A 144,179-nucleotide genomic window follows, 5' to 3' on the forward strand; every position below is an offset into this window, starting at 1 on the left:
CCCTGAGGTGTCTGAAAACCTGACTGGTGAGGGGAAGTTGAAGTGGAAAGAACCTTTTAGGAAGAAAACTGTCATTGCAACACATCAGGTCACTTACCTGAGCTTGGATGATGTAAGAGGACAGGTATTCCCCTGGATGGAGGCGGTTAGTGCTTTTAGTAGACAAATGATTTCCAAAGAGACACAAACCTATGGCGGTGGCCCTTTCTGGAGTACAATATGTACTAAAAATCTGTGAAACTGTACATAAACATTGGTGAAGGCAGGAATATTTAATGCATAATTATAAAAAAGAAGAAAAAGAAATAAATGATAGTTGTTTTAAGATACATACGATAACCTAGCAACATCCACCAGGGCACCTCTACAGTGTTTCCCTCCCTGAGAAGGACACACCTCTTGAACTCGGAGAACTTTTTGTACGATCTCAGGTCTGGTCAGGTCACTTCAAATCTAATTTTACTCCAAGTAGATCATGTCCAGAGTGGAGGCTCAAAGAGACACAAACCTTCGCTGTCTGCTGAGGGAGCTGCGTACAGACATCGCCATGGCTGTAGATGACCCTTTCCCTCTTGTCTTTGGTTTGGCAGACAAAAACATCATCACTGAGCAGCTGCTGAAGGTACGAAAAGGAAGAGATTTTAGAAATCAAAGTGGACAATTTTAATTTTAAATAAAAGTTATTTAGAAACCCTTTAACTTGTTATTAGTTTCTTTTGGTCTAGTCATTGTCTTGTTCTCCAAAATAACTTTCAATTATTTGATTTAGATTTTTCTTATTGTAAGGCAGTTTTACTCATCAAATAACTCCAGACTTCTCTCTTCTGTTTAGTAAGAATTTTTCAGACCGCAAAACCCATGTATTCGATTTGTTTTCTAGGAGACATTGGAAAAGGAGGGTAGTGAGGGGATCCACAAGGCCATGTACTTCCTCCTGTCTTGGTTGTTAGAGCAGAGCAGAACCACAATCCAGGCTTTTTGGAAGAATTTATCCAAAGACTATAATGTTGACAGCTACCCAAAGCTACAGACGCTGCTTGCTAACTTGCACTCCAGTATGTGACATCTAAATTCAATCAAACTTCTTAACTGTATTGATATTAGGACATGTGTATCCAGGTCTACAGTTTTTTTTTTGTAGTTTCTTATATTTTTGTTGATTTCATATGGCAGGACAGGATGCTGCAAGTTCCAAAAGTGAAAACATATTTGGAAGTTTCAAAACTACTCACAGCAAGAAGAGGACTCATGGGGACAGAAGGACAAACTCACAGCAGTCAGAGTATCATGCCAAGACAAGTGATGGAGCAGGTTATGTCCCTCATTCTTCTGTTTCTCTCCTCCAACAGTGCTACAGCAGTTTACTTTTTGCCTCGATAGAAAACACACACAAAAAAAAACATCTCTAATTTTTTATTTTCAGAAAGAAAAATCATTCCATTCATCAAGCTAAATGAATATCTTCATTGAGCCATGCCACTTGTGTTTTAACTAGACAATATTTATGTATTCATTTTAAAAGAACAAACTGTGCATTATTAATTTTCTCTCCAGGGAATAAAATGAAGCTGTACAGACTAAAGAGCGACGCTCCAGCTCCACTGCTGCCATCAGGAAACTGTAATAGTATTTTCATCACAGCGAGTTACTATCACTAAAATGAACTACACGTTCATTTCGAATCAATGTCTGCCACAGGTGTACAAGTGTCTTCTTCAGTTCAGAAAGGAATGCCACCTTCATCCTCCTCCTCCTCCTCCAAGGCCTTTGCTAAAGATTTGACCGTGAGCCATGAGAAAAGAGAGAAGATACAAATCAAGCAGGAATACAGGTCCGATGGTGAGTCATGAAAATTCAGTTTTTTTGTGGAAAATACTGATGACACTTCTTGAAATCATCAGAAAATTAAATATAATTTTTTATTGTCATCAATTTAATAACATCCCTCATTCCTCTGATAAAGATTGACAAAATCAGATCTGACATGTGCCACAGTGAAGTCTCTTGTCGTGCAACAGGGTCCACCAGAAAGTGCATTAAAGTTGCTGAGGGGTTTTATTCTCAAGGCTCAGCAGAGACAAACTCTGATGCATCCAAGTCTACGAAGACCACAGTCCACCAGCAGGGGGAGACAGCCACAAGCCTGGTAGCAGCCTTCTGTCTGAAAAACTGGAAGAGACTGACTTTGAGACTTTGTTCCTGAATCCTTTCGCAACAGCATGAGCTCATAATATGTGTGTGTGTGTGTGTATAGATTCACTGTAATGATGACGAGTGTGCGGTATGTAAGGATGGAGGGGAGCTGATTTGTTGCGATGGTTGTCCTAGAGCCTTTCACCTGACCTGCCTTGACCCCCCGCTGACCTCTATACCGAAGTGAGTAATAAAAGGGCAAAAAGTGTGTAACTTTTTTAGTATTAGTGTTTTTTGCTTAAAGATAGATTTATCTGCAGCAGAAGGGTTTAAAAGTTGTAAACATTTTTCACTCTGCAGTGGCTCTTGGCGGTGTGAGTGGTGCAGTGGACACAGAGTGAAAAGAGAGAATCCACCAATACCTTTACAAGTATGTGTCAGAGATTTAGTTTTGTATTAAAATATTTGCAAACATGCATAATTTATTTTACTGTAAAATCCCTGCCTTGGTCATAGCTTCAGGTTAACGGCAAAGCTAAGGAAAGAAACCAATCTGCTTCTTCAATATTTCCACTAATTTGCATATATACAGGAGGGACAATGTGAGCTATCAAACTTACTGACAATAGCAAATAGCATATTCAAGTATAAAATGGTTAGTTTTGGATTGAGTGAAAATGTGATATATTTTTAAATGTTAACCATGTTCTGAAACATTTGTACCCAGGCTCTTTCCGCTCAGCCTCAACAAACAAACTCCAGTAACTCCATCATTGATGTCTCGTTTTACTCTGCAATGTCATCTTCCCTTACAAGTGTCACAAGCTCTGTAAATGTGTCCAGTGGCAGAAATAAGCAGGTGAAGCACTCATGTTCTGTTTTGTTTCTTTCCCCTAAAAGTGTTTGATTTCTGAGCCTGTTTCTGCCTCCAATTTAAAATTGCATCCCCATAATGAAAGAATTTCTCTGCAAGCACAGGCTCTACCTGAAACACTTCTAGATGACATGTAGCATAAATGAAAAGGAACAAATACTTTCAGGATGAAAATGAAGCTGTAGCTCTGAACTTTTATCAGCTCATACTAAAATATGTGATAAACCACAACTATAATGTAGTGAAGCAGAACAAAAAGGGAGATTTTAATATGTAATAATGTACAGTAAATTCATCTTTCTAACAACTATTCTGTCATTTTTCCTTTATTCATTCACTGTTTACCCAAAAATATGTTACTTGTTGCATTTGTAAATTCTCTACAGTGCTCAGATGGGGAGCATGTCAGTGTGAGGGGAGTGTGCAGTGTTTGTCATCTCACTGGAGATCTGTCTCGCTGCCTACAGTGTTTACAGTCTTTCCATGCAAACTGCCATTTCACCAAGTAAGGCAACCACCCATTTCTCTCTGATACTTTTTCATGTAATTTAAAAAGTGTTTTGTATCTCTCTGGAAGTTCCCTCCTGTTTATTTTGACACCGATTCACTGTATGCACTAATTGGTGTGCACAAATAATGATCACTATCAAGGAACTTTTGGCTAATGAAATATGATCTGAGCTCAACAACTGAGTAGTTGATTTATAACTTAAGCAGGAAATAATTTTGCAAAGTGATACCAGAGATGCGGACACCAAATATTTTTGTCTTGTGTTTCTGTGAACATAACCCAAAATAATAATGTCACACAGCCAGTGTAGTCAGTGTAATTTGCCTGCTGATGGGCTTTGAAGCTCCTCCCCTATGACCTTTGAACTGTGTATTGATTGACAGAAACACGATACGCTGATATGAGCAGCCTGACTGACTGTCTTTGTGTGTTTTTAAGAGGGATGTCCATCTGCTTGTCCTGCTCCAGGCTGTGGGGCAGCTCTGCAGAGAAAGAGGCTGAGCTGAGAGGTGTGCAGGTGGGTCTGCAAGCACCTACACAAAGAGATATAAAGTATTTTCTTTTCTGAATATACATAGTTTAATCTGTGAAATCTTCCCTGTTTATGTCTGTAATTTTAGTTTGCACCACCAGCTCAAAACACACTCATTCATGATCAGAATGTCTCTATCTCTGAGCCCATCATCCACAAAGATGAACTGGACCCCATACTTGGAGAAGTGAGTTTGGTTCGCAAACATTCTACAAATGTAGACATGATGCAAGTGAAATAAAGCATATCAAACACAAGATGGCTGCTGCTGTTTTCATCACAGACAGCAGATGAGTTGCCATACAGCCTCGAGGGCAAATCAATAAGCAATGGGGAGCACTTTGTCAGATAGTGGTCTCTGACGAAGGGTTTTGGATATCCTTTCTCTCTCTGATGTACAGAGGTTAATTTTGGTTTTACTTTAGATACACTACTGTACACTATCACCAAGTTTACTGCTATTTGCAAACCAGCAGCTGAATTAAAGATGAGCTGGTGGGGCCTTTATTTAAGATTTTAAGATGGACTGAAAATCCTCTTCCAAGCCTGCTGACAGTTTCTGCAAGACACTTCCTGCTATCAGTAGTAAAGGAGGGTGTCTGCAGCATTCCAAAAGACTGTAATAATCATTGTGCTAGACATGCAAAGTCACAGTATCCATAGTTTTGATGAAATGTCAGTAAAGGGAATAAGCTTATCTGACCATATTAAGAACATTGTACCCTTTTCCAAATGTGAGATTTAAATTGAAGAGAAATATTTGCTCTTTAAACAGCTTCATTGAGGCTGTGATTTCTACTTAAGTCTTTATGGATGGAAACTTTGTGGTTTATTAAATGAAGCATGGTATGACCAAGTATGTCAGACTATTAGCTTTGAGGTTCGATAACTTCGTAGAATGACTTTTTTTTTTACATTTGCTTAGCAATAATATAAATACTGATGAATCCATTTTTACTATGCAGTTAAACCGAGGCTCAGTGTTGTGTGTAATATTGACCCTACTGTATTGTTTCTGCTCTTTCTATGGCAGCAGAACTCCATTGATGGCATCTTGCAGTGGGCCTTCCACAACATGTCTCAGGATCTTCCAGATTCTCAGGGATGCTACCAGTGACACATAACCAGGCCTGCAAATAGCATAAACAAATACTAAATAGAAGTAGATGACTTAAATACAAAGTCACATAAGTGCTGTTTTGATGCTTATTATGTAAAATAAATAAATGTTTCTTTCTGTGTGGAATTTGCAAGTTTTCCAGGTGTGTACCAGGTACTCCAGCTTTGTGCAAACACTTTAATGCTAAGTTGATTGAGCATTAAATCTTCCCCAGGGATGAAAGTGATCTGTATTCACTTTGCAATGGACCAGCGACCTGTCCAGGGTGTACCCAATTTCTGCTAACTGCTCAAATAGGCTCCAGTTTCCATATGACCCTGAATTGGATTTTTTTTTTTTTTTTTTTAATTATAAAAGCATATTTTCAAGAACATCTAGCATTAACAAAACCACAGAAAAATCTTCGGAGTACCCTTAGATACAGTGCTAGATACAGTGTGAAAAACATTCCGTAAATCAGAGCCTATATTTCAATACAGAAATGCTGAAAATGTATTCAAAGCAGCTGATAAAAAATAGGCTGCGATCATCTGGAAGATTTAGAATAAAAATCTACTTGTCTTCTTGTCTGTTCTCTCTGATCTTACATTTAATCAAACATAAATTTTTTTTTCAAGTTTCAGTGTAGCTTCATAGCATTCCTGAATGGGACTGGGGTCATTGCTGACGTAGGAGAACTGGCAGCAGGCCACAGACATATCTTCTCAGGCCAGACTGGGTTTGCATAAACAGTTTACAAAAACTTAACTTAAATCTTTGTTAACATTTGTCATGATTCTGAAGATAGTCCGGAATACGCACAGATGTTGCATTTTTACATTTTTAGTCATGCCACGTGTCCACCTGCAGAGAAAGCAGGGAACAAAGCCGACTACTTCCATGTCAGCATTTAGTTATGTTGAAAATTCTGTAGCAGTACACCCATGTGCGTATACAGTATGTGCAGAGGTAGGGAATAAAGTGCAAACTTCCAAGTGAGCATGAAGCTATTTCCCAAGTCGATTTGGGAATGCAGAAGAATTCACATTCACATATTATACCAGATGGTTTCAATACCGTGAGGTATGTACCCTGAGAAATGCCTCTGTTTAACAGGAATTCCTTGAGGACTATATCACTTAGATGGGGAATGTTGTTTTTGTCATGAGATTCATGAGTTTTAGCATGACTGCCAGTAGGATGGAGCGCAGCCTGGCAGTGCAAAGATTTTTCTCTCTTCGGTATTTGGTTACCATGGCTCCCAGCTCCTACAAGCTCAAAACAAAGAATGGGAAAATTCCTCAGTGTGTGTTTCTGTGCTTGTGCAATTTTTTTTTTTTTTTTTTTTTTTTTTTTTTATCAATCAGCACTCTTAAACAATTCACATAAGGCATTAAAAGAAAAAGGGATGCATGCGGCGAGGAATGCAAATCTGATATAAATTTGCCTCAAAATCTGTAATAAGTAAAAATTCAGCAGTGTTGATGGCTTAGAAAATTTGTTTATTTAATTCATAATCCATATAAACTAGTAACTAAAAAATAATACACACTCCATTTGAATGAAAATATGCCTGCATTGATTTAAATTCTTGATTGAAATGTCTTTTTTTTCCCTCAGTCATAACTTATGCTGTACTGTTGTTTTCTTATTTGTAGTTAAATCCCACATGAGACCACACGGAAAAGTTGATAAAACTTCCCAAGAGCATCCTCTGCTTAGCGAAAAACAAAGAAGAAAGAAAGAAAAATCCTGAAATACTCACCACAAGGTGGCTCACATTGGACACAGATGCAATTAAACACTGCAGAAATTCACTAGACCATGTTCATGAAGTAACCATTGTTGAATGATAAGAGGAAGTATTTCCTTCAACAAACAACATTTGTGCTGTTTGGAAATTACCCAGATTTTTGTCAGAAGAAAGACAACATTTCATTTTTGATATGTCACAGTTCAGATTAGTTGTGTTGTGCCATTAAAATGGACTCCCCATCAAGCCATCCTGCCTACACTCCCATCTACACCACTTTATGGATTTAATGGTTTGTCGAAAAAAACACTCAGTAATAACATTTTGTTTCTATTTGGACACATATAAGTTGTGTTTTCCTCCTACTGTCTGTAGAAGTCTGTACAGGAAGCTGTTGTTACCTACTGTATATAATCAGTTCAGTTGGAGAACTTGTGAGGAACTTAGTTATTACATCCACAGTTCAAACTTAAAAATCTTCCACAAACAACCTATTTTAAAATAAACTGAGGTGAGATGGAAAGCTGACTGTTTGAGTTTACTTCTCTACAAATAGGTATGTTTTTAATGTAGAATTTGATCAAAATGGGAATGTTCCTATCAGAGGAGTATAGTCATCATTCATCTATTTGTTCTATAGTTCTTGCCCATAACTTATATGTTGTGACATTTGATCATGCAACACCATTTGAGTTCACGTGAATCCCTGCAGCTCAACAGATATCAAACCCACAGGTTTACTTTCACTGAAAAATAAGTTCTATAGCTATAAAACTTCCAGTGACAAGAGGTGTGAGACCAAAGTCCACATTCCTCTGGAGCTACTCAGATAGCAAGTTCAATGAGCTGCTTGCCATATCATGTTTTAGCTGTTCTAGTGCAATATTGAGGGGGGTTTCTAAAGCTGTGTTGGTCTTTTAAACCTGGGTCAGATGGGTAGGGGTGAATAACTATTCTTCTGTATCTTTATCTTGAATTTTTCCCTAAATGGTTTTTTGCACAGCTGCATTACACAGAAAATTGAACATTCTTTCCAAATTCAGATAACGAATAGCAGTGGAAAAATATAAAATGATTTAGCATGCGATAAAAGCATTTGGCAACATTTAGTGCAGACTTGAAGAATGCTATGCATCAGTCTGCACCATGTTATAGTCTAGATTCTTTCTCTGTTACATTACGCCTCCTCTCTGGTCTAAATATTATTTTCCCTGGCTCACCACATTCTTAGAAGATGTCTAATGAGACAGAAAGGTCAAGAACACGAATAGTATATCACATAATGCTTGAGTCATGGTCTTTTTTTTGTTCATAGTATGTATTTGGAGCCTGTTTTCACTGTTAAAAATGATGAGTTTCCAGTCTTGCCCAGCAAACTTCTCACTGATTCATTAAACTAATGTGAAAATACTTTTAAAGTTTATTTGACAAGACTTTATCTGGAAAATATTTCTCATATGAGAGTTTCTTGTTTGGAAAGTGAGCAGCCAGCTTTCTTTGTCAGTCAGTGTGAAGTCACAAGGTTAAATTCCTTTTTAAACACACATCCTGTTGGTCTCAGGCCCAGAATTCTTGGAAAAATATGATAGGTGAAATTCCCACGTTGAGGGCATCTTTTACTCCAATGTTTCTATTTTTTAATATTGTGGGCAACATTCCCGTGTGTGTTCCTGCCGGGAACTGCTAGTGTGGAGTGTTGAAACTTGCACAACTTCCAGGCAGGACCCCTCACTCTGCTCTTACCATTGTTGTGGACAGGATGAAGGCTGTGAGGAGCCCACAATTGTTTGGCATGACATTGCATAGCAGAAAGTGGTTCTTTTTGCCACTTAGCTATTTAATGTTCCAGATGATATTTTTTAACCAAAATTTTAAATGTACGAAATCTGCAAATGTACAGATTTTCAGTGACAGTATGTTTCATCCAGCTGCTCTGCTTTATGTACAGAATGCTGTATTCTCATCGTTTATCTTTTAACATCTGTTGACCCCACTACAGACATTTTGCTTACAAGTGAAAGGGATCACTGACCTTATTTTTGATTGATTGTTGGAGCTACTACCCTGCCTTTTGCTCAAAGACTGCTGGGATAGGCTTCAGCTTCCCTGCGACCCTGAATTGGATTAAGCGGTTTGGAAAATGAATGAATAAATAAATGTTGGAGCTACTGCTGGACTTTCTGATTAGTTATTTTCCCCTTGTGGGAAGTGTAGTTTGTTCCTTGTAGTTCCCTACTAGAGGCCTGGGAGCCTGAGGAGTCTATGACTGATTCATGCTGTTCCTAGAGTTTCTATCATTTGGATAAAAATCTATGATGTTCTTCAAATGTACTGAAACCACACTCCTAGTTATCGGGTCATAACCCTTTGTGCTGCTCTTCCCATTTGGCAAATCTTTCAACTGTTTTTGAAATGTTGTACTTGTAGAGCTTTTTGTGTTCTTTCTATGTATTCCTCTGTCATTTGTTGATTGCTACATTTAGTTAACCATTTAGTTATCCATCATTAGTTTATCTCGAGACAGGCTTATTCTTCTACATAACATGCACACCAAAAACAAGTTTCTTGCTTCAAGATGTAATTTCATGTGTTCATAACAAAAGGAAAAAGCTGCAGTTGGCATTCACTGGATTAAAATAAGCTCCCTCAAATAAAGGAATATTTTCATCATTTGTACATTTTCATTGGCACAATAATAAAAATAACTTAATTATAAAACTACTTCATAGTTCAATGTTATGTGGATTATAAATGGACAACAATATTAATGTATGCATTTGCATGGTTTTCAATGTTGGTTATGTTGCTGCTCTTCTTATGTGTATGGTGGCCACATTTTCCCAATATATTTTAGGATTTATTTATTTTCACTATATAATATATTGAGCAGTTCACATTAAATAGATTTATTGATATAAACAGGGAAGTCCAAACTAGTTTCTCGATACTTTCTCAGAATAAGGTGCTGTGACCTTTCTGAGTCAGTAGGACGGCCTGATACACCTCATGGACAGAATTTCTACAATCTGCATGCAGATTTTCCTTTAACGCATGCAGATACATCTGAGCAGTTCTGAGATAAGTATTACATTAATTAGACGTGTGCTCAATGAGGCATGAGGGAAGTTTTGCTGCGTCTTTACTGCCTTTGGGTTTTGGAGACCTTAGATCACTTTTTATTGATCTGGATCCACAATCAAAATCTGTTTATTGCAAAGAAATGAATGAAAAGTACTTCTTTTCATTCCCAAAGAGGGAAATCCATTAACTCATTAATGTGGTACCATTTGAATTTTGAAAAATTTCTATCTCTCTTGATAGGTTGTTGACAATCTTTTCATCTCTTTTGAGAAGCAGTTCTGCAAAACAAACTGGGATTGAGCAATGCTTTCTGACGGTTAGTTGTGCCCATCCATAACAGATACCTTTTTATATAAATAACTTGATAGAGGGCCACCAGGTCACAACTAAGCCAGTGAACCCCACCTTAATTTTTTTTTTTCTGAACAAATACACATTTCTTGAGGGGGATTGGGGATTCCAGATATTAGTGCCATAGACTCATCAAAAAGGTAACACGGATTTTCCAATTTCCCCATAAGACAAAACACAACCAGCAAAGTTCTGGAAATATCATTGGGCTTTAAAAAACAAGGTAAAAATACATTGAAAACAAAATTATTATTATTATTATTATTATTGCTTGTTTAAATTCCACAGCTTGACAAGGACCTAAGAACTCTGCTGCAGTACCTTTGAAATGAAAGCTGAAATGAATTTTACAAGCACCAAAAGTCTGTGGGATTGGAATGAATCTAAAGTTTTTTAGTAACCTTTGCTCGTCTGTTTGATTTAGTGAGATGGTTCAATGCCAACATTCCTGAGTTACATAAGCATGGTCTGAAGTCAGTGAGGTCCAAGATTTTATTTGTGTTCCTGATCTCAGTGAAGTAGATGAGAACATACTGTTAGCTGGGGGTTAACACTATGTCAACAATCACACAGACACACACACATACACACACATACACACACACACACACACACACACACACACACACACACACACACACACACACACACACACACACACACACACATCCACACATATAACCACAGTCTTTTTCTCAATTTGCCAAAATACTTTTCCCTCTTCTTCCCAAACAAGTTTCCACTTTAGGTAAAATGTCAGTGCCTCTTCTGACATGCTCAAGCTCTGGCCTGATAGTGGCCTCTAGTCCAAAACATTAAGCACTCTTTTTTTCAATAAATCAATGCGTTTTTTGGGGGTTTTTTTCTCTCCCTGCTGCTACAAGCCAGCATGCTGAATAACTCCAATACAGCAGGATTTAACTGACCAGACAGCAACACCTCTGCATTCAAAGTGGTTTATAACTGTTCATTTGAACCCATGAAGTCATGGTCTGAGGTTGCATCTCTGTGTTTCATGCTCTGCTAACTTTATGATGGTCAGTTCTGAAAGCAGATTTGACTTCTAACTATTCCTCTGTGCCCCCTGAGGAGGCCAGATAATGACACGTTGGCAGGGCAGATTGCAGGGTTGCCACCGGTCTGGAACTGTAAACACAGCAGAGAGGGCTTGTTAGGACATTCCAGAAAAGTCCTCAACTGGGAATTCTTGGAAGAGCTTTTCGGGTGTTTGCATTCTTGCTTTGGGACGGCAGCACTAACTGAGTCCCCTGTGATCATTTCCCCCACCGGAAAATTAGATGAGGGGAAAAGGACTGCAGATGGTGGGCATCATGGTGGGAATCTTTGGTACAGTGGGGGCAGAAAAGTTCATTCTGACTGTGTGCCGATCTAAAAAGTCCATTCTCCTCTCACCTCTGTTATTGTTCCTTCATCTTTCCAACCAAATTTTTAAGAAACCTAGTGCAGACCACAATTTCAACAATGTGTCTTATCTCTAGGCCTTGTTTCCTTGTCAGTATCTTGGAGAAACTGGTTCATCTCAGGTTCATGACAATGTTTCTCTCAGTAAACTAAATAAACAGTTCCAGTCTGGTTTCTGCCAACTTCGCAGCAAAGAAACTGCTCTTCTCAACATCACAAATAACCTTCTCATGGCTGCTGATTCTGGACTCCTTACCATCCTCATCTTTCCCGACCTCCTCTCCTTGGTAGTATATTTAATAGATACAGTGATCATTTTCATTGCTATGCAGATAACACCAAGCTCATGAGGTCTTGCTCGTTGGCACCAAATCCACCCTCTTTTCCCACTGACAATTCCTCTGTTTCAAAGTCCCCCAGGTTAAGAGTCAGGGTGTTCAGCAGCAAGCCCATGGCTTCTAATTAAATTCTGTGTTGTCTAACTCACTGCTCACATTCAAGTCCTTCAACAACCTCACCCCTCTGTATATCACCAAGCTCTTCCACATCACCATACCTATTCATACTTTCATTTCCTCCTTCTTCATCCAAGTCATTCTCCTACCTGCTGGCTCATCCACCGTGGGGTCGACACTCTTAAGCCGCTCAGCCCACCGTCTCTGGGATTATCTGCCGCTGAACATAAAGGAGTCCCATTCTCCTTATCTCCTTCAAATCTCATCTTAAAACACACCTTTTCAGACGACCATATTTTCTTTAGTTGTGGGATTTTAGTGAAGCCATAGAGTTAGAATTAATGGTGTCGCTATAATAAAAAAAAGATAAATTCACAAAAGCTTAGCTGAACAACTAGCTTTGTGCAATTAGCTCAGTAGCTGAAGGAATTAATGCTTTTAATCACATTACTTTCATACCTTGGGGGAGACTCAAAGAAATGCATCTAATATATTGATATTCAAAGGTTTATACTTGAAATATTTTTCAACACAGACTGTATGAACACAGTCAAGCCTTCCTCTTCAAGTCAGTGACTCTGTGGATGAAGTGATTTAAGTGCAGCTGCTTGAGGAAGTTGGATGCAGCTGGGAAATGTGTGCAGACAGAAGTGGTTTGATTACTCATAATCAGCTACTATGTGTCCAAAAAGGTATATGTTTCAAAATAACTCTTATCTAAATATTGGTCATTGTGTCCAGTGACTCACATGCAGAGAAAAAAGACCTGCTTGATGCAAAGTTAAAATGTTTTTCTTTGTCCTCCTCATCGTGAAGGATTTGGTAAATACTTATCAGCTACAGGTATTACAACTCTGAGGAGGTGTGATAAGTGAAACACGACCATTAATTTGCCCAAGCTTGATGAGACTTTTTTCAACCACAGAATGACATTCACAGATTGTTACACATAACCAGAAGCAACAGAAGATGCCATCAGCAGTTGTAAATATAGTCTGTTATACAAGCTGAAAACATTAACCATATTGTTTTTTGTCTATGAAAGGACAGTCAATAAACCTACTTTATAATGTGCACAAAGCATTAACTATTTAACTTAGTGAAGCATTTACAAGCCCAACTGTTTCAGGAACTGTTTAACAACAAAACAGAGCTAACAGGAGTTAGCTCTAATGCTGAACTCAAGCTCATGAAGTCTGCTAAGAATATCACTCCAAAAGAGCCCTTATGTTACTTACATGGTGGTGAATAAGTGTGATAGAAATTGCTTACTAACATGTTTCCCTTGTAGGTTATTGTGTTATACTTATTACATCTCATTATCTTGCCATCAATCCTAAAACTATCCACTCTATGGATACTTGAGCACAGTGAGTGAACATGACAGTAAAAAAAAACAAAAAAAAACAAACAAACAAACTTAAGTTTAGTTCAGTATTTGGACATGCATAACTATCAATTTTTTCCTTCAGTTATTGTTGAATTACATATCTAGGTGGCAGGAGAGACGATTAAAAACTAGAAAATAACAGCAACCACTGTGCAATCTTAACAAAAAAAAAATAAAGAAAGAAAGAAAATGAGCTATTACAGCTAAAAAGAAACTTAACAAAATATGTCTTATGCTTACATAGGAAAAAGAATCAAATAATCATTAATTGCACCTATATGAAGACAGACTGAGAAAAACATGAACAAGCACACCAACACCAAGCCAAACTGTAGCAATGAAACAAGAGAAACAAACTTCTTTTGATAACTATTTCTCACAGTTGTAAGTTGTGATTTATGATGTTTGATGAAACTTCAATAGAACTTGATTTTTTTTGGTCATTTTGTTGTGTCAAGATAGAATAAAAGTAAAAATTAAACTCATACACTCATGTTGTTGGGGAAATGGTTGTGTAAAGCCACTGTATTACATGATGCAGATAATGGAAGTAGATGTAATGACCATCAGTCCACTCGACAAACATATGAACGATTCTGCCTGTTTTCCAATAACATCTACTATCCAGTGCAGACACAGCAGATCTACTGACAATTTTGTCTATGTGGGTCAGTGAACAATGGGACTTTTCATTAAACTTATTCAAGGCCCCCCCTTCCCATCCTATTTTATATTATTGATGATTTAAATTAATCGCAGATTACATATTTTCACTCTGGCTTCTCTCTGGGCTCTAAAAATAAACCATCTGTATAAAATACAACAATGACCGTCTTTTAGTTAACACAATACAGACTTTGTGTGTCAGCAGACACATTCAAGCCTTGAGTTGAAACCATTAAGATATCTTACAGCTGAATCATCATCACTTACTGGTAGTGCCAACAAAGCTGGAAGTCATAGAAATTCTTTTTTAGCCGAGTTGAAATTGTTTGATTTACATAATAGGCATATAGCAAGCAGATCAACAAGCTGCAAAAGAGGGAGTTAATTTTTAAAAACATTTCTGAGGGTTTTGTCATTTAAGGATGATAACTGATTACCAGACTCTGACAAAAATTTTTAACAACTTAGCAGAAAGTTACAATCTAACTTGAGATTCATTGATTTTCAAGTCTACAGTCCAACATCACAGCCTCGATCTTTTTCAGCGTCTTACTTCAAGCGCTTGAAAGCTTGTTCTCAAAAAGACAAACCACTATTCTGGGTTTTTCAAATAAGCATTTAGGCACCACAAAAGGCTTATTTTTCACTGGTTTGTCTTTCTACAATTGGATAGATGTGAGTGTAATATTTCTATATTTTTCAAAAAATATATTTCCGGTCAAACAATCCTGTAAGATAGGATACTACTATGGGAAGTTTTCCTATTTATCCTTACATTAGTGTATTATACTTGTAGCATTTAGAGATAGATAGATAGATAGATAGATAGATAGATAGATAGATAGATAGATAGATAGATAGATAGATAGATAGATAGATAGATAGATAGATAGATAGATAGATAGATAGATAGATAGATAGATAGATAGATAGATAGATAGATAGATAGATAGATATGGAGCGCAATCTGACTATGACGTTATTCCTGCAGATTAAAAAGCTTAAAGCTCCCATGTGTCAAAATTTGAAATATAATCTGCTTTCTAAATAAAATTGTAATGAATGCCACAATGTTTACAGCAAAAATAAATGTTTTAGAAATTCCCATCATTCCACCACATCCCATCACTCTTCAAACAGCCACATCATCTACCTGTTCACCTCCCACTGATCCTCCATATATCCCCCCACTCACAGTCCCAGCCCACATTCCCATCATTGCTTCTGGACCATGGAAAGCCCCTGGTACATTTTCAGAGCTGCTGAGCTCGTATGCAGACACAGAGCCTCTCTCTCGCCCTCTTTCCATGGTGCCGCTGGCCAAAGCCAGCCATCAGATCACATGCTATGTGCAGCCTCAGCATCAGAGGAGCACAGCTATTTGCTGGGGGCACATATGCTGGGGCCTAAATGAATGACTGGCATTCTGGTGACCTCCCAGGATGGCAGCAGCCTGCTGGTGTGGAAGACTGTTTTAGGACATGGTGTCATGGTTTGTTGCTGCATGATTCATCTGCAGTAGGCTTGTTGTCTCCAGTGCAGAGGGTTACAAATTGTTTTCACACCTCAAAAAGCCAGTTTGAACTGGTATTTATGAAGGACCGGCCTCTTTTGTTTCTTTTCACATTTAGACACCAATAGCTTTGGGAGATAGCTTTTGGGACAATTTTATTACTCATTTTGCATCTATGCACCTGACTGACAAAGTTTCCTCTGCATAATAAAGTTACTTGTAACATTTTGTTTTTAAAAGAATACTGTGTAACTTTTGGCCACTAGGCTTACTAAACCTGCAACTTTTCACAGGTCACATGACACTGTCGCAAAATTAAAAGAAAAATTAAACAGTTTTCATCCGTGTTTTTGTGAAAGGTTTCAGGAGCCACGTTAGCTTTGGTCTGTAGCCAATTAGCTTCTACTAAACAGCAAAATAAAGACATGTACTGCAATGTTCTGCAGCTCATCGGGCACTTAATGCCATTATTTTGAATAAATGGTGGCTGAAAGATGTAAAAATTGTACACCACATTTTGATACATTTGCACAACAGACAAAGAGCTCATTTAGCAGTCTAATAATACTAAGGCAAATAGAGAGTGAATTTTGTATCCAATCTGTTTCGTATTAGCAGACTCCAATGAGCAAATTCATTGGAGTGTCTTTCCTCTGACTCGTGTCTTTCCTCTGAAGTTATCCCTTTCCCACTTTCTCTCTCTGGCTTCCCCAGGCACCATTTCCACCTTCTTATATTGTTCAGCCGTGACAAACTATCGCTTGAAGAGGAGTAAAAAAGAAGCCCTCCATGTCTAGAGAGACGTAAAGCAAAGCGTTCCAGGTCCCATGATCCCATGAGAGATGGATTTGCTCCTGCAAAGTTACAATGTGTGTTTTCTGAAGAGGGCAGCGTTCTCGGAGCTCTGACAGGCATCAGTCGCTGTATATTGATCCAACCCCATACCACATTGTGCTAATGTTTGGACCAAAAGTGACACGGTATCCCTTTAAATTACTCCAAGAGAAGAAAAGAAGCAGGAGAAATAAAGGGAGGGGAATAAAATGTAAAAGGGAACTTTATTACATTGTCACTCAGCTATTTGGCCCCAGATCTTTGTGAGTAATGAGTTTGATATCAGAGGCCAAGAATTCAGTGTTGTTACACACAAGGAAACCATCATGTTGCCATGGTATTGTAAACATGCATTTTGTTTTCTACATTGGAAGCATTTTCTTTTAAAACTGAGCAAGGCAAAGCTCCCATTAAATCCATGGGAGAAAAGAGGGTTAAATTGTATATATTTATATTGTGTCAAGGAGGTAGGACCCAAGTGCAGACTGAGAGGAATAATAAAAAATAATAATAAAAGGAATAAAACAGGAACAAAGAACAAGGAACAAAACATTAAATTGGCAACACACAAAGACCACCAGGAACGCATATACTGTTGGACTGATTGCAATATGACAGATGGGTATGGCGATCAGGAAACAAAAAATCTGGTTGCAAAAAGTCAAATGAGTAGAAAACACAAAGTGATAAGCTTTACAAATAAAACAGGAAACACAACACAGAGGGTACAAGTTCAACAAAGACCAGAAACTAAAGTACAGACTGTAGGATAAAAACAAGAACTAAGTCAAACACCCACTTATATATAGGGGGAAAAAAAGAAAAACAACAACAGCATACAAACAAAAGAAAAACAGACTAAACAAAGCAGGAGATTTATGTAGTGTGCAGCATGTGTCATTTTTGGCAACTTTTTATGTCACTCAGATTAATTTACTTGCACCACTCTTTTCTACAGCATGATAAACCATGTCATAAAGTGCTGTGCTGGACATTGTGGCAACATATTTCTTTCTGCATTATGTTTCCAATATAGAGTAAATAGCTGGTTATTTCAGACCTCTCCTGATTTTCTTTAACGCTACCGAAACTAATGTCTACGAACAAGAGTACAATACATAAGGGGACTTCTCAGATGTCATTACTGGGGAGAAAAATGTGGATTTTCCAGTTCTGCAAACAAACTTTGAAGATCTGGGGGCATGTGGTTTCTTTTCAAACATACCTAAACATCACAGGGTCAGTTCTAGCAAGTAAAATGCATTTAATGTTGTTAAAATTAAAATGCTGGTTTACATTCTGCTTTTCTGCTTAGTTAGACAGGGAGATGGATAATACCTCGCATCTGTGCACCAATCAGCTACAGTAATAGATTATAGAGCAGGGCTCCTCGGTTTGGTGCTGTTTGCCTGTTCAAACATACTGTACTTGACTTACATCAATGAGTGCAGGCATTAATAGGCTTTCATTTGAGTCAGGTGTGTTGGAGCAGGACACATTGAGAATCTGCAGGATTGTGGCATTTATAGGACTGAATTGAGGAGGCCTGATGTAGAGTATATGGAAAATGAGATTGGTCAACTCTAGTGGTTAAAAATCCTTTAAGGGCAAAACCACATGATCTTAACAATTGTGTAAAAAACACTTTCTTAAAACTCTACTGAAAATAAAACCCAAGTTGTTAAATGTTGCACATATATTGTTAGTGACAGAGGTTAATTCATTTTAATCACAGTGTTGTTCTTGAAAACAATTCAATGTTTTAATAAAGTAGATTTTGGGGCTCAGGGATATGTGATTTTCTCTCTCTCCAGGTCCACTATCTTGTAAAAATATGACTGCTTCTGACTTCAAAAGACCAAGATGATAACAGTCATGAAACGCAATGCAATGAACCAACATTCAATCTTTGGCTAGTTGAGCATCTACATGTTGCTTGAGGACAAGTCCAATTCAAGTATGTTTCAATCTTAATCCAATTGGATCCTGCCAACATGTCAGCATCAGACTCCACAGAAGGTCATGCCCTGAAAGATTAGCGTAAGGCCAAAGAAATTCTAAACAGATGGTATTAATGTCATGGCTCATAGTTTAGTGCCTATAGAATTAAACTAACAGCTGATCAACAAAATCAGATCAACTATATGTATATCCAGGGAAAGCTTCAGTACAGCTGACCCGGACTGTAATATGAATCAAACTGAGTCTCTCTTATCTTATCATATCTTATTCATTCAATCTAAATAAGAAACAAATGTTGTTATGGTAATTAATGGAAAGGTGTACAAGTGGCCCAAAAGACCTCAACTCTTCAGAAGGCTACAAGGTTATGAGTATATTCCCACATTTTTTAATGATTCATACATTTGTTTGGGTGTTCATTCAAGGTCCATTTTTCACTCAGAATCTAACTGATTACTTCCAGGGCACTTAACCTGTCTCAGATATGACTGCACATCTGTCTTGTAATCTGAATGGATTCTTTTAATATGACTCATGTCTGAAGTCTACTTGACATGAATGCCTGGAAATTCCCTTTGCTACACCACGACTTGTAGCAACATGCAGAGCTCCTTGAGTCACCAATGCCTCTTTTCTATTCTCTACTATTAATCTAACCAGGTGTCAAAACAAAAAGAAAGAAAAAAATGCTTGCTGCAATATAAATTCATGTGGAAACCAACCCCAGCATTGGAAATCATCATGAAAAGCAAATACATGGGAAGCTTGTCGTCAGCAGTTTCCTGAGAACAGGATAGTACTTGAGCGCAGCACACCTTACCTTTGTCTATTGTTTTTGTTTGAATGAGGAAGCCATGGAGGGATGTGAGAGCCAAGAAGAAGGATCCATCCCACTCCTTCCAACACACTATCAGTTACATTCCTCACCAATCCTGCCCTATCAGATGACCTTGGATGCTATTCTGGCTCAGTCTTTCCCACCAGTCAAACAGTGTAGCATACATCCTGTCCTGTAAGAACCTTTCAACTTTCTGTCCGAACATCCATATACTCATCAAAGACTCATGTGATGTCTCAGTCCAAAGACCCAAACAAAAGAAGAAAAGGCAGACAGAGGGTGAGATTTTGAGACAATCAGTGAGTCAGGCAATGTGTTGACTGGGCTTCAGATGAACGACGGTATGTTTTGCTCCACATTGTGAGATATGTAAACTTTGACAACTGAAAAAGCCAACAGGTCATAATTTCTTTTGATAAACAAACAGTAATAAATACAACAAAGAACATATTGGATTGGAGGTGTAAATTCTAGTAGTGTGACAGCAGTAGCTCTTTAGAAGATGGATTTTTCTAAATCTTTACGTGGTTATAGAATTTCTCATTCCATTGATTTTTGCTTAATAATTGACCAAACCTAAGCACATAAACGTAAAAAAAAAAAGAGAGAGCGATTGTGTCAATGTATGACGTCTCTGATAGCTTGACTATTGTTCAAGCCAACAAAAAACTAATCCAAAAATGAAGAAAAAGGTATGTGAAAAACTAAGAACACTGTTGCTGCCTCCATAGAAATTAAGATGATAAATACTAGTCAAGCACCATTGATCATATGCAATTTATTATTCCTTCCTCCTTTTGTTTGGCCACAGTGCACAGCCCTACATTTGGTCAATAAACAACCAAATAGATAAATAAATAAATAAATAGATTAATAAATAAATAAACTTTGAATACTACTTTTGTTTATTCTGAAGTCACAAGACTTCACCTGTAATCTTTTAATCTACCATGAAAATTTATCAGTATGCTAAAGTAGCCCTGAGTCACATAGGCCACCATGGCTGAAACTGGGTCATGCACAAGATCAGTGGTCCCACAGAAGCAAATCCACAACAGAGTAGCTGAAAAAGAATAAAGATGTTTGATGACCCAGTCAAAGTTCAGATGTGAGCTTAATTGAAATGTTCTATTAGAAGCTTCAGTAATGTGTATATGGACAACTGTCACAAAATTAAATGAATATAAGCAAGACTGTAAAGAAGAGTGGGCCAAAACATTTAACAACAACATAAGAGAGGGATGATGCCAAACAGAAAACACGTTGAGCATCCCAGCCTCAGTCCTACCAACTCTGTTGCAACAGAACTGGCATCCAACAGACTGTGAATCAATTTTGTTTATAGTAATTCCAATTTCAGATATGCATGGAAAGCATCCTAACCCATGGGCTGGTTTTGTTTTATAACAGCCAAGTCTGAGCTTAATGTGACATTGTTCAGTTTAGTTTGGTGTCAGGAATATTATTTTTCATTTGAGCAATGGAAGCTTGTTACACATGAAAGACTAAAATCTGCTCATGAAAGTGACACGAATATTGCCAAAGTCTTTTAATATGTCAGTTGTTTATGACATATAGTGGTATGAGGACCGCTTGTTAATTGTAAATTAATTCATTTGGCTCACAATCACACACCCTGAGTATAGCTATTACTCAGATTAATTTAAAATCAAATAAGCTACAGGAGTTATCTGAATAAAGAATAACTTTCCAAAAGCAGACATGTACTCCTTTAAGGGCTCCTCTCAGGCATTTGTCTTCTTGCTATTCTTGTCTTGGCAAAGAAATCTTTTTATACAAACTTTTAGATTCGGCTCAGTTGAGTAAATTTAGAGTCAGACTGTTTCCAGTTGTGTAATTGGTAGGTTGACTCGATTCACTGTTCCCTCATTTGTGCTTATGTTTCCACTGAAACCTCAAGAGAAATATGAGTTTACTTTATATAGCAACAACACAATTGTGTTTTAGTTTGTGGGCTTTTTTTTTCCTCTTTGAGGTATTTATGAGTGGCACTCTCCTTTTCACAAACAGGGAATAACTCATGAAATGTTAGTTTTGTTTGGCTCAAAATTTCAGTGCCTACAAAAAATACTAAGGTTTTTTTTGTTGGTTTTTTTCAAGCATCTTAGATGTTGATCTCCTGTAATGACTTTTGGAAAGCATCCATAATTCTCAAAGGATCAGCCTTGCATTCCTCTGCGAGTTCACAGGAAGTTTTCTACAATGGAGAACAAAATGACCAGAGGCGTTGTCCACTAGCAGAGAAACACACACATACACACACACACATGCTGACACATACACACAGAAGGAGCAGAGGAAGTAGTGAAGTGGTGTTAAATGACATGACCAGGCCTTCAAAAAAAGGTGGAGACTATGCAGTGCGAATCTGAGGGGGAAATGCAAACATGTTCCACTTTGCTGAGTGATCATCTCCATGTCAGTTCCGCCAGCAGAGACGCAATGTCTGCATTGTTTTTAAAAAGAGCTCTTTTAAGAATACAGAGAATCTGAGACATGATGGGAATGCACTTTTAATTAAGTAGGGTTACAGAGCCAGACACATGATCGTGGACACCATCAACAGCTCAATACCATCTCATCTGGCTTATAGATTTTTAGGTCTAATGAGATAATCAGCTTGAGGCCAGTGGTCACATTCAGCTATATGTTTTTGTGGATTGCTGCATCTCACTAGCAGCTATTTTTTCTAACAAGTCTATTGTAGTTTGTTGGTGACATTTTTGGGTAAGACCTTAGAACAAAAATATAAATTATGAAGAAACAAGATAGCATCTGTAACCCTCCCTCTGCCTGTCTCTCCCTCTACTTGAAAATATGATGAGTATGTTGTAACAGAAACCTCTGTCTATTTTAAGAGCATACAATAAAACTCAGATCCAAGCAGCATCCAGCACCATTTAGGTTCTAGTGGATATTGCATAGCTCAGGCGTTGGAAAGTAATAAAGCCTCTCATAAAAAAAAAAAAGAAAGGTTAATTTCTTTATGGAAACAACGATTGATGTTCCAAACATGTCAAACTGAGTTGTGGTCAGGCCTGTCTTTACTGCATTTAAATCCATCTCTCTTTTATTTTCATGTAATGTGATCTGAACGGTGAGAGGGCATCTGGAGGTTTGATATCTAGATGTATAAATCAACAAGCAAAGTGTCAGAGTAGTGAGGCATCCTGCAGGCTCTGCTCTGTACCATGTTGGGTACAAGGAGCTTTTATGTTTGTAAGGATACAAAGGCCTCAGATTCCAGAGGACAGCTGCCACGCACACATGCACACATTTAAGGCATGTAACAGCCTCAACACTTGTTGCAGCAGGGGTCATGCATTCTGAAGTGACCTGCGGTGAATGCCACAATGGTGGATTTCTCCACAACAAATTCAACTAATGTCTAGTCGATATTGTGACTCATTTAAAGTACTAGATTTCTATGTAAAAATGACAATTGATCTCTAGTTCTGACCAAAGTAAGTAAGTCAAAGCTAGAAATATTTTAACTTTTCCTTTTGCATCCTTAGCTCAAGGGGAAGTTAAGTAATAAACATTTTTATTTGAGCTGAAGGGAATTGAAATTCCTCTAAAACTGCAATGCTTACATTAGTTGAACAATTATGGCTATTTTAAAATCAATGTCAATGATCCAAATAAACCTAACACTTGTAAGGGTTTTGCTTCTGTGGAATAAACAAAATGGCTAAACATGCAGGTTGTGACTCCAAAAATGTCCCAAAATATCTTCAAATTTTCTCCTTTTGGTATTCAGTTTTGCTGTGATTTAAGCAGTGGACTGGATGATAGTGTCATGTCAAGTATGTGGGAGATCCATTTCAGTCACAGCTTAGCATCTTCTCCTCATCCTGGTTACAAGTCCAGTCACATTTTGATGTGGGATGGCATCTCATTCTTCAAGTAGGGGTGGTTGAAGGTCAGCCAGTTTGGTTGAGGTCTGAACTCAGACTGGCTAATCCATCCTCTTCTCTCTTGAGATACTCTCTGATGACCATGGCTCTAAGTGGGCCAGACTTTGCAGATATCACCACTGGCTCCAGAACCTCATTCTGATATGACTAGGTCATGTTCTGCTGTGTTGCTTGTTCCACAAAAGCATGATCCTCGCACCTGATTTTAAAGGTGACCAACCAGGTTTTCCAATAAATTGTCTAAGACAACTCCAAATTGTATTTTTATTGAGCAAACATAAATTTCTAAACGTTTTTTTTTTTTTTGCAAAGTTTGGATGATAATATTTTTCAAGAATCCCTTTAAATAATTAACTTTTCTTTTTTTTTTTTTTTAAATTATTCACCAAATGTAGATATTTATATTCTTAGGTAACATTTTAAAATGCTTGTATCTTAAAATATGGTGTAAAATACGATTAAGTGATTTCATTACACTGTTACTTAAATGTAACAGTGTATTTAAAGTTCATCTGAATGTTTCTCCTTCAGGCAGTAAAGAAGTTGTTGCTGATAAAGTCACCATGAGGAAAGATCTTGCTCTACAATGTTATTATAAACAAACTTTCCTCAATATTTTGTAAAACTAATTCCTCTTCGCCAGCTACTTTTTCATTCCTCATTGGTGTAATAAAGCGTCGTGCAGCGCCCCTCCTCCCCCCGCCCGTGTGGTTTTAACGCTTTTGATCCTCGAGGGACCTCGCGTTTTACATGCCAGGCATTCCGACCTCAGTCCCTCCACGGTTACTTATTATCGCCGCCCTCTCTCTCCACAATCATTTCACAGCAAGAGAAGAGCGCGCAGCCCGTATGAGGGGCGGGGGAGCAACATGAGACACGTTTGACTACACAAAGTCGATGGAAATAGTGGAAATATCCGAAATTTTACTTCGACACCGAGTCGTGAGGATGAAAGCGTGAGCTGGTAAGAGGAGCGTCTGTTTTCTGTCTCTGTTGGAAAACAAGACAACAAAAACGTGGATTAAGCAGCCGCTTCGTAACTTCGGGTTGAAAACCTGTTCGGGAGAAGAGTGTTTTTGAGGTAAATTAAGCTGTTTTTATTGTTTCAAACGCGACAATTGAGATGAAAAGTCACTTTACGGTGCGTTTTTGCTCCCCCGTGAGAGTGGAATTTCTGTCGCAGTCGTTTTTTCTTTCTTTCTTTCTTTCTTTTTTTTTTTTTTTTTGCCTGCTGTGGAAAATCTCACCACATCGCTGTGTTGTCGCTGTTGGTACAGCTTCCATATTGTATTTAACAGATAAAGTAGGGAGGTATGTTTACATGATGGTCAAGTTTTTATGTAGCAAGTATTACAGCGCATACTTTAAAGACAGCCTCCACTCTGTAAGTTAGGCTGCATTATCATTACGTCCCTGTTACTGCATTTAACATCTGTTACATGCCACAGGACATGTTTGCCAGATAATTCACTTACATTTTTTCCCTCTTTGCATTTCAGGTTCACAGCTGATCTATTTAAATACATTCACACTGATAAGAAGCAATTCTACTGATCCTCAGAGCGAATTACTGGTTCACACAGCAGTATGTCATCCACCGAAGAGCCGTCTGGCACGGTCCTGCACCGGCTCATCCAAGAGCAGCTCCGCTATGGAAACCCCACAGACACCCGCACCTTACTAGCCATCCAGCAGCAGGCCCTGCGTGGAGGCAGCGGAAGTAACAGTGGACCCAGTAGTGGCGGTGACATGAGCAGGAGCCCGAGATCCTCTCTGGAGAGTCTTACCCAGGAGGACCCACTGCTCCCTCAGCTTTCTGCGAGGCAGGAGCCTCAGGGTCAGGAGCACCAGGGAGACTTTCATCACTCAGAAAGTGGGTACCAGCTACATGGGGAGCAGCTGCCAACATATGAGCAGGCCAAGGCACACTCTCAGTACTTAGCAAGACACTGGGCCCCTATGGGCCCCATCAGGCAGCTCCATGAGGGCCAGCTTCTGCTGCATGAAGGGGCTTTCCACGAAGAAGCAGATCTGCTGGAACAGAAGTGCAGCCATGCAAGGTCACTCAGCGAGCATCGCATGCAGATATCTCTGGAGAGGAGAGATGCTTCATGTAAAGCAGAAGCCATGAAGATCAGCTCCCACAGCTATCCCGAGCTTCCTTACTACAGCCCACAGTACATCCAGAGCACAGAGCCAAGCACAAACAAACGCAGCCCACCCCCAGAATACACTGCTCCCATCCAGGGCCAGGGATTTATCCCTCACCAGATCCAAGAACAAGTCCAGACTCAGCAACACAGGTATGAAAAGAAGTTTGGCTGATCTCACCACATCTGTGATTGTGCTTGTATATAGTTAAAACTACTGCGATTGTTGCATCATATTCCATCATACTATCTTTGAATCCACCCAATACTTAACCATTGTGTTTCACATGCGTAAACACATACTTTAAAATGTGAGTCACACTGTTGGCTGCGTACTGAATCATATTTCGAAATACTTACAGACCAGCAAGTCCAGCCCTGTAGATGTTTGTAATATTTGGCATGCAGAAGCGGGATGGTCTCAGGTGCTTTTGCTGGTAGTCTGACAAATCTGTTCCTCATTCAGGCTTTTACATTCTCTCCAGTCACTGTTGGTTGATGATAATAGAGCAATATATCTAGATGCCTTGCTCAATTTAAAGCCTTTTCTCACACCTCCAGTTTACTGCTCCAGGCACTTTGTTGCAGTTGAAATGGCCATTAATTACAAAACAATATTTCTTTCTTAGGTATGTCCAGTCTGGCCAGCCAGCTGAAGTCCCATTCTACAACACATTCACCAGCCTGCCACCTGCTGGCTTGGAAGAACCCAACCAGGTGGAGTTGCTACTGATGGAAAATGAGAGGCTCAGGCAAGAGCTGGAAACTCACAGGGAGAAGACCGGCCGCATTCAGAAGGTAACAGGAACAATGTCATGTGGCTGACAACACTCACAGGTTTAGTTTAAAAAAAAAAAAAAAAAAAAAAAGAACACTAAAAAGTCATTTTTAAATCTAGTAGAAATTTGATTCTGGCAGCTATTTAAAAAAAAAAAAAAAAAAAAAGAAATTAAATGCTCCAATGAAAATGACATAAGTCACTGAACATCCAGACAACACACTTTTCATCTCAGCCACCTGTCTATGAAACACAACAACCCATGTCAACAGTTGCTTCCAATGATATTGAACTGCAGGCACACCCCCTCATCTGGATGGACAGATTAAATCAGCAGCTACTTTCCAAACTACAGGGGCACAAACAGAGGTCACAGCCTGCTACTGTGTTTACACACTCCTTTCATTGTGAATATGGCCGAGTGGACGCCAGAAAGTGTGTGTTTGTGTGTGATTTAATTCCATGTAGGCCATAGATTTTGAGCATAATCTAAGCCTTGTCATTACCCCACACAGCTAAAAGCCTTCAGAGAGGTGGGGGGGGGTTGGGTTTCTTCATCAGGTAGAAGGCTGCTGTGATGTTTTGTTTTTTTTTCCCCTCCAAACTGAAATTTTTTTGTTGCTTTTCATCATCTGACCAAACAGGTCCTAAAATACTTGTTCAGCATGGTTGAAACAGTCTCAGTGACATTTGACACCTCAGCCAGTCTTTGTAAAATCAACTGAACTCTGCGGGAGTTATGTCACATGGTCTGTGCCTTGTCTCAGCCTTAAAGAATGATAATTGCCAGGGTTGGAAAGTTTTCTCTCCGTCAGGCCGCAGCCCTGAGTAAACATGTCTGAGTGACTGCTGTAATGATGGGTGTCTCTTTGCCGTTTCCACAACCCAGGCTCAGGCATGCACACCTTTCCAATGTTGGCAACCCTCCCAAACCTGTGTGTGTCTTACTGTATATATATTAACGTGCAGTGTGTTTATGCAGGCTCCTCTGCACACACATACACCTGGAACTGAAGCTATCAGCCCTCAGGAATGTAGATATAAATCAGTTCCACAGGGAGTGGTGCATGCTTGAATTCCTTCTCAGAATCATAGCGCACACACACACACACACACTTAAGAGGACATTACACTGACTTACATTAATTTCCTGGAGATTTAATCCAGTCATAAGGTAAACTATTGCCTGCCTAACGCTCATGCTAAGCTAAACCAAACCCGCACTTAAAGATACCAGAATACGACCGGAACCACGCCGTGTGTTGTGTTTGCAGATAGAAGTGCTCTGTAACAACATGAATCAACATTCCACCTTCTCTGGCGTGAGAAGTAGGTTAACCAAAAATGTTTTCTCTCTGTTTTTTCTCTGTTTCTGTTCGTTCTTCCTTCTTTCAACCCCCACTCCACCCCCCATCTCTTCTCCTTTTTTTTTTTTTTTTTTTCCCCTTCCACTTGCAGCTGGAGCAGGAGATCCAGCGTATTTCGGAGGCTTATGAGACATTGATGCAGGGCAGCAGTAAGAGAGAAAACCTGGAGCAGACACTGAGGAGGAGGTTGGTGGCAGAGATCAGGAGACTGCAGGATTTCAACAGAGACCTGAGAGGTACAAAACATCCCCATATTAAATCCAGCAGTTGGATGATTTGTAATGGAAACTAACGAAAAACTCTGCCGCTTTGCAGAAAACTTGGAAAATGCCAGAACCCATGTTGCAAAAGAAGTAGAGGCCGCTGACCATAACCAGCACATCATGGCAAAACTCCTTGAACAAAGTGAGTGTGTCACTTTATCTAGCAGGTTTCATATGCTCAGTACAGCCTTTTTTGGACTCGGCATGCATGATTGGACAAGATTGCAGCATAGCATGGGGCCTTTTTGGTATTTGAGGGCATTTTTGCATGCAGGAATTTACTTGCATAACCTCAGCTTATTTGGTAAGAAGGCTTAATAATGGGAAATTCAATCCACACACACCTCCTTGCAAAAGGAAATGAACCATCTGTTAACCGCAGGGCAGCAGTGGAAATGGTAGGAATGAGGAGGAATGAGGTTCCCCCCTACCTGTTGTGAGTGTGATTTATGGTGTCTGTTTAAGGAACTGGACTTATGCAGAGTGATGTTTGTGTGGCCTTGATGAGGAATGCTATGTGGGTCAAAGGGATAGGGCAGCTTTCTCCCCCTTCCTTCCTCCTCCTTCCTCACAGCATTCCAGGAGTGCTTCTCTAAATGAAGAACACTGGCTGCCATGTAGCAGCTCTGGTACTTATTACATAGGTTGGAAAAAATATATTTAAACAAATTCATATGCGAAGTAAAAGCAGTTCACATCCTCTCCAATAATGCATGCTAACCTTTAAACTGTATCCATGGCTTTAACCAGCATGTATCAACATACACTGAACCTGATCACCTTTTCTTTTGCTTCAGATGAGGAGCAAAACTTTGAGCGGGAGCGTGTGGAGCGGGAGCTGCAGCGTTTGCGAGCAACTGCAGAGGAGCAGAGCCTGCGGGCGAAGCGGCTTGAGGAGGCCCTGGAGGCAGCTCGAGGACGAGGTCGCCAGCTTGAGGAAGAGTTGAGGAGGAAGAGGGCATATGTGGAAAAAGTGGAGAGGCTTCAGAGCGCACTGGCTCAGCTGCAGTCCACCTGCGAGAAGAGGGAAAGTCTAGAGATGAAGCTGAGGACGAGGCTAGAGCAGGAGCTGAGGAGTCTGAGGGCGCAACAGGTAAACCGCTTTGCTAGGATGATAATAGGTGAACCTGCTGCTGGTAAATAACATCACAATAAGTTGTTAAAATACTGTTTTCTTTTTTTTTTTTTTTTTTTATCTCAGAGGCAGTCTCAGCCACCAGGTGTGACTATGAGCTCACTCCAAGAGCGCCTGCATGAGCGCGAGGAGCGTATCTTGGCCCTCGAAGCTGACATGGTACGCTGGGAGCAGAAGTACCTGGAGGAGAGCACCATGAGGCAGTTTGCCATGGAGGTGGCTGCTACTGCTGCTGCCCAGAGGTAAAATCTGCATCTGCTTAACATTTGCTGGATGCTTTCTGGGACCGCACAAATACTTTCCAGCTCATTTCAGCTAAGGATAGAAATGTATTTTTCTCTTGCAGAGACACTACCATCATTAACCACTCACCCTGCCATTCCTCTAACAACAGCTTCAATGAGGACCTACCAGTGGCCGACCACAGGAATCAGGAGATGGAGAACAGGTGCATACTTGAATAAAATTGTGACAAATTTAGTCCTTTTGTCTCAGTCTGTTTGTTTTTAATGTGTTTTATTGTGTTTCTTCTTCACATTAGGATCCGTGCTCTTTACGCTCAGATTTTAGAAAAAGATGCCGTGATCAAAATTCTCAATCAGCGGCTGCACCAGGATCAAGGTCAGAAGGATGAGCAGAGTCCCCGAACAAATCTTCTCAATGTGGTGGGGTCACCTCTTCGACTTGCTGCTTCAACTCCCTCCATCAGCAACACCGGCACTAAGAATAGAGGTGAGGAGCATAATGTTACCAGTCTTTCTGAATCATTCATGTGTCTGGCGCTTAGGTATCGATTACATTACGTCAGGGGTGCTCAAATCCAGTCCACAACATCTACTCTCCTCCTCAAGATGCATACTTTCTGCAACACACTTGAATCAAATGTCTGAATTCCCTAATGCACATCATTCAGCTCTGCAGAGGCCTGGTAACCAGCCATGCATTTGATAGCTGTGTTGCAGAAGGAATGCACCTAAAAGTTGTAGGATAGTAGATTTAGAGGACTGGATTTTGGGCTCCCCTCCACTACATTATAGCTTAGTATTCCAGCTAAAACCAAGTGATGTATAAGATTTCCTGTAGTTGATGTGAATATGTAGCTGATAGAAACCAACATTTGCTGTGTTGCTGTATTTTAGGTAAGAGTCTGTCAGATGATCAGACGTTGCCAAACCGTCAGTCCTCTGCCCAGTCTGAACCCTCGACACTAGAACGGCAACTGGAGGGACCCAAAACCAAAGAAGCCGCCAGCATAACTAAGCTCAGTAGTGGTGAGTGATCACTTAGATATGCAGGAGTGCATTTATGTTTTCAGTACAAAACCTACATTCCAAGTGTTTTTATATAAAAGAAGGACAGACCAGGAAAAAACAAGTCGGCACAAACTTCGACTTCACACAAAACAAAAGCAGTGCGTAACGTTATGGCTGCTTACAGTGATTACCCACAGTGCAGATTAACCAGCCAGTCATACAGCATCTGTCCAGGTCACGGTTCATAATGCAAGCCCTGTGGAATGTGCATGGTTAGAAAATAATGTGGATCTGTTGACTGTGCACATCCACCAGAGTAGCCTGTGGAAAATGTCCATTACCCTTTTTAGCATTGCAAGCTTCTCTCTCTTTCTAACCCTGTATTATATGTATTAGGGGTGGAGCTTTGACACCTAAATAAAATTAATTACTGAAAAATTCATGTGTGCATGCCAAACAACATGCAACATTTGCATGTACATATTCATGTTATATTTAAATATTTACACTTATTCTTTTTTCCCTCCTTCCCAGACAAACTAGCACCTAAGAAGATGTCAAACCCCTTCAGAGGCTTGGATGAGCTGGAGTCAGAAGCAGTGGAAATCTTTATTTAAGGAAGAGAGAGATGGATTCTGAATGAGGGAAAAGAGAAACAAACATTTCTTTTGTGTCTGTGAAGAGTGCAAGAACTGAGAACACATTACTGGATCCAAGAATGTTCAGGAAAAAGGCCAACATGTGAGAAAAAAAAAAGGACTGTTTTCACATTTTCGTGACAGAGCTGTGCTCCGACCCACTTTCGCTCACTGAGCTGGCCAGCTGCAGGCGGTCTGCCCGGCACGGTGAACATGAACATGAATCTTCTGAGGTACTTGGGACAGTTTTGTGGATTGTAATAGGGCAACATGTTCTCAGAGAGTGTATGCCAAAATATTTATATAAATCTCTCTTTATATAATTGCTGCTTTCCCACTTTAGTATCACTTTTATTTCTTTTCCCCATTGAGATAAGAAGCTACATATTTATCTAATCCGGTTTCCACATTCCCAAATATTAACTTAAGCCATGTGCTCTTCTAGATAAATATTCCTTTAGAGGTTCTCTTTGTGACCTGCATTCCCCTCTGAGAAAATGTGGATTTAATTTAGAGTAATCTCCTTCCCATCGCATAGATACTATCTGTTTGGAAGACCCACATCTTTTGATTAATTTAAGATAACATAAGATTTAGCAGTGCTCACTTCTCATATTTCTTTTGCCTCAATAGCTGGTTCTGGAGGGGTTTTGAGATGTATGATCAGTAAGCTGCTTTATATTTCTGGGATGTTGTAACATCATGGTGTTTAGTTCATTGTGTTTTTGTTTTCTTTTTTCATTTTCTTTCAAAGTATGTTTGCATGTATGATAGTAATATGTGAGTGTGTGTCCAGATGTGGTGATTCTGCTGGTTTGGTCACCCTTAAGGGGCAAAAGTTCTTAGTTATTTGTTTACTGTGAGCTTTGAACTAACAAACTGGTTAATTAATATTATTATCTATTTTATACAGATGTCTGTATTGTTATTTTAGATATATTAGAACTTTGAGCAGGATGCCAAAGAGTTTGTATATGTTATTTGTAAGTTATAAGCCGACAATCACAGTCTTTTTGAACTGTACACTATCAACCACATGTGACTTTAAACAGGCATGTCTGTGAATTTACAACAGTATGAAGGTTTTCACAGTTCAGTTCATGCAACATTTCATAAAGCAATAAAATGTTCTAAAATATACAAACTGGCTTTTGAATGATTGAATTTCCATTTTTCTTTAGCCTGTGATGATCTATGTAATGTGAGTGTGTGTGGGGCAAAATTAAATCACAAATTTTACTTTTAGGTGTGAGAAAATTGGATTATTGTTGTAAATGTTAAGTCCTCTCTACCACTCCTGCATCGTTATCAACCAATCGCTTCATTCCTGCCCTCTTGTCCCACTAGAAAGGAGCGCTCTTCATTAATGAATACCAGAGCTGCATTCTTTTGGGTCCAACTTTCTCGGATGGCCTGTTCTCTTGTTCTCTTCTTGCTATGAAGAGCATGCTTGGCATAGATCACATTCACATAGCGACACGTAACCCTATACATGACAAAGACAGGTTTCTCCCAGATTAGACTCCAGTGCCATTGGTCATTCCTGTCCACCTTTACTAATGTGCCACATTAGTAAAGGTATGATGAGTGTAAGGAGATCCTTGTTACCATTATCTGTGTCCGAACAGATCTCAGTGATTAAAAGCAGATACCAACTTGAACCAGTTTCAGGCAGTTAAAACAGCAGAACAGACTAAATGACAACTGCAGAGACAAAGACTATTTATGCTACGATGTCAGAAATGTCCAAAGTACAAGTTTTAACCAACTTTACTGAGATTATATATGTCTCTCTAAACATTTTAATATACATATTGTTCAAAGGTTTGTAGAGTTTTAAATGCAAAGATTTCATTTCTTCTTATCACACATGCATATTGGGTTTTTATGCATGTGTAATAAGCATCTGAAGGGTGCTATTCTTAGGGGAAATTATTGTTTTGATTAAAATGATCGTTTTATTAAAAACTGACTTCCTCCATCATTTATGACAGCATCTTACCACATTCCTCTTTGCTCCCTTCTGTTGGGGCATAAAGATCAATGCGACTGACTCTGCACTGAACAGACTGATAAAGGCTAGTGCTGAGCTGAAAACTGCTCTAAAGCTGACTGTGCAAAAGATGCTGAACAGAAACAACATTGCACACATTCTGCACAACATTCTGAAAATACAAGCTACATTAGTTGGAGGCATCTTTTGTTCCAGAGAACTAAGGATCAGTACAGGAAGTCAGTCCTGGCCCCAACAACTTCCCCTAACTTTTATTCATTGATACTAAAACAATTTTCCTTTGTTGAATTCAGCTCAGTTGATGATGGTTTTTGCTTTCAAAAGTATACATATGGGCTGCTTTTGATCAAACCCTTAACAATGTTTAAACCCTTTTGTAAAGAATGCTTTATTAGAAAAAGACACTGAAAGAAAACAACTTAAACCTGTTTCCACCACTGTTTCTCGTATTTTTAGTCTCCCAATTTAGCCAAGAAAGACTGATAAAACCCTAAACCTGGTTCTCTTGGGTGCTGATTGGGTACTTGGTTTCTCACGAGGGAAAGTAGCCGTAAACAGTCTTGAAAAGGATCTGATACTCTGATACTAAACCATCAACCGAAGCCCTCTGTGATGTTAGAGGCACCTCTCCAAAGGCTGGGAAAAAAACTCACCACAGGTTTAAAGAAAAGAAAAATCAATAGAAAGAATTAGATTTAATCTATGATGTTGCAATTCAAAACACAATACTTGTACTGATCTATAATGATCTGCAAAGGCTTAAGACTTAGCTTTAAGCCTTCTTTTATGTGTCTATTGCAAGCAAAACATTCATTTGAGAATCTAAAACAAGTCCCTTAAAGTTCTTTGAGGGAGTTCTGATTTCTGTGTGAGGAAGCATTTTACTGTATATAACATGTTTGATGTTATGAACCAGTGATCTTTTTAGATTATTCCCTAAGCCATACCCTGAACAAACACGAGCTATAGACTCTTTCACACAATGACAATGTGTTTGAGAAATGGATGGGAATTTTTGATACAACACACTCAGCAAGCCTAGACATGGATGGAGAGGATATGAGGCGGTGAGATGGCAGTGTTGCTTCTAACAGAGAACGTTATATGGGAAAACACAGAGGAACTGATGGTATGTGATCCCATCAATCTCAGAGTGAGCGCTTATTTTCTGTACTGACTGACAACATTGCAAGGGCTCGCCAACATTCCTCGGCGAATGTGAAAGGCAGCTGACATGTTTCGACTGTGTCTATCGCTCTTTTTCCCAGAACTGGTATGATGGAGGAGGATTGGGTGTAAAAGTGAGTCAGGGGTGAAATTCCTTTTTACTAAAACAACCAAGAAATGTAATTTTCTGCACATTTCTGGCCAGTTTACCCTCCTTTCTCCAACGCAGTCACATGAGAACTTCATATTGTACTGCAATCACCATAATAGGAATGGATTTGTTGTTAAAGTGTGGAATGATCTCTTGACAGTGTCCCTGGTGTGTGTGTTGCCTCCTTTATGGTCTTGCTCCAGTGTTTACAGTTTAATGACACATTTCTAATCTGGAGATTTAACCCATATGATGAAGGTAAATGATGATAACAAAGGAAAAGAATAAAAAGTGGGTCTTTGGTCAAAAACCTAATTCAACCTATTGTGTCTCTGAAGTTTGCCTTCCTCTAAATGAGACATGAAGGCAGTGATTTATATATCAATGTCCACATTAAACAGATAAAATCTTTTTAGACATGTACACATATTCAAATAAACACAAAGATGCATATATATGTTGAGTTTAGGTGATCGATAGACACAAGAAATAGCTTGTCAGAGGTCCTTAAAATGCAGAAGGAAGCTAAATCCTTAAAGCTATCAGTTTTTCCTTCTGTCATTAAAGCCTTAGAATATGTGTGGTCACTGCTAATGCCTGTGTCACACCCAGAATGAAAATTTGTTACCGCCTGCAAAGGCTACAGTTGTGTGTGTTGTTCCTGTTTGTTGTAAGGATGTGTTTAAAATTGTAGACATGACCCTGAGCCTAAATTACAGCCACACATCCCTTCTGTTGTCTCATCAGCAATGCAAGATTTAATGCAGGCTTTCATGCTGCCATGCAATCAACCTCAACTTTTTATAGGCTCCCTCGGGGGAGCTGCTCTTGCCTTTCAGGATTCCTGTCATAATCAAATGGTTAAAATCAGATTTCAATAAGGATTATTCAAATGTACAGATTTCCTGAAGCATTCACTGTAGTTATAGTATACACTACACCTCCTGGATGACGTGCTTTGAGAACTGTGTGAACTGCCTGCTCACACTGCACATCTCATGGGAAATCTACGGTGAATCTGTGTATGAGGAGTTAATCATCCTGAGCAGTATATTTCAATTTTTTTTTTTTTCAAATTCAAAGTTCAAATTCAAAAGGCAATTTTATAAACATAAAACTGATAAAGTTTGATCTCAATCCATCTATTGATTATCAAAGCATTTCAAATGGAAATATGCTTGGAACATAATTTTTTCCTCTTGTAAAATTCTAACAAATAATCTTAAAGATGGCTGTTGAGTGTTGTCACAGTGTCCTGTACGTTTGTGCAATAAGTTCAGATTTTTTCAATAGCTCAACAGCATCACCTAGTGATGCTGTTCTTAAAGAAACTGCATATTTGTACTCCACAGTTTTTGCTCTACAAACCAGGCATATCTTTTTCAGCGTGCAGCTCAGGAGGAAGAGCAGTTGTTTGCCAACTGGAAAGTCAGTGGCTCACATCCCAGCTTCCCATAGCTTCAGGCTGAAGTGTCCTTGGGCAAAATGTTGAACCCTATATTGCCACCTGATGTGTCTATCAGGGTATGAATGTGAGCAATAGGAGAAAGCACTTAATATGTAATAACAGAAGTGTGGTGAATGTCGTATATATAGTGTGAAAGTGCTTTGAGTTGTCAACATATGGCGGAATAATGCTATATAAGTAAAGTTCATTTTACGCTTTCCATTCACTGCTGACTATACCAGCAGCTTATTAAAAGCAGGTATAGTCTAGTTCTCCAAATGTAAGGTTGCAGGAAGGCTGGAGCCTGTCCCAGCTGGTAAGAGGTGAGTAGCAAGGTACAACCTGGACAGGCTGGCAGTCAATCAAAGAGCTGCTTTCACTCTTTTATAGAAACTAATCTTCGTCATGGGCTGCACGGTGGAATAATGGTTAGCACTTTGGCCTCACAACAAGAAGATTGCTGGTTTGATCCTTGGCTGGGGTGAGGCTTGGTCATGGTCTTTCTGTGTGGAGTTTGCATGTTCTCTCCGGGTACTCTGGCTTCCTCGCACTGTCCAAAGGCATGCATGTTAGGTTAATTGGGTATTCTAAATTGCCCCTAGGAGTGAGTGTGAGTGGTTGTGTGGCCCTGCGATGGACTGGCAAGCTGCCCAGGGTGTACCCTGCCTTTTGCCCAAAGACTGCTGGGATAGGCTCTAGCTTCCCTAAGACCCTGAATTGGATGATGCGGTTAGGGAAATGGATGGATGGATATTCTTTGTCATGCAAAATTTGTATTTAAGTTTATTTTAAAAGTTGCGTTACTGGTTAATCAGCAAATTATTTAGGCAGTTTCTGATTTGAATCAGTGCTGTTAATTAAAAGCTACCTGACATTATGAGGGCTATTTTTATTTTTATGTGAGAAAAAGTAAATCCACTGTTAAGATAATTTTTTAAATGTAAAAATATCCTGAGCTTTTTCTGTTTTATTCCAAGAAAAATAAATAAAAATTACTACAAATGAAATGAAGTTTTTTAAAAGGGTGTTGTTCCAGTGATAAAAGTAAACAGAAAAAACATATAAAAAAAAATACGACGCCTGTTACATAACTGTACTTCAGACCGCGCCGTGCCATGCCGGTGCACGCCTGACAACAAACCATTCGCATCCACCCCTTAAGCCCCGCCTACCCAGGCATGCTCAACCAAAACTAAAACAGCTAGCCAAATTAGCTTGGTGCTACTAATGAAAAAATGCGAACCCAGTCTTCATATCTTATTTAAAAAACGAGCCTCATAAGAGCTGGAGAGACCCACCTTAAACCCGGGATGTGTTCTGTTGTTGGTTGTGATTCAGAGCGTCGCAGCGCCCAACGCTTCAAATTACCAGAAGACCCAGAGAGGAGGCTGGACTGGGTCATGTTTATAGCAAATATTAACAAGCAACGCTTTAAAGAATCATGTTGGACTGATATTACAGTATGTAGTGAACATTTCCCCAGTAACTCTCTTGTTAGTTTGAGTGGCTCGGTGCAGCTGAAGCCCGACGCTGTCCCATCCCTGTGTCCGTATTCAGGACCAGAAGATCGAGTGGAGAGCTTTAAATGTGATGTGAGTGTTACAATGACACTGACACACTGCTTCATATGTTGTGTTTGGACATTGAGTGAAATGTTTTGTTTCCATCAAAAAAGCTAAGTTGGGAGAGAATGATCTACCCAAATGCATAACGTTGAAAATAACACATTTAATATTAATTAATTTCGTTGAGAAAGCATTTCTAGGTAAAAAGTTCAGGGTGCAAAAAAAACCTAGGATTATCCTAAACACAACTCAAGATCTCCAGTGGTCTTTATAGAAAGTATAAGCTGAGGGTTGTGCCATGTTAACTTAAACATCAAGCACATGGGGTTAGACATTGAAATCGCAGTATTTGTGAAATGGCTGAAGAATTTAACTGAGTTAATTCACACTTAAGGCCTGGCTTAAGTGTGAATGAGCAGTGAGACATTGCCAAAGAAAGCAGAGAGTTTTACCCACATAAAATTCAATGTGTCAAATCTATATTTATTATATTAGTAAAAATCTAGTTGAATGGTTTTTCCATGCAGCATAAGTACATCATAGATCCATATTTGTTAAACGGAACTTTAGAAAGTAGTCCATCCTGAGATAAATCAGAGAAAAAAGGAAGCAAAAAAACTTGAATGGGTTTGTAATACATCTGTTGGTTGTGTAAATAACTTGTTTATGTGGACACACACACACACACACACACACACACACACACGTATATATGTATAGATATATATAGATATATGTATGTATAGATATATAAATATATGTATGTATAGATATAGATATATGCATTAATGTATATATATATATATATATATATATATGTATGTATATGTGTGTATATATACATATATATATATGTATATATACATATATATATATATATATATATATATATATGTATATATACATATATACATATATATATATATATATATATATATATATATATATATATATATATATGCATGCATGCATGCATGGATGCATCATGTTATTTTATCATGATTTGTTAATCTTTTCCTTTGCTTATTTCATTTTTGTGTAGGAGCCTGTGGATAAGTCAGAAGCTGTTGACCAAAATGATCAACTCAAAGCACACAATGGGCCAAATTCCTGCACTAAGGAATCAAGCCTGGCTTCAATGAGTACATATGAACTATGTTTTACAAAAAAATACATTTGTGTGTTTTTCTCATTTATATTCATTTTATTTGGTGATATTTATAATAATTTGCAGGCTCTCAAAATGGCCCAGTCCCAAATGGAGCCCTATATTCATCTTTTTCTTCTCTGCAAAGCCAAATGCCACCAGAAAATGTTAATACAGATTTGATCAAGGAAAAGTAAGGTCTTTTTTTTTTCTTGAACATTCCTTCTCTACTTTGGCCACTTTGGCATGATGGTGTTTTATAATATTTACTCTAAATTGTTTTTCTGCTTAGAGCTGCACTTTTAAAACAGAAAGGGAAGTTTCCTGTGAATGAAAGACGTCTCCTACAGTTGTTTAGCCGCAAGTGTCCATCATGTGGAGGTAAACTCAAGATGCACAAGGTCACTCGTGGTGTAACCATCACCTTGAACCAGCTTTGCATTCAGTGTGACTACACATACCAATGGAAGAGCTGGGTTGACAGGAGGGGCCCAGCTGCAGAAACTAAGCTACTGACAGGAGATGCAGAAGTAAATTCAGAGGTAAACAAACATTAACACATTGGCACATACTTTTGGTGAAACGCCCACACCAGCTGCTATGAATAATTAATAAGGAATCATTTATATCCAAATGTGAGCAATGGATTAGGGCATCACTCTCCACAATTTCCTTCATTCAGTTTATTTGGATTTATGAATATGCTAATATGGCCACCATGAAATGAGAAACCAACACAAGCTACAATATGTTAGCCCAGAGCTAGCAGGGGCTGTTAGCGTTCCCTATAGCTGAGCAAGTAGCTGTGAGTGTCTCGTGGCTTTCAACAACCTGTTTTGGCCCAAAGCCCCGTGGCTAGCAGCTAGCACATTTCCTGACCTGGAGAGCAACTGTTAAATCGCAGCTACACCCAGCAAATGTCTTCATTTAGCTTTTTCTAACTTCTTTTTTTTTTACTGGTTCCTTACTGCATTCATATTAGTGTGATCTCACCCAGCAAGCAGCAAGGATTGTTTCCTTCAGTCTTTTCTATGATACATACTTACATTACCTTTTTTGATACAACAACTAATAACAAAATAATAATTATGATGATGATAATAATAATAATAATAATAATAATAATAATAAATACAAAATAATATAATTAAATAATAAAGACCAAGAAAACATATTTCAGTGCCCAGGGAGCAAATGGTGCGTTGAGGGCCTTGCTGAGAGGTCCAGATTGGTTCAGCTTCATTGCCAGTCCAGGGGCTTTACTGGTGGGTTGTCCAGCCCCAGGTCCACCTCCCTGATCCCTAGCCTCCCAATTCCCCCAAGGCTTTCCCCATGTTTAGCAGTTTGCAGACAAAGATCTGGAGTTTTAAAACAGAAATCCCTAGCCAAGGCATTAAAGATGAATATTTTCTTGATATTTGTTCTAACACTGTAAAAAAAAATCTTATGAACACGTTACCAAGGTGAAAACATGTTTTAGTTTGGTCAAGGGTAGAGTTGTGCATTCAGAAAAATGTCTAGGAATAAAAAATACACAGACTTCACTGCTCTGTATGGAAATTAAAAAGGTTGTATTTGGAATTAATTGCATTTAAGCTTACCATTAGCTTCAGTTAATGTTTTCAGCCAGTCTGCTTCATCTGAAATTATGTCAGTTTTCAGTTTGATCCCTGCCTATTTGTGTTACTGTATTATAGGCAGCACCAGCAGATGGAGCTTCCAGCAGCATCGCAGATGTTCCTGAGGTTGTTGCTCTCATCGATGAGGACAGTGACTCCACGGATGAATCAAACGAATCGAGTGATCCTGATGATTCAGATGAAGCCTGGAAGCAAGCGGATGGTGTTTTCCCAGTAAAACTGTTCCATGTCAAACAAAATGAGGAAACTAAAGAAACTTTTAATTATAGTGATTATTATCCTGCGCTCACCCCACAGTACAGTCAGCTCTGCACAGATTGTGGAAAGTTTTTTGATCGAAGAAGGCCTCACATATGTGAGCATAAACTCAAGCCCTTCCCCTGCAATATTTGTGGGAAAAGGTGTGTTAATGAGGTTGCTCTAAGCTTTCACAGCAGAATCCACGATGCAAACTACCAGTTTCGCTGCAAATACTGTCATGCTACGTTTAAGTTAAGGGTGGACAAATATATCCATGAGCAGATCCACATGACCCAAGGGAAGCCCTATAAATGTCCAGATTGTACAGAGACATTTGCCACAAGCAAGGAGCGCAGAACCCACCTGGAAGACCACAGGGGCACTGTGGATTTAAAATGTCGCTTCTGTGGAATTGAATTTTTCCGTCCTCTTTCAATTCAGAGACATTTATTAGTCCATACGGGAGAAAAGCCGTACAAGTGTTCAGTGTGCCAGCGTGGCTTCAACCAGGCAAGCCATCTAAAATCCCACATGCGCCTGCACACGGGAGAAAGGCCTTACAAGTGTCAGCACTGTGACAAATGCTTCAATCACAATGTGAGCTTGAAGAGTCATCTCCAGCGTTATCACGGCGTGAGTTCTGAACCTGAACAGAAGAAAGATATGACCAACAAAAGTGAAAGTGACACTGATGCTGTTCAGAATAGTGGGAACAAGAGAGATACAGACTCCGAGCTTGACACCGAAGAGGAGGAGGAAGAGGAGGAGGAGGACACAGATGATGAAATGCAAATGGAGGGAATGCACCGGCCTAAAAGCAAATGGAGAAGTACAGGCAGGCCTAAAGGAAGACCTAAAAGCTCTGGAACAAATAGCCAGAGTTCAAATAGGAAATCGTGTGTTAAGAGACAAAGGAGAAAAAAATGTACTGATGAAGAAAATGAGGCGCTGTCTAACAGCAATACATCCCCTGATTCTCCAGAAGAGAAAAAGGAGAGGTGGAAAAAGACAATAAAAAATACTGCAAGATCAAGACGAAGCAGAAATATCCAGAAACACAAAGGAAGGCAGAAGAATTAGCTGCTGCTGCTGAATATTCTTCTTATTATTGTGAATAAAACACATATGGAAATTGACTGGTTTCTTTATAAATAAAGGTAATTTGATGTCAAACAAATCCAGAATTTGGCCAGTATTGAGGTTACTGTGTTTTAACTCAAAAGGGAAATGTTATGATTTCAGAGTACTTTTTAAACCTACATATATTCTGTGCTACAATTTCTGAATATGCATTAAATGAAGCTAAGTTTAAAGGCGTGTTTTTCCTTCGGTTATAACTTTTCAATACCTAATTTTTCATAGTACAGTATTAGGACGTTTATCTTCTACATTGTTTTCTACATACAAAAAACAATCAAGCATCAGAAAATGTATTTTACTTTAAAACTTAGGAAAATCAATCAAGACCATCAAAGGGTATGGGGGTGAATAAGAGGTTGATCCCTAAACTCTATAATATGATTGTCTTATATGAACTGCAGCCATGTAAAGGAGCATAGTTGTTTTTATTAAGCAATATATGAGCTGATATCATTTGCTGTCAAAAACTCTATTTCTGAGGTCAAATTTCATGGGACTGGATGCAAACAACAGGTGACTAAAATGAAATCAGGCCATTTGAGGATTTATGAAGATTCCACATTTTATTGACAAAAATGCACGACCACCAATTCTTTATAAGTCATGGACAACATTGGAAATGATACTGTAGCGTTCTCCAGACAAATCTTTATGTAATAAATCCCATTTATTGGCTTTTACAGCCGTAAACGCAAACGAGCATAAGGCAACTGCATAACCAGAAGGCTGAAGCAGCAACATGCGTGAATATCGTTTCTGTTCAGCACTTCTCTTCGTTTCACTTGTTAATCAAAGAGCACTAACATGGAGCAAAAACGTACTTTCTCAGTTAAATTGGGCATAATGTGACCTGTCACAATGGTTTCGTGGTGAGAGGAACAGCAGCAGATTTGAGACACCAAGAAAATCTGATCGAAATCGAAACGCAGGCTACGCGCGCTCCCGCGGCCGTCAAATAATTTTTCTGGCAGTCACTATATGACACAACACCAGCAAAGGAGGAGGAGGAGGAGGAGAGGAGGGAGGGGACGCAGAGTGTAGAGCAGGCAAAAAAGCCGTACGAGCTTGCTGAGACAGTAACATTAATAAACCTTTGCTAGTTTATTTGGCAGAAAAGCATGGATGAAGCCACTTCAAAGACACCAATATCGCCACCAAAGTCCGCTTCTGTGAAAAAGAAAAGACCACGGTACGAGTCACAGAAGCTCTTTGATAAAATACATGGCAGATCTAGAATTAATATTGGCGTCGCCTTCAAGCGCTGGAGGGAGCTTCGCAGCAAAAAGGGATTGAAGACTGATGCACAGCTCGCAATTTTACTTTTGGACCAGTAAGTATTAATATTTATACATATACAGCTGTAAGCGAGAGTTTGGGATTGAAATGATGCGATTCTAAGTTTTGGGGATAATGGTGTTCCGTGTGTTACTCAATTAGAGTATTAGCTTTTTACTTGCAAAAACCAAGTATTTCTTTCATAAATAGTTAGGTAAAATAAGTGTTAGCTAACTACTCAAATGAAGCATTCTCTAGGTTTATAATGAATTATTTATAAAGGCATAGACGGCGGCCATGTTTGAATATGGTAGCCGAAGCGGGACAAACTTGTTAGTGTTTTAGACGTGAATCCTTGTGTGTTGCCGCAGGAGGAGAAACAAGCTAAGACAGCAGTGGACCATTCAGCTTTCCGTTTTCTGTTGAAATGGAGGACCATCTGTACTCCATGCCTCGCGAGAGGGAGGGAAAAAAATTAAGGAAAGGAAAAAAAATTAATAACTGGGAGAAAACGAGAATCTACATTGGTGAAGTATTCACCAGATGGAGACAATTGATGAGAGAGATGGACATAAAAAAGTGATGCAAGGTGTGCAGGATTTCTGCTGGACAGGTAAGTTAATCAAATCTAACAGGAAAGTTTATTTTAACGTAATGTTGCAAATAAGACAGGTAGTCCAGCAAGTACTTTATCCTCCCGTTTAAGTTGGATGATTTACTGTGACTTGCTATATACAATTGGCAGACATGGCTGATTTGTTAGCCTGCAGTGGAAAAGTTCCAAACTTGCAACAGTTTCAGTAAATGTTACTTCTCACAGAGGTCATACCAGCAGGTGACCCTGTGCATCTTTGAGTTGTAGTTTCCGGGTTATCCCTTCTATTTCATAACAGGGAGCTGCTAAGCCTCATGGGCCAAGCGTGCCTTGTTGGGATCTACTGCAATGTAAACAATAGTTTATTCCAGTCATTCATAAGTTCAGACAAGGAGGGCTGCAAGAGATTGGATTGAAACTTGAACATAACTGATTTCATGAAGAAAATGTGGAAAAACTTTAAATTTGGTCAAATAATATTCATTGCATATGCTTCAATTTATATTTTGCTCTTGACTTGTTTAACTGTCACCGTTAAAGCAGATAAAGTTAGCATAGGCTTCCTATGAAGCCTTTCAGCATCGTAAAGCAAAAACTAAAAACATGATTTTGACCTATGTAAAAACATCCCCAAATAAATGTAATCAACAAACAATTCAAATAGAACAATATTAAGTTGTTTTCATTCTTTAAGTGCACCACAGATGAGAGCAATTGTCTCGCATGAGGAGTTTGTAGGGATACCATGTAACTTTTAACCCATTCATTAGTCTAATGCGAGCAATAATGGATAGTTTCTGTGGTCAATATCAGTACCAGGAAATTTCCAGTGGCGTGCCAGGATTCATTGTAATTATTTTTGAGGCGGCCTACATGTCTCACTACACTGTGATACAGTATTTAAAGTGAAACCAGCTACAACATTACTTGGATACCAGAAGCAGAAGTTGTGAAGGGCAGTTTCTTGGCCTCTGGATGCTGCTGGACAGCGACAGCTCCAGAAATGTGCAAAATAAATGTAATTTTACCATCAAATGAATCAGGATCATAGAGTTAAAAGGTCAGGATGTTACTTAGTAACAACAACATGATAACTATGATGATAACAATAATTTTTACTTTATTTATCCCAAATCAGACATTTGGCTCTGTTAGAGAGCAGGGGGCTGCCATGTTTCAGCTCTCAGGGAACAGTGCAAGGGGGCTGCTCAAGAGCCCACAGTGGTTCATCTCTGTTAGCTCACCAGGAACTTGAATGCAGGTTCTCCAGACCCAAGACTACCTCTGTAACCACAAGACTACCACTCAAAATATTTATGATCTACTGAGATTAACCATGCAACTCTAGAATATTTGGAAAACAGATAGTCATGGAAGATTAAATATTATTTGGAATATCTATATATTTGTGCAGATAAAGTAAAAAGAAGCTAGTATTATACAAATGTATTTTTACAATTACTACTTTGCTGAGAGGAGATGTTCAGTTTAGTTTATTGTGATTAGCCACATGATAAACTCATTCTCTGAGTATCATCACAGACAAATATGTCATTCTTTTATTTATCATAATCTGGTTAATATGTCCATGCACCCAAATATAATACACACATTATCCCCTCTGAAATAACAGTTGTAATTATCTGCAGAGGTGGTTCAAGAGTCTCCTGTGAAGTAATTATAGTGTCGTCTGTGAAATGTTGCCAAGGGCAAATATGATATGCTGTATTATGACTCTTTAGGATTACATTAATCAAAATACAGAACATGAATAAATAGTTTTCAGAAATATAAAGCCAATTGGAAAAATGGAAAATATAACAATTTAAAATCTAAATACTAAGAGTATTATCTAAATTTCTTGCCAACAAATTCTAACTTAACATTATTATTCTGACAGTTTAACTGAACACAGCTTATTATTTATTACATAAATGGTACTATCCAAGTTGTCTATTTTTATATTCAGCCTCATGACAACAGGAGGTCAACATGAGGACAAAATAAGTTATAAACTAAATTAGCTTCTGAATTTTCTGCACTACTTACAACTGACTTCACCTCTTTTTATTTTATTTTTACTTTATTTTGTCTTATTTGTTGTGTTTTACGCTTCTTTACACCATCTTAAATGCTTTTAATGCTTTATGTAAGCACTTATAGTTGTCCTGCACAGGCAACTTGGTCTGCCTTTTTTTTTTCTCCTGCCTGTCTGTTTCTCTTTCTTTTACTTTTTTTCGGTCACAGACAGAAAATTACAATGTGATAAACTCGCTCTGTGTTTGGAGAGTCTGAGATATGAATGCAGAACCATGTGAGGTGTTCTGCTCCATCCAGCGGAGTTTGCGCTGCAAACTCTCCACAGGGCTGCTCCGTAGCGAGTCGAGGGTCCGAACATCTGCCTGTCATGCTTATTGGCGAGCGATGTGTGAAATTATGTTGTTAGATTGCGTCTGACAGTAGTCTGGATGTGTTCGCAACTGAAGTGTCCGGGAGCGCTCTCGCAGTGCAGGAATGGTTCCGCGTAAGAGTGCTGCGTGGTCGAGATTTAGTGAGGGCAGGGGTGTGTGGGGGTGTTGGCTACGCTTCCTTCCCCCCCCCCCAGTCCACTCGTCCCTCCGCCATTGCGTGACGTGTTGGCGCTCTGAGGAGGCTGACCTCTTCAGATACCAGACTTGTAACTTTGCTGGAGCGGATCCGTCTCTCATGTGATCACGTGATCTGGAGGGCTTTGCTTTACGGCTCCCGCTCTATAAACACAGAGTACTCTGCTTTGTTGTACTTTTTTCCTGTCTTTGAACAACAGTTTGTCATGGCTGAACGAAGCAAGAAGGTGAAAATGTTGTCTGAGGAAGCCAAAAAGAGAAAGCGGGAAAGGGATCGCTGCAGAGGAAAGACAAGAGTTGACCTTGGCAAAGAATTTTCTCGTTGGAGTCTGCTTAAAGAACAGTGTGGATTCAAAACCCACTCTATGTTTGCCACAGTATTATTAGACTGGTAAGTTAGCTTTTTGCATGTTGTGCAAACATATTAAAATGTGGTGTACAATTTTCACATCTTCCAGCCAGCGTTCATTCAAAATAATGGCAATGAGTGCCTGGTGAGCTCAGAACGTTGCAGCTCATGTCTGTGTCTTTATTTTGCTGTTTAGTATAAGCTAAATGTGGCAACATACCAATGCTAACGTAACTTCCTAAATATTTCGTGCAAGTTGGGCTGGTTTGCATGCAATAAAGGCATTTTTGAAAAATAATTTAAATAAGAAACAGAATGATTAGCAACCGGTCATGTTTAATTATATGGCTTTCATACACTGTTCATTAGTGAAAAAATAAACACAATATTCATCTAAAGATCTTAAAGTCTTACTATTCCAGTACACATACAGTGGACCTGTCATACTTGTTTATCAATCATTTTTGTATATCAGCAAACAACGGTATTGTTGTTAAAAGGGGTATTGTTAGTTGAAAAGTTTGTTGTTTTTGTGACAAGGACATGAGATCATATGGTTGTTTGATCAGTATGCTTCATGTCATTTATAATGTGATCCAGACGAGCGACACAGCAGGCATAACACTGCTGATTTGTTGTGGCATTTTTCTTCTTCGAGAGAGAAGTGTTTAAATCATTGTGCTTAATGATAAAGCAAAGACTTTTGATTTGTTTATACACATACACAACCAAGCCAGTGGGGCTCCCTCAAACTACAGCTGTTGGTAAGGGACAAATGATTAATCGCAAAAATAAAAACACATTTTCTTTGCAAGCTTGCCCACGGTGAGTTGTCAATTAAAATCATGCAGGACTAGGGCTGGGCGATATGACCAAAATCTCATATCCCAATAATAGCTCCTTTTATATCCCTATAACAATATACATGACGATATAAAATTGTTTGTGTAGTTTTGTGTCAGTCATCAGTTATGTGTCAGATGTCCTTGGCAACGGCAGCAGTCATCTCCTTCCATCAGGGGTAACTATGGCCATATGATATTTCATGGGTAAATGCCTGTTGCAGTGTTTGCGTCTGGATTTTATTATGAGTGCTTTCGCCCTCACTAGACACTGCGTTTGCTCGTTGACTATTCTTTATTCTGTATTCTTTATCCTGATTCTTGCGCAGGTGATAAAATGAGTTGGTTGTGTCGGCTGTGAGCTAGTCTGTTGTCGGTTCCATGTTGGTCTTTTTAAATCCAAACTGCATCCATGTAACATAAATTTTCCCTCTTTTATCAAAAAGCTCATCACTTCGGGTTGGCTAGTCATCTTTTAGTAAATTATCCTGCTCTGAAACACGTCTGCTACCGTCTTCCTCTATGTTTGCTTATATATTCCAGCGTGCATGCCGTAAAGCGCATCTTGATGTAAAATACTGCAGTAAAGCACCTTATGGAGGCGTAAACAATAGAGCCTCATATGAAATGATAGACATTTTCTATCATCCAAACAATATATATCGTCATATCGCCCAGCCCTACGCAGGACCATGCATATGCAGCAGCAGCTCAGGAACTATAAAGGAAAGCAAAGCAGGGTACGTCAAAAGCAATGTGACAGGAACATAAAAAAAATAGGATCAACATCAGGCTTGCCTTCCCGAGATGGAAGAAGCTCAAGAAGAATGAGAAAAGTTTTAAAGGGGACGCTGGTGTTGCCACCTTTCTCCTTGACAAGTAAATTAACTGTACTGTTGTAATTATTCATTCGGTTTTATTAGTGTGGCTCGTTACCACAGGCAACATAACAATAGATCCTGCTAAAATACAGCAGCCTTATTGGTACACAAGTGTATGGGTGTACAGGTAATTTCAGTAGCTTTCAAAGTTGCAGGAAATGCTGGGTTTTTGTCATATGTCAACTCAAGTAAATGGAAGACATCTTTCAACATACTCTGATTTCTTGAAGACTTCATTTTCCTGTGCCTGTAAGAGAATAAAGAAAAGTATTCGTAGCAGTTTTTCTTAGATTGTTAAAAGACAAGTGGACCCAATGTGCAATCCAAAGATTGGATTAAAACTTGTATGTTTTATAAAGCATTTAGAGAAGCATTTTTTTTTCTTTTTTCAGGATTGTGTTAAATTGGTTTATTGGAAGGAACTGTGGTATGAAAATGAAGTCCCAGTACAAGGATGTCATTTTCTTTAGCTCTAAAAAAATTAAAATAGTAAAAATCTCACTCTTTCATTTTGATCTTTCTGTTTCGTTGGAAAGTTTCACATCAAATCACGACCCTCTTCCCCTGAGTGAACATGCTATAATGTATTGGATGACATGGTTTCTTTTGTGGAGTCAAGGTTTTTTGTTACATGGCAGCTACCATTGTTGAAATAGGTGCGGCGCTACAATTTGTTTGAATGTGATACACGATGTTAACGTAGATTAGAGTAATTGTCACAGAATGTCCGTTTTAAGTGTTATGATCAGATTTATGAAAAAAGGGGGAAGCCTGTGTTTTTAATTTTCAGATAACAATTCAAGATATATGGTTGATGTTTGCTGCAAAATTTGGTTATCATTTATTATTTAAAATAATGTTTTGTCCCTGACATATCTGCATGTTCTGCTCAGCGTTCGTCTTTACAATTAAAATGGACTGAACTGGGTCTTATTTTTCAGGTTTCAACAGCATATGACCTCTACTCCCAGCAACACAAGCACACAATCATCACCAGTGAGGGTCAAAGAAGAGTCTGGGTATGCTGTTCTCAACAACTATTTTTAAATAGATTTTTTGTATGTTAAAAGTTTGGAATGCCACTGTTGTGGCTTGATACATCAGACCTTTTAATCATAGAACTTAACCCTTCATAGAGACTTCTTATTTTCAATTTTCATGGTTTTAATCTGTTTTAATTTCATCTACTAAATGTATCCATAAAAAATACATAAAACTGTTGTAAAGATACAGAAAATGAATGACACAGCAAAATTTGGAAGTAAATTTCACTTAAAAAAACTGGTTTTTTTTGTTTAGAGATCCAGAAACCAATAACAAAGAAGCTCCTCTGGAGTGCGGAGAAACTAAAAAGGTTGTTGTAGACCCCAGGTTAGTATTCCTTTCACTTTGGACTATACTTTATTAATTTCACGTGTATGATTTTTATTTAATTTCTTTAATATTTTGCAGCACATTCTCCTTCAGCAGCTCCGAAGAAGAGCAAGAGGACTCTGTTAATGAGGATGAGGTGTAAGTATTTATCTTTTGCTGTCCTTTTTTGAATATTGAAAGGATTTTTTCGTCTTTGAATGTTACGTGTTTATGAACAGTGTTTAAAGTGAATGATACAGGAAGGATCCAACTCATAAGAGCCTGGCAGATGATAACAGTGTAAAACTCTCACAAGCTAACATTTATATGTAAGATTATTGACTCGCAAGTGTAGGTTTGCAACACGTTTACATCCTTCATAATTTTACTTACTTCTCTTTATCATGGCTAACTGGAAATGCACATCGCAACGGCGGCAAATTTTCCAGCGTTACCTTACCACAGGTTTAAACATGGAAACAATGTAAACTTACCTGCCTTTACAGATTGTATGTTGCTTAACCCAAGTTCATCTTCAGATCCAGTTGATTCTTCTTTTATCAAACTTTGAAACCACCAGTTCAAAGTGCATGCTAAGTAATACCAAACAATGTCGCTCAGCATTTTGGCGGGTTCTGGTAGCTTCTCTACCAGCTTCTTCAGAGTATAGCTGTCGAGCAACACTTGTACAATGATCTGTTTTTATAACTGGGACTCCATCTTATCATGTTAGAGGTGCCTGTGTGAGGCAGTCTGCCAAAGTTCAGTAGAATTCAGCAGAATTTTAAAATTAAGATTTAATAAAAACAATACCCAATATTTGTTTATTTATTTCAATTTAAAGGTAAAAGCAAAAGCTCAGAGTGGTGCTGTCCAATGTATACTCAGTCCAATAATCTTAGCCAAACCATCACAGATAACAAAACAAGAACCGGACATGCGTTTGAATAGCTGCAATCTTGACATTTTTAATTCCTTCAGGAACTACTTAAAACTCAATATTTTGTGATAAACAAGTTATTATTAAATCTAACTGAATTTACAGTAAATGAGACTATTAGAACATATTAAAAAACCAAATAGAGACTTTATTCATGATTTGTGATCTTAAAGCTGTCACATTAATGTAGTAAGCAAAAAAGTACATGTTCAGAAATGCAACCAAATGATGTGAATTTGAAAAATGTGCATATAGTAGACAATAACACTAAATAGAGCTTTAGGTATTGTTCTGAAATGCAGTGCTTGAGCCAACAAATTAACAATTCACAATGTGTTTAAACTTGATTTTAAATTGTGATTGATTTTGTATGTAAACCTTGCAGTGTTTCACTTTTTTTTATCTTCTTTGCCCAAAGTTATCAACTCTGTATTAACAACAACTGAGCTAACATGGATGGCAATAAAGCCTTAGCTTGTACTGTCTGGTGCATGACGGCAAAACAATTGCACTAGCAATGGAAACAAGAAGCCAAATTAGATTAGTACTGTGGTTTTCATGTTGATTTTGGTAAAATTTTGTATGCTGTCTCGCCAGGAATTTAAATGCCAGAATGGTCAAACATGAACCTGGGATGTGCTCTGTCGATGGCTGTGACTCATGGTGCCGCAGTGCTCAACAGTTTAAGTTACCAGAGGACCCAGAGAGGAGGCTGAAGTGGGTCATGTTTCTTGCAAAAGTCAACAAACAGTGCTTCAAAGAATTGTCCTGGACTGACATTACTGTGTGTAGTGAACACTTTGCAAGTGACTGTCTTGTTAAGTATAACGACACTGTCCAACTGAAGTTCGATGCTGCCCCATCACTGTGCGTAAATTTAGGACCAAAATGTCCTGAGGAGAGCCATGGACATGTGAGTATTTAAATAAGAGAGACACAAATCACCTTATGAGGTACATCATGTGACTAACTGATGAATATACATGCAAACCTTTCAGTAAACACAGTGATTCACTTTGTGCCCTCAGACATTGTTTGAACCAACTGCAGCATTACAAAGTAGTAATGTACAGCTATTACAGATTGCAGGTGCATGCAAAAGTCTTTTTTAAACCTTATTTAAAGGAATAAAGGCCAGAACAACTTAAGGCTTTAAGTTGAAAATGAAGCACATTATTGTGGTAACAATAAGTTTGGCACAAATCACCATTCTATTTCCAAGGCATTTGCCATCTTCAGAAGCCTCTTGGGCCATTTTAACCCCAAAAAGTGCAAAATGCAAGCAGGAGCCTGGCAAGCTACTGAGGGAAGAAAAGCTGATGATTGGAATAGAGGGGCGTTTGGTGGTGATATGAGCAGAAGACTTGTGAACAAACTTATGTGATTTAAAGATTAAACAAATACTTTAAAATAAAGCAAACACAAGTCATTAACGTTGTGTGTTATTTTAGCTTAACTTTTGAAAATTTCCTTTGTTTATTTGTTTAGGAGTCTGGGAATAACTCAGAAGTTGTTGGTCAACATGATGAACTCAAAGCACATGATGAACCAAATTCCTGTTCTAAAGAATCAAGACAGACTTCATCAGGTTCAGATAAACTGTTTTTTTTAAAGAGCACAGTTTTATGTTTTCTCATTTATATTAAGATTTAACATTTCTTTGTGTTCAAATGCACTTGCAGGCACCCCAGGCGGAGCCTCTCTGCATGGCCAAATACAACCAAAATGTGTGAATGCTGATTTGATCAAGGAAAAGTTAGTTTCGTTTTGTTTGTGTGTGTTTTTTTATATTTTCATGACCTGGGATTATTTATCTAATTCAGTCTAAAATGCTTTTCTGTTTAGAGCTTTGCTTTTAAAGAAAAATGGACAGTTTCCTGTGACTGAAAAACAGCTCCTCCAGTTGTTCAGCCGCAACTGTCCATCATGTGGAGCTAAACTCCTGATGTACAAGGTTACCCGCGGCGTGGTCATCAGCATGCATCAGGTGTGCCGGAAGTGTGACTACACATACCAGTGGAAAAGTCAAGTTGATGGGAATATCCCAGCAGCTGAAAATGGAAGCTCAGAGATGAATTCAGAGGTATGACATCAGCAGTCAGACACAGTGTGACATTGGCTGCTTACTGCTTGTTAAGTGTCTTTGTGCATTCAGAGAAATATCAACAACCTGCAATGTGTTTAATACAGCTCTAAACGGTCATGTCTATGTACTTAGAAATAATAACATCCGCACTCAGTCTGATTTGATTAGATTTTTTAAAAAAAACTAATTAGAATGACATTTTTTCAACAAGCTTCTTTTTTAACCCCTTTAAGAATCATGTATGAATGATTAAATGGGTATAACTACAGTGGACACCTATTTAAACACTGTCATCTAGTATATTTATAAGTGAGGATGGTATATTTGTAATTTTGCCATATCAATGAACATTAGGAGAGTCGCCCAATACACTGCCACTCACTGACAAATAATCAAATATAGTATCAAATTTTATATATACACATACACTTTATCTCATAAATCGAACAATAACATGATAATAGTACATTTTATATAATATTTCTGATGATATTTTATAAATATTTCAATAGAGTAGAGCAAATTTGAAACTAAATAAAATAATATTAAATACAAAAGTGTGTCTGTACATGTCTGTAGAAGTAAAATATTGTAGGTGAAAATAATCCTGCATTGTTTTGTTTTTTTGTTTTTTTTAATAAATTCATGCATCGGGGGGTTGAGCTGTAAATGTCTTGATGAAGTTTGAATTTGAACCCCACTCAGTCTTGTCATTGTATTGTAGGCTCCGCCAGCAGATGAAGCTTCCAGCAGCATCGCAGATGTTCCTGAGGTTAGTTTGGACGTTGATGAGGAGAACGAATCAGAAGAATCAAGCAGTCTTAGCGAAATGGATTCAGATTCAGACTGGAGACCATGTCACAGTGTTTCCCCAGTAAAGTCACACCACGCTAAACCAAATGAAAACCCCAAAGAAGAGGATGAGTGTGATAATGACTGTGGCCTTGCACTAACTCCTCAGTACACTCATCTCTGCACAGATTGTGGAAAATTTTTTGATAAACGAAGGCATCACATATGTGAGCACAAACTGAAGCCCTTCTCCTGCAATATTTGTGGAACCAGATGTATGAACAAGCTAGCTCTTCTTATTCACAACAGGATCCACGATGAAAACTACGAGTTTTGCTGCAAATACTGCCATGCTGCGTTCAAGTTGAAAGCAGACAAAATCACCCACGAGCAGGTCCATATGACCCAAGGAACACCGTACAAATGTCCCGATTGTTCAGAGACATTTGCCACAAATAAAGAGCGGAAAATGCATCTGGAAGATCACAGAGGGCCAAACGCCTTCCATTGTCGCATCTGCAATGTGAAATTCCGCTCGCAAAAAGACTACGAGAGACATGTAGTGGTCCATACAGGTGAAAAGCCATTCAAGTGTTCAGTATGTGACCGTGGTTTCACTCAGGCAGGTAATCTGAAATCCCACATGCGTCTGCACACAGGGGAGAGGCCTTACAAGTGTCAGCACTGTGGGAAATGCTTCACACACAACGTGAGCTTGAAGAGTCACGTCCAGCGTTATCACAGAGCAAACACCGAGCCTGAGCAGAAAAAAGATGGGAACAAAAGTGAAGCGGTTGGTGCACAGAAGCATGGAAGTAGGAATGGCATAGATACAGAGTTTGGCGGTCTCGTGGAAGAACAGAATTCCAATGATTGGGTACAGATGGATTGTGTGTATAGACGTAAAAGTAAAAATAGACCCACTGGCAGACCAATTGGAAGGCCTAAAAGGTCTGGATCAGAAAAAGTTGTTAAAAATCGAGTGAAAAGGCGAAAGAGAAGACGGTATGCTGATGAAGAGACTGAAGGTGAACTATCAGATAACAACACGACCACTGATTGTGAAGAGGACAGCAGAGTGAAACCAAGAGACTCATCAGAACATTCTGCGCTTGATTGATTTTGATCTAGCAGGAAGTAAAAAGAAAACGAATAAGAGAAGCAGCAGCCAGAAAAGTGAAGGCCAAGGAAAAATCTAGCTGCATAAATCCCATAAATAGATACAGAATTGACATTTTTTGGGGGGGGGGATGGGCTCTAAATTTGGATCATAAAGAACTGGACCAATTTCCTACAGCACTTTTTTTTTTTTTTAAATTTATATAAAATAATAAGTCTTTCATTTTTAGTGAGCAAGAAATGTACCTGCTTTCTTTTACTGCAAAGCCAAGGTGCTGTAGCACATGCAGAATGTGGCTCTGCATTGTGTTGCTGAAATAAGCAGACATCCCTGACTATAATTGGATAAAAACCAATAAAGTTTCAGTTTGAACGTTAAATAGCTTGTCGTCATAGTAGATTAATTGAAGAGGCTATATGTTAAAAAGATTAGCTACTTGTATTGTTTTTTGATACAACATTGTACTATAACTGAAGCTGCCCTGTTTGTAATATTATTATAAATGTTGCATATGTTCCAAGGAGTTCAATTTGCTTCACTAATCTAACATTCCTTTAAAAACTAGAGGTGAAACATTTTCATGGTAAGAATACAAGCTGAACGATGTTTTAGCAGTTTGTTGACGACCAGTTGACATGAGAAAGTTTAACATCCTACTATTGTAAACAAACTCCAGAGTGCCTCTGCTGTTTTAAAACTATGAGTGAGTTCATTAGATTAAAACAAAACAAAATTTTTTTTTATCCACCTGTTGTGGCACCTGGACATGCTTTTTCTGGTTTTATTCACTCTTTTTACATCTATCTGGGATTTTTATGGCTGCCAATTTCAAATGGTACAACGTTATTATTGTTGGAATATAATATGTAAATCATTTAAAATATATTTGTCTGCCTGAAAATTGAAATTATGAAAGGAAAACTAACGTGGGATGATACCTCAAACTGTGGTACAGCAATATTTTCATGCATCAGGTGGTACATAACACATACCACACAGAAAATTGGTACTTTAAGAAACTGTTGTCAGTTCCTCTCATGCTTCTTTGCAAAGGAAAGCTGTATGTTAACTCAGTCAAGAGGCAGTCACCACCTCAGGGCCTATAAGTGTTCATTTGGGATGAGCCACCAAATGGAAATGTGAGACAAATATGTATTTGAACTATTTTAAAATAGTTACTTTATGATCTGGTCCAAAGACCTGAAAGGTGATGATCAGGTGTCTAATAACCATGATTTGTGAAGTTTTATCAGTATACATACTTAATATTTACACTTGTATGATGGAAGCATGACGACAGAAAATTCAAAAGCAAAAACACATCTTTTACCACTTAATCTGTTGCAGTCCTGGAATATGTGGAAAATTTTGAGGAAAAAAAGTTAATATGACAATAACAATAGACTGGCGAGCTGTCCAGGGTGTACCCTGCCTTTCGCCCGAAGACTGCTGGGATAAACTCCATCTTCCCCGCGACCCTTCATCGGATTAAGATGTTAGTATAATAAATAAATTAATAACAATACAATAAAAAGCTGGTAGGTGCTGAATCGCGTCCAAAACTCCACCTCCACTCCCTCCAAAACTGGACCTGAACACCCTAGTTTTAGTGTCTAAATTTTCTGGATCGCTCAGCTATTTCTATTGGGGGAGCACAGTACCATTTAATAAACACCGGTGTACCCCTGACACTAAACCACGCGAACCCTAACACGAAGCTCCACCCTTTCCGGTGTCGCCGCTGTTGCAGAAAGTGTGGCTAGCTGTTAGCTGGTGCTGGTTATGAACGTAGAAAGAAACAGCTCTTCGTCTCTTTAAATGTGCAACAACACCGGCGAAACCAAGTTGAAATAAAAGATGTGCTCTGTCGTCGAATGTGACTCCTGGCGTCGCAAAGCGCGACGCTTTACGTTGCCAGAAGACCCAGAGAAGAGACTGGAATGGGTCCAGTTTGTTTTAGAAGTCAACAGCCAGCGACTTAAAGAATCGTCATGTACTGATATCAGTGTTTGTAGTGAACACTTCACTCGAGACTGCTTTATAAACCCGACTCCAGGGTCTGGCACAGTCCGGCTGAAATCTGGTGCTGTCCCAACAGTTTGTGTCAAACAAGAACCCGAAGAAGAAGTTGAGCTGAAACAGGTAGGAGGGTGTCATGGTAACCAATGATGCTGTGATCACTTGTGATATGATAGTTGATGACAGAGATAGCACTACAATGTGGTCATTTTAGTGGAAAGATACATCTGATACTCAATTCCCAGAATTGAGAAAGAACTTGCAGGAAAAGTGTGCATTTATTAACATACATGTACTAAAATAATACACATGTCAGTATACTCTGAGTTACTAATTAAAAAAAAAATCTATTCAAAATCCTCCTGATCTGCAGTGAGAAATTAAATCTAATTTATCTCAGTTATCTGCTAACTGGCTGTAATTAAATAAACAATTAGTCATTCAGTGGCAATGTTGTACTCATCATGTTGGACCTGTTGTCTGAAATGAATTCATAGCTTCATTTTTGGTCTCATTGTGATGTTCACTGTGACAGTAAAATACTTTTGAGTATTTCCAATCCAAAGTGGAAAAGCATGGTTCTAAGACCGAATGTGATTTATTATCATTGAACCAGCATCCCGGCACAACAGGATTAATTCCAGTACAACTTGTCCAAGAGTGGACAAAACAACATACATATGACATAAACAGGACCAGGCCACTTGAGGCAGCAGCCATAGAGTGGCTCACCCTTTAATGCACAATGAGAAAAAGATCCCGTGAAACAGAATGAGTGAGAGGTACAAAAATGTGGAAGTAAATCCAGGGTGATAACGGTTTAGATGAAGCTTGCTCGATGTCCCTATGTTAGTTTTTCCATCCTTCCCTTGCTGATAAGGAGGGTGCCAGTCAGATTCTTTACCCAGTCATCTTATGAACTTAATACACCAGAGCTCTTCCGGTCCTTAACGGCCATAGTTTTGTAGGTTTTTAATGCTTCCTTGCTTCAACATGCCTGATTCAAATGAAATGGAGTCAACAGCTTGTCAAGTTCTGCATAGTGGCCCATTTATTTGAGCTGGGTGTGTCTAAACCCGCAGGACCACAGCTTTCATGAGCCAGACTTTTATTTCTATTTGTACTGTTTCTACAGCAGATGCTTATTTTCAAAGCATCTTACAGCTGAGAGTGAGAACAACACATGCAAGAAATCAATTAGAATGGGACATCATAATTAAATGGTATTTAGACAGCTATGAGTCCAGTTGGACGCAAGTGCTGCCATGTAATGGCAGAAGCAGTGCAATGTTTTGTGCCCTGCAGCCTTACAAGTGTCCCTTTGTCGTTTTAAGTATGAGAACATAATTTCATTGCTCAATATCATCTTGACCATAAGACTTGACACATCCTCCTACACACATCCCTGTATTATTGCCTCTTTAGTTGACATGTAGAAAATCTATTTTTGGGATTTAACTTAGAATCATCCGTATCGGTATATTGTTGCATCCAGGATTTGATTAGTCACTAAATAAGTCATGCAGTGCTTTTTACTGAACCACTGCTATGTTACATCATAAGAAGGTTTTTTTTTTTCTCTTTTCTTTCTCTGATTAGGAGCCTGTGGAAATTGAAGCTGCTGCTTTTTGTCGTGAACAAATAAAACAATCTGATAATTCAGGACCTATTATAGAAAAAGTTTCCAGTTGGATGGGTAAGGAACTTGATGTCTTTAGTCCTTTTAACAAAAGTTATGTCTGCATTTATTAAAATGTTTTCTTTATGTGTGAATAACAAAGTGTATTTTGCAGGTGCTTCGGCAATCACTGGTTTAAATAATCACTTTGATTCTTCTACGTCTGATATCGTGCTAATGCTACAAAAAGTTAAAAACCTTGACATTATCAGGGAAAAGTAAGTTCCACCGCAATGCTTGTTACTCGTTTAACATTTTGCGTTCTTAAAGAGTTGAGCTTAGACTGATTTTTGTTTTAATATTTACACTTTAACTTTTGTTCCTCTCAGAGCTGCACTTCTTCAGAAGCAAAGACGGTATGTTGTAAATGAAAAGCAACTTTTCCAGTTGTTCAGCAGCAAGTGCCCTTTGTGCCGGTCTAAAGTAAAGGCGGAGAAAGTTGTCCATAGAGTACACTTGGGCCTGAACCTGGAGTGCCTTCAGTGTGAATATAAAAAGCAGTGGAAAAATCTAGCTAGTGCAGCTGACGACATGGATATGGCAGAACGCACAGAGGTATCTCTAGAGGTAGGTGGAAAACAGAATTTTTATTTAACTTATTCTGCTGGTTTTTTTTTTTGTTTTGAAGTTTCTAAAACTTGACAAAAATAAACAGTTTCATCGACAACAAATTTGGTCAGTTACCTCTTGCTTTTTTTTATTTTTTTATTTTTTTTTATAACCTATATATAAATATCTATATGTTTCCCTCAGACAAGTGATGAGCAAAGCGGTAACACAGAAGTCCCTGAGAATTCAGAAATGGAGGAATCGGATGTATCCGGTGATTCAGAAGAAGTCGGTTCAGATGATGATTGGCAACCAGAAGAGGAGCAGTTGTTCTATGAACAGTTTCAGTCTGACTCTGACTCGGACAGCTCGTATGAAGATGACGACCTCATCACTAAAGACAGCCAGCTCTGCACAGACTGTGGGAAATTTTATGACCGGCAAAAGCACCACACATGTGAGCATAAAATCAAGCCTTATTCATGTATTATTTGTGGAAAGAGGTGCGTCAGTGAGGTGGCTTTGGCCAATCACAGCAGAGTTCACGATGAAAACTACGAGCACACGTGCAAATGCTGCCATGTTAAATTCAAAACAAAAACGGATAAAATCACTCATGAGCAGACCCACTTAACTGAAGAAAAGCCCTATAAGTGTTCAGATTGCTCTGAGACTTTTGCCAAAAACAAGCAGCGCAAAATCCACATGATACGTCACAGAGGTCAGAAGGAATACAAATGTAAGTTTTGCGGGCTTATGTTTCCCCGAAGTCTTCCACTTCAGAGACATTTATTGGTGCACACAGGAGAGAAGCCATTCAGGTGTTCGGAGTGCCAGCGTGGCTTCAACCAGGCGAGCCACCTGAAATCTCACATGCGCCTGCACACAGGGGAGAGGCCGTACAAGTGTCAGTACTGTGGCAGATGCTTCAATCACAACGTGAGCCTGAAAAGTCACGTCCAGCGTTCCCACAAAATGAACTCCAGAAGTGGAGAGAAGAAGACAGCGGACAAAGGGGAAGACGATAGTGGTGATTCTCAGAGTAATAGGAATGAGACAAGCGTAGGCTCTGAGGTTGATGATGCAGAGGAAGAGCGGGGTACAGACGATGAGCTTCAGATGAAGAGAAAGCTCGGCTCTAAATATCGAAGGAATCGCACGGGTAGACCGATAGGAAGGCCCAAGAGAGGCAGAGCAGAAAAAAATTTAACGTTAGGACTCAAACACCAAGACTGCTAAAGCGCAGAAATAAAAAAAGATTGCAGCAATGAAGAAGGTTAGGAGTCTTATGACTGAACAGAGGAAGAAGATGACAGAAGGGTACAGAGATCAGGAAGAGGACCAAAAGGTTCTGATTCTGACTCAAAGTCTGAAACAGAAATTAAGAAGCGTCACTGCAAAAATGTCAGTCAGGTTTCAGGGGGACTCAGAGGAAGACAAAAGGAGTGAGGTACCGGTAGTTGAGGACATTTAAGACAAAAAAACCCACAAAAAAAGTACTATAAAGACCACCCCTTCTTTTTTTCTTAATCTAGCACATTCAACCTTTTTGTTGTACTGTTTGTACACATCAGAAATGTTCCATTCAAAATTATCCATTTGGCCTTTTTTTTTTTCTTTTTAAAAAGTATGTTTTGCTGTTATTTTCACCTCCTTTTGGACTTAACAGGATCGTAGCAATATATTGTTTATTTTTTTCTGCTTCACACTAATTTTATATCAGTTTGCTGTTTCTGATTCTTTAAACATCTATAATACAGCAGTGTGTGTTGTAAGTTATTAAGTCTGTATTTTGTATAAAGATCTTAAAACAGAATAAACATAACTACCTGGTCATACAGATGGAGATGTGTTTGACAGCTCGGATGCGTACATTTCTGCCAGGCCACCAAGTAACACAGATAATTTAGAAACAAACTGATTGTAGAAATATTTATGTTAAAAATTGCTTTGACATTCATTTAGTCTTATTTAAGGTACAACTTCCTGCAGGTTATTTTTACCACTGAGAAAAGTTTTATTTTAAAGGAGCTGACCATTTAGATTTTATAGCATTTCAATAATAGTTTCTTTTCCCTCTCACCGCTCCCCTTGATCATAATGATCTCGTTGGACATTATAAGGATACCTTCCTATTTCATTTTAGTGGAAGTGATTCAAATAAAATGTCTAAACAATTAAGTAAATTTAATTTATTAAGTTAATCTTTGATGATGAAGATTCCTCCCATCTTTCTAACTCAGTTCATTTAAATATCAGTCTGTCTCTGACAACAGCAATAGTTTATATCTGCAATGTTTTTTTTTTTGGGTTTTTTTTTTGCCTCGAATGAGACTCTTTCCAATACAGATCACAAGTTCAGTAGACTGAGACAACATTAGAGGGAGTCCAGTTTATGTAAGATGTCAAAAGTCAACATCTTAAACCAGCTTTTGAAAACCAGTGCGTGAAGGATGGGTGAAAATCACCCAACCTTTGCATTTTAGGGTTAAAGAAGTATCCTAGACTAATAATCACCTTGAAAGTAACATTTAACAGATGGCCGTTTTGTAAACTGTCGGCTATCTGCAGCCCAATGTCATTCCATCACTGGTTACCTGTTCAGTGTTGAATAAACCTTTAGGTTCTGAAGGTTTACAACCCACAATCGACAGCTCCTGTCTACTTTTTCACAGCCAATCAAACATTCTGCTACATGTCAAAGAAACCAGACATTTTTACATGACTTCCCTCTACTGAACCAGCAGTTTAGGCTGCTTCCGAAGCTGATAAATGACACACGAAGCGAGCAATCATTGGAAATCGTGCACAACATGCAATCAAACCAGTTGCTATGGATTTTATCAAGTAATAATATATATAGATAATGCTTTTCAGCGTGGCCATATGAAACACAAAGCAGTAATTCAAAGACAAAAATGAAAATATTTTATTTGACTAAATGCCCATCAAACACAAAATAGCTTGCTGCTGCTTTCCACTTCCCTTTACCCAACCTGCTTTACGAGTCATATGGAGTCATCACAAAACACGCTGCTCACCTGGATCATTACCTCCACCAAGGATGATGTGTTTTTACCTGCGTTTATCTGTTTGTTTGTGTTCAAGATAACTCAAAAAGTGATGAATGGATTTTCATGAAATTTTCAGGAGTTGTTATAAATATGAAAAGGAAGAAATTATTTAATTTTGGTGGTTGTCCGGATCACCGTTTGGACAAAATGGGGAGAACTGTGGCCCTGGAGGTTTGCCCTCTCTGAGTGCTTTTCTAGTTGAATTGTTTTTTTTGTTTCTTTTTACCTGGTGATAACTTGTGATTGATACATTTGCATAAATTTGAGATGTAGGCTAAAAGATGGTAAAAATTAGCAGTGTGCCGCACAGACTTGCTGTTAAACTAACTTTTCATCTTCATTTCTGTTTGTTGCTGCATTTTTAGGAAAATATTGAGGCGAACTTTTAAAGTTATTTGTTTTTTTGTTTTTTGTTTTTTAAAAAAAGGTTCATTGTAGAAAATGCAGGAGTCAGCATCTAATCCGAAAGAGCCTTTTCTCTCCTCCTGTTTCATTAAATAAAAAATCATGACACGAGCTTTTGAAAGCTGCACTCTTCCTCAATGGCACAGTTGTGCTACTACCATCACATAAAGTTGATTTTTTACAGCTACTTTTTTTTTTCACCTGAGACACAAAGGTGGACAAACTTATTATGAGCAGTCTCACCAAAAAGAGAAATGATCCTAAAATTATGCAGACTGTTCAATGATATTTTCCACCTATAACATGCAGAAGGCCCACCTTGCAAAGGATGATCTGGACACAGTTCAAATATCAAGTCTATGGGTGGACGTAACCTTCAGTGGCACAGTTGTCTAAACTGGTCTGAAACTACAAATGTTCAGTTTCATTCTGTCACCCAAACAAGACACACAAAGGGTGAAGGAAGTTTCAGAGGAGAAGATTCAGAATGAGACGCAAAAAGTGTAAGTGGGAGCACATGTTGGGAAAGTGAAATGCAGCAGGAACGGTGGTTCTGGCAAACTGCACATTGTGTTTAAACATTAAGACGGGAATATGCAACGTACAGAAACTTCAGATGAGGTGAAGACAGCAAGGAAGAGACATCAGATAGTTATATGTCTTATGGCTAAGCAGAAGTAAAAGGGGAGAAGATGAGCGGCTTTGGAAGAAGTGCAAAGAATCTATTTCAATTCTAATGGGGAAACAAAGAAAAAGATGCTCAATCGGCACCACAGTAGTGAACACTTTTGTAAAGTTGGAGAAAGACACAAAAGCCCAGTGATGTTCAGAGCTGATGAAGCCTTACATTTTGTTTGTGTCATTTTACTATTTTGTAGTATTCCTACTGTGCTTAGACTTTGGCTTTACAAACACACCATACTTTATTAAAGCAAAAACAAACACAACTGTACAATGTGTGTTGAGAAACAAAACGGTTTTTATTTTTCATTAAATAAGTCCAACACTCATTTTGAAAGATTCTCACCTTTACTTTGTTAGCAGTCTCATAATGAGGGTGAAAGAAGATTGAGTTCTCTACTGTTTTATGACTGATCTGTGTGTGTGTGTGTGTGTGTGTGTGTGTTTGTGTCCCACAGCTTTAGTGTTTAATTTTTAGGGATGTTTTCTAGTTCAGTTTCCAGTTTGATCAAAAACCCTGCATAAATCCACCTCTTTCCTTTTCTTCTTTTCCACCTCTGCTTTATCCTCTTATCTCTCTGTGTGTGTGTGTGTGTGTGTAGACCATTGCTTAAGCTTTCTTCAAGGCCCGTCAAGTTTTTTGCTGTTTGAGCCCAGATACTTCATATGGATAATTCATAGTGGATTACACCAGCAGATGGTTGCCACACCTAAATGTGGTTAAATTTGTAGAGATGTGGAGAAATTTCTATGAATTTACTGAGCTGCAAAACCACTGGACATCAAGGACGTACTGATGTGATAGATGATTTCGCAGGACTTGAATCTATAAGATGCTTTCAGGTGAGAAGCCAGTCAAACATTGAATGTTGGCTGTTAGCTGAGCATATTAAATGTGGTGTTCTGAACTTAGTCTTGGACTGAACATTGTAAAATAAAAAGAAAAAATATGATGGAACCAGGTGGTGCTTCCTTTACCATTTAAACTTGATTTATTGTACATAAGAAATTGACCACTAGGTGTCACTCTTGTGCCACAAACAGTTTAATTTCAGAGAATAGCTCCACAGTCATCCTTCCTGTACAATAACTATGGTAACCATTTTTGATGCTGCAAGACTTGAGCTGGTCTACAGTGTGAACCTGAACTATGTTCTCTCCTTACTACTACCTCCCCTGGAAACTGGGTTTCTTCTGGGTTCAAGGTTCAACATTAGTTATATTATCTCTAGTGGGGCATTTGGTTCTGCAGCAAGAAGCAAATGACAACCAATAACAACATAACCATAAACAATCAAGGCTAAAAATGTCTTAATATACTTATTTAAAAGCCCAACGGCCACACAGGAGGAAGGAGCACAACATTTTCCTTATGATATTCTCCACAGGGAACCAGGTTTTGCAGCCAGCACAGGAGTAAGGTGTCCTTGTCAGTCCAAGCTGCTGAGGCCGGCACAATTCTTTTACCCCATCATTTACCATGTCACACTGAAATCATTGCATTTTTATTTCTCTCTCTTTCCTGTAGTTTTTCTTTTTTCCTGCTGCTACTCTGTGTTTAGTTGATCAACCCCCTGTTAATCTGGGTGTGGTATTTTCTTTTCTGGTAGAGCGCAAATAATCAGAGCCTCTCACTTTTTCTGAAGACTACATTCATGTTTTGAAACAGATTTGAAATGCTGAATGCACATCATGAAAACATTAGCCGTTTTAACAAGCTGGCACCATCACGGTGAAGATGAGATGTACTTGGCAAGAAAATGTATTCAAGAGGAAACAGGGCAGTTTTGATGCCTCGTTTTTCTGTTCATTTCCACAGAACAAACGAGGAAGAAATTAGGAGACACAGGAGAAATAACTAGAATTGGGATCAGAAAGAAAGGAGCAGATTCAGAAGTACCTAGAGGAGCTTCAAGTATTTTGCTTGGCTTTTCAATACAGGAACTTAAATACTAACCAAATGCTATAAGCAAGCCAGACAGACAGACAAGCACCTGGACTTCATGACTTTTCCATGCAAACCAGCTCTCAGAAAGCTCTGTTTACTGATGCATTAGGCTTTCCGACTGTTTTCATTCTCTGCCATTGTGCAGCCTCTTTAATGTGCACTTTCTGAATTATTTTTGAGTCTCTTCGTTTCTTCAGAAAGCCCCTGAAAAACCCTCCCATCCCAGTCAGACACTTAAAAGCTGAAATCAGCAGCCAGGTTCTAAGTGGAAGGCATTACATCTGACTCTGGATTGCAAGTAATCTTCTTGTTTTCCTTTCCTGCTGTTCCTTTCTGGGGTCACCACAGCAAATCATCTACCTCCATAACCTTATCTTCCGCATCGTCTGACGTCATCTAGTCTTTCACTACATACACACATCTCCTTTAAGGTCTTCTTCTAGACCTCATGCCTTGTAGTTTCAGTCTCAGTATTTTTCTACTAATATATTAACTCTTCCTTATATAGATACCTAAACCATCTTAGTTTGGTCTGTGTTGTACTCATTCCTATCCATGCTTGTCTCTCACAAAAAGAACCTCAACATTTTAGTCTCTGCTACCTCCAGTTGTGTCTCCTTCTCTTTGATTGTACTTAATGTTGTGTACGAATCTTACAATAAAAGCAAAAGTCCTGAATCCTTCTCTCAGGAAAATGTGTAATTGCCACTGCCAGCTGATTACATCAATTTCTCTATTTTAATACATTATTTTACGATCAGAACTGCTGGTCTAAAGAAAAACTCCCAAACTTGAATTTCAGGCACAACTACTGAGTGTTTGCAGCATGAATGAATCTGCTGTTTATGTATTTTGCCTTGTACATTTCAAACAACAGAAATGGCTCCCCAGCCAAGTCGATACAGTGTGGCAATGATATCTTCATGGTACTGTGTATTTCCCATTTCAAACAGCAATTTCTAAGAGCTACAGAAGAATAAAGTTGACACTTCTAAAATGCCAGAGGTACGATGTACTGTGTTTGATGTCTTTGCATGAAAACAAAGCCATGCTGCCCCTCAATTTTTTTTTTAAATAAATAGACTAATTGTAACAGCAAAACTCGCTAGTATTCCTAATATTGTGAGCCTTTAGACATATGTGGAGTGAAAAGTATTTCCTCTCAGTAGAGGGAAAAATGGCACATATAATGAAAATATAATTCTTAATAAATAAGTAGACTCTCAGGTTGGTGTGTACTGTATGGCCATTAGATGGGAGTTTTGTCTTATCAGTAAATAGGTGGTCAGGATAAATAAGATGTGTTTAGCTAAGCTTGATTAACCTGATGAAGCTTACAGGTTATTTTGTCACCAGTAAAGCTATCCCTCCTCAAGTTTCCTGTTTTTCATGCTAAACTAAAGTAATTAGTAGCCTGCTTGTACTTTAGCTGTCTCTGTGTTTATGTTTTTGGTCCGTTTTTTTTTTTTTTTTTCATGTGCAGCACTGCTTCTGTAAACAGAAACAGTTTTTGTTGTCAATCACTCAATAAAAATACCATCCAGAAAGCTACCGTACAGTATTTATTATTAACAAAGCTTTCATACTGTTATTTATCTAATCCCTCCCTTCCCCTCGTCTTTGCTGCGACTGTGCAGAATTGCCCCCAGCAAGACTGCAATCAGTCTTCTACTACTATCCTGGCGGGTTGTTTGGCACACATTAGTTTGTAGTCTCTGGAATAGACGGTGCAGCATTGTCAACCCAAAACAGCAGGGACTGAATAGTGTGTCAAAGATGTCAGCGAGTTTTCTCCCTGAGTTGGAAGATGTGTTAGATTTTAGTCAGAGATGAGCATGAATCTGATCGGAGAGGGATCTAAAAATCCATACTGATGTCAGCTTTAGAATTTTTACATCTACAAATGATATGAACACCACAAAACATTTCATCGTGTCTGTGTCAAATTGTCACAGATTGTTTACAGCGGAGATGTATGCAACCAAAGATATGTGCATGTACTCGGCTTCCTTAGGAACGGTTATGACAAACAAAAAAGAAGGCATATGGGAGCAGATATCACTCTTAAGTAATGGCAACAGCACACTGACTGATTGTTAGCTATATTTTGGGAAATATTGATAGACAGGAACTGTCAAAACTCATTGTGCTGTCAAGTGCTAATTTTGCTCTCTATAAGATCTATTTGTGTCACTGAAAATACTCCCAGCAGTAACTGAAACGTGAAACCAGTGTGTTTTTGTTCTAAGTTTCACTGCGTGGTATCATGCTGATAGTTTGAGGCTCGCATTGATGGGTACACATTCGAGTTTCTTCAGCCCCAAATTTCCAGAGTAAAACTAATGATATCTGACATTTAATATCAATGTATAGGAGCTACTGCATAATGCATTCATTCAACATCTTTATACCTGTTGCTCACCTCAGTAGAGATAAAACCACCAGACTCCAGCTGATGAGACATTGCAAAGATTACTCACATATATAACACTTCTAATAAATCATGAATCCATCAGTAGAGTAAATGTGAACTGGTCAAGAGAGAAACAAACAAGCAAAATACCAAAGATGTCATGTAAAGAAGGAATGCATTTGGAGAGCTCAGACCTCCACCAAGCAGCTCATTTCCACCCATATTGTGAAGAATTCTTTTAAAAATGTATGTGTTCACAGTTTCTTCTAGATTACTCCCAAAATTGAATTCTAAGTTGGACCAGGACCCATTTGCAGAGAAAAAATTCAGGAAAATATAGCCAGAAACAATTGGGTAAAGTTGCCAAAACTGCAGAGATGTTTGACATATAGATTTTAGTTTCCAAATCATCCATTCATTTTCCAAACCGCTTAATCCAATTCAGGGTCGCGGGGAAGCTGGAGCCTATCCCAGCTGACTTTTGGGCGAAAGGCAGGGTACACCCTGGACAGCATGCCAGTCCATCGCAGGGCCACACAGAGACGAACAACCATTCACACTCACTCCTATGGTCAATTTAGAGTAACCAGTTAACCAAACATGCATGTCTTTGGACGGCAGGAGGAAGCCGGAGTACCAGGAGAGAACCCATGCATACACGGGGAGAACATGCAAACTCCACACAGAAAGGCCACTGTCCAAACCCTTCCCCAGCCAAGGGGAAGGGTTTATCTTATGTAAGGAATATCTTATGTAAAAAATATATAGACTTGACATCACCAACTAATGTGATGCATATTTCTAAACTTCTTAGTTCGACTTTTAGTCTTGTAATAGAAACACACTCATCAGTTTGTTTACTGAACATTTTAATATATAATATACAGCTATATATTAGAATATACAGACAGTTTAAATATTTATACATCTCAATCCAGAACACGTATTTCAGATCAGCCATTTTCCCCATTTCCATAGTCTTCTTCAACTGACCTTAGGTCAACGGCCTTATTGGATACATTTAAAAACAATTTTTAATAAATGGTGTCTGTCTGTGTGTTTTCTCTTTTGGTTTTCCAAATATACATTTATTATTTACCACATAATGCTACAACATGAAACAGCTCCCCACCACCCACAAAATGAGAAAAACAGCACATCAATTAATCTACAACAACACAGTCCGGACAACAATAAATTAAAAAAATAATCCCATGCCAAATAATATTTTTAAAAAAAGTATATGAAAACAGCAAATCAGTTACTCAAATCAATCACCTCATTGAGAAATTTTAACACAGGGTCCTATATGTGGTCAAACATGCTGCAGCTGGAATTTGTGTTAATGAGTCACTGATGTGTTAACTTTAACAGCCCAAGTAAACAGCTGCAAAAACCAAAAAAAAAAAAAAAAACCCATGATGAAACATGAAGATATTATATACATAATATAACTGGCCTAAAGATGTAAAGTTCTCATTAATATGAAGTCATCTATCACAGAGATGCCTTTTAGTCTTTATGTTTGGATCTTTAAGGCCAAAGGCAAAGGAATGATTCTCACAAACAGGAGTATCCAAGCGAACCTTCAGGGTTTTTCCGTGCATTGATATCCGTTCCCAAACTCTTATAGTGCTGCCTCCAACAAAACTGTTATTACAGAGTGATTTATTAGAAGTATTACTGCAGAACTGATGGGTCTTTCTTTCTTTTACTTGGTTTGACATTCCTGCATTTGCATTATGATGTGAGGGAAAATAACTTTACCCAGAAACAAGAAGTATTTTAGAACCTGAATAATTGCAATCAGGTGAACATTTGCAACCTCACAAAGGCAAGACAGCTCACTATGGATCTTATAATTGTGAAACATAATGACTTGAGTAATCATTGGTTTTATTCCATTTTCAAGTGTGCACAGTATGTGGTTATCTTTCCAACTCCATCACAATAGTAATTACAGTCACAGCTGCGTATCATCGTGTGTAAAATCTCTGACTGTGCTATACATAAGTTAAATGTATTGTAAAAGGAACATTCCTTTACTTCAGTATGCTCCGTTTTTGCTCTTTTTCTATTGAACAGAGTTGAGATTTCTGCATTTGCTTGGGCCTGACAGGGCCTGAAGATGAGTGACAAATTACACAAGTGGTGTTTATATCTTCCCCCTTTCTGGTGTATTTCCTCTTATTGAAATGGGATGAACTTAACTTCAAAGCATTTAATCTGTATACACTGCAACCATTCATGACTTATTGTAGGTGCAGAATTCAAGGAGAAACCTCTTATTCATAAAGAAGCTTTTTACACACCAGGGATTTGTGATCAGAATGCAATATTATTCTTTGTTGTAAACACAGTAGGTGCCACATGCAAGGCTACTTCCCAACCAAACAAATATAATAAGAGTAAAACAAAACTATCAAAGACTGAACTAATAAAACTAAATCATGCTCTGTTTGTGTGTTCTACCATCAGAAGTGAGATCAACATCTTTCTGCATTTGATTCCATTATTGTTGAGTTGTGTGTTGTCCATTACTCAGAGACATTTCAACCATAAACTGACAACGAAAGGGCAAAATCAGCACCCTCTGAACCAACTCAAATTTTCCATAATGGAGAAAATGATGCCTTAAATATCCTGGGGGACAAATGATATTTCTGTCCAACTGTGTGAGCATTTCCATTCCCTGTACACAAACAAAACATTTGCCTTTTCTTGTTCTACTCTGCATTTCTTATCCAGTAACATAGCTCACTCTTATGTTTTCTTTTTTTCCTTCCCCACTGAGTGTGTAGTTGTCCTGTCTCCTTTTTTGTTTTCTCCTATATTAGCTTTCATTCCTTCCCACTGTCTCCGCTCTCCTATTTCCCCTTTTCTCCACATCATTCTATATCATGTGTATATCACCCAACTATTGCAAAGAAGACATTTTCTTGGCTGAAAGTCTCTGAGGCTCAAGGTGTTAAGCATGTTGAGGCTGTGTTCATGGGTGTGTGTCTGACCATACTGACTGCAGATGAGTTAGCGACTCAGAGGTCACGCGAAGGATAGCTACATCATGGAAATCATGAATATGTATAGAATATAATTTGCTTTCAAATAAGAGGTTGTCAGGTTAAATACCATCGCTGAGTATAGATAGTGCAGAAAGTGGCCGGGATATCTTTCCATCTCACTGCATTCACTCAAACATAGGCTGTGCATGCTAACCTTCGAAAAATATGATGGTAATTCAGCTGACACCATTATTCTACTGATGTTACAGCCTTCTTGTTGTCATCATAGAGGCTCACAGTGTTTGGACACAAAGACATAGAACTGCTACAAACAAGTGTTCAAGGTAACTTTCTGATCTTTTTCCCCCCCACTCTTTGGAAGGTGAAAAAAATGTTCAACAGTTTTGCTGTTAACAGCGTTAAAGACACAGAAAAAATGGTTAGTACGATGTGCTTTTAAAATGAGTTATTACTGCTGTTACCTGCTTGTATATCATGTCCTGAATGTTTGCAGATGTCAAAGGGACTCATTTAAATGCCCATGGGTAATTTGCTTGTAATGAACCTCCAGTTCAGTCATGGTGATGACCTTACAAAGGACAGACACCGTGGTCCTGCTGAGCAGAGACCATATCAGGGGAATATGAGACATTGGGTACATTATAGTCTCTGTAGCTGCAGCTCTATCAACTTACAACTATTAAACCAAGGACAAAGTGCACATCGTCTTCAGTGAAGTCCATTCACAGATCATATTAAAGGATATATGGTGTATGTAATGGTGCTTGATAAGCACTCTCAAATGATCCTGGATGGCCTACTGTGGTCTGGTTGAAATAACACCTGTGTCCAATGCACAGACAAACTTTAGTCTGACTCAAGCTTCAATGTTGAACTTTGTAGCGTCACTTGTTAAAAAAATGAGACAATGAATACCATATGTGAAGCTGGTTTTCGTCCACCAAGTTACTGTATCCTTTATTTTACATCCACAATAAGCAGCAGAGATATGACAGCTACTATTATCCCCATGATAAAACTAAAAGCAGTAATTCATGCAGACATGAACACAGTACAACCAGTCTCATGGCAGGCATTACATAGAAATCAATTAAGCTAATGGAAAAACTACATTTTCTTCTAAAGATTTGTGATTCTCAGCACAATTTCCAAAGTTCCAGTTGTATTTTCATGTTATGGTCCTGATTGGGTCTTTTAGGTGGCAGTGGCTCAGGTTCTTGTGCCGCTTGTGAGACCTGATGGGCAGCGGTTTGAGTCCTGCTCCCTGCGCCGCTGCAGCCCTGAAGAGGTTTGTTCACCTCTGGCTGGTCTGAAAGCCGGACAAATGCAAAGGTGTTGTCAGGAAGGGCATCGGGTGTAAAACATGTGCCAATTCACCCGAGCAACAATTTGCTGTGGCGACTCCTTCAAAAGGGAAACAAGTCCTGATTGTGTCTTTTAACAAAGAGATAGAACTTTATTTGAAAAGTCATATTCATAACTATGTAGCTCTAATGTCTAAACTACTGTTGAGCGTCAGAGCATTGCAAGAGAAAGACGGTCTGAACTCATGTAAGTGCCAGGGGGGTCACACGTATAGCTTTTATATGGAATTGTTTTATTGCATGTGTTTTTAATTGATTGCTGTGCTACTAACCCCCCCTGGAGGCACGTCAACGTCAAAGTTAAATGTTAAGAACACCTGTAAGTGTCCCGGCCGCAGGGAATTTAAAGTGGGGCAACAGGTGTGACACGGAGAGAAAAAGAACAGAAAGAAAAGAGGGAGACACAGTTGGAGAGGACATTCCTGAAAGATGGAGGAAGAAGATGGCGACGGGACGAAGGGACTGCTGAGGGAGCAGTGAGGATGGGTCCCACTGTGGCTTGGTGGTGGTAGGGCAGGAGCCTGGAGTGCAGCAGCCAGTCTGGATCCTATGGCGCAGCTACTCAGTCGTGGGCCTCCGGATATTCTTGGCCCAGGACCAAACGTGAGCATAGTGGCCAACCTTCTGCCTGCAGGGCCAGGCAGAAGGGTTCCCCTCTTGGGATTGTGGACTGCCGTATTTGCTCCTCTCTGCAGGTCATGGGACGTGGTGTCGGAGAACTGAAGACTGCATGATTGAATACGCTGCTACAGGGAAGGGGACCACCACCCCAAGCCACACCATAGACATTTTAGAGGACTGGGTTTTAATCTTTTTTTTTTTTTTATCAGTTTAATAAACAGGTGTTTACTATTTTAAAAGGTTCAGTGTGGTTGACATTCCTCCCTCTGATTTTTAAAAGGACCAAGGTGACTGTTAGTTTAACCGGTTTTCATTTTATGTTTTAACATACTCCGGCCACCACAAGTACTTGTGGCGAGGGTAGAGGGGAGGACTGAGTCCAATGCCAACTCGGGGTGACTCTCTCGTAATCTGCCAACAAGGTCACAAGTTCAACAAAAGCCCTGGACTGTGATTGTGGATTTCACAATAAAACAAAGTTTAACACAAAGAAATTGTTAACTCTTTAAATCCAAACACCTATAAAAAACCTATGAGACCACAGCCTGGGGATGGGCCTGCAGATGGGAGAGCAACCTGCCTAGTCAAACATCCCAACAGAGCAAAGTAACCACAACCAAAAGCAAAAATGAAAAACTTAAACCATGCTAAAGTTTTGAAGGCAGGTTGCCTTTGTGCCAATGAGGCCCAGCCATGCACAAAAACACCCAGGAAGAGCAGGAATGGTTAGATGCCAATGGAAACCACAGCCTCTAAAATGAATCTCTCCACTGGGTGAAGCAGGTCCGCTCCAATGCTTACTGTGAGCCAGACAAAACAGCAGCGCCTCCAAGAGCGCTAGAGCAATAGCATGTTGTGGTGCACACCTCACCAGTATGCCCAAAAAAGAACGTGACTTAATTTGTGTAACAAACAAACCATGTGGATATCCTACCTGGAAGCGAAGCAATTTGATGGCCCAGCTCACCTGGCAGCCCAACGGCAGCTACAGCTGGCAGACTCCCATGCTGCAGGGAATTAGGGTGAGTACCCAGAGACAAAAATGCCAAGTGTTCACAAATAGATCGTACTTACGAATTGCCAATGGGTCGAACTGACACAACTTGCTGCTAAGCTGCAGCAGGATAGGCCCTCTGAGTAGCCCTGATGGCTTACACCTGGTGGTTGCAGATTGGTGTGGGAAGGTGAAGCCTTCCTCACCGCATACTGAAAGGGTTGGGTGACATGAACCTGAGTTTGAAGGGTTTAATTGTAACTGTTTACGGAGGTAACCAGTCTTGGTTAAAATTTTAAATACTATTGGATGGATTGCTATTTGCTAGTCATTCATTTTTTTCTTGGTGTAATAGGTAACACTATTAATCCCATCATCATTTAGCCATTGTCATTGGTTTGTAGATTGGTTACTTGTGTGCTCAAGTTTCATAACAATTTTCTGTCAAGATGGTGAATACCACATAAATATCAACTTATTAAGTATTTTCTTGTCCATCACTGAAACACCCCACAACAGCAGAGTCATCAGAGTTGTTCTGCAAACAAAAGGACTGAGTTGTACTGGACGTCTGAGCTGTACAGTGAGAAGAAAAGTAGTGAGAGTACAGTCTCTTGTGGTGTTCCAGTACTGCTGGCTATCTCAGACACAAAATCAGTCTCACAAACTGTCATCTGTTTGTTAGGTAGTCATAAATCCATATAGTTGTGGATGTATGTGGATTTATGTAGCTTCTTGCATAACAGAGGAGCTAAATTAAAAAGCACTTGAGAGACTAACGAACATGATGTTTAAACAACTGGTCTGTAATCTTTTGATTCAGATGGTTGGGATTTTTTTGGGACCAAGGCCAGATATTTATCAAACCACAGGAATGCTTTTCTGACTCATAATGGTGTTGAAAAGGTGCTGATGAATCTGACATAGTTGTTTGTAGCAGGTTTACAGAACCACAGGGCTGACACAAACTGGGCCTGAAGCCTTGTTCCAGTTCAGTTTCTCCAGTTGTTTCTTCACCTGACTAAACCTATTGAGGAACATTTTCATTCCTGAGCCCACATCTCTCAAATTGTTCTGCTGAAGCTGTATTGATAACTTTTTCATGAATTTCTCCTTGCTAATCTTTGTTTTACATTTTTTTCTGTTGTCTTTAACAACACCCCGTCTTCATCCCTGAAGGCTTTCCTTTTAATGTTTAGCAGTTTTTAAGGTCATAGATGAACCAGAATTAGTTTTTGGGAATGCATCTTACTATTGTAGTGATGATGCTGTCCACACAGAAGTTCATATATTCTGTCACACACTCGGTCATGACATTGATATCATCTCCATATGGTTCACATACCAGTCTGTGGCCTCAAAGCACCCTCTCACAGCATCTTTAGGTTCATTTGTCCAGGTTTTGATAGTCTGTGTGACTGGTTGCTACTGAACGATGGGCTTGTAGATGAAGGTGAGAAGAACCAGATTATGACTTGATCTTCCACAAGAAAGAAGGGCAAGGGAGCTATTTGCATTTTTAACATTTGCATAAAATAAGTTCAACATGTCATTTTCTCTGGTGGAACAGCTGACAAATTGTTGGAATGCTGGTAATGTTGCAGAGAGGGAGACGTTGAGGTCTCTAGAGATTGCAATTAACGCTGTGTTTGCAGCCTAGCTGCGACAGAGCTAATGGTGTCATAGTACCAGGTATAAGCCCCTAGTAGCACAGGTAAACTTTTTGAATCATTAAAGTAATATGGATGAAACTTCATGGCTAACATTTTGCGGTTCACGTGCACAAACACTTTAGAGTCTGGGATGTGTTTCTTGCACCCATGTCTTGGTGAAGCATGTAATACTACATTCTCTGTATTCTTTTTGAAACCTTGTTTGCATCTTGAGCTTACTCCTGCCCTGCATACTCTCTTCTCTCTTTTAACTCCTTTGGGAACTGGTGTGTTATTTCGCAGTGAATCTTGACTTTGGAAAGTTTTATAAATTGATCCCACCGGTAAATAACTTCCATTGCTATGGAAACTCATGATAACAAGTCTTGAAAAAGTCCACAGTATGCAGAGAAAACACTTGAGCAGCACAGCCTATGGACAAGCGTTAAAAAAAACCTTCCTAAAAAACGTAACTTGATGGTGATTGTCTTGAAAAAAGTCGATTGTATAGAAAAAATGTAAACGGTATGGTCCTACCTACTACAACTTGCTGCCATCATGTGGCACATTCTGGAGGGATATGTCAAAAGTTGGAAAAAATAATCATGAAGCAGAATTATATATATATATATATATATAAATATATATATATATATATGTGTGTGTGTATATATATATATATATATATATATATATATATATATATATATATATATATATATATATATATATATATATATATACATAATATATATAATATATATATAATGCTAAATTACAATTCTGCTTCATGATTATTTATATATATATATATATATATATATATATATATATATATATATATGTATATATATATATATATATATATATATATATATATATATATATATATATATATATCTATATACACACATATATATATATATATGTATATATATATATATATATATCCAGTATATATATATATATATATATATATATATATATATATATATATATATATATATATATATATATATATATATATATATATATATATATATATATATATATACTGGATATATATATATATGTGTATATATATATATGTATATATATATATATATATATATATATATATATATATATATATATATATATATATATATATATATATATATATATATATAAAATAATCATGATCTATATCTATCTATCTATACACACACATATATATATATATATATATATATATATATATATATATATATATATATATATATATATATATATATATATATATATATATATATATATATATATATATATATATATATATATATGTGTGTGTGTGTGTGTGTATAGATAGATAGATATAGATCCAGTACACTAAAAATACCGAAATCTCTGGAAGATTCAGCTGACTCTTTAGTGGTGTGTCTCTTTTTTACTTTTTAGTCACACCTGAACAAATTTAACCTTGATAAAACAGATCAAACAAATACTTCATGCAACCTCATCACAAATTTCAGCATCTGACATTTACAGATAAAAATTTAAACAATCCTGTTGGACTTTGTGAACAAGTCATATGAAAGGTATACAGAGAACATTTTGACAGCAAAGAACAAAGTTATGCTCAGAGGTAAAAGAAAGGGGAAAAAAAGAAGAAGGTGCATAGTGTCATGGAAATAGCACCCCTGCTGGGATATATCAGTTGTGCTTTGGGCTTGTCTTGCAGCCACACGGGAAATATTTAACAGTTGAATAGATTTTAAATAAATATCTGCAAAATCTAGAAGAAAACATCACAGCAGCAGAAGTTGAATAAAAGAATCAGGGAAGATGGTTGTATAGTATAATAATGATCCGTATCAGTGCAAAGAAATGTACAATGCTGACCTGGACATCATCGGAAACTTGTGAACACATCTTAAAAGAGAATTACATGCAAGAAGTTCAAAGAATCTTACAAAACTAAAATATTACAAAGGAGCTGATACTCACTGATGTACAAAGGTACCAAACTTTTGCTTCAGTTTCTTTTGCGTTTCATAAAATGATATAAATATAGTTTTGCCTTTATGGCTGAAGAAAAGATCTGATTTTCAGAAATCAGGCCATCGCTTTCTCCCTCAACTTTTCTCTGAAACAAAAATTAAATGATAAAATCTGGGGTGCCAAAACTTTTGCATTCTGCTGAAGGTGTTGCATCATCCTCCCCTTTGCTTCAAATGCCATCCCTCAGCAACACCCTGGAAGAGAAATCCGACCAGGCTGGAGAGGTGAGAGAAGCAGAGGGCAGGAGGGATGAATTTTCTGAATAACGAGGAGAGAACTGCAGAGGGAAAAATATTGAAGCAATATTTGAAATTATAATCTAGTCCTCCTCTCACACGGAGCAGTGCTGAACCTGAGAACCCAGATCTCAGAGCTGCTCCCAGTTTACTATTTGTAACTCTCTATCTGTCTCTCTTATTACAGAGCTCTTATGATAAATCCTAAAGTTAAATCCCTTTCTAAGCTTCTCACGCTACTCATGAAACATGCAGTGTGTAAGTCATGCTGATAGGGGTTGGGATTTACACAATGTGTGCACGTACTAGATTTATGAGACTGTGTGTAAATGTGCACGTTGCTGCAAACTGTATATTCTCAGAGCCTTATTCATTTTCTACACTATCACCAGCAGCTAGACAGTTCTGATACGTGGCCTGTTTTTCATGTGCAAGTTTAATTTTAGATTATGTGCGTTGTTTGGGGGAGGAGTGAATGATCGCTGACAAGTTGAAAACTACTTGGGTTTTTTTTTTAACTAACAGGAAGAAAAAGAAAGCTAAGTGGATTAAGAGCTTGTTATCATGAAAGAAGAGACAGCAGCCAGGCAAAATTAATCTAAGATTCTGCTTGGCCTAAGCTTTCTCATGGAATAAGGTTAGGAAACAAAGTCTGCCTCACTCTCCCATTTTAAACCCTCTTTGGCTGTGTTGCATCTTACAGGAATATCTCAGATTTAGGTTGAGACACTGCCCAGGGCGAGGAATTAACCGCAGAAGTCAGTCAGAGTGTGAAACATCACTAACTCGCTTGTAGGAAACGAGAAGAAAATGGCAAAGAAGAAGCACAACTATAAGAGTTGCAGGTAGAAAATGAAACAACATGCCACACCACCATTACTTCCCATTATATTTAACAGCGCTTCCCTTCAGGAAACACACGTTCACATACGTGTGCACAACTATAAATATCATTAATGTAGCACCAATGTTTCTGAACCTGAACATGAAGATAGATGGGCTCCTTTTTAAATTCAGGGGGAGCCTTTGGGGGCATGTCGAACACATTCTCGTTCTACATCTCCGTCACATGCACACTCACACTGTGCTCTAGCAGCTCCATTACCTTAATGGTGGCGGTACAGGGGATGAGAACAGGGAGACAGAGAAGAGTGAAACAAAAAGAGGTAGCCCTTTGCACAATTAAGTGAAGAGAAGCAAGGTCAGTCCTTACCAATTTATTCTATGATCTTTTTGTCTCCTTTAAAGAGTTTAATGATCCTATCAGCACTTTGGGTCAGCCTTGTAACAGGCTGACTTGCTGTACATGAAGCTAACACGAACTCTATCCTCATATAATAAGGGAGAGTGAGTGTGTGCATTTGTGCTGCTACAGCCTGTAGATTTTTTATCACTTTATTTGAGCCTGAAATTGAAAATGGAAAATGAAAAACTTACAGCTTTGACAGTTTATACCCGACATTGTTGTTTCTTTGGTTTTTTGTTTCGCAGCTTTTTTCAAGACCAATTTCTAATTAGCAATGTCTACTTGCAACTCTCCTTCAGAAGACCTAACAGTCAAATGAAAGCTTCATGTGTTGCTTTCTAAGGATAAATTTCAGTGTCTGTGGTCAGTTTGAAATTACACTGTAGAGTATTAGGCGGTACAGAGAAGACAAAATACATGTTCAGAAATTTGATAATAATTTTGATTCAGAGAAGAAAGAGCATGTTTTCATTTGCATAAGTTACATGTTACATTAACATTTAGTATTTAAATGATTCAATAATACATCTACAAAAGAGCAATGAGGGGTTCAATCAGTTCAGCAGGGCACCGTCACCATGGCAACTTGAACATATTTGTGTTCTTTGTTTCTCTGTAAGGAATCCCTAATGGAAATTAAAAAGAAAAAAAAACATGTTCAGTACCCATTAGTGGATAATTATTGATTTTTTTTAAAATCTAATTTTAAATCTCTTTAAGAACTGGTGGCCAAATGCTCCAAATCAATTTAAAACCACTCAAAACTGTGGTGTAGAGTCGCTGTGCTTTGTCTAATTTTGACAGATCAATATTTTGATTCGATAGAACCTCACTACTCAGTTTAGCTGATTTAATTTTGATTTATAAAGTGACAATTTCCAACAAAAGAGTCTTAATATGTACTCTGCTGAATGAGCTAAATGAGTTTTAGTTGGTTTTGACAGACACATTGTTTTTTAAAATCTAAAAGCTATATGATGACTTCTCTTTAGATCTGGTCTGAAGATCATTTGTGTTCAATTTGAAAAAGTTACCTTGGAAACTCCAACATCGCAGTACATTTAAGGCACAGGAAAATGACACTGTTGGTTCTATTAGAATTTAGATTTTAGAATAAATCAGGTTTTTATACAAAAAACAATGAAAACTCTTCCCTCACCCACCCTTCCCATCTTCTCTGGGTAGGGCCGGTGCTCTTCTCAAGCTCGGATTCTCTACCAGAGTCCTGGGAGCTTGAAAGTCCTACGCAGTATCTTTGGTGTTCCTAGGACTGCGCTCTTCTGGACGGAGGTGTCTGATGTTTCTCCACTATCTGTTGCAGCCACTCCTCCAGCGTAGAGGACACGTCCCCCAGTCCTCCGATGACTGTGGGTACCACTGTTGCTTTCACCCTCCAAGCCTTCTCCAGTTCTTCCTTGAGGCCTTGGTACTTCTCCAGTTTCTCATGCTCCTTTTTCCTGATATTTCCATCATTTGGGATGGATACATCGATCACTACGGCTTTCCTTTGCTGGTTGGTTGGCCACCACCATTTTATCTGTCTGGATCTGGAAGTTCCACAGGATCTTACGCTCTCTCATTCTCCACCCCCTTAGGGGTCTCCAGTCCATGTTCTGCTCAGATGTTTCTGTCCAAAGTAGTATATGATATGCAAGTTGCATTTAGGAAAATTTGAAAACATTTTGCCGGCCAAAATAAGCAACAGGCTTGATTTAAACTGTGTTGCTCAAAAAGAATGGATGGATTTTGATTATATTTTTAGGCAATCTCAGAATTGGAATAAGGACTAAATAAACAGATCAGGATTTTTTTTTTAAATTCTCCAGTATGGAGAGAGTGAGAAAATTTTGCCGCTAGAGAAAAAGGAGAAAAAAACCCCCAAAAAAGTACAATGTTTTGACAGAAGTCTGTACTCTCTGAGTGCTGGTAGTTGTTATTAAGTTGTGTTATTGCTATGTTAGGTTATGTTAACCGGTGGAAATATGCTTTCACCTAAAATACCATAACATTTGGGTTAAAATATAGATTAACATTTGAGATGCATATTAAAAAAATCCACCACTAAAATGGCCCAAAATAGTATGAAGGTCCTACAATTTTGTCTGCAGCATAAAAGACAGAATCGGCTGCAGACTATATGACAATGTAGAGAGAAAAGGTTTGATGTGACAGAGAATGCAGAGCCAAATCTCTTTTGACAGGCGTTTGTTCTACAGGAAGTTTCTTACCATCCTATCAGCCACATAATGGATCAATGGCTGTCTAGAATCACGTGTCTGTGCATGTGTGTGACAGTGTGTTTCGGCTTGCGTGTGTGTCAAACAATGACAGAGAGAAAGCGAAGGCACATGTTAGAGTTTAACACGACACAACCATCACACCACTCAGAGCTGTCCTCCTGGCTGAAGATGGGTGGGAAAAAGGGATACATGCTTGTGTAGATGGACAGATAAATGACAGGGGGGCAGGAGAGGGATTTGCTTTTGTGATCAAAGCTTTTGACATCTGTAAATTTAATTAAAGGAGTGTGTGCATGGGTATGTGTGATACACAGGGAGGGTCTGTTTCTGTGTCAGTGTGTTCCCCTTTCTGGATGCCTACAGGCACAGTGCTACAGCACTGTTTTGTCAATAGTTTGTCCTTCATCAGACAGCACAAGGTTGACCAACAAGCGATGTTGCACATGCACGTTCCCTCTTACTTTCTGTCTTTCCCTCATTCTCTTTTTGGATTCATTTTTATTCATCTGATGTGGGTTCCATCCTTCCCTTTTTTTTTTTTTTTTTTTTTTTTACACATTTGTCTTTAACATTTAACTTCTTTGTGGTCTGCTCTTTGATGGCAGTGCTCAGTCTTGATTATAGCTCGTCAAAATCCCCAGTGGACCACTAGTGAACTACCTATATAATTATACTAAAGCCTGTTGGTGACAGTTATTACCAGCTCTGTCATTTAGTATTAAGTACTGTAAGTGTGCATTTTGAGTTTGGATGCAGTCTGTGCTTCTGATTGACAGAGCATTATTTTATGTTAGCATGAGTCACACCAAGGCCCCCTTGTTGTAAATGGACAAAATATTCCACCTATTATACTTGTTTTAAGATTATTTGTAAGTGACTGAGGAAAAGTCTAAATGTTTAGGACAGCCTGTAACAGTCCTTTTTAGTACCTCAGAGTTTATTTGGACAACATATTGGAATGGAAATGCAACACAGACACCATCTACAAGAAAGGATGGAGCATATTCTACATATTAAGGAATTTAAGACTACGTGTGCACCACAACGTTGCATAATTTCTATATGTGTAATGTAGAAAGCGCAATCAGCTTTCCAGCCATCTGTTGGGGCAGCAGCATAAAAAAGGTGGTGCGGTGTCGGGGGCGGGAGCTGATTGTTGAGAAAAAAAGCTGCATACACTGCTTTTAGTGGAAAATAAAGGGTTCCTCTATTCTATACCAGGGGCGGATTTACCATTAGGCAAAACTAGGCTGTTGCCTAGGGCCCCCATAAAACTTGTCATACACTTATGGTTATTTATTACTTAGTTACTTATTACTAACAAAAATGATGTTTTTGATTAAAATGCATTCGCTAAACTGTCAGCAGAATGATTATTATATTGTGTGTGTCTTGGGGCCCCCCCTTCAGGTATATAGGGCGGCGCACTAATACCTAATGTGATCTGTGTGTGTGATGTGGTCAGTGAGTTGATCTGTAACTTTAAGAATGACTGTCACAATAAATAATCAGTTCGTACCATCGAGTGAAGCAACCCTTCATTGTCATTACACACGGTCCTCTCAGTCAGCAAAGAGACTTTTACACTGGCTGTTTGTTAGCAATGCAAATAATATACAGTAGTGGAGTAGAAAGTGCAATATTTACTATAGGACCCCATGCCTACCTTTGCCTGGGGCCCCAAATCTCTTAAATCTGCCACTGTTCTATACACAACACAGTATAGAAACAACAAAATGTCTTCTTCCACTCCAATAAAAGACACAAAGGTACAAGACCACCTGCAGTCATCACCCTTCAAATGAATTATTCTTGTTCTTATTTGAAAAATAAACCCAAAAAAACAAAAACAATTGCAATATTAATTTTCATTTCCAGTCTCGATGAATGTCATAAACAGCCATTTCAGGCATCATTCCATCCACTAACATTGTGAGTCACAATTATAGGTGTTTTTAGCCCATTTTTGGGGGTGCTGAAACACCTCTAGACTGAAGCAAAGCACCCAAAAATCTGATTTGTTTTTTTCTACCAGAGCAACCCATCATCAAACAATATCGATGTTAAGATCTTGTTTGGTGTTTTTTTTTTTTCTGGAATGTCTGCACAAGAGATTTGACGTTTGGAGGAGCTACAATAATTTTAAACATTAAGTTTAGTCTCTATAGAGACCTTAGAGGAGGAATATTTACACACAACCCAAAAGGCTTTTGCAGGAAGTATGTCAGCTCATCTTGAAAGGTGCCCACTGTGGTGGAAAATACTCTGGTCTTGAGAAGTTGTAATACATCTAAGAGTCAACTGTCTTCTTACAATGAACATTTTATTATAAACTAATACAAGCACACGCTGGAGCTTGGAGAGAGAACTCTCTCTGCAGATGCTGAAGTAACACCCGATTATAAACCATGCTTAACTCCTCCTAGTTGCTGAGCACACCATATGAAACAATCATTATCTCTTATTTAAGACTAAACTGAACTCACTAAGCATCAATCACTCACTATATTACTTTATTACCTTTAACCTCTAACCTTTAGACAACTGGTCAACCAAGCAGTTGACAAAAACAGATGCCCTGCAGGAAACTCTTCCTGTCTCAGACTTTGTCTGCACATTCCAGACAAGGATCATATAACTTAAAGAAAGCTTTGTGCATAGACACAAAACACAGCAGGATCACAGCAAATCAATGCATATATGTCTAATACTTAATTCAAACCAAACTCATAACAATTTTCCCCAACACTCTCCCTCCTCTTGGTCCTACAGGACCAACAATAAGAAGAGAAATTGTTATCAGAACGCAAAAATACATACAGAAGACAACATTCTCAAAACATCAGGAGCCTCATGCCTATCAGGTTTTAAAAGAATCTTTCAGAAATTACAATAGTGAGGAGCCATTTGCTTCAGCTTCAAAATCTGAGTCTAACAATAAATGTTTCTCAAATGTTGCTTGAGAGCGAAGGCTGGTCTTCAGGCGTGAGAGTAGACTATCTCACTTACCCACGCAACCACAGGGATTATTCTGCCCTTTGTTGGGTGGTGCGTTATTCTTCTGTAATTTCAGACTGAAGCGCTTCAGGAGGTTCAAGCAATCTGTAGTGCCAAGCAGCTCACTCTGCGACCTTTACCACTGTCTGGGTCGTCAGGAAAACCTGAAATGGCCTAAACCATCGATGTTGGTTCCAGCGCTGATGTTTAAAGCTTCTTATCAGGACAAAATCTCCCGGCTGAAGTGAATAGAGCTGCGTAGATGCTGATTCATGAAGGGCAGCTTTCACCTGTGTGCAAATGCCTGAAAAGGGTTCTTATGAGGTTAGGACAATATGTTAAAACATTACTTTCACACAGAGCTGTGTCTGAACAGGCAGCCTTGGAAGGAACCATGCCCACTTGGGTGAGGGTCCTGCAAAAAGAATCACAAAAAAGCCCATGTTTCCATGTTACGCATGCGCATATACATCAGAACCAGAAAAATTACTTTTGGTCCAAGGAAGACCTGAAAAGAGAGCCAGAAGGAAATTTCCCCGTCTGCAACCTGTGGGAGGAAAACATTCAGGAAAATGGCATCCAGAAAGTCATTCATAAGAGAGCGCCAAAACATGGACTCGTTTTCAGCTAAAGAGTAAGCTCAAGTAACGAGAACTGAGACGGGAGAGCTGCAGCCTCCACCGTGTCACAGTCAGAGCAAACAGCATCAAAAGGAAAATCAAGTCAGGGTCAACTAGAGGTCGGTCAGGGGCCAGGCCTGGGGGGTGCAGAGGATAGTCAGTTTCAGCTAAACAGTCATGGAGTAAAACATGAACAATACAAAGCAACAGTTAGGGCCACTCAGTTATCTGGTAGGTAATCATTCAAAGTAACCAAATTCATTTAATTACTTATTGCAAAGTTCCTATCAGGTAGTCTCATCTTAACCAACAACCAGAAAAAATCCTCTAGCACTGCATAGCAGGACATGTGTCAAACTGGACTCCCAGCAGTCTGACCAACACTTATCCATGCTGGAATCTCCTTTCTGATTTACTGCTCGTGTTGTTTATGTCATGTCTGCTAAATGACAGAAGCAGAACCACACTGAAGAATCTCTGCATATATTAAATAAAGCTCATTCAGAACTGTTGATTTAATCTCTCTCAGACTCCAACAGACCCATTCAGGAGCAACACACACAAAACTGAGATCATGATAAGACTGGCTTTCTATTCCAAATATATTGTAAACATAAGCATAAGCATAAAGCAACAAGATGTAAACCCATCTTTAACAGCTGGACTTCAGGTACTGAACAGCCAGAGACCTTCAGGTCATAATAAAGCTGTTTGTTTTCTATCTACATTTGAACTTAAGCAGCATTTAGAAACAAACTTCTAATACTGATGGTAAAGCTGTTTACATCTACAACAACACGACGCACACATGCACGTGCACACTCACAGCAGCATTTCTTCCTTAACGATTTTAATGCAAACGTGTGTAACAGAAAAGCCTAAGGCTAACGGTTTAGCATAGTTAGCTTAACTTTGGAAGTATCAATACTGTTCAAATAATCTGCCTCATATTCATGTTATTTTGAGGACATACAGGGCTTAAATGACTTGTTTGTTTACTTATTAAGCGTGTTAACTAAGAGACTGGTCTGTTTACTGGCAGCCATCGCAAGAGTTGGTTCTACTCTTGGAACAAAAATCATCTGATGTGTATTTTAACCACTGAGCATGTCTGCTTTAATTCAAAATAATGAATTCAGATTAGGGATAAAACACCAGCTGTCAGCAAATAAAACACGGAGATTGTTGTACTTGTGTTGCATTCGCTGAAGTCAGGAAATTACAAAACTACCTTCTTATTTAATGTCATATAGCGGCTTATTTTTGTTCTCGTGTTTTTGTTTTCTCTTGACATCTATTCTGTCTCAAACATTAAAAACTAAGTATTCATCACTTTTTTTTTTTTTTTTTTTTTTTTATAAGGCACAGCGTGCCAGAAGTTGACTTGTCTGTATGAACTGTTCAGCTTCCCTGCAGCAAAGCAGAGATGTCTGTGTCATTGTTCAGTTGCAGAAGTCTGCAGGAATGCAAAATTTTATGCATGCTCATAAATGTGGTATAAAGCTAAGCAGAAACAGTGAGTAAATGTTTGGTTGTAGGGCCTCATTCCTTGGCCTGGTCTTGTGGATAATCATTCAGCTCGTATCACTCGATCTGCTCAGGAGTCAGACGCGCCACAGCCACCATGCTCTCCTCCAATCAGCATACAATCAGAAATTCATGCCAGGAAGTGCCCGACACATGTTCATCAAAACTTCCTGGTAGATAAATCAGGTTCATATGTGTAATTAATTAAGAGTAACATGTAAAGGATCAGAAAGTAGGCAAAAGTTCAAGGAAGGAGATTCAGGTTTTCCACAGAGAACTGAGTGAACCCAACAGTCTTTCTGACAGAATCAGGGTGCAGCTTATTCCAGAAAACATCATCTGATTCTGTAGTCGGGGTGGGATTTGTGTTGCCTGCCGGCCACATTGTTAGTCTTTTACTTCCAGAAAATTCCACAACTGAAACACAGTCTGAGGACAAGGAGGATCCATCACCTCCAGAGGTCAAAGGTGAAAATCCAGCTCAAATGTCCACCATAGGAGCCATATCCACACTGTTCACAGTCACAACCAACAGGGCTCTGCCAGACCCTCTGGTTCTGGGATCTCCGGGCCCCATCAGCAGCGGCCGGGTCCATGCAGCCACATCTGCATATCAGGTTCTGCTCCAGGACTTAGAGCTGACACAGAAGGGAGGTGGAATGATGCTGTAGGTTGTAGGGACCGTTTCTGCTCCAGTCTCCTGACTGACCACGCGTGACACCCAGAACTCTACGGTGACCCGGATCAAGAACTCACTCTCCCCCAGCCCCTCCTCTGAATCCCCTCAGGCAGGATAGACAATTTTAGGACCCTGTGGACCAAGCTGCATGCTGACAAGGGTTTAGAAGGGAAACGCTGCAATGTGTCCAACACCATACAGCAGACGAGCTTTTGAGACTGAACCATTTGGTCATGTGGTGTATTTTCTTCTCCAGTAAGGGGAAAATAAAGATCATAGCCTCATAATTATAATAGTTTTCTTCTGAATCCTGAGGCGAACATTTTATGTGGACTATGTTCTGTGCTGTGAACATCGTGTAACTTGAATATTACATTGTAATTGTGTGTGTGAGAGACTATATTATCAGTGGATTCATAACTCAGTTCTCTCCTGGGAAAGCTGAACATGATCTTGCTAAGAAGATACACTTGTTCTGAGAACTTCTCTTCTCGCCGTTAGCTCACATTTAGCTAAAGTGAATTTATTGCAAGGGAAATTTACTCTAGCAAAGTTACGTTGGTTCACCATTCCTATTTTAAGGTCAAGAATTTTCTTTTTTTTCCTAACATTATGCTTAGTTTCAGCATCCTTCAGCTGCATTATTTATTTCCAGTTTATCTAGATTTATTTAGACATGCTAGGCATAAATTTATAATAGCAGTAGTAAAGGAATAAAAATCACCTTATGAATGTCTGAAAGGGAACAGACAGAAACCTAAGCTTATTGCCCACACAATGTACAGTAATTTAACATAATAAGTTCCTAATACTATAAATCACATCTCTCACATTTCTGATTTTTCATTCTTAATATGTTGTTGCTCTTTAAAATGTTCTCAGGTGATAATAAAGAATTGCTTTTCCTTAGGAAAAGGTTTCCACATTCATACAGGGAGTGGCTTTTATGCTCTTATAAAAGCTTTAGGAAGAAAAGCACAAGCAGCTATTTTACACAGGATTTATATGTTTGTTTCTGCCTAACATGCTATGACATCATCTCCTTCAGTGAGCAGAAGGCCTTTAATGAACACACTCTTTTCCTCACTTCCCTCTCTCATACATTTTTTTGTTGTTTGTTTTTTTTTTCTTTTTTTTTTTTTTTTCTTACTGCAGTAAATTAGATTTTACACAAACAATTCACTTCAACAGTTGGATGAATGCATGTGAATGGGTCGTGCCCCCACGTTTGTCTACCCCCACACAAGCTTCTAGGCTCTCCTGCGAGAGTCCGGTGTGGCTTCACAAGACGTGGTTTTAATTCTCCACACAATCAATCCAATCAAGTTTAACACAGGAAATTTTACACAACCACCCCAGTTTCCCCTCACATGAAGACAGAGATTTCAACTTCTTAATGGTGCTGTACATCAACCTCCTACTGCAAAGGAACTAGTTCTGTTTGCAGCGGATGTACACAGAGGGTCAATCCCACACCTTTGTAGAATTATCAGGCAAAATTCTCAATGTCTCCAGAAACCAGCCCACACAGTTTCTTCTCTGTTCCTCCTCACTCAAGATGGCTTTCCTCTCAGTCTTCTAACTCAAGGTTGGCCTGGTCTTGCTTCTCGAGCTCACAGGACTTACTGACTAATTTACTGGTCTCGGTCTTGTAACTCACAAGATTTACTGGTCTGGTCTTGCTACGTCTAGCTCACAGCACTTACGACTTGGTCTTGTTACTCACGATTTTTAACTTAAACTTTAACCTAAACTTAACTTAAACTCACAGGATTTTATTTATGACGTCAACCTGATCTCGTCTTAAGTTATTCTCTTATCCCTTGAGTTATTCTTTCGATGAGGAGGTGAGGAGGAGAATCCCTGTCACAATGAGAATAATGAAGACAATTGACCACAAAACAGAAAAATATTGTGATTATTAATTAAAATATTGATTATTAATTTGTGATAAATTTCTAGTAATGTTTGACTCCAGTTTGAGTCTGAAAATTAATGTAAATTTAGAATAACACTTCTCACCATTGTCTTTTCACACTGGTTCAGAAGGAGTCCTGGCGTAGTCGACCACGGGTGGGAGAAAGACGTCCTGTCCTCTGAAATTCTCTAATTGAGGTTCTTAGGATGAATCTGTGGATTCAGGTGGCCAACCCGTCTATCCCCAACCTGGGCGGACTGACGCAGGATCCCGAGACGAGCCCCCAAAAACTGTGGTGGAAAATACTCTGGTCTTGAGAAGTTGTAATACATCTAAGAGTCAACTGTCTTCTTACAATGAACATTTTATTATAAACTAATACAAGCACACGCTGGAGCTTGGAGAGAGAACTCTCTCTGCAGATGCTGAAGTAACACCCGATTATAAACCATGCTTAACTCCTCCTAGTTGCTGAGCACACCATATGAAACAATCATTATCTCTTATTTAAGACTAAACTGAACTCACTAAGCATCAATCACTCACTATATTACTTTATTACCTTTAACCTCTAACCTTTAGACAACTGGTCAACCAAGCAGTTGACAAAAACAGATGCCCTGCAGGAAACTCTTCCTGTCTCAGACTTTGTCTGCACATTCCAGACAAGGATCATATAACTTAAAGAAAGCTTTGTGCATAGACACAAAACACAGCAGGATCACAGCAAATCAATGCATATATGTCTAATACTTAATTCAAACCAAACTCATAACAATTTTCCCCAACACCACCTTTTCCTTTTTGTGATGCTGCAGTTAATGTAAATGAATAATATACAATTGCATCTGTCTTATGGAAGACGAGACACAGTCACCAAAGTCTACAACAGATAGCCAGATGCTCATGGTAGACACAAAGAACTAATGCGTGGAAATCATAAATGGCAGTGCAGCATAATCCTTATTTTAAATCATGCCTTGGGTAGAAGTAATTCTCCAGGGAGCCACAGGTGAGAGGTTCTGCATGATTTCCCTGCTCTTTGATGGTCTGCATGAAAGTAGCTTCAGACTCACTGTAACCAACTGAAGAAAGTGTGAAATTCTTAGCAGTGGGTGCAATGCTGAAATATCCACCTCGGTTTCCAAACTGTGGAAAATAAAAGAGATGGTCTGAAAGTACAGTTGGACTGATAAATAATCCAAATCTTCAAACTACATTGTAATTGAATTTCTTTCATAATTTTTTAGGTTTTCATTTTTCCATTTTTAATTAAAGTTTCTTTTGCATTTTTCATTTAATGTTGAATCTGAAGCACTTGGAATTACCCATAATACTACCTTGCCTTGTTAAAGAATATACCTTTAATCATACTGATGAAGGATGTCTTGATAACCCCTCACCACGAACTAAGCATGTGAAAGAAACATGCTCACTGCATGCGTGTGCATAGAAACATAGCATTTGGACTGTTTTCTATGTTCATTTCATGATTATTTCAGTACAATTTCAGACACCTTGTGGATGTGTAAATAAAAGCAGCAAATAGAGAAGAATGGAATCATGTAACCAGTGCTGCAGTTTAGCTCTTTTGCAGCCAATTAGAGAAACAAAGGAGTCACAAAAGAAAAAAAAACTCTGCCTCTTTTATGTCTTTTTATTGAGCTTTGTTTATGTCGGCTGAAAATGAAATCAGATCTTCTGAAAGGAACTCCAAACTCTGTACTGACCTTTAGGGGATATATTGCCTCAAACCACGCCAAAGTACATTACGAGGAATCATGCAGTGATCATGGCAATACCAACCACTGAGGAGAGTTCTTTTCCTCAGTATTTTCTCAATGACCATGTTTTCATGAGTGAATTTAGGAGAAAAGTTGAATCTGTTTTAAACAAATGAAAAGTGACCATTTAACCACCTAATTCCAAATGAAATGATGATTCTGAAATAAACTTAATTTTTTTTAAAGTTCGTGGCTGGTTTATTTCCATTTTGAGACATAATTGATTAATTCCTCTGTCATGTTAACGTTCATTTCACTTTAAGTTAATTCCGGTCATTTCGCACGTGTTCATTACCTTGTTCTGTTGTGATGACGCACATATTCAGAGCGGTTTTCAGCTCGCCTACAGCTCCCCTAATGCGAGAGTCAGAACGAACGATCAAACCTCTCCAAGTTTTAATCTTCAAAGGGGCACCAGACAAGGTTGTCCACTCTCTCCCTCACTTTTTGCTGTATTTATTGAACCACTAGCTGCTGCAATTCGACAGAATCAAATTATAAAGGGCATCCAGTCCAAAAATATAATTCATAAAATAAGCCTTTATACCGATGATATTTTACTATTCCTCCAAAACTCACAAACATCATTATCTGAAACAATCTCACTAATTAATAAATTCTCATCACTATCTGACTACTCTATTAATTGGTCTAAGAGCACAGTCCTACCAATTAACTGCAGGGTTCGAAATCCATCCAACACTAATTTACAATCAGGTAACATTAGATACATAGGCATAAATATTCCCCCCAGGTTCTCAGAACTGATAAAAATGTAATTACACTAACCTTCTTAAGACAATAGAAGATGATCTCACTCGCTGGAAGTCACTCCCCATTTCACTTATGGGGAGAGTTACTACGATAAAAATGATGGTTCTACCCAAAATCAACTACCTGTTCTCCATGATTCCTATGAAACCTCCCTCCACCTGGTTCAAATCACGAGAATCATACACTTCCCAATTTCTCTGGAAGAATAAACCACCCCTAATTAGTTTAAAAATATTACAAAAACCTAAAGATTGGGGAGGCTTAGACTTGCCTAACTTTCAACATTATTTCTTAGCAAACAGGCTGCAATATATATCTTAAAATGGCTTAAACTGAGTCCATTAGATAAATCATGGACAGACTTAGAACAAACATTTTGTGACAATGTGGAAATCTCTAATCTTCCATTCTTCAGCTTCAGTGTAAAAAAGTTAAAGTGCTTCAAAAGCCTCAACATTAGCACCTCTCTGACAGCTTGGTGGGAATTTCTTAAAAAAAACAATTCATCAATAATCCCATGTAAACTCACACCTATCTGGAACAACCCTGGTATTCTTCTAAACAAAAATATGATCAACTTTAAACAATGGATTAATAAAGGAATTAATTATTTAGAGCATATTATCCATAACAGAAGAATTTTATCTTTTGACACTCTATCATCACAATATGGAATTAATAGTAGCAGATTTCTAGAATATCAGCAACTCAAATCCATTATACTTACGAAATTCCCTCTTCATCAAATAGACTTGGAACTTCCTCCCACAAAGTTACTTTAAAAAATATACAGGTCGACGTCAAAAATAGATGATTCAAATTCCTTGCCAACTTCCAAATGGGAGGCAGACCTATCTATCAGTCTCAGTCAACCTTCTTGGCTGCAAATATGTCTAAATGCTTTTAATATGACAGACAGTTCAAATCTACAACTCATCCAATACAAAATTCTTCATAGAACACATTACACAGGACAAAGAATGTTCAAGATGGGTCTAAATCACTCAGAGATCTGCACACAGTGCTTCTCTAAATAATTATCTGCGTAGATAATTATTTAGAGACACGCCTTTCTTTTCTGTCTCTCTTTTTCCTACTTTTATTTCCTCCTTTTTTTCCTCTTTCCCTGCCAGGTCCAGCTCGGCCATATCAAGACTGACGATGATTGCAAAATGATAAAAGGAAAAAAAAAATAAAATAAATAAAATAATTATCATAATAACAAAAATATTCAGATTATCAAGGGCAGCTATATACATGAGATGTCTCTTGACAGAGCAAATCTGTCTGGCAAAAATATGGCACGCAGATTGCTGTTCTGTATGCTGAGATGCTGGACAGGACAGGTTAAAAGAAAAAAAAAAAGAAAAAAAAGAAAAAAACAGAGCGGTTTTCTACCTTCCAGCTCTGGTACTCTGTCTCCCTCCTCCTCTTCAGTTGCTGAAAGAAGTGAAGAAGTATGCAAATATAGTGTTGGTGCTTCAAAATTACAGTCAAAATCAAAGCAAAAATGGTTCTTATTACAAGGTTTTTCCATGTCGTACCTAAAAAGAAATGAAGCAGGAAGTGGAGTTTTTTTCCCAGGTAGACATAAGAATGTTACTTCTGCCTCCTGTCAAGTCAGATACCCTGATCTAAAGCGGAATTACTTTTACATGTTTTCCATGTGAATCTCAGTTCAGAGTTACTATTTCCATGTAAACGCGAAAGAGAATACTTCAATTTGGAATTTTTTAATAAGCTTTTATAAACTTTAATACTATTGTTCAGACAACAGGAATTCCCTGCAATCTTAAAACTATGGCAGTCCATTTTGTTCAACTGTGCAGTAATAAACATGTTTATGATATAAAGTCATAAAATAACTAAATACTACAGTAAAAAGGTACATAATACGTGTGGTGTATATATAGACTCAAAGGCATAGAATGCAAAGCAGAATTACAGTCTCACTACACCCATGATAAATCTGCAAATATACACAGAGATAAAAGTTTCAATTGCCTTGTTCTGGATGATGAACCCGTGAGAAAGGGTACTGGTCCACTTCACTGTATCCCCCAGGATGTCCTTTCAGCTTATTGTTTTGGGCTTGAGAGCCTTCACAGCTTTACAGTTTTGACACACAGACAGCTGCTTTCAGTAGAGCACTGGTAAATATCGGTATCAGTCATCATCAGTAGAAAGCAGACAGGCAAGGTTAGCAACCATGGCAGGAGTGTAAACTGTGAGCAAAAGAGCCAGATTTTCCTGTGAGAAGTAGGTGCCAAACAAAGAGACACAACATGAAAGAATATCAGTCTTTCATGAACTAGTTGACCAAAACGCACAACACTGGATGAATGCTGATTTGGAGCAGTGTTTTGGAAGTGGCATCCCAAAAATGCCCTTTTCCATTTACAACATCTCAAAAGCTTCCAGTCATACAGGTCAGGTGAACTGTGAGCTGTATTCATATATTGATGCATCTGATTTAAGTCATTTTGTGGAACAGTTAGACCTGTGATGAATGACTGACCAAAAGACAGCCTTTGTTTTCTACCGACTGTGTGCAAGCATAGGCTGCAGTCTGCAGCCTCCTGTGGCCTTCAAAAGGCATATATTTATCTTTAATTAGTATGCTTTAAATTCAACATGCAGCGCTGTAAAGATCAGAAACAATTTCCACTGAATCTAATTTAAAAAACAAAAAAGCTTCTCTTTTTCATCACTCACCCCAAAATAATGTTATTTTACAATAAAACAATTATCCTGACATTGATGCTGATAATTCAAACTTTTTTTTTTTTTAAATCATGAGTGTGCATATGACATGCATTTGTAGTTTGTGTGTAGGATTGGGTGTGATTATGTGTCAGCCTCCTTTTGTGCCCTGCTCTGACATTAATGCAAATATCCAACTCAAGGGCAACGTACAGTAAAAGGGCAGGAATATGTCATCAGTGATAAAAGGCACCTGCACGCACGTATACATATGCACACATACACACACACACACACACGAGCGTTATTGCTGATGCCACCCAGCAGCCAAGTGTCTAGATTAATTACCACCATCCCACGTGAGAAGAGAGCAGCTGGCACAGGCCTTGACTACTGCTCCTCCCCTGCTCTCTACTCTTCATCTCTCCTCCGTCTATCCTGGCAAACACATCACTTCCTGACTGAGTCTAAAAACATTTCAATCAGCCTCTTTCCTTGCTCCTCTGAAAATGATGCATCTTATGAGTTTGAAACTAGTAGATTTTAGCCCTCAAAGTTTCTATTGAGAGCAAAAATCCACATCTTTTCATGCTGGTATTTTAATATTAACAAGTTTGCTAGAAATTTCCCATCTTGCTCTGTTTCTGTAGCTCTAATTAGAGCCAAATTCATCCCTGTCACCCAGCCATTTGTTTGACAAATTGAACTTAGATGTGTTAGAAAACACAACACAGATAGACACTAATGGTGTTCCTTACATTACCTTAATTTGTTTTGGAGTCTCTTCCAGAGCTACTTGTTTGGATTCAGTCTGTTGCCAGGACTGCACTCTCTCCATCTGCTAATATCATGCAGATTAGGGGAGAAGAAATCCCTCTAATTTCTTTATTATTGGTTTCCTTTCCTCTCCAATCAATTTTCCTTTTCTCATGTATTTGCAGAGACAGTTATGCCATTGAAGAAATCAGAATTTACAAAAACATTGAAAACCGTTTTCCTTTTTATCAATGCAATGATGAATTCAGACCCCATGAGTTACTGCTTCTTTATAGTGATTGAATTAAAACTCCATAACGAAGACTGAATTAATACATTTGTACACAGAAAATGGAATGATCCTAACTTTTTATAGATTATTTTATAAACTATACCAGCTTGACAAGTGTCACAATTCTCCCTGACATCCTTCCTTCTCTTCATGCTACCATACACTTCAAACATGTTCTGAAGGTTAGATCCCTTTTTCTGAATTAATATAAAGGAATCCCACTTTTTGTTTTCTAATTGAATGAAAATGTTCAGCTTCAGATTAATTGCTATTTCTTGATATTATCCTCTTTTTCACTCAGCAGAACAGCAACAATACTCAGTGTGGTTTCATTTATTAGAATTTGTTTGACAGACAGCTGATGTTAAAAAAAATATATTTATGACAGAAGTTTCAAACATTTTTAAGGCTTTACAAGTCTTTAAAAAAATATAACATGTGTGTCCTAAAAAGCAGTGGTGTCTCAAAAGCCACAGTAAAGATTTAAATAATTACACAATATATCACTGTACTCAGAATAACACTTTCAGGTGGGATGTCAAGTTCCAAGGGACACACATCAGACTTATTTATCAAATTAGTGCTGAGCTTCACATCAAACTCTGCACAAGTCTGCTAATTACCCATTGATTTGAGTTAAGTGTGTTGCAGCAGGGAAACTCATAGCAGTTCTGTGTCCCTCGTGGTCCGGAGTTGCCCATAGAACATTGTTCTAAAATGTTCTGTGTTGCCAATGTTATACAGAAAGATCTCATTTGCAAGAGAAAATTTGAAAGTATTTCAGCACACAGTACAAATCATGCTCTGACATCATCTCTACACTTGAACATGTCTCGTCAGGTTCTGAAAAATCTTGTCCCCCTACATGAATCATTGTGTAATGATTCATCTTCTCTGGAGTTGAATCTGGAATCACATCGGTGCAGGTAACCTATGTCTGACGGTAGCCTGATGAATATGCCAGTGAGGACATTCATTTCACCTTGTCAGTTACTATGGTAACAGACTTAGAATAAGACTTACCGCGCTTTTTCTGGAACGGAAAACCCTTGCTCATCTCAGATTTAACATACTCAGTTTCAACATAAGCCACTTTCTTGAACAGGTCCTGGGTTTATTAAAACAGACAACTGGGTTTTGCCAAGATAAAGGTGTAGGAAGGACTGAGAGAGGAGAACCTGCAGGGGGCAGTTTTGTTTTCTTAAAAAAGAAAAACAAAAAAAAAACCTAAAAAAAAAACAACAAATAGAAGTTGACACATTTGTAATTACTTCATTCCACTGATCTTAGATTTTTTTTATTTTATATAATGTACACCCACCATTTACCCACCAATCGGTGTGGTAAACATGTAACAGGATCCAGCTTACAAACTCCAAAAGGAATTTATTATATTGTGTCCTATGAAAAAATAGTAGTATTCAAAAATATAAAACACTTTTAGGGGCAAGTATATGGATGCGAACTGCTAAAAATGAAATAAGAGTTGGTCGGAATAGATTTCTTTTGTAGACGTGAAAGCTGGTAACTGCACTTGTCTACTTTGAAGAGTTTTCCATGTTGGTTTAGTTGCTTTGAGAAGGAAACATTAGGCCAAATGGAGTTCACATATCCACATAGTGATACATGAATGAAAGAAAAAGCCTCCGGCGTTACACAATAGCCTCTAAAATCCCTGCTGCCCACTGTGACACTGAGAGACAACACCGCACAACTGAAAGCTCAGTGGTTTCTGTGATAATGGTGATATATAAAAAACAGACAAGACATGATACTAATGGACCAAAACACAACCGTTATCAACAGTTGTTATTGACAACTGTTGCAACTGTTATCTGATAATTGGACAGAGTATTGGTGTGCACGTATGACAATAAAAATACACACACACACACACACACACACACACACACAAAGCACACTCATCACTTATTTAGATCAGTCTTGTAAACTCCAATTATTTTTTCCGTGGGCCTCCCAGTACCTGTAGCCTGATTAGATGCTCATTTGTTGCTTTTTTTTCAGAGTTTAATACTGACCATGTGCTAAATTAAAATACAGCAACCTTCCTCACTTTGAATTCTGCTGGCTTATCTGATTGAGCAAAAGTCTTGTAAAGCAGGTTTGCTATCGGGTTTTTATGCCTTTTTGTGAATCTCTGCTAATTACAGCAATCTGAGGAGATGAATCTACAGTCAGGGCTTCAGCAAAAATGCAAATCGTGTCAGCCTGATTTGATTCTGCTGTGAATAATATACAGATTTATTCATTGTTTGCTCGCTGCCCAGTGTTGTGTTTTTGCAGTAATCAGAAAGTTGTGATGCCCGATTTGTGTGGTCAGTAAAACCTAATTTCTTCCCAAGTTATATAGAAATGGATGCCTACAGCAAAATATTTTCCTTCATCCAAAGTTCCAGCTGGTAATTGGAAGTAGTGATTCACTACGCATCATATTTCTGTTTTTAAAGAATATCAACTAAAGTTTGGCAAAGATTGCAAGTTAACAGACAGATAAAGAAAGGTAGGTTGCTTTTTTTACTCTTAAACGGAAACTATAGATTCTATATAGATATGGAATACACACTGAGTTATATTTTGGTTCTTAAGGCAACACCAATATGTAAGTTATTAGTTAAATCAGTTGATTACAGTTAAGTGTTCATCCCTTACATTTAAATTAGCTGATAGTGTGGTTGGTTATCAACACAGAAACTATTGTTTAAATCTTTCATTTCCACTTTGGTCAAGTTTAGGCAGTAAAACTACATGTGACGTTTTGGAAATTAAAACTTGAGGTTTTAAAATTTAGAAAAGATTGTGGTTTAACTAATAAAATAAACTTGTATCAAGAAGCCTTTCTGGAGGTTATCTATTTGATGGAAGATTTGTCATGTGTTTGTTTGTCTGACTGGGTAAGGTTAAATAAATACTCTATAGGTTGTACAACTCATATCACAAACTGTCCTGTAGGGTTTAGATGTTTCCTTCCTCCAACATACTTGAATCTAATTCAATAGCTCCAACAGCACGTTGTCATGTCCTGCAGATAGAGCTGTTAATTTGAGTCTGGTGTATTAAAGCAGGAAAATATAGGCTGCAAGACGGTAGCCCAAGATGAACAAAGCTGGAGATCCCCATTGTGAAACCTGTTAATGGAAAATAGACAACACCTTTTAGCATCCATGTTGTAATACTGGCGAGAATTAAACAGAAACAGTTGCGATGGTAAAGCATTGACATCATTAGAATTTCATTTTAATTTTAATGTAATCGACATCATGGGAGATAAGTTTGAAATAATGTCTGGATGACCCAAAAACAAACGTGATGACACATAAACTCCTTAGATAGATACAAAACAAGTCCCTCAACTTTTAATCACTTTTACAGGAAAGCATCTAACTCTTTTTATTCTGTAGAATAAATAAGTAGATTCATCCCAGAAATGTATTCATGAAAAATGAGGTGGGAAAACAATGTCACAAAAAGTTACTGCAGAGACTATTTCATTCTTCGCTTTACCATTATCAGCCAATTAGTTCATTCCATCTATCACATGGAGGGCTCAGCAGACAGTATTGTGTATAAATGATCATGTGAACCCACACACTTCCTCTAATGACAGGCCTGCACAAGGTGTGTCAGCACGAAGAAACACACTTGCGTATAGACACAAATGCACACACCTCATTTCCAATAGAATTTGCATATATATATATATATATATATATATATATATATATATATATATATATATATATATATATATATATATATATGGTTCTGGTTTTCATGTTTTAATTTGTAGTTTTCCTTGTTAAGTTCTCTCATGTTTAGGTTCTTGTTCTTTAGTTCACCTGGTTTGATTTTCTGGTTAGTTTCACCTGTGTCTAGTTTCTTCTGTGTATTTATACCCCTTGGTTTAATTGTCAGTTGCTGGTTCATTTTGTTAGTTTTGACCTCGCTTTCGTTAATGGAATTAAATCACGTCTATTTTCTGCATCCTGGCATCCCGTCTCCTGCATTTGGGTCCACATCTCCACTCCACTCCACTCCTGACACCAGCAGGTTTTTGCAGACTAGACTCGTGGATACTGATGTCTAAAATTGCCTGATAGGGTCAATAATTTCACTGTAATTTGTTCAGAAATTCAAGTCCGCTAAGAAGTATCTTTTCTGAAGAAAATGTCTATGGTCAGTTTGATTTGCAACTTCTATTGTTAAACAGTCAGATAATGACTGAACTGTTTTTGGCAGTTTAGTGTTTACAGAGAAGCTGTGCACATTCAAAGAATTTTTAACATTGTGGTGTTGCACTGAAAACAGCTCAGAAATGAGTGAAGGCCAGACATGTTTGGGAAGATCCAGAGGCAAACACAAAAACTCTATTGCAGATATTATGCACAAGCACCAAAGCGGGGCCAGCATTCGACCATGAGTTGAAATTTTTTAGACATAGTAGCGCTAATTATAGCCTGCTGTCACGAGAGCAGTCGAGATGTGGTGTGGACCCAAACGCGGAGACGAGGGAACAGGGATGCAGGTTCAAGACTGATTTATTTTTAACCCAGGAAACTAAGAACAGACAAACTAACTGAGATACAAAATGATCCAGCAAACAATGAGTGAACATGAGTGGTATAAATACGCAGGAAAAACCGAACGAGAAACAGGTGAAACAAATGAACTAAATGAACCCAGGTGAACCAAATCAATGAACAGGAAATCTAAGAAGCTAACCAAGAACCAAGACAGGAAAAACTACAAAATAAAACAGGAAGCCTAAAAACAAAGCACAGAAAAACCCAAATCATGACAGCCTGCCTGTCTATTTTTAAACAGGAGAATATATGCTTTTTTAATTATTTAGAAAAATACCAAGAATGCACCTGTATACCATATAAAAAAGCTTTTCTTATTATGTTGTAGCTTTGGGCATTATTTAATATCATAAACGTAGTGTTGCCTCAAGAGTTCAACTTAAATGAACCAAAAGACGCCATGCAATTGCATCATATTCATCAAAGTTCAGATGATTATGCAGGTAATGTGAACAATGTTTTCATTTCAACACACAGTTGTGTGCTGAGAATGTAAGCAGTATGTGAGAATAACTTATGCATTAAGTTTGTTAACCATCGCCCATCTAATTTGAAGTAATATTCAGTTCTACATTTTGTGTCTTTCTCCCAAAGATGTTCTCATGGGTTGCTTCTTCATGTTGGCAGAAATGACTCATCAATCTCAAAGATTATCTGACCTTTCAATCATAAGAACATATTTGCATTATTTTGATATCCAACCAAGTGATGTTCTTGCCTAAACCCAGTCAGGAAGTGATAAAGTTTCATTACAGCATGCTAGTGTGTAGCCCCAGCAACATGCATAATGGCATCCATGAAAGTGATGGAGACATGAAAAGAATATATTTATATACAGTACCAATCAAATGTTTGGACACACTTTAACATTGGATTTAATGGCAATGTGTCCAAACTTTTGACAGGTAGTGAATTTTAGCCCTAATCACGATTGTTTGTTTGACCCTAACAGTATTCCCAACCAGGAAGAAACAAAACTGTTTTAAAAAGTGTTACAAGCTTTTAGCCTCTTAGTAACTCATACACAATAAAATAAAATAAAATAACTAGTTGGTCTCTTTAACATACAGTTTGGATTCTATGCATATCTGCACTTTCTCCCTAACATCCTTCGTCTTCATGAGAAATTTGTGGTGTTTGCCTCATTGTCATATGCCATTATGTTTTGAGAGACAGGACTTTAAAGGACACATCTATAAGTTCTATTTAAGAGTAGAAAAACCTTTTTTTTCCCCCCCAATAAATGGGACTTTTTGTTTTTGGCTATGGTAAATGGTAAATAGAACTTTTAATATTCTTATAATTAGCTGGATTTTTTAAAAATTGTTTGGAACCATATATTTCTTGGTTATTCATTCATCTTCTCCTGTGTATCAGAGGTCAGGTCACAGGGGGACAATGGGTCGCAGAGGCAGCAACCTCAGCCTCAGCTGAGGGCTGGACTCCTCTTCCCCTGGCCAGTCAGGAGATGTATTCCCAGTGTGTCATGGCTTTTCTCCAGGGTTTATGTCCAAAATTAACAATAATAATAATAATATTACACTAAAGTAAAATATTTTTCTGTTATTAAGATTATTATGAGCTACTATATACAAAGAATTCAAAATTTTAATTTTTATTCCTCAAAATAAACTGTTAGTAATTCAGCAAAATATGTAATGAAAATTAACATTGTTAAAACCAAATATTTATTAGGCATACCAAAGTGCCCAGCTCACTAAAGCACTCCACTTTTAGGACAAGCCTCCCCTGCATCTCCACTATCTTATGCTAACCATCTCCTTGAGGAGCCGACTGCAAATGCAAATCTTCACTATAAGCCCTTCCCGCCATCATTATAACTTCTCCAATACGTTAGTTTTCAATTATTGTATGGAAAAACCAAGTACTCTGGTTTTGCTCATGCTGGCACACTGCTTCTGGCAGAAGTAGATAGAAAGGAGCCATTTGAATGTCATTACTTGCACCTGTTATTTTCCAGCTCTGACAGTTCAGCAGTCATTTGCCAAAGAGCTCCATCTCGCTTTCTCTGTTTTGTTGCATCTCTAATTGCTTCTCTGTCTCTTTCCAGTGTTTATCTTCCTTATCTTGTGAATTATAGCGGATGTTTTATCATCTGCAAGGTATTTTCCTGTTCATAAATCTGATGTCATTGCCCTGTTTGACTCATTTTTAGATATCCAGTCTATTTTAAACACAATTTTTCATATTTGATTCACAAAATGTTGCTTCAAGCTCTTTGAATCCATCTGTCCTTACAGCCATGATTCCCTTTTGTCCTCCAGCTGTTTTGAAAGCTATTTACATAAAATCTGCATTATTCATAGACACCTATTTCAACTGGCTGGGAGTGCGGCCCCAGGTTCACATAATGCCAATCGGAATACTACCAAATGAATAATGCAAATTTCCTTATTTACCTTGAGTAATGGCTGGATGGGGAGATGCAAAAGCACGGGGCTTGGGCTTGATTGTAAATGAAGGGGAGCAACAACCTGCTCCTGTTCGCCTGAGACTTTAGTGTGATATTTTAAGATAGTTTCCCAGTTATAAGTGGTGGAAGTTTTTTTTTTTTTTTTTTTTGCTGCATAGATGTTGCTAGCCATTTGATAATGGAGGGATGTTTGTCTCTAGTCTAATAAGGCCTTCATCATCAGTCTGAAGAATGTTTTTGTGCTTATCAGTCGTCACAGTTTGTCTCGCTTGGCTCATCATTTTGACTGGTTGCAACACATGTGCCAGAAACAGTACACACTCACTTTAATATGGTGTTTGCAAAAGTATGATAGCATATTTGATCTATTTCTGGTATGACACGCCAGATGTGTTACTTCAAAAGTCGTGCTTCTAAAAGGAGCTTTCAAATTGCAGGAACAGAAATTGTTTTTCTTATTTTACCTAATGCCAGCACTTAAATGATGTTTTCTTTCCTTATACCCTCATTGCTTTGTAAATAGTGTATTTGTGACATGGAAGTGCCTGATAATTTATTCTCCAGGGAGCAAACAGTGAAAGCTTGGATGTATATGATGTGTTTAGAATTTATAAACTTTCCACAAAGAGAAAAGAAACGTGTGTTTAATGATTCACAGCAATAAATTATGTGGAAAGCCAATTGATTTCTCCTTTAAATGGTGTTGCTATGTTGCTAAAATTTATTTTTTAGTTATTGATAAAGAAAACTTGAATGATTACATTTGGTTTCTGATATGACCCCCTTGTCCAGCTGTAGCTGTTAGTGTTTCTGTGAATCAAACCATCAGTTCATTTCTTCCTCTTGGTACAGCTTCAACATTTCAGTGCTGGTGGTCACATCTTCACATCCTCCCACAGCATAATCTGGAATGAGGTCAGGATATTGACTGGACCATTCTAAAAAAAATAACTTTATCCTTCAATAACCAATTTTTGATGGGATGACCTGTGTGCTTGTTGCTGCCTTACAACATGATCCACTTTTTCATCAGATTCAACTCACAGACAGATGTCCTTTTCATCTCTGTGACTTTAGACTGGTGGAGTTTCAGCACTTCTAAAATTTCTCACCCTAAGAATAAAATCATCTGCTCATAAATTTCCTATTTCAATCAATTTACAGTTTCTGAAACATGTCTTGGGAAAATCTGATTTTTTTGCTGCTATTTAAGGCCATTTATGCAAACTGTTTAGAAAAATACAGAGTTCTTTAACCTGAAAGTCATTGTATTGAGAAGAAGAATCTTCTGGTCTGTAACCGTCTGTCTCTTCAAGGCAGCGCTTCGTTTGGCTCAAAATGTAATCCACCTTTCTGTAAAACGACTTTTCATTGATTTAGTTAGCACTGCTGAATGACGTCAGTGGGCAATGCTCATCAAATCCTCTTATATGTAATTTCTAGTGTGACATTTATTTTCACAGTGACACAATTCAAGTAAGAGGCATAGTACACTGTACAGCCATCTATAGATAAAACCTGGCATGCTAATGGGATAAATTTACCTGAAGTCTGTTTAAGAATTCAGTTGCTTTGCTTTGCTTTCATGATCTTATTGAATCCCATTAATTTAATCAGTTTTTATATTTGAAAAAAGTAGACATTGATTCAAAATGACAGAACCGTAAGCTCCATTTCCTTAACACGTGAAAACAGAATGACTAAATCACTCTCTCCACTTTGAATATGCACCCACCAATTTGTAATAAAAAGGATTTTTCTTTTACTTTGTTCTTTAAAGACAATAAAAATGACCTTTTTTCTGTATTTAGACCTTCTAGAAGTCAATCGGTCATCTCAAATTCATCCTAAATGCTGCTTTGTTTGTTTGTTTGTTTGTTTATTCATTTGTTTCAAACCAAATTCACAATTTGCAAAAACAATTTTACAAAAACAATTTTACAAAATTTTTTTTTACAATTTTGGTTTGAAAAGGGGGATGGGAGAAGCAATGCTTATTTTAGTCCACCCCCTTCACACACCACGCAGCATAACACAAAACAAAATTACAAAATTTACACAATAATCAACACAGACAAGACAAGACAAGACAATGACAAAGACAGGCCCAACGCACTCCCGACCGCCCCCCGACCGCCCCCCGCTCTTCCCGATCACATGACTTCAATACATTTTAACATGTTATCAACCATGTGTTTTACACAGCAAACATAATCAGGTAATACACTTCTAACACATAATACATAGACAGAAATTTGACACTCGGTGCATGTGCCTGGCCATGACGTTTTCACTGCCTCATCTCCTCCTGGTACTCACTCATTACCTTCCTTTTAAACATACTTTTAAACAACAAAAGATTTTTACAAGTTTTCATTTCTCAGATAAGTTGTTCCATAGAGTGACTCCCCTCACAGAAATACACATAGCCTTTAGAGTTGTCCTTACTTTTGTCTGATATAGTTTATGACTTCCTCTCAAATTATATGCATGATGAGCATCTCTATCTTGAAATAAATTTTGAATATTGACAGGCAGAGAATTTGTTGATGCTCTGTACATGATTTGTGCCATTTTATAATTTACCACATCATGTAATTTTAAGTTAAATGTGTTAAGAAAAAGTGGGTTGGTGTGATCATTATATTTAACTTTATGAACAACTCTAATGGCTCTTTTTTGGAGAATGATCAATGGTAACAAATTTGATTTGTAACAATTTCCCCACACTTCGATACAGTAATTTAAATATGACATTATGAAGGAATGGTAAAGGATAAGCAAAGCACTCTGATTCAGTATCAGACTACATCGCTTCATCACACCCACACACTTGGCAACTTTTGAGCGCAAGTAACAGATATGGGGTTTCCAAGACATCTTTTCATCAATAACCACACCTAAAAACACAATTTGCTGTACTCTTTCTATTACTGTATTTTGTATGGTTATTTGTATTGGCATATCATTTTTCCGGTTACCAAACAGTATAAGCTTCGTCTTTTTTACATTCAATGACAGCTTATTTATATTAAACCAGTTTTTTAATTTATACATTTCTTCATTAACATCTTTCAGAAGTTTCTCCAGGTCATGCCCTGAACATAAAATATTTGTATCATCTGCAAAAAGTATAAATTTCATTATTTCAGATATTTTACAAATATCATTAATGTAAAGTAAAAATAGTGTTGGCCCGAGAATAGAGCCCTGAGGCACACCACACTTAATATTCTTACAATTAGATTTATACTGTTCAACCTGGACAAACTGATGCCTGTCCCTCAGATAACTCCCTATCCATCTATGTGGTAGTCCTCTAATGCCATATTTTTCCAATTTATCTAGTAATATGCTATGATCAATGGTATCAAAAGCCTTTTGTAAATCAATAAAAATTCCCATAATAAATTTATTGTTGTCAATATACCTTGTGATTTCCTCCACTAATTCAATTAAGGCAAGTGATGTTGATCGATTTTGTCTAAAACCATATTGGCTATTAGAGAGCAATTTATTTTTTTCAATAAAAGTATGTAATCTTGAATTAAATAGTTTTTCTAGTATTTTTGAAAACTGTGGTAAGAGAGAGACAGGACGGTAGTTTGTAAAGGTGTGTTTATCACCTGCTTTAAATAATGGAACTACTTTTGCAATTTTCATTTGAGAAGGAAATTGTCCATGCTCAAATGATAAGTTGCATATATGTGTAAATGGTTTAACTACAGCCTCTGCAACATTCCTAATTGTTCTCATGTCGATCCCATTAAAATCCTGAGATGTTTTATTACTACATTTTCGTATTGCCTCTAAGACTTCCTTCTCGTCAGTAGGGGTGAGGAACATTGAGTTTGTATTTGTTTCTATTAAATTACACACATTATCAACTCATCTCATTACAACAAATAGACCACCTGTATTACACCCGCAGTTGTCGCAGTCACAAATTGAAAAGAAATGTCCTTTTCTAGCATCCTTTTTCGATGTTTCCTCAGTTTAGAGGCATCCTTTTTAATTTTCAATGTATAGTACATTGTCAATTCATACTGATATTCTATCCCTGACACCATCATAACTGTACAGAATAATCGGATCTCATACATATTTGAGTCTGCAGAGTGAAATAAAGCTGCATGTCAGAGTGAAGGTGCTCCAGAGCTTCTGGTGTCAGAATACATCATAATGTGGAGAAGATAAAGAATGTTTTTATCTGCTACACTCTTTATGCTGAGCATAGCTTGGCTGTAAATCTACCTAAGTTTGCCTGGCCTTTGATGAGATTGGAAACTATTTGTTTTTGTCATCTGCATGCAGACACACTTGTTTGCCGTCCTCGGTGCTGGGAGAAAAGCATTTGAAATCTCAAAGCAAGCAAAGCAGCAATAACAGCTGTTGTTTGGACATCTCTCCACTGCTCAGAAAACTGGAAAAGATATGCGCATCCTCAGTGACTTTCCAATGTGACAGGGAGAGAATGATGACAGATGAGTTTAATACTTTCCTGTATGAAAATGATGTAAAGTCTCCGTGACGGTAAAACAAACTAGAAAGCCGAAGTCGACCGATGTTAACTTTGAAATGATATACAAAGAGACTGAGAAGTTACAGGGAAACTTTCCTGTTGCAGCCAATTAAACAATACTAATATGAGGAGTGTTGCAGCCTCTTTTCTGACCTATTTTGTTGTGCAGTTTGTAAATTTAGTGCAGGTGTTCGGTTTTTTTGGGGCTCAGAGCCTCCTGACAGAAGACACTGCAGTGTGGTGTATTTGGCACTACTAAAGTTACTGTACTGAAAGACAAAGTGCGGTAATCTCCTCTGGGATAACTGAGAGTCTTTAATTATTCATAGATTAATAGACTGTAAAAATGCATGTGTCCCTAGATGGCCACTTTATGTCTTATATCTCTAACTAGCTATCTTTCTTCAGCTGCAGACTGGAAAATGTTCTCTTCAAGACAGGATTTATTCACTGTCTCCTAAATGTCTATGGGACATTCACATTAAAATTCATGACATGCCATTTATATCTGCAAAAGAGGTGGACTTGACTGACGAAAAAGATCTGAAACTGAAACACAGAAACATCATAAGCCCTACAAGATACAGAAATAACACGACACCTCCGTGAGGAAGAAACAAAGGATGTTTTCTTGTACCTCAGCTGCTTCTTAAGATAGTTATCCAATAAATTTTAATCATCTGAATTGAAACAATTGGTTTTTAGTGTTAAATAGCTGCATCGAGGTTCTTTTCAGTGTCAAAAGAACTGAAAGTTTAACTTGCTGCAGAAATAGTAAGACTTTCACAGAATGGAGTTTTAGAAAAGCAAGAGCTCAACCTTTTATTTGCACGATTCTAAGACCCAGTGCTTTCAAGCATACAGTATAAGTCAAATGATTAGAAACATTTTCTAATTAGATGCAGTGGGAAAGTGAGTCCAAACCTTTAATGGGTAGTGCACATCCTTGTATTTTTATATCCAGGCAAAAAGATTTCAGTGAATAAACCGAGTCTATGTTGGCTCTCTAAAAAGAAAATAAAAGAAGTCTGGAATTATGACCTTAAACTTGCTAAATTCCTGTCATGATTTGCTCCTGGCAGTGGTGTTTTTTCTCCTGGGTTTTAGGTGGGCGTAAGCAGGCTTCCTGGAGGCTCAGGGTGGAGTCTGGAGTTTTGATGGAGCACACCCGCAGCTCATCTGGCACTGGCTGTTTAAGCACCTGCAGGAGCTCCAGTCTCGGCCAGATTATCTCACAGTATCTGTGGTAAAGCCGGCCCCTTTGAGAATTCAGTGTTCTCCAAGCTAAATGCTAACTGTTGTCTTTATTCCTGCTTGCAATAAAGTACTGCCTTGCCTCACCGTGAACCATCCCACCATTTCAAAGGCAATCACGATCTGATCCACCTGCCTGCTCACCCTGCCATCTTGTTCACCCCTTCTGAGATCTTGACTTCCCTCTCCAGCCTATCAAACACCCCTGGACACAGCAAGCCTAATTTTTCCCAAACTATTTTTATCAGCCAAAGACTTCATTTGTTTGGACTCTGCAAAACATTTTCTTCCCCTAGAAAGAGGCTTCCTGGACAGAACAACCAATCTATACACCAGATTCGAGCAATAAATTATGATTGTCTTTGCATTTTGTGTCCCGCCTATTGTAACAGTTTTTCCCTGCCGTGACAATACCTATATTTTGCGTCTACTGTTCACTACTGTGATCCAGCGCTTGAGGACATTTGAGGAGACACAATCATGTAGTTAGCTGTCTATCGTGACTAGGATGAAAGTTGTGATGATGGTTGGTGTTAATACCAGAGTAACCGATTCATACTCCATCCCATACAGCTGTTTGAGTTTCTCACTGTTCCACTCCATTATGGGTACAGTTAGAGGTTAGAAATTAATGAGACTAGGTGCATGGAGGCATAGTGGTTAGCACTGGGGCCTCACAAGAAGGCTGCTGGTTCAAGCCTTGGCTGAGGGAAGGTTGGAATGTAATAGACTGGTGACCTGTCCAGGGTGTACAATGCCTCTGGCCCAATGATTGCTGGAAAAAGGCTCCAGTTTCCCTGTGACCCTGAATTGGAAAATGGATGGAAGACTACATTTAATGTACAGGATTAGATGTTAAAAAAGTGTGGTCCTGGAGATCCTGGAAAAATTGTTCAAGCAAATACATTATTAAATATCCAAACCCCTATCTTCAGATAACCAAAGCACAGATTACACAATGCTTGTTCCTGAGGGGTTGAGGGGGGAGGGACAAATGGCAGTTGTGTTTGATAGACATATCCCCGTCCAATTGTTAAAAAGGGGCTCACTGTCATATGTAAATCACTTTGGATAAAAGCGACAGCTAAATGACTGTAGAATAGAGTAGAGTAGAATATTTTTACCTTTTTGTGGAGCCAACTTAGGGCAGTTTACACCTAAGTTTGTCCCTAATTTGTATCGTGAAAATGCAAGCTAGGCTCATTTTATGATGTTTTTGACATCTGGAACACATTGGACTAGGTCCTGACAATAAACTATAACACTTACTCTTCAAACCTAGACTGAAATATCACAAATAGAATAAAGGTTTCACAAATCAGAAACTCAAATATGAAAAACTGCAAAAATAATTTAGCTGACGCTTTTATCCAAAGTGACTTATATATATGACAGTAAGAAGAAGCTCAACCATCTGACATGATTTGTCAAAATGGACAAACAGGAATTGAAGCTGCAAACACCTGCACCAGAGCCCTATGCTCAGGCCACTACACTACCTACATCAATCTATACGCAGATTACAAAATCTTAGCGTCTACGACAAAATGATGTCACCATTGTGCCACTTCCGGTGTTTAAGTCCCCCCTTTTCCGCGTAAAGCTGCCTTTTGTTAATTAGTTTCAGGATTTATAAAAGTGTTCTGCCAATTGTAGATTGTCTCGGCTCTTTTAAGTGTTTCCTGAAATATAAATTTGTTTCTTCAAATAGGAATTTTTTTTCTTGACTTTTTAAAAAAATATAATTTGTGTTTTGTTCCTCAAAATATTTCTTGAAATATAAAGTTGTTTTTAAAAATATTTGCTAAAAACATTCTTTTTTTAAATTTAAATTTATTTAAAATTTAAATTTGGTTTTTGAATTTTGAAATTTGTATTTTTGTATTATGAATTGCTTTTTTAAATGTAATTTTGTTTTTGAATTTTGAAATGTGTTTTTTGAAATTTTAATTTGTTTTGCACTTTCCTGCCACCATAGTCTGTTCCACATATGAATAAATAGTTTTCTGATTTAGAGCATTTAATCAATTGGTTGCAATCGGAATATAGTAAGATAGTAAAAAATGCACCTGCCCAACCTTTCAAGGTAGATTTCCTGTTTTCTTTTAGGCAGTTCTTAACCCTTGTGTTTGTTGTCTCAAAGTGTTTCTCCATTTTTTCTTTTTCATTTCCTTTATCTGTGAGCCTGTGTTTGGGTACTAACCTCCACTGCTAAACACAACTGCATGTCATAATTGTCAAGTGCAGAGAAAGCTGGAACAAAACATTAAGTATTGATGTCTGAAGGTGAACTTGTTTTTTTGTTGTTTTTAAATAGAGGAACTGGAAAAGCTAAAAGAGGGAGAAAAACAGTTGTCACACTATTTTTCCACCTGGTTGGAAGTAAGAATGTATTTCCATTGTATATATTGCAAAAACAGAATAATATACTGGTGCTCTGAATATTAATTTTATGATGAAGATGTTGTCGTGGCTGACTATCTTGTCATCATCACAGGCATCATTATGGCAGCCAGCACAGAACTCCTCAGTGCATATGATCCACAACATCACCACATGGCCCACTCTTAAAGTAAATAACAGGTGTTGATGAGACAGTTTCAGCTTACTGTAATGAATTTATAACAAGATATGTGGGCATGTGAATTTGTCGTGTGAGAAACATTTAAATATCAACTTGAATCGGAGGATTTTGTGGTTTTATACTTACCTTGCATTGCTTTTGAGTCATATATTCTTCCAAGAGCTCTGACTTTTCTATATTTATACTTGTAGCAGGAAGTCTGAGGAGACAGAGTTAGCACTTTTTATATATTTATTTATTTTGGCTTGCAGACCAAAATGAAATCCAATTATTTTCTCAGACTTGTCTCCTTTGGCACATCACTAAGCTGCTCAGAGAGGGATTCCTGTTGCTTTTGGGCCTGATATTTTCTCTTTCCCTTTCACTCACAACCACAGGACACATCTACAAACTCAGGGGATGTGGCCAAAAGACTTGACTGATCAAATCTCTTCCCACAAACAGAAATACCTGATTAGCTCAGAGAAGTGGGGGAAAAAAAACACATTGATTTAGGATTTGCAATTCGATGTGATATTGTTACATCTTCTGTCTTCTGATTATGAATGATAGATTTGACATGCAATATGTGTAAAACCCATTTTGCTCAATAGTGAAATACTTTAGTTTTACAAGAATAGCTGCAAAATTGTTAGATATTTTCTCTCTCTTTCTTTTCCCCTGCCCTTGTGTGTGTGTGTGTTGCAACAGCATCACAAGTTTCTCAGGTTTCTTACCCTTTGCAGAGAAAAAAAACTACAACGTATGTCCTATTTATTTAGGTCAAAAGGAATTTCAAACAGAAGAGTAGAATTTGTGCTTCCTTTGGTGGCGTGGTTTTTTTTTCCTAGCCTTAATGTTAGACCTACTTTTGTTTGCAGTCCTTGTTTTGGTACACGTCACACAAGAGCAAGCAATGCATGCTAGTAAGGTTTTGGTATCTGCACCCTATTATATCATGTACAGTAAAAAAAAAGTAAAACATTATCATTATTTTGGATCATATATTATTCGTGGACTTAATATAAGGCTGATATCAGTACAGGGGAGAGAAAGTGGAGAAAGACTGGATGAACCTAGAAAAACATTTGTTATCACTTGTATTCATTGTCCATTCTCACTATATCCATTGCAGACCATCATATCACATGTGTCTTTATTCATGAAACATAAAACTGTGTATTTGTAATTGCATTGTGAAATGTGCAGTATCAGCACTTATCCTAAATTAATAACACATTAAACAAAAACACACAACAACCTGTTCAAAGAGTACCATACACAGGTTTGACATGCCAACATCCTTCTCCTGATTCGCTGAATGCAGTATTGTCTCACCAGAGCTAGTTGATAAGCTGATGGTGTCAAATAAGAAGTAGTGATGTTTCACACAAACTCCCGTCCTTTCTCTAAGTGGCGTTATTTACAGGATGGCAGTGAAAAATAAATTAAAAAGCATCAAACTTAGAAATTGCCCGATAAAGACCACTTAATGTGTATCATCTGGCTTTCAGTGCAACTCCACACATAAAACATCCACGCCAGAAAGGAATAAAACTGATGTGTGTGCCTCAGAATAAATATGAATGCAACTATTAACAGCCTTGAAAACACTTGGACAGATGTAAGAAGAGGAAGTTGGCAATAAAAATGTAATGAGTTACCCTGAGGATCCGTAATACAGCCACACACAGGGAGTTCTGGACAAATGACCAGTTTATTGGTGAAGGAGTATGAACAGAAGATCAGTCCGGGGGAATGGTCTGCAGAAGAAACCAGGCAACTGCTGGGAGGTAAACAGGATGGCAAAATACTCGTCCAGGCAACGACAAGGCTCAGAGATCCAAAGACAGGCAGGGTCGGTAACCAGAAGATCCGAAAAGTTGCGGTGTCCGTCGAGGGCAAGGCAAGGAGGGTAATCCAGAGGCAAGAAGCAGAGGGTCGGCAACTGAGGATCAATCCGTAGAACGCTGGAACAAAACTAGACATAGGTCTGATTATTATCTGGCAGAGAAGGAGGGATTGGAGGGAGCTTAAGTAGGCAGTGAGAGAAAAGGAAACCAGGTGAACTGAATGAGAAAGCAGAGGCAATTAGGAAGCCAGCAGGTGGATCGAGTAACCAATGATGAGCGCCAGGAAATCAGGATGGCAAAAAACATGACATAAAAATTAAAATAACAGACCTGAAATCAAGCCTCATCCAGCTAAAATAATTAAATATTCTTCTTTGTTGTCACTTGTAATTTGAGAAGATTGTGTTGAAAATATGTGGTTGTGTTGCATATCACTAATGTGCCTCAAAGGTAGGTATGGAATTATTTATAAGGTTTAAAAACCTAAAAAACAAACAGTTGGGTTTTCTTGTCACATCAATGCTAGGCAACATCAAATATAATTGTTTTGTTGTGCTTTAGCATAACATTAGATACTTGGCTAATGCTAATGCAGCCGCAAAGCAGAACAGTTCAGTCACTGATAACTTTCAGCCTCCAACACTTTGTGGTGAGATTTTGGAAAGGATTATTATTTGCATCCACAACATTAAACACAACTCATTTTCCTTTTTGTCTCAGTTGGAACGTGACCATTCCGGCTTGCAGAAACATGTCAACATTTGAAAACCCTTTTTGTAAAAGTTTGGCACGTCAAGCTGTACCAGCATTACACACGATCACCTTGCCATGATGGAGGCAGTGTGCAGTTTAACTGTCTCCATGCATTCACTACTTTTAACAAAGACTTTTTAAATTTTGGACCTCAAAGGTGCCTTGTTCACCTATTTTCTTTCTTTCCCATAGTTTTACGCATTTTGTTGTTGGACTCAATTTTAACAATATCTTATTTATAGTTGTTGCTTTTCCACGTTTGTGTCAGTTGGCCCCCCTTGCTTTGCTCGCCCCCCTCCCGCCCCTTTTTTACCCATCTTTTCAGAAAATTTCTTACGACTCATCTTTCAGTCCCTTCCTCCAATATCACAGCTTACTTCCCCATTTTCCCTTCTCCTTAGGTCTCCTTTTATACCCGCTAAATTAATGTTGCAGTGATATATTTAGAGCTTATAGTCGGTAAATAATAACCAGTGCATTAAATCATCAGATAAACAGACAAAATGTGATATTTATGCAAGATTGAATGCAAAGAAATACAATCAATTTTAAATCCGACAAGACTGACTTAATTGCAGCACTGAAAGGTATTTATTGGAAATCACAGTTTCTGTCTAAACAGTCTAAACAGAGAAACTGTTCTTCATTGTAGAGAGCTCGCTTGCTGTGCAGAATGCATGACAGATGCAATTTGCCCTTTTTGTTGTCTGTTGCAGCATAAACCCAAGTGAACAGGTAGGTCATTGCTGAAATTGAGTTTATACTGCCTTTCAAGCGCATGGACAGTGCTTTGAGACAGGCATCCTACTTCCAAAAAAAGAAAAAAAAAATCATTGGATTCAAAAAGTCACTGGTTACACATGGGGAATTTTTAGCCATTAGGGATCTGCACACTGTATCTATTCACTGACTCACCTCTTTCTGCTGAGAGCTGAAATGGACATGAAAAAACAACCACTGTGGTTGCATTACACTGAATAATCCATCACATCAATATTAAAGCTCAGTGTAATATTAGCTCAACAAAAATGATTGTCACAAAGGCTGGATATTTGTCAAATATCAGGTTGATCTCAAGTCTTCATCTCCTCTGTTGCTGGCCTGAAATCTGTGGGGACAGCTTAATGTGAGGAAGTTTAAGGATTAATAGTGCACACCTTCTGGATATTGATCCGCAGAGATTCTAAAAAGAGAGAAATGTAAAATGGTCTCAGGGTAGTTTTCACATTTTCTCTTTCACACCATTACCACAGGGCTATCAGTGCTGCTGAAAAAATAATGTGAGGGTTAAAATTAGACTGAGGTGAAGCTAAAGTTTGCAGCTGGGTGAGGCAGAATGAAATTCCACATGCGAAAGTTAACATTTATTGATTTATTGGCGTTAGCCAGTGCCTCATGTTTGAGTTTGACCTCATTTTTAGGTGTTATAAATGTGCTTCGCTGCCTTTTATCATCGTTTATGTATTTTCCCCCCTGTATTTAAAAATCTAAGCAAAAATTTATAATTGTCAAAAAACTGAAGCTCAGCAGACTTGAAGAAAAATGCCTTTCCAGCTTTGTGGCATAAAAGTAAAGACAGACTGGTGAATACTCTAAAGCACAATATTTGGTCAGATGAAATAATAATAATTCTTAAATAAAATTCTTACTGGTGACCTGCTTAAGACCGCTAAAAGAGTAAATTCACTGTAAACCATGAAGCATGCAGGACAGAGTTTATAGTGGGATGGCATGAAAATGTTTGAACACAAAAGGATTTGGGATGAAGAATTCCTGTAAATACACTATGAGATAATGTGATGATTCCAAGTTTCCAAGCAGAGGAAGAATGCTCCAGGATCATTGAAATCATGCAAAACAAACAAACAAACAAACAACAAAAAAGCAGCATGTACACTGTTCTACAGCTTCATGGCTCTTAATGAGGTATTCATACTGTACTGATCAAACAGGTTTTTACTGAAAATTTGACATTTTAACAGTCCCAGTTATTCCAACCAATTAAGAAGACAGTGAAAAATTTTTCATGCAAATGCTCATGGAAATCATTTTTAAGGCTGTGCTCGGCCACGTCCCTGAATATCTACATCTCTGACCTCTTCAGTATTAAAACTCCTGTTTGGATCCATTTTTCTTGTTGTTAAACTTGGCCTCATGCTACCAGAACAGGTTAAACAGATCACAGCTACCATTCCTTATGAGTCTTCTGTATGAAGAGTAAGTGTAAATATGTGTAGCTATGTGTACACAATATGGTGATGCGTGAATTTACACAGCAGATCTCGCGTTACTGGTGCAGTGATTTTCTGTCTTGGATCAAAGTTCAATGATTTCATCTTTTCCCTCTGAGCCACCAACTTACTGTTTGCCATCAGCACTCCAGTCATGCTCAGCACGGTTCACTTCTCCTCAAATAGATGTCTCGTGCAAGCCAACCTTGTGTGACCTCAGACTGGCTGCTGAATTTCACCCTCCTTCCCATAGTCTCTCCAGCTTATCTCACTCTTAATTGGTTTCTCTATTTGTATCAATTGCTTTCTTATCCTCACTTCAGTGAAGTTGAACCTGGAAAAGTGTGTGAGCACATACCCAGCTGTGCTTATGTAAGTGTATGTCTGGTTACTTGGAAGAAGTTGCCAATTTGACAAAAAAGGAAACTTCAGAAGCATCTTCCAGCAATTTATAAGAGCCATCTTGGGAGATCCTACCGCTGTCAACATTGTGGAGGGTAGCACAGCAGGAGTGCAGAGAGGAGGCGCTTTAATTGGACAGTCTGAGATTTTCAATTTGCAGACACCTATTTGTGAGACAACACACATACACATACATGCATCTGCACAAGCACGCACTAACATAAAAGTGATCACTTCAGTGGAGCTGATTAACACTCATGTTTTCTGGTTATGGCGGGGCCTAGATCAGGAGAAACATATGAGATTTTTCATTTCTTCATTTTGAATGGTCAGCCACTGAACACACAGCTAACGCCAACGAAGCATCAATGTTGCCATTCATATTATTGTAAACTTGTGGAAGGCATACAAAACAAAAATGTAATGAACCTTGCTTTAATTAAAAAAAACAAGTATGTTTAGATGCTAAGATGAAAAGTTGATGGTATTCCTTGAGAAGTGAGAAGAAAGCAAACTGGGATTAAATCTGCAGGGCACTAAAAGAAATGACATCCCTCCACACCGAGCCGGGAAAAGGAGGATAAAACATTCAGGAGTGGGCTGTTCTGCCTGACAGTAAGTGACAGTTGCTGCCATCTTAGAGAAGCAGAAGCTGCAGACTTATTACTGTCCTTCACTTGAAGCAAAAAAAAAAACAAAAAAAAAACTGTACAGTCTGGTCCAGTTTTATTTGCTCTGACTCATATTTGTCCTTTTTATTTAACAATAACTTTTAAAGCACATCAATAAAGTGTTTTACAGAGAGAATTAACAAAGAAAATAATGGAGGAAAAAAGCTACGTAAGCACAACAAAAAGCATAAAAAGAAATTAAATGTGGTCAAGCAAATCAACCAAAGCTAATTATGAATGAAAAACAGTTTGAAGTATTGCTGATGCTGATTAGGCAGCGTTCATTAGGGTTAAAGACCTATGTGGTCTTTTAAAGGGCCGATATCATCTTTATCTTGTATCAATGTACTCACATTTACCATGTGTGAGGCCCATTTATGCTCACTTTTGTATGTAAATGGTTGTCCATTACAAACATTGTTCAGTCAGTTCAGTTTGTTTTGACAGAAGTAATGCACCGCTATAAGGTTGTTTACAACTGTCTAAAAACACCAGCAGAAGCAGAAGAACAAAACCATAAAGTTTTTATTTTTGCTCTTCTCAAACCTCTTTGGTGTATTCTTGGGGTACTTTTTCTCTGGTACTTTCTGTGTCTCTTCCTCTTCTTCTCTGGTTTGTTTCTTTCCACAGTTGTGTGTGAGTTATACAACTCAACACTGCCCCCAACAATTTCTGGTGGTATCGCTCAGTTTCTCTGCCTCAAATGATGGATAGTTTAAGCCATGTTGCTCATGTAACTGATGTAAGAAACAAATGAAAGAGTCTCTCTGCGTAGCCATCTTCTGCTTCCAGCATATATTGGCCTTGCAGTTAGTACAACAAAACACTCTTAAACTATGAAGAGATAAAGCAGTCATGCAATCTAACGCAAATGAATGTGATCACTTATAGCAGGGGGTCTCCAACTCTGATCCGCGAGAGCTACCACCCTGCAGGTTTTAGTGTTTTCCCGCTGTGACACACCTGACTCAAATCAATGGCTCATTAACAAACAGGTGCAGAAGATGACAACACGTTGTTGGAGAACCTTTTCATTTGAATCAAGAGCATTGTGTCTGGGAAACACTAAAACCTGAAGAATGCTCACAAGGACTGGAGGTGGAGCCCCTTGACTTACACATACATTCAGATATATAAAATAAATTGAGCTTGAAGGTTTTTTTTTTAACATTTGGAAAAATAAAGATGACAGAAAATTATTAGAGAATTTAAAAAGAAGCTGATGCCAAGCAGTTTAACAGGGCACGACTGCTGCTAAAATAGACTAGACTAGTGAGCAAGAAACAGTGTCTGCGACATGACATCTTCAAGTAATGTAATACCTAATTTTATAAAAAAGAATATACTTTCTAAAATGGAAACCTAAAAGTAGTTAGAAAACAAACAAATGCATCTGTGCCTCAAGATATCAACACCTACATGTGAAAAAGAGATGTATGGAAGAGATGTTGATAAGTAAAGGCTAAGGAATACATGCAAAAGAGTGTGTGCATAAAGATGCTCGCAATGACAAATGTACAGCTTTGCATCATACTGACTGATACACTTGCATGAATCTGCTACTTTGAGCTGCTATGATAATGTTTAATGCCTTACTTCAATAAAACTGGGTTCTTCAAATAAAATGGGTTAATTAAACATCAGAGTCACTATTGTGTCCTATTGTTTTGGTTACATAATTTGCTTTTCGTGTCTCTTACAGACAATGAATGAGAAAAGTAAGGCAATAAAAAATGTTGGATAGTCACATGTTTGTTTTCTGTTTGAACATGGTATGGTCTTTAAAAAAACTGAATTCCATAGAAATTAATAAAAACGTAAAAAGAATAAAAAGAGTCACAGACCACTATGGACAACTTACTAATAGCAACCAACCTTTAAAGAAACAGAAAGCTCTGTAGTCACATGCTCAATTTAATAACAAATTTTATGTTTCAATCATGGTTTCAGTTAACTCCTCAGAACGTTTTACACTTTAACACCTGATGCATACATCCAATCCAGTTATATGTAATACTCTGCCAAACTACCTGAAAAAGTAAAGTCGTTATCAGCCAACAGGCCTATATATAGACTTTAATATCCAACGCTGGCCTCAACATTAATGTTGATTCTAGAAAGCTGCTGCACTGTTTTGCTTTGTGAGGGATAAATATTGCTCCACAAAAGGGCTTTAAAGTACTCATAAATGTTCATATTTATGAAAGTAGTAAATAATGCTTTTAAAAAAAAGGAACAAAAGAAACTCCTTTATTGCAAAAACCTTTCTGGTCTCTGCAAATAGTCCATTCTTTTGAAAAGAACAAAATTAAAATTTGAAAAATGCGTGATATTAGATTTCTTTTTGTCTCCCACACCTTCTATTTGTTGATTGGATTGAAGATGGTTTGGGATCTATGGCTGTCTACTAATCAGGCAAAATTTGAAGAGTCAGAATGCTAAACATTCGCACTACATCATTTGAGAATAGATATTCAGCCAGAGAAGAAACAGCAATTTCAAACAATGATACATCAGAGTTCAAACTAGCTATTATTTTTGTTTTTTCCAAAATATATTTGCTTATCATCAAATATAAAAGGATTACATGTCACATTCATCAGACCAGTGATAAAAAAAATTATTTACTGGTTGCAGTGAGCAGACCTGCTTAGTTCTTTGTTATAAATAGATGTGTTGAATTGCTGTGAGGTATAGCATTGCGTGGATGTGAAGCTGCCACCTTTACCACTGCAGTTGCCAGCCCTCGCTCATCTGGCAGAACATGAATTGTTTCCATGTCAGATGGATTTGTTTTCTTCTTTTAAACTCATGCAACTCCAAGGAGCACATGACTTCTTGCAATGAGGTGAATAAACTGCAGTTTTATTTTTAACCCTCACCAGTCATATTCTCTGCCAGTCTGATGCATCCATGTAAGGTTTATTTCAAACAAAACATTGTGTTTTTAAATGTGTTGTTCCTATTATTAAAATTGACTATGTGTTTGCGCCCCTAAAAAATCCTCCTGATCTAATCATAGTATAAAACTTTCATTTCTGGATCAGCATAAGAATAAATTAAATGAATTTTATTTTGATCATTTAGATGTAGGATATGTCTCTGACACGATGTGGGAGATTAGATGAGGTAGTAAAGGATATTTCAATATTATAGGATTTTATCGTGTGATGCTTTTTAAGAACCTGTCTGTACATCAAGTTTCCCATTGAGGACAATAAATTCCTGAAACTTTATATGTAGTTCCAACAATTGCATTTTAAACTTGTATAAAAATTTAGAAAAAAGAAAGTTAGGGACACGAAAAAATGTGCATAAAAACGAAATGGAACAATTTGCATTGTTACGAATTTGCAAACAAACCCCTTCTAGTCTGTGTTTATTTTATTTCTTTTAATGAAACTGATTTATTTTATCTATGTACTTTTACTCTTTAATATTTATGACAGTATTTACTCATTGATATTAATGACAATTGTTATTCAGTTATTAATCAGTTTTTTTTCTTTTTGTCATTTTTTTTTCCCTGAATTTTTTCCCTTTAGTTCCTTTGTATTTAAATAACTAAATAAATTCAGGCATGTGGGAGCTAAAGAAAACCATTGCTGGAATTTTGAAGATAAATGAAGTCTCACTCTTCTGTCAGTCTTGTCTTGATCCTACCATCCTACAAAAACAGAGTTTTTCGGAGTGCTGAAGAAGCAGCATGTTTCTTACTGATGAAGTTTTTACTCCTGAGATTGCATTCACTGGCTCCACTTTTTCATGCAGATAATATTTTTTACCATCATGACTCTCAAGAAATTTAAATGGCATTTTGATGTCATTACAATAATGTTCCATATTTATTATCTCATATAATTGCCCTCTATCGGTCTCCCCATGTTGCTCCTTCTGCTTATGCAGGCAAAGCAGTTTGACCATAACCTCCAGGATAAAACATTAGCTTGACCTCAAGTTCTTTCATTTCTCTTTGGCAAATCACTGAATATTCAACATCTCCTCATTTGTGCATGATTTTCAAACCCCTTTGTAAAAACAAATTACTGTGATGAATGTTTTATGAGATACTGTTATATTCTAATATAAATGCAAGTAGGGCTGAGAAATGCCCCAATAATTACTAAGTAATGTGAGTAGAAAACCACATCACACCGTATTGATAATATCCATAAAGCCAAGCACAATATGCCAGATAATCAACTTTAAAGTGATATGATGTTTTGTCAATCAATCAATCTTACAATATACATGTATACAACTATTATAATACTTATTTAAACTGTTTCTTCCTTTTTTCTTGAGCTGATAAATAGTCAGTGACAGACCGCTCTCTGGTGCTTGGCTGGTGCTACAAAGAAGAGAAATGAACTGTGAAGAGCTGTTTAGACACCTGAGATTACTTCAGTTCGCCTGCTCAGTAGATCCTTAATTAGAAAAACGAAAGAATGCTTTCAAGTTTAATTAAGTAAAGAAGCAAATGTTTCCTCTTTCTTTCAGTAAAACGCTGATGTTTTCCCTTGGCAATTAAAATCCTTTGACAGATGTTTAAACCAGCTCTCAGTTCGAAACATTTCCACTAAAAATGTTCTTGTCTGAAATGTCCATCTTGCTGCCTGTTTTTATAATGACCCTGCATCCGTTCTGATAGCACCCAGCCTCTTGGGTCAGATAAAATTAGCTTTTTATTTATCTATTCATCTAAATTAATTAAAGAAGTTAATCATTGCATGTAAGGTTTCAAATTATTGCCAGTGTTTGCTGTCAACCTGGAGGGAATATATTATATTCCTGGGAGTCCGGTTTAGTCAGCAGAGATCTAACTATCAGATGAAGGATATTTCCTGCCTTTTGTAGCAGAGTCCAGACACATTACATAGGGCAAATGGACTGAATTGATAGATTTATAGTCTTGCTAAACATTCTACATAATTTTACTCTACAGAGCACAATCACACACACAGTACTGCAGTATGTCTAATTCTATACACTTGTGCAGTCTACGCCATGATTTTTTCTGTCATGCCTCATGTCTCATCCACAAACCAATGAATGCATTAGAGGCAAAAAGAGTTCAGTGTCTTGCCAGGGGATTGAACCACCAACCTTCTAATAGGTAGACTCCCCCTGAGCTACAACTGCTATGTTGATCAAAAGCTACTCCAGCCCAGATGCATTCATCACTATGTTTAAGATAGAGAAAAATCACTGCATTGGCTAAAAAAAAAAAAAAAAAAAAGCTGGATGCACTCAGAGGTGCTTTGTGAATGAGACTTGTGTAAAGCGCTTTCAGTGTACAATGCGACTAGAAAAGCTCTAAATAAATGCAGTCCAGTTATATTATGCCCTTTTCAGGTTCTGAGCATAGCTAAATTGCGTCATGTGACAGCACGTTTACACTCCGTGAAAAGGCAGGAGAGCGAAAAGGAAACGGGGGATTTCTGTAAAGCTTTATCCATATTCGAATAGGGAAAGCTAAGCTGTAGGGACAGAGCAAGATGAGGCAACTGGATGGTTAAAAGAGGATGTCTAGAGTGGGACAATGATTGCTGCAGGCAGTTAGAATATCAAATAAGAAAAGGTTGTGCTCTCCTACATTATGCTCACTGTGAACCAGATGTACGTTTGCTCACTCAAGCTCTAACGTAAAACATGGGAGACTGTTATTGATTAAAATGGAGCTTTAATACGAGTCAGTACCCCTGATCCTCCAGAAGTGTGGGTGCGTACACAGCAGTGTGTGAACTCAGTGGATCAGAGCTGAGCAGTGTTTCCTTTGCGCTGGCCTTGTCTGTGCTTTATGATAAACTGAAGCTTCTGTGCATTACAGGCTTACTGCTTGTGCTGAAAGAATAATTATGCCTTGAATCTTGTCGTTTAGAAATGAAGCAAGCTTCTCAAACTATAGGATTGTGTTATCATCCATATACCACGCAGGGTGCAAGTTACGTTGTAATTCTTTCCTCAGCGGCTGCTTTTATATTTAAAAGCCAGTGGTTAACATTGCAGAAAATCATGGAGTTGTATACTTTTCAAGGAGAATAAATTATTTATTTAAGACTGTATAGCAGTCAGTCTCAGGCAAATATGAAGAGTAGCCTGATGCTTTGTTTGTTAAGACATAAATTGACATAAATGAAGAAAAAAAAAACTGTTTGACCACAGAGAATGACAAAGACTATTAAGAGCAGCTGTGGGAACAGAGAAAATTGGCTGAGGTCGTTCAAGTGATTATAATAAATTCTTACCATCAAATTTTCTGAAACAGCCCTCCTTCTCAGGCGTATTAACGACAACGATGCAATGAATGGTGGGACAAAATGTGAAACATGATTGGTACTGCATCCAAGAGTGTTTCTCACAAGAGGTGAATCAACTGGAAATTTGTTGGAGCAGCAGTGAGTGCTGATTTCTGCACAGAAGAGCTTCTGACTGCATTTTGCATGAAAAAAGCTGTTTGCAATAATCAGCTTGCTGTGTGGAAATCATGGATGTCATTTGTAGCCCGGCAAGGGGAAACAGTATATTACAATGTAAATTTATTTGACTGTAATTCAGCAAGTCTTATCCCTGATCAAATTCTACAAACTCGGCAAGTGTTTTATGAATGCCTACCTACATTCTTCCCAAGAAAGCTGATGTTGTTATTCTTTCGAGATACTGTAAATACTCTGTGCTACACCATGAATATTAAAAAGATATATTCACAATGACAATGGTTGAATTTGGATGAGGTTCTGACACACTAAACATCAAACACTATGTGGCTATCCAACAGCAAAGCCCCACACAGCTTGCTCCACAAAACCTTGTAGCTATACATGATTAAAGAAAGAAAAGTAATTATATGAGTCAGACAATGGCCAAACTTGGTCTCATACAGGGTATATCTTTTTATCTTTTTCTGAAAGGATATATTCTTTCACTTGAGGATTTTGGGACTGATATCTCACATTATTTAGAAAGGCTTGTTGATTTTCTTTTAAAGTGGAAATGTGTGGGATGAGCAGCAGGGTTGAGTGTGTGGGTTTCACTCAGGATACTATACTTACCAACTTTCAGCTTCTATGCCAGAGCCAAACAGTTTAATCTGCTTTTGACTCCAATTATATGTTGTTGATTGGACAGGATGATTGAAGTGTGAAAAGACAAGACATATGGCCAGTTTAATAATTTATTCAGACTCGAGAGGCAGGGATGCTGGATCAAGACACTTTAAAACCGATCAGACAAAACTCAGGGAGCAAACACGGTGAACCAGCAAGGTAAAACAACAAGTGAGGGATATAAATACTCTGAACAAAATGAGACACAGGTGACACAGATTAACTAACTGAACACAGGTGAAACTAATGAACATAGAACAAGGCTAACCAGGAAACAAGACACAAGGGAACTAAACAGGAAAAACTACAAAACAAGACAGGAAACCAAAACTAAGACACAAAAAGTCCAAACCATGACCCACAACCGCTTGGTTCCTCCAATTCATGCTGGTAACCAGCTTGATCACACTGCTGGAAAAACATCCAATTTTTCAACCAGCATTTGTTGCAAGTTATTGCATTGGTCTCTCTGGTACAAACACCCAGGCTTGTGTCATAAGTGTGGGTTGAGGTCAACACTGCAGGCAGGCAATTCCATCCTCTTTGCTCCCAAAATCTGGACCTAGTCTCAGATCAATCCTGCTCTGAGGGCATTGGCATCTAGAAGGATCGGGTTTGGTCCAAGACTCTGATGGTGTGAAATTACTGCGAGATGGAGAATCTCATCTGGATATCTCTCTGGATTTCAGACATGATGTCAGCTGCTGGGGTACCAGAAAAACATGAGTTAGTTGCAGAATAATCAGTTTGGCATTGGTAGATAAACATTTGAAGATTATTTTCCATGGGTGAAACCCACATACCCAACTCTGCTGCTCATTCCACAAATCCATTTCCTTTACAAATGTTTCTCCATTTATAATGGAAATGAACAGGCTGAATAACGATTCTGACAGAAGACAAATGCAGATTTTCCTTGCAAATCCATTTTAATACCTGATTAAAACTCAGAAATATTTCTGAACACATATGAACATAAACGTACAAGGAAATTTCTTTCTGTTACTTGTGTTGCAAACAGGACTTTTGGTGCTTCTGTAGAGAGAAGGCATGTCACACATACACTGAACTGTTTATGATGAATATACTGTATAATAATTTGAACTTCTTTAGGAAAAAAAGTGCCTAAAAATGATTAAACCAAGTTAAATTTTCTTGCTGCTTCTGTTTTTGTAATCAAAATCGAGAACAAAAATTTGAGAGTAAAATTCACATAGTTTAGAATTGGAAATTCATATAATTTATGTATGGATTGCTGGGTTTGAAACTGAATCATTCAACAATCATTATTTTTTTCAGCACACGTCTGTCCCTGCATTGTCTTTGCAGCTTCTTGTACTGTTTGTGTGTCACTTAAATCATCACAGACTGTACAACACATTCCAGATATACCTTTAGCTTTGTTGCAGCTGTTTGAATGTAAAAGCTATCTCCTCTGAATAAGGTGTGGCATTTATCTTTTTATATCAAATCCAACTTTTAAAGGGGAATCTTTGATAAGATGAGAGTTTCTTTTTATTATTCCCTCAGTTTCTTAAATTAGTTGATGGGATGTAGAAAAAGTTTTTTTCTCTTGATGATAAACAACATTTTTATTTAGATAATCAAGCTTTGAGTATGAATACTGGACTGTTATAACAACTTGAAAACATTTTTTGCAATTTTCTCCCACATCATTTATCACGCTGTTTATTAGCTATGTGATTTTACGGCTATTTAGCTCTTCCTAGTGTTTTCTGGCTGAACATTTCTAATTAGGCTCACTGTGAAGATCCCTTCAAAGGCTGGCGAGTGGTCCCCTCCACATATAGATCATCAGCTGTGACAGCAAGCATCAGGTTCTCCTTCTATACCTGGCTAAGTGCACCCCATGGATCTCTTTCTAGGCCAACATCTTGCCACTCTGCCCACATATTTTGTCCTGCACAAACTCTCTGTAGTCATTAATCCTGTTTCGTGGAAAGGATGAGGTATTTTTGGTTGGCTTCATCTTTAACTTGTGTTGTTTTGTGATTCACTAACGTCATCGAGTTAAATTAGTCATCTAGTACAGGGCAATCCTAGATGTATCTGGAGTGTGTGTTTTTAATTTCTTTAATCATCCTGCAGCATTCAGAGTGCAACAAAAATCTGAAGTTAACAAGATTCAAAAACACAAATCTGTAACATGATAAATTTGTACATTTTAAATGGACTTTATTGGTGAAATTTACATTGAAGCATAAATCCCTACAACACGGACAATCTTTTATGTTGAGATTCAGTTTCTGCTTTGCATAAATATTTGTTATTCTAAGTTTTAAAATGTGTTGTGATTGGGAACATACTAAAATTATGTGTTTTCAATTTGTTTTATCCAATTCCTGAGTATATTGTAGTGTGCTTGGGATCAAGCTTCTTGACATTCAGTCATCCTTTCATTAATAAATGACTTCTGTACCAAGGCCTTTTGCAGTTACTTAGCCCCATTTGTCTAAAAATGATTTTACAGAGTCTGCTTTATCATATCTTTATAATATTTTTTCCACATCAGTTAAGTTTCATAGTTTTGAGCTGTTTTGTTCCTGTAGATTTTTACATGGGCACTTGAGATTTTCTTACATGTCTCTCACTCTGAAGAAACTTTGAAACAACTGTTTCTAACAAAATTCTTTGTATAAAAGCCAGAAACTCTTAATCTGTCTGGTTTTCAGTACAAGGCATTATAATATAATGATGGTTGCAATGGAGATAGGAACCAATCACACCTGTCATAAAGTGAAGTGCAGGGTAGATGTTGTATAGGTAGGCAGTCAATCACAGAGACAAACAGACAAAACCATGCACATTCACACCCATGTCTCGCCCTTTAAAGCCCAACCTTACAATCAATGGACAGAAAAGTGGATTAAAAAAAACTGATGTCTTTATTTGACCTTTTAACAGAACCTGATTTTTTTTGTTGTTGTTTTGGTATTTTTACCATTTATTACTATGTGGTAAGTCAATATTATTGCAGTGTACTCTCCTGCTTTCTGGTGTCCACTGGGAGGCAGGAGACCAGTATTAAATGGTGCAAAACAGTGTTTTAAGTAAAGTTTCTACCACAAAGTGATGCAAATGACTCAGAAACTGTATGCATCAAATATGATATGACTGGCTTTTTAGGGCTAGGGTAAATTTAAAATGACTAATCAAAATGACTCTTTTTTTTTTTCCTTTTTACTTTGGAAGGAATGGGAAAACACAAACTCCACACAGAAAGGTCCACCCAATGAACCAATCAGGAAGATTTCAGATGTAATTTAGCAGTACTAAGTACAACACCATGATGCAGCCCACCTTCTGCCATCTTCTCATAAACATGATAAAGTGATCAATATAAGATGGAGCATTGTAAATAAAAATCAAAATGTTATTAAACATTTAAAATAGCCTATTAGTGGTCAGAGAAATTGAAATATGATTATGAGTTCTTATAACATTACATTAAAACATATTAATGCACATCAAACATATTAAGAAGGAAATTGTTTAAAGGCTAGAAGGATTTGATCCTTTTTGTTGGATGATGTGTTTAGATCTGCAAAGGTTTCAGAGAACGTTGGTTTTATGCATCAGCACAGATCAAATGGATTTAGATTTTCCTTAAACACTTCACAACATTAGGAAAAGCACACTTGCACACAATGCAATAAATAACATTCTACTGATATTTTAATTAAATTTCTGCTCTATTACAAAATAATCACCCATCTATTGTGGTTAACTTTCTGATGTTGCTAAATTTTATGAAGTACATATGAAAATATTCCCAATACCTTCAGTATCTCCTTTTATAGCATTGGCAAAAGGTAACATTTCTTTAACATGCAACAGCACAAGAGGTGCCCATAGTTTCCATAGGAACAAGCTATCTGTTGTTGTTGCAATACAGCTGCCAGCCACAGGAAGCACTGAGCAGCAGGTCAAGCCAAAAATGCTTCACTTTATTGGTGGTCTGGTCCATATAATGTCTGAGGTCTGGTCGTTATTCAGTCACTTTCTTAAAAATTATTTCAGGAATGAAGTGTCTGATTCAGGTAAGCTAACGTCTAATTTAGCAACTAAGAAAAGCCTCCCTGCTGCTAATTAGCATCACGTTTAGCCAACAACAGTATACTGGTCTTAAATGTCTAAAGACACTGAGTAAAAATTTAGCCCATAGTATTTTATTTTTTCAAAAACGTTTGTCAACAGTTGTTTATACATATCAATTCTAACTAATTGCTTTATCCTTTTAACGTGGCACATTTCTGAAATAACATTTGTAGTTCTTTGTTTAACAAGCTTAATAGTTACATTTTAAATAATTCAGAATGGTGAAAACACATGCATGAAAACCCATTAGAAGAAAACAGACTGTGTTGACAATGATACTCAGTAAAATCAGCTACACTACTAGACAAAAGTTTAGACACGCTTTGTGTGTGTCCAAACTTTTGACTGGTATTGTACACGAGCAACACTGTTGTGTATTATGTCCACAACACCGACCAACAATGAAAACTATCACATTTAAATCTAAAGAATTGAACTTCTCTCATTCTAACTTGCTGTTCCACTGTTGCAAACCTTTTCATAAGGAGAGAAAGAGTTTAACAAGTCATAAGGCAAATTTACCCAGCCACAACTTCTACTAATGTGCCCTTTTCTTTTTTTTCTTTTTTTTTCTTAGAAAAAACTATCTTAGCTATTTAAATGCCATCAACACCAGCAATTTAAAAATATTGTGAGGAAATGTCTTTATCTTCCTGTACTGCTGTAAGACGTAAGGCGAATGTTTTTGTGTGTGGGCACATCAAGGTTGATTTTGAAAATCTTTGTCTCCAACAGATTTCAATTGAAAAGTCTCAACTTCTTCCATGAAATCCTTCTTTCACCCAGCAGTCATAATGATGTAATTTGCTTTATGAGGTACGTATGGATCTACGTTTTTAGTCCAAGCAGTTTATAAACAACATCACTCTTCAGTTCTATCCATTTTGCTAAGTTTTTGTTACTTGTGGCAAAAACAAAATGCTGAAATAAAGGCTTCAAAATGGCAGTTCACAAACAATCAGATAACAATATGATGACTTACTTGCATGTCTTATTTTCTGAATTAAAGTGTTAGTTTTGCTATTGGAAGGTATGATGGCCTTGAACAGTCTCTTTCTTTTAAGATATACTTTCCTGTGTTTAGGTGACTAATTTTAATGAAGACCAATAGATTTAAACTTCACTTTACTGAAGCTTTTAGCCAAAATAATATTATTTGCTGAGATCTAAATTATGCAAAAAAAAAAAAAAAAAAAAAAAAAAAAGAAAAAAAAAAGTTAGGGTAAAAATTTGATGGAAAATCAAAGAAAAAAATTGTGAATGCTTGAAAATGAGGCATGATGAGGAAAGGAGACCTGGTGGATCTGTTATGCTGAGGTAAGCTATTTGTGTGCATGGTTTAGATTTCCATAGAAGGAAGAGATGCTAAATGTCAACACATCGTTGCTGTTTCAGATCAGTTTTATCCCGTGATGAGCCATTGCTAACCTAACGGGAGTGTTACCTTCCAGGATTACAAAGCTCCACAGAGTACAAGGCACCATTACATAGTTACATAAGAATAAAGATTATGTAAATCTTATTATGACCATCTAGTTGTCTACCCAATTGAACCCAGTTGGACAGGCAATCTCCCATTAATGAGACAGTTCTCTTTATCACCATCATTTGACCAACAAATTAAAATCTTCATTAATAGAAAATGATTATCTTCAGCATCACAGACATGTAGAGTCAATGCTGAAGTGAAGTGGTGCACAGTTGCTCTTAATGAGACCCTTTGTGTTAACTTTTCTTTCATTTGTCACCTGTCTGCAGTTGTCTTTTATTCTTTATATGATTTAGAACCTGAAATATGAGAATTATGGGCTCATAACAAAAACTTATTCAGCTAAAATGACTTGTAAACATGTTCTGTTTGAGAATTTTCTTTGTTTTAATATTTTAAAATATACAATTAATGTTTTTTTTAAAAATCGGATGGGTAAAAAAATAAACTCTGTTACAGTTAAATATGAATGGCACTTTTTAGTTTTATTTCCTTTAAATGGACAAGTTTCGGAATGGAATGTCATTATGTCATATTGTCATAATATTTAGGGGTGGGAGAAAAAATCCACTCACATAAAAATTAGGATTATTTGTACACGATTTTTAAATCAGTTTTTTGGGTCAAAAATGTTTTTTTTTCTTCTCTTTTTTTCAATTTTAAATGTTTATGTGTTTAGAGGCAAGATTTTCTCCAGCACAGGGTGAAACATTTCTCTTTATTTAATAACATGACATTATATCCGTTTTGGAAAACACTTAAATATTAATAATAGATAAATCCTCCACCATCACATTTTAAGTCAAAGTGTAGACTTATTTTGGATTTTTTGCTTTGAAGGGAAAAGCAGAGCTTCACATGTCAGAAGCCGCATTTAAACTCTGCAATGCACATGTCACACACTGCAGTAACACGACTAACATTACTGCCCACTGAGCAAGATGCCATCCTGACGTAAATGCAGAGCTAACAGCCAAACGTACTGCAGCAGCAAGCTGACAGACACTCAGACCAGCACTTTTATATACAGCATCCACTTCAAGCTTTTAAAATGAGTTTAAGTTAAAACAGCTGGTTCAAAAGTTCTGCTGCTGAATTAATCTTAAAAACTGACATACAATTGATTTTTTAATTTGGGAAATCTGGCTCATGTCTGTAAACTTGGTCATCATGCAACTTTTTCACATGGTCTGGTTTTTAAAAAGCAAACTAAAAATCGGCAATATTGACAAATTGCTATTTTAATCACACTGGCACTCAAAAGATCGTTAAAAATCACATGAAGAGAAAAGCAAATTGTCCCAGCCCTAATTATAATGTCTGGAATTTAAATCATTAGCCTGAGCAAGTTGTATTAATGTAATTAAGCTGTATTATAGGCGTTATTGTATTGATTTCTTTATAATGCTGTTTTTTCTTTTTTCCTCCAGTTCCTTCTTGCTGAAATCTTGGAACAAATTCAACACTCAACTTCATGTTCTTTGTGAGTTAGATGTAATTCTGTCTCTGAGTGGCACAGAGAAAAGTCAGCCACTAGAGGATGCTCAAGCAAAGACACAGATACATAGATCAATACTGAGAGAGGGAAAGGAAGAGAAATCAATGGAGAAACGGCAAAAAGGAGAAGATGAGAAAGCATGCAGTTCAGCTCAGCAAAATAAGACTGACAGTGTCAGGAGATCGTGGGAGTCAACGTCGTAGCATCTGACAACCAGAGCGAGAGCTCCTTGGTTAACTAGAGAAAGAGAGGGAGGGAGGGAGAGAGTGGAGCACCACGCTGCCCATCCTCATATTTCCCTCTGCAGCTGTGTGAAGCAGAGAGAGCGCATCTGAGTCCCGCGGACACAGCAGGAACACGTACCACTTGGCTGAGAGATCAATACACTTACGTGGAGCTGCGCTGGAAGCTTGAGCGGCCCGCAGGAAGTCCGTGCACAGCCACAGAGAGAGTGAAGAGACCAAAACGGAGGAAGACTGGCCGAGACCGATTGGAAAGCTTTCAGCTGGTCACTCAGAGCAGGTGAGTTAACTTGTGCTTGTGTGGAATGGAGTCGGATGTTGGGCAGGTGTGTTCTGCTTGTGGCAAGTGTGTTTAGGTGTGTCTTGTTTCGACTTTGACTTTGTGCTGTGTGTGTACTGAATTTTCTCAGTTTTAATTTGTGCATCACTTGCCAGACGGTGTGCATTATAGTCATCTAGCCAGGTGATTAACTGGGGAACCTCAGTATCAATCAAGCCGTTATCCTGCTGAGCAGAGAGGAGCACAATAGCTGCTTAACGACCCCCTCTCGTTGGTTTGTGTGTGATTGTGTGTGTGTGTGCTTGTGTGGTTTAATCCTTTTGTCAAAACAGGTGAAACATACCTGAATAGCAACCACTTCAGCAATTTAATTTGAGTCATTAGCAAAGGTTGCTTTGAGAAAATGAGGTGAAGTGGTTGATGCACAACTACAGCAGTTTGTCACAATTGGGAAAGATTTTGTTTAAATCCTCTTTTTTCCCCTCACAGTGTATTATGTTGTTTAAGACAAAACTCATGTTGTTTAATGCATGTATAATGTATATAAGATACGTGTTAAAGTAAACAAAATCTTTGGACTTACTGATATTTACTACTTTCTGCCTGACAGAAATTCAACTAGTCATACTTTTAAATGTGGTTAGCTGACTCGGCTGCATGCAACTAAACATAGTTGTGTAAAATCTGCAACTTACAGATCACTGGACTTTTTAAAATCATAGACAGAGACAAGCGGGGGTTCTACCATCACCTAGTTGTAGTTCTTATTAAAAGTTTCACCCTTCTAATCAACCAACTTAAACACAGAAAAAAGGGAAAACTGTTTTTATCTGCCAAAAACTTCTCGTGTTGCGCATTTTCTGACAGTTATTATAAAGTTTGTGGACCGTTTCTCCACGAGGCTAATTAACTGTCTGTCCTGCTCAGATAATGTTGTGCTTCAGCTGCACTGACTTTGTGACATTTAGAAAAGCAGTCTGTAAGTGAATAGGTTTAACAAGGCTTCGAAATAACCATGTCCATCTTAATATATCTTGTCATCCATCTGTATGTGCCTCTAACCTTTTCTTCTTTGTTCCTCTTCTTTTCCTATAATCCTCCCCACACCCAGCCCATGTTACCCTGTGAAGGTTATTGCCATATATCCCGTTGGTTTAATTTGTCAAAGTCGGCCAGACATATTGTCCATGGCCATAACACGAGAACAGGTTGTGGACTCAATTGAGTTAGATAAAGGTGCGATATTGAAAGTGGGGGTGATGTTTGCAGTACTGGACCTGGTCAGAAGTAGATGGATTGAGTGGCAAAAACAGTTTTAGTGAAAATTAAGAACCTAAGCAAAGAGAAAAGTCTAACTTTTTGTAAAAGCATGAGCTGAGTCAATGATTTCTCAGGTTTTTTTTTTTTCCTGACTGTGTCTTGGCTGTAAATGGGTAGGCTTGAGGTTATCTATCTCTGGATTCATCATTTCTCTCGCAAAGCTTGGCTCTCCCTCGCTCCCATGTGGGACCAGTGTCATTAAGCTGAGACACCAAATCTGAGAGATTGCTCTTTCTGCTCCTCTCTTTTTCTCAGTCTAGTTCCACTGGACTCTTTTTCTATCTTTGTCTTTTCCTCTTAGTGACTCTTTATCTGTTCATTACTCAGTGTCTTCTGCTGTCACACATTTACATATTCAGAAACACACCCAGACACACACATAAAAAACCCCCAGAAAAATCTGCCTTCATAACCACAAAAGAAGTCATTTGTATGGGCGAAAGTGCACGCAGAACCAAGTGCTTCTAAAACATTACCCTTGACTGAATATAGAATGAGACTGCACAGAAATTGTCTAATTAAAATTCAAATTAAAAACAGATTATTGTACTGTTGCTCTTAAATTAGATTTTTACCATCTGTAGCAGTGAAAGAAAAAAGTTTTTTTTATATTCCTTTTTAGTCTCTGTCTGAATATCAAATTAATTGTATGACAGATTTATAAAGATACAAATTTGGTGGCAAATTGCTGTGTAGAACAAATTCCGCAGCATAGTAATGCTTTCTGTATTTTCTTTCACATCTTACTTGCATTTGTTGACAGTGAGTTGGACAAAGAGGCAGTGTTTAGCAGTGAAACTGCAAATGGTTTCTATAAATTGCCAAAGTAGCAGGTGGCATTTGTTAAAAAAAAAACTTCTCCCACTCCCTCTGTGTCAGGATTATCTTCACCTTTTCCTTTTCTCCGTTCCCGACTCGTTCACATTTATCTAAGTGCCAATGGGCAGCGGAACAAGATTGCAATAGTCTGTGTGGTAATTAATAATTTACATAATACTTCATTCGCAGGGAATTCTATTTTCCCCTGCGCTTGTGTTAATTGTGTTAGCTAAGCTACCACCATTAGTTATCGTTAGGAAGACAGTTAAACGTGGACATATCCAACTCCCATTATCGACTGCATCATCTATCAGATACTGCACAGATTTAAACAGAGTTGTAGAGAAAAAACAGGAAGAAATCTTTAAATAATTCTTACTTTCTGTTGCTGTTTAAATGATAATATCCATGAGAAGAGTCCAGCCACTTTCCCTGTTTGCTAATTAGATAAGAGCTGCTGTATTTCAGAAAGCATCACCTGGAGCTTGCAACCATGCCAACATGTAAACACAATTCCCATTAATGTTTTTATTCACAAATATATCTAACATTTTATATATCAATTTAATCACAAAAGCAAATATTTTCCCACATTGTATATATTTTCAAAAATTACAACTACAGTCTTCTTCACTCTCAGCTCCATCTGCGTGATGGATACTGAGCGCACCGTTTTGATTTATGTTTTCAAAGTAAAGCAGCGAAACACAGGCAATTGTCTGATAAAATGTGAACCTTTCTTTCTTTTCTTCTACTTTTTGTTTTGTTTTCTGCCTTGCCTTCTCTCTCACTTAACCACTCACACCATAACAATAGTCTTTATCTATGTCACACACAAGTTTGTTCGACCTGTACAGCGAATGGATGTGCAAGATCCGGATGTTTAACAAGTTTTCATGCCAAATTACTCTGTTTCTCACCATGTCATTGCAATGTTTATCAGTGTTTGGTGAAGTAATTGAATCATGCTTTTCTTAAATTTTGTTTATATCACCACTCTTGCTTTCCACTGCTTCCTGATGTGAGCAGTGTGTTCTCAAAGATGGATTGAAAACTTTGCAACGACCAAAGCTGAATCAATCTGTGAAGAAAAAAGACTTCATAGTCTCTTTTCATTGTTCCATAAAATGTGCACTCTAACACTGTCCAGATTGTTGTTTGCTGTGGTGTTGAATTCAACAAAGTCTACTTTTGCGATGCATAAAGGTCCTAGTTTGCCTTTTTTCTTTCAGGTGTGGTTTGTTGCCGCTCTGTTTCTCGGCTCTTAACAAAAGTGGTAATGGTGACAGGGTGTGGTGCTGATTTATGGAAGCTCTTAAATGAGGAGAGTTATCATGATTACTGTGATGGAAATGGTCCAAATCAGGTTTGTTTTTGGGCCTTGAGCCAGATCAGTTGGTTGAAATATGAAATAAGATATAATTGCAAATGCACAGGGGAATTTATGTCACCTAAGAAACAATATTCGTTGCATATGATCACAGGATTGCAGAGGGATTACATTAATAGAAAAGCTGTTTATTTTAGTTAGGTGAGCACTGATGTACTGCTTATCATAACTGCTTAAGTGAGTGACAAAACAAAAAAAGGTGACAACCACTGCTCTTTGCTAATGAGACATTTCATTTTGGTGGTTAGTTGTTGTTTGCCAACCTAATAATTTTATTTGTTTTGTATCAGCCATTTTATCAGGCATTAGATTACTTCATCAGGTCGTATTTGCTGTGGTTACAACTCTAATACAGTGTTTTGTTTGTCAATCACCCTTTCAAGAAGTGGTGTTCAGCTCTGGTCCTCGAGTGCTGCAATCCTGTAGGTTTTAGTTTTCTCCCTCACCCAACACACTTCATACCAATTAAATGTCTCTCCTCAACTGCTTTTTGACAAGATCTGTCCAATCATGTTGACCAGTCAATCTAATTCACGTGTGCTACAGTAGCAAACATCCAAGAGCTGCAGGACAGTGGCCCTCAAGGACCCACTTTGGAGACCCTTGTTTTAGAGATTTCATTGATGTGAAATGGCAGCCTTCTTTTGGGTGCGCTACCTCCTGTGCAAGATACAAGAACGCTTTCATTTGGATGCGATTGCGATTACACTCTGGTAAAATATGATTTTACGAAAGCAATACTGGATTTCTGCTCATAAACAGCCAGATTAGTTACATGCTGTACATTCAATACAAGGAACTAAGATTTTAAGTAACAATGTAGCTGCTTTCAAAACTTGCAGAAAATGAAATTACAATTAAATACATTCGTTGGAAACTTTTCAAAATGAGTTTATTAAAAACATAAACGTGAATATATGAACCCCAGTAAAGCCTACATGGCTTTATGAATTGAAGTGGGATGCAGTAAACTAGAACTATATTCGTGGGAATTAACAGTTGCATCTATCTTTGTTTATCTCACCTCCTACATGAGGTTAAAATGCTAATACACGTTCTAAAACTTGTATTTATGAAATTTAAAGGCTCTCCCTAATGTGCCCTACAACATGTTTCCATGAGGACGGTGTCGTCATATTAGATCACTCAATTACACAAGAGCAGAGTGACAGAATCTGCACAGCAAAGACTTTTTTTTTTTTACTGTTTGTGGCAAAAATAAAGCTAAATTGTCAGTTACATATTAGTCTATGTAGATTTATTGGTAAAACTAAAACTATAGATTTTTCGAACTTGGGCTCCTCTGCTAATTAAGGAGGTGTGTTGTATTCCCTCACTGGAAAACTTACTTTGGAGAAGGGCTCACATGTTTCTTATATGAGGAAGGCTAATATCGGTCATAGTTTAGCTTTTTCTTAGTTTATTTTTTATTTTGAAGAAAATGCCTTCCAGAAACTGACAGTAGGTTTGAAAGCTGAGTATTACTCAACATGAGATGGTCCAGCTTGCTCAGTCTCATTGATAGAATCTCAGAGTAGCACGCTTCATCCATGTTAATGGTGCCAAAAGTGATCTAGCTCATTCCAGTCCATGTTCTCCATCAAGTCTCATTTTCCATACTGTTAATATTTTGTGCCTTTTATAGCAGTGGTTCCCTAACGGTGTGCAGTGAGTCAAGTGCAGGTGTGCCCTGTGATATTGTAACAACCATTCATTGCAATTATTATCATAATAACAGAAAAATGTTTTTTTAATCTACCATATCAATGCCTAGCTAGCATTTAATTAAAAGTACAGAAGCAAACTACCAAAAAATTATTGCGAAAGAAAAATAAATCTTAAAGCCAACTTCCTATTTGGCTGATCATGTAGATGCACTGATGGGAATTATATGACTGTGACACATTCAATCAGAAAGCAAAACGAGAGGGAAAATGGAGCGCTTTCTTGTATGGAGCAAACCATCAACCATCCGTGTCGACTCATAGACGGGCGACAACCCTCTGAAAGAAACGAGAAAGAAGACTGTCAGCAGACAGTACCATGGCAGTTAGCTGTCTTATGGCTTCAGTTGGACTGGGGATGTTAATATCCCTCAACCCGAGTGCGTCCTCTGTCGGGAGAAGTTAGCTAATGTTAACATGGTTGCCAGCAAGCTGAAAAGGCACATGGAAACCAAACATCCCTCACATGTTTGGAGAAACCTGGCCTATTTCAAAAGTGCATGGGATTTGAATCACAGGCAGCAAAACTGTTTGTTGGATTGTGTGAAAGTGTCTGAAAAGGCAATGGAGGCTAGTTACATGCTAGCGGAGCTTATTGCAAAGCAAAAGAAACCTCACACAATAGCGGAGACACTCATTCTCCCCTGCTGGTGTCCCTGTCCTCAGTGCCACCGAGGATTAAAAAAAAATGTGCTTCCCGACAACCACACGTGTCTCACTAATATGTAAGCAGGCAAAATATCTGCAATAGCACAATGCTACACAATGCTGATACAAAACACAAGAGGTGTAGTTCAGGACAATGGACAGTTCAGCCTCCCTGCATTGACAGTTCTTTGTACTAAATTTCTGGTCAGTTTTCTTTGCTGAGTTGTTAATTTTGTGATCCGTCTGGTTCAAACAGGTTTTTTTGCTGCTTTTATGAAGCATTTTTTGATTTATAAATGTAAAACAATATAAAGTTTCAAATTATTTAATTAAATATTGTGTTAATTAATATTTAATGAATAGTGTAGTTTTCACCTTTTATTTGGCATTAGTAAATAATGATGACAGATATTTTACATGATACAAGTGATACATGTGTTCTTAAGGGGCTTTTTGGCACGAAAGGTGTGCCTTGAGATTTTTACTTGTCTCCTGGTGTGCCTTGTGCACAAAAAGTTTGGAAACCACTGCTTTATAGTATGGTCAGGTTTTGACCAAGAATTCCCTTATAGTTAGGTGTCTATGTCAAACTTTAAAGGGCAGATATATTTAGGAAATCTAAATGGCTTTTGTGACATTAATAGATTATTAATTTATCCTTAATAAATATTTGCGATAATAGAGAGTTTATTTATCTTTGGCTTGTCTCAAACTCATTTTTGTAAAGAAACATCTATTACTACTCAGTATGATATCCTGTTTTACTTTACACATAAAAACATGAAAGACATCTTAACTTGGATACATTTTACTTCATTTAAAAATGGTATGGACTTTCTGGAACCGTTAGAAATGATCATATAACCATGTTTTGCCATTCAATCAACACTGTCTTAATTGCTATATCTTAAGAAAATACCTTTTGTTAAAGATTTTTTGGCTCTGGAGATCTTTATTATACGGTTATTGGACAGAAAAAGGGGTCAGATAGAGACTTGCAGCAAAAGGCCACCTTGTGGCAGATCTGTGTTCCTGTACATGACCTGGCTGTTAAGCCAGTTGAGCTAAACATCACCCTTCAGTTTTCTATATTAATTCAATATTTATCACTGAGACGATAAAAAGTAATAAAATGCATATTATGAAGTACTTGGCTCCACAGTGGCGTAGTAGTTAGCACTGTGACCTCACAGCAAGAAGGTCGCTGATTTGAGCCTGGAGGGAGGTTTGAATAGTGGCCTTTCTGTGTGGGTTCTCTCCAAGTACTCCGACTTTCTCCCATCATCCAAAGACATGCATGTTAGGTTGGTTAGTTCCTCTAATTTGTCCCAAGGAGTAAGTGTGCTGTCAAATGTCAAAATGCGTCAAATTTGTAGTGTCTTTGCATCAGCAGAACATAGGCTTGCATAAAGGCCACGTTTCTTTTGCTCAGCTGTTCAAAAATAGTTGAATTTGTCAGAGTCCATGATGAACAAGAACTTATGACTTCCACCCCTCATTTTAATGTGCATGCTGGAGGCCAAACTTTATATTTCCTCACTGCTGATCTCTCAATCACATGGCACTTCATGAGGACAGATGAAATTTCCAATTATGCTGATCTTATCAAGACACGTCTCTGCCTGACTGTGCTTTTTTAGATATGAGACACAGAGGCATCTCTTTTCAAACTGGAAAGAAAAAAAAAGGAAAAAAGACAGAAGGGCTGATGGAAGAGCAAGTTTGCATTATTTTGTGGTAGATGATCCCTGATCCAGTGAGATGCTGTAAATTTCACATCTGCTGTTGCTGAACGGTGTACGGTGACAGTGCTGAGTGTGGGTAAAAGAACAATCGATAGAAGAATGTCCAAGAGATCAGCTCTCTGCTATATCCTGGAACACCAGCGAAGGGCATTTACATTTTCAAAGTATTTTGATGTCATCCAATTTAACCGCTCAATTGACTGTGCTGTCAAAGTTGTCAGAAGTGCTTTAAAAGAATTGCACCATATATCACAAACGATTTATAGAAGCAGGGCAGAAGCAGGGATTGGTTTTTAAGCCTTGTGGGAGTTTTTGTTTTACTGTGTGTTAAACAGCGAGTGAAGAGAGGGAAAACGGCAAAGCTGATAGGATCATAAAATGCGTGGAGAAATGTGAACTGCCCTCTTGAAATAATGTGGGCAAGATGGAGAGCTTTACAGCTGAGTAGAGTGGAGATCTTTTTTTTTTTTTTTTTTTTTTTTTTTTTTTTTTTTTTTACCCCTATCTTTTCTATCCTCTACCTGAAAGGCAAATTTCACATATGGGACTACTGAACTGATAAGCCTCTGATTTATATTATTCAGAACTTTAGAGGCATGTTCACCTTGGTCTTTCTCTTCAATCTGTTAAATCACAGGCATATAAATTGCTTCTTTTGCCATTTTGCTTCAAATGCCATCCAATAGAGTTCAGAGTTCAGCTGAGTGTTCTTGATGTGTAAGTATTGCCGTTTCAGGATCCATGGCATCTGGTGTTGCATTATGAAGTGCTTTCTGGAGCCAGCATGCACCATATCTTTTTTACAAGTTCCCACTTTAAAAATCCTTTGGGGATGTGCTTGAGAGATTTTATTTTTATCCCTGCATCTTCCAGTCCTCCCTAGAATTTACAGTAACAGAGGAGGCCACGTTAATGATCCTCATTAGCCAAAGAGGTTGAATTCAAACTGGAATTTTTCCACTTCAACTGCTTCTTAACATTTATTTTTCTTCTCTCCTACTTGTCTCTCTCTCTCTCCACTCTGACTCACTTATTTGCTTTGCATCCCTTCTTCTTTTGCAACCAGTCTCATCTTTAACTTCACCAGATTGTTTTACTGTTTTACTTTTCCTCTCCTTCCTCTTTCCCATCTCACTTCATTTACTGGGAAATTATCTTTAATGGTCTTCCATTGCTTTCAACCTTAACTTTAAAGATAATATATAATAATAATATATATATATATATATATATATATATATATATATATATATATATATATATATATATATATATATATATATATATATATATATATGTGTATATATATTTACTGTTCAGTGAAATTCCCAAGGTGAACCTATGAACCTGTGCACTGGTGCATGTGTTTGTGAAGTCTTTAAACACATTGCTGCATGCATCTCTTGTGAGAGAGGGAAGTGTTCCAGATGACCTGAGGTACTAGTTGCTTTTTTCCTCATACTGTGATGTATAAAGCTTAAAGTTCAGGCGGAAGGCCCCTCCAGGCAGCCTGTGAAGGATGTTCAGATATATCAACATAGTGGCTCAAGAGACACCTTTTGCTGAAGGGTAAATATGCTCATGTTCTATTTGTACAACATCTGTGTTGCAGTCAAAATTATACTTTTGATACTGTTGTTTGATATCTCTGCATGTCCGATTCAAACTGTAATACAAAAACATTTAGTAACTTATTTAAGTCTTAAAGTGGAAGAATGTAAGTCATCATGCTCTGTAATATGTTCTGAATACATGAATTATCATGAAAGTTGTCAGAGTTCTGTGATTGTTGAAATTAGCATTTTCAGATGTTGCAAAATCTCTTGAAGGCAGATCATGTTAAATGATTACATTTCTGCAGAAGGTCTTTATGTAGAAAACATGCTATACTTATATAGTTTAAGTAGATGCCTCAGGTACACAGTATATGAATCTTTTCAGCCTTGGCATGTGGACCTTCTGGAGGTCATTTAAACACATCTCATTTGAAAATATGGAGTTAAACATGCATGAGCTAAAGTATACTAAAAAATGTGACATAATTATTTTATCCACATGCATTATTTTTATCTATACATAATCTGATCTGTGTAATAGTCATTCCGACTTGTGATTATTCCATAAATTTTATATTTACTAATATTTTCACTGAACTGGTTCATGCAGCATGTCTTCTCTATCTTCTCTTAATTAACCTGTAAGACTGAGAACTTGAAAAGAAACTGTACCAGCAAACTGTCAAGTCAAGTTAAAAATATCTTCCAAAGTTGTCTTGAAAGAAGAAAAGCATTTTGTTTCCAATAAGAGAGGGAGAGGAAAAGACTTGAGTGAGTAAAGATGTCTTTTTGATGTTTCAAGTACATTTCATCCAGTCTGTCGGTATGGAGAGAGAAGCGAACATGCAGCGTGTGGAAAGCCTTGCAGCAAGAGCTGGTTTTAAATCTTCTGGGGCAAGTCCAGCTCAAGTCTCAAAGTCATCTGAGAAGGCCAAGTTTTGTTAAGCAAAGTCGAGTCTACTGAAGCAAATTCCAAATCGGCTTACAAATTGTATATTTAACTTTCATAGCTGTCGGATAGTATTACTTTTACAACAGAATTCTAACTAAACATCCTGACGTTGTCAATATACTGAAACTTAATTGATGAATTAAATCAGCATGTTGACAGGCTTCTACTTTGCAGACAGAATTATAAGTCGCTCTCCTGCTGTGGATTGTCTGCAAGATTTTACAGTACACACTATATATGTGTGTATTACATCAAGATTGAAAGTAAACAGCGTGTACTTTGTAAGTTTGGTCTTGATAAAGGATAACAATAAATTTAAGGAAACGTTGATAGCTCAAACCAATAAAATCCCATTTCTACATTAGTTAATCACTAATGATTAAAAACTAAAACAGCTATTTGTCTCTTTGATCTTTCCATATGTCTGCAGTTTAACTGAATGTTTTCATTTACTCGATATTAACAACTCACATAAAAAGCTGTTTTAATTCTTAACACACACTGAGCAATTATAACTGCTTCAGTTGTCCCATTTGCATAGTTCCATAAAATATGCTTTTTGACTGATTAGATTTTCCACTTAATATGCAAAACTGAACTTTTATAGGTTGGTTTGCATAACGTTTACTAATAATAGGGTTGACTAAGCAACAGTTTTTAGCACAGATTTTATCCACATTATTTTTTATCCATTTAAACTGGGGTTTCTAATTTTTGCAGCTGAGTTGGCCTTTGGTGGATCCATGGAAAGATAAAACAATTAGTCTGTATTACTTTAATTTAGACAAAAACTACTGTTTTTACCCTTTATTTATGAATGCACCAAAAATCTTTTTAATAGCATATATAGATTAAATAACATCATGTCAAGTAACATGAGGGAAAGAGGAGTCACATGATGAAGGATTTGTAAGAGGTCAGGACTGAAGCCTTATGCAATGGTACGTTATGATGGAGAATGCTGACTATTCATGCAGGTATCAATTTATTTTGTAAATGAATAAACTGAGTATCCATTTAAAATAAAAAATAATTGAAGTAGACTGTATGGTTTTCATGAGCTTTTTTTTATCTTTATGTCTGCTGCCTCATCAGTTGTGTATTAACACAATTAATTTTGTCCGGGGTCCTGAGTTTGTTCTGATCACTGTTTAGTACAAAATCAATCCTGTTCTGGACTTTGGTAGCAAAGTTTTTCCAGTGGATTTTAAATAATAGTTGGAGTTGATAAACATGTCTGAAACTAAAGTTTCAACCATTTTAAGTGTAGTTGAAAAGATTAAATGTCAAATTACATGTTCATATTCATAGTTACTTATTAATCTACATATACCAGATATTATTCAATGCAGTCATTTCTTACAGAAAAACAGACTGTTGTCTCACTCATCGTTATCAGTATCACTATCAGTGATGAGACATTTTCAGACTATTTTACTTTACTGTATGTGTGAAAACTGTCAACTGAAAGGTGCACTTTAAGCTATGGAACTGTTAGCTATTAAGCATTATGTAATATTTTGTTGCTTTTTTTCTCTTTTTGTACACTATTTGTAACTCTCAGGAAGCAATATGCAGACAGCTGAGACAGACTGGAAAACATGCTCATTGTTTAGCAGTGCAGAGCTCAGCAGATGTTTCCATTGTTCAGTGCCAGCACTTTATTAACTGTTGTGTCTATCTCTTCAGTTTAAATATAATGAATAAGCGGCAATAAAAGAGCAGTCATTTAGGATTTCCTCTCTTTATTTTGCATTGGATCCAAAACCACTATTGAATGCCATGATGACTCAGAGGCTGCAGTTGTTGTTAATGCCAGCAGAGACGAGGTTGATGAGATATTTCGTCAGTCAATTACCGTACATACCCATACCCCAAATAAGTCTAAAATGAGACATTTGAGAAAATATAGTTTCCTTTTTCCATGAAAAGGAGTAAATAGTAATTTTACATTTTTTCATGAATGACCCCTTATTTAAAAAAAGGAGGCGACATTTCCACTCTTGTTTTTAATATATATATTTTATATTCTATTGAGTGAATGAACATGCAATAATTAAGACAAGATTTATTTTACTGGCGCTTACTCCTTTTTTGGGTTTTTTCTGAGTTTGTAAGATGGTGTTGAGTTGTGGCCAAATTGATTCCAGCATCCTCTGCAGAAATTAGCATATGCACCCAGATTCTGTGTTCCCATGGATGTTGTGGTGAAATCCCACCAAACCCACTAAAATCCCACAATGACCTCAGAATCATTTGACTTGGGACTGAATGCCAAATTCAAAATGCACAGGTATATATTATTGTTCTTTTTTCCATAGCTCTATTTACTATAGAGTTGTTGAATACTTATCAAGAACTACTGTGCAGGTTTGCTACTAGGACACCTTTTAATAAACAAACTGCTAATCATATCTAATTGCACAATTTTTACAATACTAAAAAGATTACTTTATGTTAGTCAAATGGAAACGTTCACAAACTTCGACTGCAAAAAATAGAGGGATTATTATTAAAAGTTTCAAATCATGAAAGGGAGCATGAAATTCTTGAAAGATCGCCCATCGACCTGTCACTCATATCTGTAATAATACTAAAATAGAGTTCAGTTAGCAAGGACTGAACTGCTTTGGCCTGTATGCACCATTAATTCCTACACTGGTATCTATATAACATGGATTTATGGTTTTTTGTCACAAGAACAATTAATGTAAGTAATGGTAGTCACATACATACTAATGAATAGCTGAATATAGAGCCAACAAAATGCAGAGGTAGTTTTTTTTTCTGTTACCGACACCTCTGGGGCAATTAGACTGTTGTACCCTTAATTATAGTGGTGGTATTCAAGTGCTAAATGCTAGAAATCAAATGACTTCCTGACAGCTACAGGGTCACAAGGCAGTACGTACTGCTGTGCCACTGATTAAATTCACCCAATAATTAAGCAGACATCATTGATTCCCTGCGGAGAAATGGAGAGCACGCGTGTTAGAGAGACGCTCTTTCTGTGGCCCTGTGCTTCCTGTAGCCCCTGCAGCGCTGGGCCAGTAATTTGGGAAATGAGCAGAAGTCAATTCCACTTAAGCGAACAGTGGTGGTTGGACACATTGATGCTTCATGCGTTGTTGACTCCCATCATTTTCCTCCTCTCTGACTTCCTCTGTGAAATCGAAAAGAGTGATCGAAGAGCATGATAATGTGTGTCCCAGATTATGACCGTTTGAGTTTAATCTTCTGTGTAAGAATGTAAAACTAAACAATTTCATAAATGTGTGGTTTCTTCTGCGTGTATGTGTGAGAGGTTGACTATTCAGGGTTCTTAGTGAGCTGATACCTGCAGTAAGATCCTGTTAGTTTTGAAATGCAAATGGATGCTTGTGTGGGTGCATGTCTGTTTCCATCAGCGTCCTTTTTTCCCCACATCTGTTCTGACAGACTGTACATACCTCTTATCACAAGCACACACGTATGAGAGCCACAAAAGC

The 144,179-nt window shown here is 37.8% G+C and overlaps 4 protein-coding genes across 8 annotated transcripts; all 4 read left to right on the forward strand.

Annotated features, from left to right (window-relative positions):
• Window positions 1-475: 475 nt before the first annotated feature.
• On the forward strand, window positions 476-5,167 carry aire (autoimmune regulator; the record flags this gene model as incomplete). The annotated part of the gene is made up of 12 exons (XM_079243801.1): window positions 476-622; window positions 881-1,055; window positions 1,174-1,311; window positions 1,699-1,839; window positions 2,019-2,146; window positions 2,255-2,376; window positions 2,494-2,563; window positions 2,861-2,992; window positions 3,394-3,512; window positions 3,957-4,035; window positions 4,139-4,237; window positions 5,087-5,167. 12 exons carry the CDS (start codon window positions 476-478, stop codon window positions 5,165-5,167), a joined length of 1,431 nt encoding a protein of 476 aa, XP_079099927.1.
• A 19,010-nt stretch (window positions 5,168-24,177) lies between these two features.
• On the forward strand, window positions 24,178-32,070 carry LOC306758627 (angiomotin-like 2a). 3 transcript variants are annotated; one of them, XM_079243963.1, is made up of 11 exons: window positions 24,178-24,316; window positions 24,852-25,655; window positions 26,132-26,300; window positions 27,739-27,883; window positions 27,963-28,052; window positions 28,708-29,003; window positions 29,112-29,287; window positions 29,392-29,493; window positions 29,587-29,777; window positions 30,185-30,316; window positions 30,833-32,070. In XM_079243963.1, exons 2-11 carry the CDS (start codon window positions 24,940-24,942, stop codon window positions 30,913-30,915), a joined length of 2,100 nt encoding a protein of 699 aa, XP_079100089.1. In that variant the 5' UTR covers window positions 24,178-24,316; window positions 24,852-24,939; the 3' UTR covers window positions 30,916-32,070. The 3 variants fall into 3 exon arrangements, with proteins under 3 accessions (XP_079100089.1, XP_079100091.1, XP_079100090.1); XM_079243965.1 differs by having other exon boundaries at window positions 29,440-29,493; XM_079243964.1 differs by having other exon boundaries at window positions 24,184-24,433.
• Window positions 32,071-42,537: 10,467 nt separating this feature from the next.
• LOC306758647 (uncharacterized protein) lies at window positions 42,538-54,667 on the forward strand. Of its 3 annotated transcripts, none has more exons than XM_079243985.1 (9): window positions 42,538-42,777; window positions 48,937-49,014; window positions 49,295-49,366; window positions 49,448-49,507; window positions 50,886-51,201; window positions 51,777-51,876; window positions 51,971-52,043; window positions 52,134-52,371; window positions 53,099-54,667. In XM_079243985.1, the coding sequence occupies exons 1-9, from the start codon at window positions 42,566-42,568 to the stop codon at window positions 54,284-54,286; spliced, it is 2,337 nt and encodes a 778-aa protein (XP_079100111.1). In that variant the 5' UTR covers window positions 42,538-42,565; the 3' UTR covers window positions 54,287-54,667. The 3 variants fall into 3 exon arrangements, with proteins under 3 accessions (XP_079100111.1, XP_079100113.1, XP_079100112.1); XM_079243987.1 differs by lacking the exon at window positions 42,538-42,777 and adding an exon at window positions 43,235-43,335; XM_079243986.1 differs by lacking the exon at window positions 42,538-42,777 and adding an exon at window positions 46,124-46,314.
• Window positions 54,668-56,056: 1,389 nt separating this feature from the next.
• LOC306758643 (uncharacterized protein) lies at window positions 56,057-59,874 on the forward strand. Its single transcript, XM_079243981.1, has 5 exons — window positions 56,057-56,428; window positions 57,905-58,001; window positions 58,099-58,201; window positions 58,313-58,550; window positions 58,737-59,874. The coding sequence occupies exons 1-5, from the start codon at window positions 56,144-56,146 to the stop codon at window positions 59,769-59,771; spliced, it is 1,758 nt and encodes a 585-aa protein (XP_079100107.1). The 5' UTR covers window positions 56,057-56,143; the 3' UTR covers window positions 59,772-59,874.
• The last annotated feature ends 84,305 nt before the right edge of the window (window positions 59,875-144,179 follow it).

The sequence above is a fragment of the Telmatherina bonti genome (assembly GCF_933228915.1).
Source record: "Telmatherina bonti genome assembly, chromosome: 7".
Taxonomy (NCBI): Eukaryota; Metazoa; Chordata; class Actinopteri; order Atheriniformes; family Telmatherinidae; genus Telmatherina; species Telmatherina bonti.

Bases quoted from the DNA above. Each gene is read 5' to 3' on its own strand.
- LOC306758627 (XM_079243963.1), top strand. From the start codon at position 24,940: ATGTCATCCACCGAAGAGCCGTCTGGCACGGTCCTGCACCGGCTCATC. The intron at 27,884-27,962 runs GTACAAAACATC...GCCGCTTTGCAG, and splicing joins TTTCAACAGAGACCTGAGAG to AAAACTTGGAAAATGCCAGA. The intron at 29,778-30,184 runs GTGAGGAGCATA...GCTGTATTTTAG, and splicing joins CACCGGCACTAAGAATAGAG to GTAAGAGTCTGTCAGATGAT.
- LOC306758647 (XM_079243985.1), top strand. From the start codon at position 42,566: ATGGATGAAGCCACTTCAAAGACACCAATATCGCCACCAAAGTCCGCT. The intron at 49,367-49,447 runs GTTAGTATTCCT...AATATTTTGCAG, and splicing joins AAGGTTGTTGTAGACCCCAG to CACATTCTCCTTCAGCAGCT. The intron at 51,202-51,776 runs GTGAGTATTTAA...TTATTTGTTTAG, and splicing joins CTGAGGAGAGCCATGGACAT to GAGTCTGGGAATAACTCAGA.
- LOC306758643 (XM_079243981.1), top strand. From the start codon at position 56,144: ATGTGCTCTGTCGTCGAATGTGACTCCTGGCGTCGCAAAGCGCGACGC. The intron at 56,429-57,904 runs GTAGGAGGGTGT...TTCTCTGATTAG, and splicing joins AAGAAGTTGAGCTGAAACAG to GAGCCTGTGGAAATTGAAGC. The intron at 58,002-58,098 runs GTAAGGAACTTG...TGTATTTTGCAG, and splicing joins AAAAGTTTCCAGTTGGATGG to GTGCTTCGGCAATCACTGGT.